The sequence below is a fragment of the Coregonus clupeaformis genome, chromosome 9 (assembly GCF_020615455.1).
Source record: "Coregonus clupeaformis isolate EN_2021a chromosome 9, ASM2061545v1, whole genome shotgun sequence".
In the NCBI taxonomy this organism is placed as follows: domain Eukaryota; kingdom Metazoa; phylum Chordata; class Actinopteri; order Salmoniformes; family Salmonidae; genus Coregonus; species Coregonus clupeaformis.
Window position 1 is genome coordinate 10,189,686 of NC_059200.1, and position 144,179 is coordinate 10,333,864.

Here is a 144,179-nt window from a genome sequence, read left to right on the forward strand (position 1 = left end):
GGACTCCCCAGTGCGTGGCCTGCCGTCTCGTCCCCTAGGAGACCCCCCCAGCACCTGGCCGCAGTGTGTCCTCCACGGCCACAGTTGGTACAGGGGTTGGTTCCCCTGGGGCTCCTTTTCCTCTCCTCTCTAGCGCCAGCACCCCCGAGCTCCATAGGACTAGGCTCGGAGGTGCTGGAGGGTGGAATGGACGACCCCCACTCAGGACGTCCGCGGGTGGCCAGCAGGGTGTCTAGGCGAATGGCCATATCCACCAACTGGTCAAACGTGAGGGTGGTGTCCCTGCAGGCCAACTCACAAAGGACGTCCTCCCGTAGGCTGCAGCGGAAGTGGTCTATGAGGGCCCGCTCATTCCACCCTGCATCTGCCGCTAGAGTCCGGAACTCCAGTGCGAACTCCTGGGCGCTCCTCTTCCCCTGTCGGAGGTAGAATAGACGTTCTCCCGCCGCCTTCCCCTCAGGTGGATGGTCGAATACAGCCCTGAAGCGACGGGAGAACTCCGCATAGGTGATCGTCGCGGGGTCTATTCTCCTCCATTCGGCGTTGGCCCACTCCAACGCCTTGCCGGTGAGACAGGAGATGAGGGCGGAAACGCTCTCGTGTCCCGAGGGCACCGGGTGTACGGTGGCGAGGTAGAGTTCAACTTGTAGGAGGAAACCTTGACACCCGGCAGCTGTACCATCATACGCCCTCGGGAGCGAGAGCCGAATCCCACTGGGTTCCGGAGCGTGGACAAAGGGACTGACCGGTGCTGGTGGTAATGTGGGAGGAGGCGTGGGTGCCCAACTGGTCTCCAGGCGATGCAGGGTATTCATAACTCCCTGCAGAGCGTTGGTGATTTGAGCTATCCTGTCATCCTGTCCGCGGACGCGCTCCTCCCATGACTCGGTCGCTGCTGCTGCTCCTGCTGATTCCATGAGTGGTGTGTAGTTCTGTCAGAGACGGGCGTAGGTGCGGTGTGGAATCAAATGCAGGATGCAGATGCAAGTCCAAAATACTTTAATAAAGTCCACAGAATGAACGGCTACAAACAGAGCCGGAGGCACAAGGAAAATAACGCACTCAGCGTAAAAATACAACAAACGCACAACAGTGCGGACTCTCTATAAAAATAGAGCACAAACTGACTGGCAACACCTGCTGACATGGAACAACTACACACAACCACACGACAGAAACAACGAGAACTTAAAGGACACATAATCAAGACAAAATGAGAAACAGGTGTACCAAAACAGACCAAACCAAACGAACACAGAAACAACGAACGGTGGCAGCTAGTACTCCGGGGACGACGACCGCCGAAGCCTGCCCGAACAAGGAGAAGGAGCAGCCTCGGCAGAAACCGTGACAGCATGGTGCACTCCACCAATGAGATATGTATCTATAAATATATATCTCATTGGTGGAATGCATTGTGGAGGTAATACTATACAGGGCCTTCAGGAAGTATTCATACCCCTTGACTTATTCTACATTTTGTTGTTACAGCTTGAATTAAAAATTGATTTGTTTCTCAACCATCTACACACAATACCCCATAATGACAAACTAAAAACATGTTTTTAGAAAATTGTTCAAATGTATTGAAAATGAAATACAAAAATATATAATTTATATAAGTATTCACTCCCCTGAGTCAATACTTCGTAGAAGCATCTTTGGCAGCAATTACAGCTATGAATCTTTCTGGGTAAGTCTCTAATTATGCACTCACTAACTGTAAGTCGCTCTGGATAAGATCGTCTGCTAAATCACTAAAATGTAAAATGTAAGAGCTTTCCACACCTGGATTGTGCAACATTTGCCCATTATTCTTTTCAAAATTCTTCAAGCTCTGTCAAATGGGTTGTTGATCATTGCTAGACAACCATTTTCGGGTCTTGCCATAGATTTTCAAGTAGATTTAAGTCAAACTGTAACTCGGCCACTCAGTAACATTCACTGTCTTCTTATTAAGCAACTCCAGTGTAGATTTGGCCTTGTGTTTTAGGTTATTGTCCTGCTGACAGGTGAACTAATCTCCCAGTGTCTGGTGGAAAGCAGACTGAACCAGGTTTTCCTCTAGGATTGCCTGTGCATAGTTCCATTCCATTTCTTTTTTATCATGAAAAACTCCCCAGTCCTTAACGATTACAAGCATAACCATAACATGATGTAGCCATCATTATGCTTGAAAGTATGTAGAGTGGTATTCAGTAATGTGTTGTATTGGATTTATCCCGAACATAACAGTTAGTATTCAGATATTGTTTTTGCTGCCGTTTTACTTTAGTGCCTTATTGCAAACAGGATGCATGTTTTGGAATATTTTTATTCTGTACAGGCTTCCTTCTTTTCACTCTGTCAATTAGGTTAGTATTGTGGAGTAACTACAGTCGTGGTCAAAAGTTTTGAGAATGACACAAGTATTGGTCTTCACAAAGTTTGCTGCTTCAGTGTTATGATATATTTTTGTCAGATGTTACTATGGTATACTGAAGTATAATTACAAGCGTTCCATAAGTGTCAAAGGCTTTTATTGACAATTACATTAAGTTTATGCAAAGAGTCAATATTTGCAGTGTTGACCCTTCTTTTTCAAGACCTCTGCAATCCGCCCTGGCATGCTGTCGATGTTTTGTTCCCCGAGCCACTTAGTTATCACTTTTGCCTTATGGCAAGGTGCTCCATCATGCTGGAAAAGGCATTGGTCATCACCAAACTGTTCTTGGATGGTTGGGTGAAGATGCTCTCGGAGGATGTGTTTGTACCATTCTTTATTCATGGCTGTGTTCTTAGGCAAAAATGTGAGTGAGCCTACTCCCTTGGCTGAGAAGCAACCCCACACATGAATGGTCTCAGGATGCTTTACTGTTGGCATGACACAGGACTGATGGTAGCGCTCACCTTGTCTTCTCCAGACAAGGTGTTTTCCGGATGCCCCAAACAATCGGAAAGGGGATTCATCAGAGAAAATTACTTTACCCCAGTCCTCAGAAGTCCAATCCCTGTACCTTTTACAGAATATCAGTCTGTCCCTGATGTTTTTCCTGGAGAGAAGTGGCTTCCTCGCTGCCCTTCTTGACACCAGGCCATCCTCCAAAAGTCTTCGCCTCACTGTGCGTGCAGATGCACTCACACCTGCCTGAGCTTGCACTGGTGGTGCCCTGATCCCGCAGCTGAATCAAATTTAGGAGACGGTCCTGGCGCTTGCTGGACTTTCTTGGGCGCCCTGACGGCTTCTTCACAACAATTGAACCTCTCTCCTTGACGTTCTTGATGATCCGATAAATGGTTGATTTAGGTGCAATCTTACTAGCAGCAATATCCTTGGCTGTGAAGCCCTTTTTGTGCAAAGCAATGATGACGGCACGTGTTTCCTTGCAGGTAACCATGGTTAACAGAGGAAGAACAATGATTTCAAGCACCACCCTCCTTTTAAAGCTTCCAGTCTGTTATTCTATCTCAATCAGCATGACAGAGTGATCTCCAGCCTTGTCCTCGTCAACACTCTCACCGGTGTTAACGAGAGAATCACTGACATGATGGCAGCTGGTCCTTTTGTGGCAGGGCTGAAATGCAGTGGAAATGTTTTTTGGGGATTAAGTTCATTTTCATGGCAAAGAGGGACTTTGCAATTAATTGCAAATCATCTGATCACTCTTCATGACATTCTGGAGTATATGCAAATTGCCATCATCAAAACTGAGGCAGCAGACTTTGTGAAAATTAGTATTTGTGTCATTCTCAAAACTTTTGATCACGACTGTACAATGTTGTTGATCCATTCTCAGTTTTCTCCTATCACAGCCATTGGCCTCATGGTGAAATCCCTGAGTGGTTTCCTTCCTCTCCGGCAACTGAGTTAGGAAGGACCACCTGTAACTTTGTAGTGACTGGGTGTATTGATACACCTTCCAAAGTGTAATGAATAACTTCACCATGCTCAAAGGGATATTCAATGACTGTTATTTGTACCCATCTACCAATAGGTGCCCTTCTTTGCAAGGCATTGGAAAATCTACCTGGTTTTTGTGGTTGAATCTGTGTTGGAAATTCAATGCTCAACTGAGTGACCTTACAGATAATTGTATGTGTGGGCTACAGAGATGAGGGAGTCATTCAAAAATCATGTTAAACACTATTATTGCGCACAGAGTAGGTTTATGCAACTTATGTGACTTGTTAAGCACATTTCTACTCCTGAACGTATTTATGTTTGCCATAACAAAGGGGTTGAATACTTATTGACTCAAGACATTTAAGCTTTTATTTTTAATTAATTTGTAAACATTTCAACAAAAAAAAAATCCACTTTGACATTATGGGGTATTTTTTGTGTGTAGGCCAGTTACAAAAAATCTAAATGTAATCTATTTTAAATTCAGGTTGCAACACAACACAATGTGGAAAACATTAAAGGGGTGTGAATACTTTCTGAAGGCACTGTAAGACTACATCATACACATTGTGTATGCACATAAAATGAACTCCTGAGTGGCGCAGTGGTCTAAGGCACTGCATCGCAGTGCTAACTGTGCCACTAGAGATCCTGGTTAGAATCCAGGCTCTGTCGCAGCCGGCCGCGACCGGGAGACTCATGGGCGGCGCACAATTGGTCCAGCGTCGTCTAGGGTAGGGGAGGGAATGGCCGGCAGGGATGTAGCTCAGTTGATAGAGCATGGCGTTTGCAACACCAGGGTTGTGGGTTCGATTCCCACGGGGGGCCAGCATAAAACAAATATGTAATCACTAACTGTAAGTCGCTCTGGATAAGAGCGTCTGCTAAATGACGTAAATGTAATGTGTAAAAATAAAATGCACATTTGTTCAAGACATTTTAATGGCTGTCATTTCTACTGCGCATTATATTTTATACTTACATTGCAGTCTTTCAAAATACACATAAATTCAAAACAGATGTATTATGGAAGAAAATAAAAAATAATAAACAACGTGATCAAATAATTGATTGAAAAACCATATTCAATGAGAATAAACATATTACACAAACATTCTCTAAAACAGACAAAAAATTGCAACATCACTATGAAATGTTTTGCAAAAAGTAAGCATTATATTTCATGTCGCAAAAGCATAGTGACAATATATGCTTTCAACAGAGATATATAGCAGTTTTTGGGACTGATTTGTATTGCAAGATGTTTATCATGCTTGATGGCATTTCCAAATGGTCAATGGACTGGACTTTGTTGATCTTCCTGAGGTATCCTCGGATGGCAAGTCGGCACTGTGATACGAGGGACTTGGGACAACCTAGCAAAGAGAACAATTGAATTTGAGTTAGTTAATTAAAAATACCTGATTATTACACATTCACAGATTCAAGAGTTTATTCACATAGCCAAATGCTAATCTGTCAGCAAAGCAGTACAGTCCTGTATTGTCAAGTAGCAATTCAATTAAAAAACAATAACCCTAGATGTTTGTCTAATGTCAATAAAAACATTAACAGAAATCACTGGGAGAATACTAAGGTTTATCAACAGCATAACTCCATCACCTCTTTCTTGCAGCAGCAGCTCCACAGCCTCATTCTGCTTTGTGGATTCCTCTATGATGAGAGTGGGGAAGTAGACATTTGCACCAAAGTCAATCAAGAGTTGGATGTACTCCACCCCACAGCCCTGTCTGAGGCACATTTCAAGCACGGTCGTGGGCTGATTGATTTTACTACGAAGCTTTGCATCTGTGCAGTTGTAATTTGGATAAGCCCCATAGAGAAGCAATACTTTAAAGCAGTCTAAGTGTCCATACACAGCAGACATATAGAGGGGGCCACTAGAAACACTGGCAATTGAAGTAAACAGCAAGACTTTGGACCTGGAGTTGACGTCAGTACCATGTTTAAGTAGTTGCTTCAGAATCTCAACATCCCCTTCTCTAGCTGCAGTCAGGACAGGGGAGCAGTTGTTATACAAGCTGCCATTGGGTTAGCACCTGCCATGAGGAGGGATAAAACACAGTTCAAGTATTTCCCACAGACAGCTGTGAAGAGTGGGGTCTGAGCCTTCACGTCTAGACAGTCCACCTCCGCTCCGTGGGCCAGTAGAACCTGCAGACACCTGAGATGACCTTTAGATGCTGCCATTCGTAAAGGTGTTCCTGGGATACCCCAGCCGCTCCTACAGTTGATTAACTTCCTGTACTTTTCTTGAGAGACCAGCTCATCAAGGAGTCTGTCATAATTGTTGGACACTACCTGATGGAACAGTTGACTATCACCCGTTGTTCTTTTCTTCTTCAACAATTTTTAACTGAATCTAAATAAGAACGAAAAACACCATAAATAAGGCTCATCAAATTATGAGCATTTAAAGGCCTTTTTTAAAAGACTGTTGATGGCTAGCTAGTTAACGTTAGCTAGCTATTTCTCTATGAGGGAGGACGAGGTAGACATTTTCACCAATTCAAAGCTAGATATGCTAAGCACACAACAATAAATGGACGAATCTTTGACAATAACTTAATATCTGTTTGCTCGCAAATAGCTTCTTTGGCAATTCGAGTTATGTTTATAGCTAGCTAGTAGTTGACATCCTGACTAACAATCCATATTGGATTATTTCTGTGTGCATACGCAGCGTTCAAAGCAACTGAGAACTCCAACATTTTCGACTTCATGCCGCGGTCACCTGCTAGTCGGAACTAGGAAACTCTGAAATGTCCGACTTGCTAACTGTTTGTTGTTATACACATGCCACGTTCAACAAATCAGCAAGTCGGACATTTTTTGCTTCCTCCTTCCAACTAGCATGTGAAAGCGGCATCAGTGCGTTCAAGACAACTCGGGAAAAAAACTAGCTCCCACTGGGGAAAATCATTTTGAAGGGTCATCCAACTCGGAAACTCGATCATATTTCTAGAGCTCCGACTTTCCGACTGACGTCATGATTTGACCTTTTTGATTTCCCACTTGTCTTGTGCCACTTCAAAAACAACTGGGAAATCTCAGACTTCCGTGCTTTCAAGACAACTAGGGCCTCGAAAAAAACGAGCTACGACTGGTAAAATTAGTTTTGAACGGTCATCCAACTCGGAATTCCAAGTCGGGAACTCGGGACTCTTTCTAGAGCTACGACTTTCCGACCTGAAGATCACTCATGTCATGATTTGACCTCGTATTTTTCAGAGTTCCTAATTGTCTTGAAAGCACCATTATTGGTCCTGTCCACCATTTGTCAATTGTGTCAGCTGAGGGTATATGGGCTACTTATGCCGCGTTCAAAACAACTGGGAACTCTCAGACTTCCGTGCTTTCAAGACAACTAGGGCCTCGAAAAAAACGAGCTATGACTGGTAAAATTAGTGTTGAACGGTCATCCAACTCGGAATTCCAAGTCGGGAACTCGGGACTCTTTCTAGAGCTACGACTTTCCGACCTGAAAATCACTGACGTCATGATTCGACCTCGGTTTTTTCCCCCGAGTTCACAGTTGTCTTGAAAGCACCAATAGAGACGTCCACCATCACCAAGCACTTAGCTAACTAGGCTAGCTAATATCTATGCTAATCGATACAAAAGCTGTTATCTAGTTAGCTAGGGACAAGTCAACAACACAGAGGACCTCATATAGACTTCGTCAATACTGGCGAGACGAGACGACATTTTCAGACACTGAAATGACTAGCTAACAGGTGTCGTAGTAAATATAAAATCTTATAGCTTGCTCTGAACTAAAATCTTGTGCATGACCCATTTTATGTTAGGAGCTTGTTTTCAATCAATGCTGTTCCTATGCAAGAACAATGGACAGAGGACCATATCTTGTCAAGGACAACACCCACGCCACAGGCCACAATCACTGGTTGCTCCCCACGAGTTTTCCCTTGAGACATACACACACACACACACATCATCACTGTTAACACACACACACACACACAAAATCCCCTCTTTTAGGCTGAACATTTGAAGACAGAGAACTCTACTCAGAGCCAATGCAACAGTGACACTAGCCTGGAGGGGACCTCGCCCAACTCATCAGGACCAATCAGAAGATCAGAACTACTAGATTCAACCTACATCATTTATTGCATAAAATGTCTGCACACAATGTTTCGGGGCTCTCTTCAGATAGCTCCCTAAGAGTTTGACGAACGAGTCCGTGCACGCGATTCCAGATATCTTTACCTCTGAATAAACTGCCTTTATTATACCATATCCACCCTGTCCAAAGTCTCTACTTGGTCTCAGTTCTCCAGTAAACTTGTGATTATCAACACAGGCCAACATTTATGTTACCTTGACGGATCAACAGTCAGTTATTGTGCTGGGCTGGGCGGTGAGTACGTAGAGCGGTGCAGTGACGTCAGTGCAGTGTGCGCGCAAATCCAACGCTATTGTTTGAGTCGTGATGGCTCCTGTCCAAATGATTGGGAAACACTTTTCACGGCACTTCCATACCGAAGTGACTTTTTACATTTACATTTTAGTCATTTAGCAGACGCTCTTATCCAGAGCGACTTACAGTTAGTGAATGCATATGTTATAAAAAATATATATATATTATACTGGGAAACGAACCCACATCCCTGCCGGCCAAACCCTCCCCTACCTTGGACGACGCTGGACCAATTGTGCGCCGCCCATGGGTCTCCCGGTTGCAACAGAGCCTGGACTCGAACCAGGATCTCTAGTGGCAGAGCTAGCACTGCGATGCAGTGCCTTAGACCACTGCGCCACTCGGGAGAATTTATGCAGCAGGTTAGGAGACTGACATTAAAGTTAGTAAAGGAGTTAGGGAAAATGCTCTCCTAATTTGCTACGAAAATCACTTTGTATCGACGTGCCATGAAAAGAGTGTCTGTCCGTCCCGCCACCAATTAATGCCGAGTTCATAAGAACTAGGAACTCTGGAATCTCCGACTTACGAGCGTTCACGACAACTGGGAACTCGGGAATAAAACGAGTTCCGACTACTAAAAATCGTTTTTAACCGTCATCCAACTCGGGCCCTTTCTAGAGCTCTGACTTTCCGACCTGAAGATCACTTATGTCATGATTTGACCTCGTATTTTTCAGAGTTCCTAATTGTCTTGAAAGCACCATTATTGGTCCTGTCCACCATTTGTCAATTGTGTCAGCTGAGGGTATATGGGCTACTTATGCCGCGTTCAAAACAACTGGGAACTCGGAAAAATACGAGGTGAAATCATGACGTCAGTGATATTCAGTTCGGAATGTCGGAGCTCTAGAAAGAGGCCAGAGTTCCGAGTTGGATAACCGTTCAAATCAAGTTTCTTTCCGAGTTCCCAGTTGTTTTGAACACACTGAAGTCAGAGATTTCCGAGTTCCCAGTTGTTTTGAATGCGGCATAGGCTTTGTTTACACAGGCAGCCCAATTCTTATCTTTTTCTTCACCAATTGCTCTTTTGACCAATTAGATCAGCACTGTGAAAAGATCTGATGTGATTGGTCAAAAGACCAAATTAGTCAAAAAAATTATCAGAATTCAGCTGCCTGTGTAAACACAGTGCATTCCGAAGGTATTCTGACCCCTAGACTTTTTCCACATTGTTACCTTACAGCCTTATTCTAAAATGGATTCAAATGTTTTTCCCCCGCCTCATCAATCTACACACAATACCATAATGACAAAGCAAAAACTGTTTTTCATAACATTTTGTAAATTGATTAAACAAAACAAAAACTGAAATATCATGTTTACATAAGCGTTCAGAGCCTTTACTCAGTACTTTGTTGAAGCACTTTTGGCAGAGATTACAGCTTCAAGTCTTCTTGAACATGACTCTACAAGTGGCGTAGCGGTCTAAAACACTGCATCTCAGTGCTAGAGGCGTCAGTACATACCCTGGTTCGTTTCCAGGCTGTATCACAATCCGGCCGTGATTGGGAGTTTCATAGGGCGGCGCACAATTGGCCCAGCATCTTCCGGGTTTGGCCGCGGAAGACGTAAATAACAATCTGTTCTTAACTGACTTGCCTGGTAAAAGACAAGCTTGGCACACCTGTATTTGGAGTCCAATCAAGTTGTAGAAACATCTCAAGGATGAGCAATGTAAACAGGATGCAGCTGAGCTCAATTTCGAGTCTCATAGCAAAACGTTTCTGTTTTTTATTTTTCATAAATTTGCACAAATTTCTAAAAAACTGTTTGCACTTTGTCATTATGGGTTATTGTGTGTAGATATTTTAAATATTTAATCAATTTTAGAACAAAGGCTGTAATGTAACTAAATGTGGAAAAAGTCAAGGGGTCTGAATACTTTCCGAATGCACTGTACTAGCAACACGAAAATCTGTGGAGGGAGCTGAAGGTTCGAGTTGCCAAACGTCAGCCTCGAAACCTTAATGACTTGGAGAAGATCTGCAAAGAGGAGTGGGACAAAATCCCTCCTGAGATGTGTGCAAACCTGGTGGCCACTACAAGAAACGTCTGACCTCTGTGTTTGCCAACAAGGGTTTTGCCACCGAGTACTAAGTCATGTTTTGCAGAGGGGTCAAATACTTATTTCCCTCATTAAAATGCAAATCAATTTATTACATTTTTGACATGCGTTTTTCTGGATTTTTGTTGTTGTTACTCTGTCTCTCAATGTTCAAATAAACCTACCATTAAAATTATAGACTGATCGTGTCTTTGTCAGTGGGCAAACGTACAAAATCAGCAGGGGATCAAATACTTTTTTCCCTCACTGTACCTCAAAACAAAAATTACCATCACACACATTTTGGGTATACATTTCTTAATATTCTCTGAATGATATTGTACAAAGATTGTGAAATTGTTCCCCTCAGCATTCAGTGTTTATTGCTTATCCTCGTGAATTAAAACAAGTATTGCTCTTCCTGCACACAGTGACATTAAAGTATATCACATTCCCATTACATTATATCAATTTAACCTGTTACAAATTCCCTTTAACCGTGAACTCCTGAGACTCTCAAAGCCCCCTGAAATAATAGAAACGGTTGTGCTCTGTGGCTGGTGTTTTTTCCTGCTGTCTTTCACAGGGCACAACTGAGCAAGAGGACAAATACAACGTCCACAGTGAAGTACACAGCGTTGTACGAGATCTTCAGTTTCTTGGCAATTTCTCGCATGGAATAGCCTTCATTTCGCCGAACAAGAATAGACTGACGAGTTTAAGAAGAAAGTTCTTTGTTTCTGGCCATTTTGAGCCTGTAATCGAACCCACAATTGCGGATGCTCCAGATACTCAACTAGTCTCAAGAAGGCCAGTTTTATTGCTTCTTTAAATCAGCACAACAATTTTCAGCTGTGCTAACATAATTGCAAAAGGGTTTTCTAATGATCAATTAGCCTTTTAAAACGATAAACTTGGATTAGCAAACACAACGTCCATTGGAACACAGGACTGATGGTTGCTGATAATGGGCCTCTGTACGCCTATGTAGATATTCCATAAAAAACATTTTTTTAAAACTTCTCAGCAGTTTCCAGCCACAATAGCCATTTATAACATTAACAATGTCTACACTGATAAATTTGATGCTATTTTAATGGACAAAAAAAATTAATGCTTTTCTTTCGAAAACAAGGACATTTCTAAGTGACCCCAAACTTTTGAACGGTAGTGTATGTAGAAATTATAATGGACATATATACACTGCTCAAAAAAATTAAAGGGAACACTAAAATAACACATCTTAGATCTGAATGAATGAAATAATCTTATTAAATACTTTTTTCTTTACATAGTTGAATGTGCTGACAACAAAATCACACAAAAATGATCAATGGAAATCAAATTTATCAACCCATGGAGGTCTGGATTTGGAGTCACCCTCAAAATTAAAGTGGAAAACCACATTACAGGCTGATCCAACTTTGATGTAATGTCCTTAAAACAAGTCAAAATGAGGCTCAGTAGTGTGTGTGGCCTCCACGTGCCTGTATGACCTCCCTACAACGCCTGGACATGCTCCTGATGAGGTGGCGGATGGTCCCCTGAGGGATCTCCTCCCAGACCTGGACTAAAGCATCCGCCAACTCATGAACAGTCTGTGGTGCAACGTGGCGTTGGTGGATGGAGCGAGACATGATGTCCCAGATGTGCTCAATCGGATTCAGGTCTGGGGAACGGGCGGGCCAGTCCATAGCATCAATGCCTTCCTCTTGCAGGAACTGCTGACACACTCCAGCCACATGAGGTCTAGCATTGTCTTGCATTAGGAGGAACCCAGGGCCAACCGCACCAGCATATGGTCTCACAAGGGGTCTGAGGATCTCATCTCGGTACCTAATGGCTGTCAGGCTACCTCTGGCGAGCACATGGAGGGCTGTGCGGCCCCCCAAAGAAATGCCACCCCACACCATGACTGACCCACCGCCAAACCGGTCATGTTGGAGGATGTTGCAGGCAGCAGAACGTTCTCCACGGCGTCTCCAGACTCTGTCACGTCTGTCACGTGCTCAGTGTGAACCTGCTTTCATCTGTGAAGAGCACAGGGCGCCAGTGGCGAATTTGCCAATCTTGGTGTTCTCTGGCAAATGCCAAACGTCCTGCACGGTGTTGGGCTGTAAGCACAACCCCCACCTGTGGACGTCGGTCCCTCATACCACCCTCATGGAGTCTGTTTCTGACCGTTTGAGCAGACACATGCACATTTGTGGCCTGCTGGAGGTCATTTTGCAGGGCTCTGGCAGTGCTCCTCCTGCTCCTCCTTGCACAAAGGCGGAGGTAGCAGTCCTGCTGCTGGGTTGTTGCCCTCCTACGGCCTCCTCCACGTCTCCTGATGTACTGGCCTGTCTCCTGGTAGCGCCTCCATGCTCTGGACACTACGCTGACAGACACAGCAAACCTTCTTGCCACAGCTCGCATTGATGTGCCATCCTGGATGAGCTGCACTACCTGAGCCATTTGTGTGGGTTGTAGACTCCGTCTCATGCTACCACTAGAGTGAAAGCACCGCCAGCATTCAAAAGTGACCAAAACATCAGCCAGGAAGCATAGGAACTGAGAAGTGGTCTGTGGTCACCACCTGCAAAACCAGTCCTTTATTGGGGGGTTTCTTGCTAATTGCCTATAATTTCCACCTGTTGTCTATTCCATTTGCACAACAGCATGTGAAATGTATTGTCAATCAGTGTTGCTTCCTAAGTGGACAGTTTGATTTCACAGAAGTGTGATTGACTTGGAGTTACATTGTGTTGTTTAAGTGTTCCCTTTATTTTTTTGAGCAGTGTATTTTAAAATGACTGTGCTTTTTCTGATCTGCAAATTGATTGACAAACAAAAATCAGTCCAAAAACAATATAGAAAAATCTGTGCAGCCCTCCGTTGAATCTTGAAAACCCTTGAGCCAAAAAGTGTGCCTACCCCGATTAAGTTGGTCCCTTTTTACTAAAAATGGCCTTTTGAAGAAAATAAAAAAAAGTGATAGAAAAGGCAGATATCAATTCATTAAAACTGTTGCAATAAAAATGAAAGGACATTGTAAAATGTATAAAAAACGATTTGATTCAATGATTCTCTTGCTCATTAACAATCAGTAAATCGCAAAATAAAATCAAACTTTGGTCTATACTTTTACATCGCATTCCCTTTGTTAGGGGAGTATTTCAATAGCCTTGAGTCATAAAGCCTCAACATTTATGTAATTGAATTGGCTTAATACCGATACTTATTGCCGATTTTGAATAAATCCTAAATATATATTACCCCCAAAAAAGGTTTCATGAGGGCTTCCAAAACTCAAAAAAAAATTCAACTTATATGGCTGCTAAAGAATTGGATCATTGTAACATCAGAAAAAATTTATCCAATACACTCTGGTTTCATCATTAAGGCTGTAATTTGCTCAGTCAAATCTTCTTGGAGATGATATCCCATTTTTAAGGTGTCCATCAGGACTCAATCTTAATTGCTTCAGTGGTTATTTCAGAGGAACCTTGTCACTCCTCTTTGACATTTGGAGTCTCTATGGCAACAACTCCAACCTTTGTGGCAGTAACTCCATTTGCTGTGGCTGCTGGTTTCACCTGCTCGCTCCCTGCAGTAGGCGCCAACTCTATTCCAGCCTCTACTGCAGCAGCATCATTCATCAGTGGTTTAGCATCTTCGGTTGTGTGGCCAACCGATACAGGAGACAACGAGATTTGTTCAGGTGATGTACCTTTTGGACTGCCCTGATCTGCTAGAACCCCATCCATGACTGCCAACTGCTACAGAGGAATATAAACATTGGGAAAACGTATTCAAGCCACCCAAGAAAGCTTTTACATGAGCCATTAAAAAAAAAAAATATATATATATATACATATACACAGTGGGGAGAACAAGTATTTGATACACTGCCGATTTTGCAGGTTTTCCTACTTACAAAGCATGTAGAGGTCTGTAATTTTTATCATAGGTACACTTCAACTGTGAGAGACGGAATCAAAAAATCCAGAAAATCACATTGTATGATTTTTAAGTAATTAATTTGCATTTTATTGCATGACATAAGTATTTGATACATCAGAAAAGCAGAACTTAATATTTGGTACAGAAACCTTTGTTTGCAATTACAGAGATCATATGTTTCCTGTAGGTCTTGACCAGGTTTGCACACACTGCAGCAGGGATTTTGGCCCACTCCTCCATACAGACCTTCTCCAGATCCTTCAGGTTTCGGGGCTGTCGCTGGGCAATACGGACTTTCAGCTCCCTCCAAAGATTTTCTATTGGGTTCAGGTCTGGAGACTGGCTAGGCCACTCCAGGACCTTGAGATGCTTCTTACGGAGCCACTCCTTAGTTGCCCTGGCTGTGTGTTTCGGGTCGTTGTCATGTTGGAAGACCCAGCCACGACCCATCTTCAATGCTCTTACTGAGGGAAGGAGGTTGTTGGCCAAGATCTCGTGATACATGGCCCCATCCATCCTCCCCTCAATACGGTGCAGTCGTCCTGTCCCCTTTGCAGAAAAGCATCCCCAAAGAATGATGTTTCCACATCCATGCTTCACGGTTGGGATGGTGTTCTTGGGGTTGTACTCATCCTTCTTCTTCCTCCAAATACGGCGAGTGGAGTTTAGACCAAAAAGCTCTATTTTTGTCTCATCAGACCACATTACCTTCTCCCATTCCTCCTCTGGATCATCCAGATGGTCATTGGCAAACTTCAGACGGGCCTGGACATGCGCTGGCTTGAGCAGGGGGACCTTGCGTGCGCTGCAGGATTTTAATCCATGACGGCGTAGTGTGTTACTAATGGTTTTCTTTGAGACTGTGGTCCCAGCTCTCTTCAGGTCATTGACCAGGTCCTGCTGTGTAGTTCTGGGCTGATCCCTCACCTTCCTCATGATCATTGATGCTCCAGACCGAGGGTGATTGACCGTCATCTTGAACTTCTTCCATTTTCTAATAATTGCGCCAACAGTTGTTGCCTTCTCACCAAGCTGCTTGCCTATTGTCCTGTAGCCCATCCCAGCCTTGTGCAGGTCTACAATTTTATCCCTGATGTCCTTACACAGCTCTCTGGTCTTGGCCATTGTGGAGAGGTTGGAGTCTGTTTGATTGAGTGTGTGGACAGGTGTCTTTTATACAGGTAACTAGTTCAAACAGGTGCAGTTAATACAGGTAGTGAGTGGAGAACAGGAGGGCTTCTTAAAGAAAAACGAACAGGTCTGTGAGAGCCGGAATTCTTACTGGTTGGTAGGTGATCAAATACTTATGTCATGCAATAAAATGCAAATTAATTACTTAAAAATCATACAATGTGATTTCTGGATTTTTGTTTTAGATTCCGTCTCTCACAGTTGAAGTGTACCTATGATAAAAATTACAGACCTCTACATGCTTTGTAGGTAGGAAAACCTGCAAAATCGGCAGTGTATCAAATACTTGTTCTCCCCACTGTACATACACACACACACACACACACACACACACACAGTACAGTCGTGGTCAAAAGTTTTGAGAATGACACAAGTATTGGTATTCACAAAGTTTGCTGCTTCAGTGTTTTTAGATATTTTTGTCAGATGTTACTATGGTATACTGAAGTATAATTACAAGCATTCCATAAGTGTCAAAGGCTTTTATTGACAATTATATTAAGTTTATGCAAAGTCAATATTTGCAGTGTTGACCCTTCTTTTTCAAGACCTCTGCAATCCGCCCTGGCATGCTGTCAATTAACTTCTGGGCCACATCCTGACTGATGGCAGGATAATCAATGCTTGGAGTTTGTCAGAATTTGTGGGTTTTTGTTTGTCCATCCGCCTCTTGAGGATTCACCACAAGTTCTCAATGGGATTAAAGTCTGGGGAGTTTCCTGGCCACGGACCCAAAATGTCGATGTTTTGTTCCCCGAGCCACTTAGTTATCACTTTTGCCTTATGGCAAGGTGCTCCATCATGCTGGAAAAGGTATTGTTCGTCACCAAACTGTTCTTGGATGGTTGGGAGAAGTTGCTCTCGGAGGATGTTTTGGTACCATTCTTTATTCATGGCTGTGTTCTTAGGCAAAATTGTGAGTGAGCCCACTCCCTTGGCTGAGAAGCAACCCCACACATTAATAATATAATATGCCATTTAGCAGATACATTTTTACGTATGGGTGCTCCCGGGGATCGAACCCACTACCCTGGCGTTACAAGCGCCATGCTCTACCAATTGAGCTACAGAGGACCCCGGTCTCAGGATGCTTTACTGTTGGCATGACACAGGACTGACGGTAGCGCTCACCTTGTCTTCTCCGGACAAGCTTTTTTTCCGGATGCCCCAAACAATCGGAAAGGGGATTCATCAGACAAAATGACTTTACCCCAGTCCTCAGAAGTTCAATCCCTGTACCTTTTGCAGAATATCAGTCTGTCCCTGATGTTTTTCCTGGAGAGAAGTGGCTTCCTCACTGCGCTTCTTGACACCAGGCCATCCTCCAAAAGTCTTCACCTCACAGTGCATGCAGATGCACTCACACCTGCCTGCTGCCATTCCTGAGCAAGCTCTGCACTGGTGGTGCCCCGATCCCGCAGCTGAATCAAATTTAGGAGACGGTCCTGGCGCTTGCTGGACTTTCTTGGGCGCCCTGAAGCCTTCTTCACAACAATTGAACCTCTCTCCTTGAAGTTCTTGATGATCCGATAAATGGTTGATTTAGGTGCAATCTTACTAGCAGCAATATCCTTGCCTGTGAAGCCCTTTTTGTGCAAAGCAATGATGACGGCACGTGTTTCCTTGCAGGTAACCATGGTTAACAGGGGAAGAACAATGATTTCAAGCACCACCCTCCTTTTAAAGCTTCCAGTCTGTTATTCTAACTCAACTCCAGCCTTGTGCTCGTCAACACTCTCACCTGTGTTAACGAGGAAAGAGGGACTTTGCAATTAATTGCAATTCATCTGATCACTCTTCATAACATTCTGGAGTATATGCAAATTGCCATCATAAAAACTGAGGCAGCAGACTTTGTGAAAATTAATATGTGTCATTCTCAAAACTTTTGACCACGACTGTATATCCACTTACTCTCTGGAGATCTGTCATTTTCCTCTCACCCTCTGCCTTTTTCTGTGTTATGGTTAGCAGGTGATCCAGAATGGATTGCTTTGGCTGCATGCCCTTGTCAAAATGATTATACATGCCACACCAAAACCTGCCAAATAAATCCATGCCATTCCATATATTTTAACGCAATTCAAATGTTTCCAAAAATATACTATACACCTATTGAGCCATGTACATTGGCAATAAATTGCTTATAGTTGAAAACTCTGGATAGAAACCAATGAGAACATACTTGAAATTCAATGGTAATGTGCTTGGCCTCAGAATGTCACTCCCTAATGAGCGCTTGTACAGAGGATTTCTGTACTGAGGCCAGTTCTCCCAGAGAAATGGCCAAACGGAGAAGGTCCTCTCCTTAAGTCTGAAAGTGAACAATTCATCTTTTCAATTAAAACAGATTAAAATCCCAAAATAGTTTTACTCCAGGAAATTCTGTCATGGAAATGACTATTACAGAAAAGTAAAAGCAGATGTCTGCATAGAAACTGCAGTTTATTTCAGGGACTCCTCACCACATCTCCTCTCGCTCTCTTTGGCAGTTGCCAATGAAGTTTCCAAACTGGCAGGAGTAAACATGGTTGTGGATTTCCAAAAGGTACTTCTCGTTGTACTCAAAGCCACAGGGGTACTGCTCCATGAGATTCCAAAGACATTCAATGAACTGGGTGAATACAGGGGACACCTCCTTGGGATCCCCATCCACATGCCCACACCTACAAATCAATATTACATCCGTTATCTTATTATCTCCTAGGTGCACCATGAAGATCTTAAGTTATGACATCCTGGTTTTATCTTGTCCGATAGTTCAACTGTTTTAGTCTCAAAGTTAACTAATTTAGCAGACACTAACGATTGGACACTAAAATATTGTTCAAAATATATTCTAAGTTATTACCTTTGCGTGAATTTATGACCCATACATATCCATTCTTTTTCTATCAAAATCTAAAAGAAACAGATTGAGGTTAAAATGTATAGATAAAAGAAAATCATTATACTAAATCTAATTCCTAGATTTAATAGACAATAACTGTCTCATATTATCAAGATACTGTTAGTAAACCAGACTGTTCTCACCATGAGTCCCTTGATGGTCCGATAGAAGGGGTCCAAGAGGATGCTGGCCAGAGAGCACACCTGGGCTGTGCGATCCCAGCCATCTGAGCAGTGCACAAGCACACTAGCCTTCTCCTCAGCCACAGCCTTAGCAGAGACAAGGGATAGCTCAGAACCACATCATACATGCTAGATTAAAAAGTAGATGCAAACAAAGCAAAAGTGATGATTTGGGGGTTTTAATAAATGTCTTACACAGGCTATAGGTACCTAATAAGAATGTTTTGCTGCGTTTTAATTAAACAAAGGAGATGGCTACATGGAAGGATGTCTATTACCTTAGCCAGAAACACTCCAGCATCCATCACAGCCTTGATGTGACGCAGCCAACCAGAATTATCCAGTCCCGTCAAGTAGTCACTCATTGTTGGAGACTTCATAGCACACACTGAAAACAGACGACAACTAGGCACCTTATAAACTGGAGGCTTTGTTGAGCATGAACTTTGCCTTGTCTATATTCATTTCATGCTGCAAAATGACTTGAGTTTTACACATAGGTAAATTATTAATAAATATAAACCACTACACCCAAAGATTATGTTTCATCCCTTTTTATGTGAGAGCAATGATAGTAACCTTCTAGAAGCTTTTGCAGACTGTTTCTCATGACATGGATATTCTCGATGCCCACAAACTGAAAGCGGATGTTTGAGTAGTTGTCCTCATTCTCGTATCCCTTCCCTGCTGCTCTATTGGCCATGGCATTCAACTGGAAATAAAACAATGGCAGGACAGTTTGGTTTAGGGTTGAGCAAAATGCAACGTAGAGGAGAAATGAGCAATACAATTATCTGAAAGCGTGGTTCTTACCTTAGGTCTGGTATCCACCACATACATGAAGGTGCTTTTGGGATTAGCCCGGCTGATTGCCTGTAGCATCTCCTCATCTTCTACACATCGAGCACTTAACCCGGACAGGGGCTGGCTACAACGGCAAATGGCAGCCTGGTATGTTTATTTATTTTATTTCACCTTTATTTAACCAGGTAAACCAGTTGAGAACAGGTTCTCATTTACAACTGCGACCTGGCCAAGATAAAGCAAAGCAGTGCAATAAAAACAACACAGAGTTACATATGGGGTAAAAAAACATAAAGTCAAAAATACAACAGAAAATATATATACAGTGTGTGCAAATGTAGCAAGTTATGGAGGTAAGGCAATAAATAGGCTATAGTGCAGAATAATTACAATAGTATTAACACTGGAATGCTAGATGTGCAAGAGATTATGTGCAAATAGAGATACTGGGGTGCAAAAGAGCAAAATAAATAACAATATAGGGATGAGGTAGTTGGGTGGGCTAATTTCAGATGGGCTGTGTACAGGTGCAGTGATCGGTAAGGTGCTCTGACAACTGATGCTTAAAGTTATTGAGGGAGATAAGTCTCCAGCTTCAGAGATTTTGCAATTCGTTCCAGTCATTGGCAGCAGAGAACTGGAAGGAATGGCGGCCAAAGGAGGTGTTGGCTTTGGGAATGACCAGTGAGATATACCTGCTGGAGCGCAGACTACGGGTGGGTGCTGCTATGGTGACCAATGAGCTAAGATAAGGCGGGGATTTGCCTAGCAGTGATTTATAGATGGCCTGGAGCCAGTGGGTTTGACGACGAACATGTAGTGAGGACCAGCCAACAAGAGCGTACAGGTCACAGTGGTGGGTAGTGTATGGGGCTTTGGAGACAAAACGGATGGCACTGTGATAGACTACATCCAATTTGCTGAGTAGAGTGTTGGAGGCTATTTTGTAAATGACATCGCCGAAGTCAAGGATCGGTAGGATAGTCAGTTTTACGAGGGCATGTTTGGCAGCATGAGTGAAGGAGGCTTTGTTGCGAAATAGGAAGCCGATTCTAGATTTAACTTTGGATTGGAGATTCTTTATGTGAGTCTGGAAGTTGAGTTTACAGTCTAACCAGACACCTAGGTATTTGTAGTTGTCCACATACTCTAGGTCAGACCCGTCGAGAGTGGTGATTCTAGTCGGGTGGGCGGGTGCCAGCAGCGTTCGATTGAAAAGCATGCATTTAGTTTTACTAGTGTTTAAGAGCAGTTGGAGGCTACTGAAGGATTGTTGTATGGCATTGAAGCTCGTTTGGAGGTTTGTTAACACAGTGTCCAATGAAGGGCCAGATGTATACAAAATGGTGTCGTCTGCGTAGAGGTGGATCTGAGAGTCACCAGCAGCAAGAGCGACATCATTGATATACACGGAGAAAAGTGTCGGCCCAAGAATTGAACCCTGTGGCACCCCCATAGAGACTGCCATAGGTCCAGACAACAGGCCCTCCGATTTGACACACTGAACTCTATCTGAGAAGTAGTTGGTGAACCAGGCGAGGCAGTCATTTGAGAAACCAAGGCTATTTAGTCTGCCAATAAGAATGCGGTGGTTGACAGAGTCGAAAGCCTTGGCCAGGTCGATGAAGACGGCTGCACAGTACTGTCTATTATCAATCGCGGTTATAATATCGTTTATGACCTTGAGCGTGGCTGAAGTGCACCCGTGACCAGCTCGGAAACCGGATTGCATAGCGGAGAAGGTACGGTGGTATTCGAAATGGTCGGTGATCTGTTTGTTAACTTGGCTTTCAAATACTTTCGAAAGGCAGGGCAGGATGGATATAGGTCTGTAGCAGTTTGGATCTAGAGTGTCACCCCCTTTGAAGAGGGGGATGACCGCGGCAGCTTTCCAATCTCTGGGGATCTCAGACGTTATGAAAGAGAGGTTGAACAGACTAGTAATAGGGGGTTGCGACAATTTCGGCGGCTAGTTTTAGAAAGAAAGGGTCCAGATTGTCTAGCCCAGCTGATTTGTAGGGGTCCAGATTTTGCAGCGCTTTCAAAACATCAGCTGTCTGAATTTGTGTGAAGGAGAAGCGGGGGGCATGGGCAAGTTGCAGCAGAGGGTGCAGAGTTGGTGGCCGGGTTAGTGGTAGCCAGATGGAAAGCATGGCCAGCTGTAGCAAAATGCTTGTTGAAATTCTCGATTATTGTAGATTTATCGGTGGTGATAGTGTTTCCTAGCCTCAGTGCAGTGGGCAACTGGGAGGAAGTGCTCTTATTCTCCATGGACTTTACAGTGTCCCAAAACTTTTTTGGAGTTAGTGCTACAGGATGCACATTTCTGTTTGAAAAAGTTAGCCTTTGCTTTCCTGACTGCTTGTGTATATTGGTTCCTAACTTCCCTGAAAAGTTGCATATCGCGGGGGCTATTTGATGCTAATGCTGTACGCCACAGGATGTTTTTGTGCTGGTCAAGGGCAGTCAAGTCTGAGGAGAACCAGGGGCTATATCGGTTCTTAGTTCTGTATTTTTGAATGGGGCATGTTTATTTAAGATTGAGAGGAAATTACTTTTAAAGGAACAACCAGGCATCCTCTACTGACGGAATGAGATCTATATCCATCCAGGATACCTGGGCCAGGTCAATTAGGAAGGCATGCTCGCTAAAGTGTTTTAGGGAGCGTTTGACAGTGATGAGGGTGGTCGTTTGACCGCGGACCCGTTACGGACGCAGGCAATAAGGCAGTGATCGCTGAGATCCTGGTTGAAGACAGCTGAGGTGTATTTAGAGGGTATGTTAGTCAGGATGATATCTATGAGGGTACCCATGTTTACGGATTTAGGGTTGTACCTGGTAGGTTCGTTGATAATTTGCGTGAGGTTGAGGGCATCTAGCTTGGATTGTAGGATGGCTGGGGTATTAAGCATATCCCAATTTAGGTCACCAAGCAGTACAAACTCTGAGGATAAATGGGGGCAATCAATTCATATATGGTGTCCAGGGCACAGCTGGGGGCTGAGGGGGTCTGTAGCAAGCGGCAACAGTGAGAGACTTATTTCTGGAAAGGTGGATTTTTAGAAGTAGAAGCTCAAACTGTTTGGGCACAGACCTGGATAGTATGATAGAGCTCTGCAGGCTATCTCTACAGTAGATTGCAACTCCACCCCCTTTGGCAGTTCTATCTAGACGGAAAATGTTATAGTTGGGGATGGAAATTTCAGAATTTTTGGTGGCCTTCCTGAGCCAGGATTCAGACACTGCAAGAACATCAGGGTTGGCAGAGTGTGCTAACGCAGTGAATAACTCAAACTTAGGAAGTAGACTTCTGATATTTATGTGCAAGAAACCAAGACTTTTGCGATTACAGAAGTCATCAAATGACAGCGCCTGGGGAGTAGGAGTGATACTGAGGGCTGCAGGGCCTGGGTTAGCCTCTACATCACCAGAGGAACAGAGGAGGACTAGAATAAGGATACGGCTAAAGGCTTTAAGAACTGGTCTTCTAGTGCGTTGGGTACATAGAATAAAGGGGGCAGATTTCCGGGTGTTATAGAAAAGATTCAGGGCATTATGTACAGACAAGGATATGGAAGGATATGAGTAAAGTGGAGGTAAACCTAAGCGTTGGATAACAATGAAAGAGATAGCATCGCTGGAGGCATCAATTGAGTCGGTCTCCGCGTGTATAGGGGGAGGGGCAAAGGAGCTATCTAAGGCAGGTTTAGCTAGGCTGGGGGTCTACAGTGATATAGTAAAATTAGAAATAACCGAAACAACAATAAACTAACCATGTTTGGGCTGAGGCTAAACATAAACAGGATGTAGTACCGTAAAAAGGAACAGTCCAGCAGACATCAGCTGTATAGCTGAGTTATCATAAGGTCCGGTGGTAAACTAGTGAGTAAGAGGCCACGGCTAGCGTGTGCTAGCGGGCCGGGGCTAGCAGATGGATGGAAACTTCGTGGTTAACGTCGTAACCACATCAGACGATTTCGTCGGCAGACCAGTCGTGTAGGATCGGCGGGGCTCCGTGTCAACACTAGGTGGTCCCGTCCGGTTGACAGAGAGGTAGATAGCCGGGAGATGGGCCTAGCTCAGGATGATTAGCCAGACCACAGCGTCCGTTTTGTTGTAGCTAGCTGATAGCGATGAATCCGGAGTTAAAGGTCCAGTGATTCAGTGATTCCGGCGGAAAAACTGATATGTTCTGGGTCGATAACGCGCTGTGCAGACTGGCGAATATCCGGTGATTAATGTCCAGTGATTAAAATTAATCCCGCAGAAAAAATCCAATGTTCTGGGTGAAATACACGCTAGCTGAGGCTAATAGCAAGTAGCTAGTTAGCTGGCTAGCTAGTTTCAACTGGAGATTCTAGATTCTAGATAAAGGTAAGTCAATAATAGAATCCGTTCCACATTGAGTGAGGCGGGTTGCAGGAAAGTATATTTTGTAGAAGGATGAAAAGTCTGATATGGAAATATGTACGAAAAATACAGAAAAATAGGGTATTTACAGGCTATTTACAGACATACGATAAAAACACAACTGCACTACTACGCCATCTTGGAAACAAAAAAGTGAGGGGAAAACCAGAACAGCTTCACCATGAAGTGCATTTGGAATGCCATTGTAATCATTAACACATACAGTAAGTATAGCATGAGCAGAGATGAGTCACTGACCCTTGCATTAAATAAAGGAGAGTCTGAACTTACATTACTTTGCTTGTGGAAGTAGGAGAGAGTAGGAATGCGCCCCCTGCTCCTGAATTTGGCACTCCCCAAGACTGTGCCCTTGCTTGCAGTTTTAGGAATGCCCAGTTCTGAGTGATATGTGTTGCAAAGCTAAGCAATCCATCAGAGGGAACAAAAAATGTATGCCTATAACAATAGCCATGAAAACATGTGCATGCATTAGTGCAGTAGTTGCAGGCATTGGTGCAGTGGTTGCAAATGGCTTTGTCTGATCAAAAAGCTGATGCAAAACTAAAGTAAAGAATTGCCTGGGAAGGCAAGACAGCATTTGTTTGACAAGAAAGAATGTTTGACAAAAACAAAATCAGATAAAGAGAGTGAAAAGCATAGGATTGGTTAACTTACCTTATAGTTCTTGTTGAGGTCTGTCATTTCCCAAAACTCGTTGGGCAATCCCATTCTTTTGAAATCCATGGCTGAGTCAATAAAGCCCCAACCATGTCTTCTCTCATCTTCATCTTGTTTTGGGTTGTAAAGAAAAGCATACAAATCTTCCACTTTCCCTATAAAAAATACCAATGTTACTGTAGGTAAGAATTTTATGAATATTCACAATGATCACAATCTTGTTTTCTTTAAAGTGTAATGTTAAAGGAGTGGAAGTCTACTGTAAGTACCTGGTTGGGAGAGTCTGAGCAGGGACTGATACACATTTTGGCAGTCCCTCTCGCTGGGAATGATAAAGTGAGCCACATGGAAATTCTTGCAGGAAATGTGAAGCGGGCATCCTGTGGCTGTAAGAGGGAGTTTCTCTACTGTAGCTATGAGGTGGTGTAAAATCTGGTGATGAGTGAAACAAAAACTATTAATCTTGAGTCCTGGCTTTTAAGTCTCTTACCCCTACCACTTCAAAGTTGTCAGAAACCTGGATAGGTGTAGGCGTAATCAGTGTGGCACCACTCCTCCTACCAAGGGCCATATAGTTGCTTACACCAACTAAGCCTACATCTATCCAGTGCCTTCATAGCTGTGAACATCAAAGGGGTACATGGTTTGGGAAAGGGCCAGGGGTTGTTTTCATAGCAGGTACTTACACCCCTTTGGCACTCAACCCTCACCATGATCTCTGAACAAATGTCATACCCAGGTTTCCTTGCAAGTGTTACAGGATGTCTCCACAAAGATGATATGGGTTGCTGTGAGATAGAGAGTGCCAGTGACTGGCTTCTTTGCAGTGTATCGCTCTAACAATTTCACTTCTTCCACCTATCATTAAAAATAAAAATACATATTAGGTCAGATTGAGGTCCACAGTCAGTTCTCTGAAAAACAAATATCAGCAGGTGAATGAATGGCTGAGAAATAATTTCCAAGCACTCCTACTAAAACAAACAGCAGGAAATCCTGGAGACCTAGAGGTTCCAACACAGGGATCACAGATAGAACAATGAACCAGATATTTCACCGGATGTATAAGTGTGAAGCGTCCATGTTTCCACTCACTACCAAATATGGTGATGAGAGGAAGCCCAGTGGCTGGCAGTAGGAGAAGATGGCGCAAGATGAATTTGGCCGACATTATGCTTAATTTTCTCATTGATGAAACATTTGATCTCAACACTGTACTTTTCTGTTCCCAAAACTAGAATCTGTTATGAACATAGTGGACTAAGTTTTGTAGATTTTACCCCTTGGCACATTTTTTTTTTTAATTGTGTTGTTTAGAAGGAAGGAATTGAGTTATTGCTCACGTCACACAGTAGGCGTTCCCTAACTGAAATATGCAAACTCATGCTAGAACGCCCCCAATAGGATCTCGCCAGCTCATGTTTGGCTCTGTCCCCTTGCTTGTTCTTCCCACTAGGACTAATTTGTTCTCATTGGAAACGACAGGCTGTGGTCTATCTCGAGTTCGTTATAAAATCTTTGCAGGGATGCTGACATGCAGGAATGTAATTTGGTTAACTAACTTGTTGTTGTTTGTAGTGACTGTGTTAGTCTCATGAAACCCAGACCCATGTATTTATAATACATTTCTCTGATGACACATACCTAGCAAGCTATTAACTTAAACCAATGCCCAAATGGCTATTACAGACTTCTATAGCTAGCTAAGTTAGAGAACAAGTAGACGAGTCAGTTTTAAAACTATCCTAGGAAACTTAACAAGTTAAGCTAACTAGCTATTTAAGGTAATGTTCGCGTAGTTGCTAGCTAGTGGTCACTTACCTTTGGCGTTGAAATGTGCTCCATTGTCCTATGCCGAGAAATGGATGCTGGTCTAAACCGACTTTTTTCTTATTTCTTTTGCCATTTCCCGAGGAAACGATTTAGCACATTATGCAATTCTGTGTCGCTGCCTAGCAATAAACAGTGGGTGCGTTCCAGGTCGCCTTATTTGTGGGGAACTGTAGACGAGCAATTAAGGCCGCGTTTACACAGGCAGCCCAATTCTGATATTTTTTCCACTAATTGGTATTTTGACCAAACACATCAGATCTTTTCACATCAGCGCTGATCTGATTGGTCAAAAGACAAATTAGTGGAAAAATATCAGAATTGGGCTGGCTGTGTAAACGCAGCAAAAGTTAGTAAAATTTTACAAGGTTGCCGTTTTCAAATCCATGTAGACATATTTATTTTGCTGCGGTAGGAAAATGTGTACAGGAAAATATAGCCAACCACACACACCGGCATTATTTGGTGTGCCTTTATACAGCATGTGTACAGCATGTCTGGACATCAATTGCATGCACTTGCTCAGACTGCTTGTTCAAACACCCTCAACACATTATTCCGTTTTTGTGTCTGTTTGCTCTGATTTTAGCAAGGGTAAAATACCAACACTGTGCTGATTTGAGATGTTATTGTACGGGTGCAAGATTGGTCATTTTAATTATATGAAATACAACACTTGATTAAACCATAAGAACCTTTTACTCTTGTTTATGCTTTTGTTGTCATCTAGATTTTGTTCACAAAGAACATAGCCTAAAGCTTTAATTAACAATGTTTAGAAAAGGTTACGAATGCTTTCATGGAATATCACTTACTGTATTAGAACTTCAAGATGGACATTCTTATTATAATTATAATATGCCATTTAGCAGACGCTTTTATCCAAAGCAACTTACAGTCATGTGTGCATACATTTTTACGTATGGGTGGTCCCGGGGATCGAACCCACTACCCTGGCGTTACAAGCGCCATGCTCTACCAATTGAGCTACAGAGGACCACATTATCATGGGGAGGGCCTTTTTCCTAACATTTACATTTTAGTCATTTAGCAGACGCTCTTATCCAGAGCGACTTACATGAGCAATTAGGGTTAAGTGCCTTGCTCAAGGGCACATCGACAGATGTTTCACCTAGTCGGCTCGGGGATTAGAACTAGCGACCTTTCGGTTACTGGCACAATGCTCTTAACCACTAAGCTACCTGCCGCCCACCTCCTAACCATAACCTAATTCTCCTAACCTGCTATGTTAATTATCCTAACCTGTTGCGTAAGTTCTCCTAACCTTCTACAAAAATGTTCTCCAAACCTGCTATGAAAAGGCAATTTTGACATAAGCTGTACTCTTATCTAGTCAAAACCGTTAGGGTGAGGTGTTGCAGGGTGGGCCATGATTTGCCTAATTACTTGGGAGGACCCCCATTGATAGCCCTATTATCATCTGAACAACTCTTTACTTACCTCCAGATTTCTAACCTGATAACTGAGAAAATGTAATTGCTGAATGTAGAACCATTTTAATAAAATGTAGGGCATTGATTGTCCTTTTGTCAAGATAATCACAAATAAAACAACCTGTTGAATGAGTGAATATGAGTAAATTCACCTTTGGGAGCTCTGTTGACAATTTATTCCACCAGATTTTTTATATTCTCATAATATATTTGAGTGAAAGAGTTACGCGAATGCTAGTACATGCTTTAAAGTCTAAATGATTCTCCATAGTCCTCAATTGCTTTTATTTCAATTGAATTTACTATTTATAATACTGACCTAACTCAAACTCTAAACCTGAGCGGCTGGAGAATTCTGGTCATGTCAACATGTTATTAGCAGAGATTAGGTATAGCACAAAGAGAGTAAATTGCCATTGTCTAAAGTGCCTTCCAATTAGCATTCAACAAACAATGCCAGCCAGCTTAGGGTTTGTGATGCTAATTCAGCAAGTTTGTTTCACGGAGGCTGACTTGCTAGTAATGGCCCTTAACATTGCAATGGATAAAGGCATATAGGAGATGTCTTTTTTTCCCTTGCTCTTGTCTGATAAATGTAGAGGTTAGTGCTTATATAAGGGCATATAAAATATATTGTATCTTGACTGCTATCAATAAGAAACATCTCACTTTATTATTGCAATAAAGCAACAACATTTGATTAGGTTTGCTAGGTGTTTGATGTCAAAGTTTGGTATTATTCAATTGATCTTACTCCTGTTTATTATTTAGAAAGCATATACAAAACAACATCACTTGACTACAGCTCATTAGGTAAATGGTAATGCAGCACTTCTCCAGGTGTGGTACAGATAGTGTTTGACCTCCTAAACCTAGACTGAAAAATGTGTGGTAAGATAAACAGACTCATTATCACCACCCCAGTCGGCTCCAAGCTCTGACAAGCGTGCTGTTTGCACAGTTTGTTTACTCTACCCTGTTGGTTGGGGGTTGGAGGGTTAAATGACTAAATGTAATCAGTATTTCTCCTGCCTAGTGATTAAACTCCTGTATCTTATGCTATCCAGTTAGTCTAATAATCAGACAGACCAGGCCTAGGCCTACATTGACATAGCCTGTACATGAAACCCTAAACGGTAAAAGCAACCACAACGGTAAATTAGAACAATATTAAAGAATAACAATGCATCACCCCGCCAATACATATATATGGATGCAAGAACTAAAGTTTTAACCATGTTTTAAGGCTTTATTGTGTTTGTTTACAATTACATTGTTAACAAACAATTGAGTAAAACAAGGTCACTCTGCTACCATCTAGCAGAAAGAGACAGTACAGGTGCATCAAAGCCGGTACCGAAAGACTGAAAAACAGCTTCTATCTCCAGGCCATCAGATTATTGAACAGCCACCACGCCATCTCCTATAGTGAGTGAGAGTAGTAAGTAGTACTTCTGTAGTAAGTAAGAGACAAAGATAGACTCACTCACACGTAACATAAACACAAACACACACAGTCAACGCTGCTGACCCATGTATATATAGACATTAAACACTGGACCGTTTATTTTATATTGTTGTTCACATTGCATATTCATATACACTACCAGTGTTTTAGAACACCTACTCATTCAAGGGTTTTTCTTTATTTTTACTATTTTCTACATTGGAATCATGTAGTAACCAAAAACGTGTTAAACCAAAAACGTGTTAAACAAATCAAAATATATCTTATATTTGAGATTCTTCAAATAGCCACCATTTGCCTTGATGACAGCTTTGCACAGTCTTGGCATTCTCTCAACCAGCTTCATGAGGTAGTCACCTGGAATGCATTTCAATTAACAGGTGTGCCTTCTTAAAAGTTAATTTGTGGAATTTCTTTCCTTCTTAATGTGTTTGAGCCAATCAGTTGTGTTGTGACAAGGTAGGGAGGGTATACAGAAGATAGCCCTATTTGGTAAAAGACCAAGTCCATATTATGGCAAGAACAGCTCAAATAAGCAAAGAGAAATGACAGTCCATCATTACTTTAAGGCATGAAGGTCAGTCAATACGGAAAATGTTAAGAACTTTGAAAGTTTCTTCAAGTGCAGTCGCAAAAACCATCAAGCGCTATGATGAAACTGGCTCTCATGAGGACCGCCACAGGAATGGAAGACCCAGAGTTACCTCTGCTGCAGAGGATAAGTTCATTAGAGTTACCAGCCTCAGAAATTGCAGCCCAAATAAATGCTTCACAGAGTTCAAGAATCAGGCCTTCATGGTCGAATTGCTGCAAAGAAATCACTACTAAAGTACACCAATAAGAAGAAGAGACTTGCTTGGGCCAAGAAACACAATCAATGGACATTAGACCGGTGGAAATTTGTCCTTTGGTCTGGAGTCCAAATTGGAGATTTTTGGTTCCAACCGCCGTGTCTTTGTGAGACGCGGTGTGGGTGAACGGATGATCTCTGCATGTGTATTTCCCACCGTAAAGCATGGAGGAGGAGGTGTAATGGTGTGGGGGTGCTTTGCTGGTGACACTGTCTGTGATTTATTTAGAATTCAAGGCACACTTAACCAGCATGGCTACCACAGCATTCTGCAGCGATACGCCATCCCATCTGGTTTGGGCTTAGTGGGACTATCATTTGTTTTTCAACAGGACAATGACCCAACACACCTCCAGGCTGTGTAAGGACTATTTGACCAAGAAGGAGAGTGATGGAGTGCTGCATCAGATGATCTGGCCTCCACAATCCCCCGATCTCAACCAAATTGAGATGGTTTGGGATGAGTCGGACCGCAGAGTGAAGGAAAAGCAGCCAACAAGTGCCCAGCATATGTGGGAATTCCTTCAAGAGTGTTGGAAAAGCATTCCAGGTGCAGCTGGTTGAGAGAATGCCAAGAGTGTGCAAAGCTGTCATCAAGTCAAAGGGTGGCTATTTGAAGAATCTCAAATATAAAATATATTTTGATTTGTTTAACACTTTTTTGGTTACTACATGATTCCATATGTGTTATTTCATCGTTTTGAAGTCTTCACTATTATTCTAGTGAAAATAAAGAAAAACCCTTGAATGAGTAGGTGTTCTAAAAATTTTGACCGGTAGTGTAGCTCATTCTAATATATCTACTTCTGTACATTGCATTTTTGTTACACTGTTTATACACACCGGGTATTTATACACCGGATTCTTATTTATATACTGGATTATATACCGGATTCTCATTCATTTACTGTATTCTTCACATAGCTCATTCTAATATAACTACCACTGTACATTGCATTTTTGTTACAATGTTTATATACAACGCCTGTATTTATACACTAGATTCTTAACATAGCTCACTGTAATATACTGTATCTACTGCTGTACATATCATTCTTAGTATATCTTTCTGGTGTATATACTAGATAGTACTATGCAGCCGTCTTCATCGACCTGACCAAGGCTTTCGACTCTGTCAACCACCGCATTCTTATTGGCAGACTAAATAGCCTTGGTTTCTCAAATGACTGCCTCGCCTGGTTCACCAACTACTTCTCAGATAGAGTTCAATGTGTCAAATCGGAGGGCCTGTTGTCTGGACCTATGGTAGTCTCTATGGAGGTGCCACAGGGTTCAATTCTCGGGCCGACTCTTTTCTCTGTGTATATCAATGATGTCGCTCTGGCTGCTGGTGACTCTCAGATCCACCTCTACGCAGACGACACCATTTTGTATACATCTGGCCCTTCATTGGACACTGTGTTAACAAACCTCCAAACGAGCTTCAATGCCATACAACACTCCTTCCGTAGCCTCCAACTGCTCTTAAACACTAGTAAAACTAAATGCATGCTCTTCAATCGAACGCTGCTGGCACCCGCCCACCTGACTAGAATCACTACTCTCCGCTGGTCTGACCTAGAGTATGTGGACAACTACAAATACCTAGGTGTCTGGTTAGACTGTAAACTATCCTTCCAGACTCACATTAAGCATCTTCAATCCAAAGTTAAATCTAGAATCGGCTTCCTATTTCGCAACAAAGCCTCCTTCACTCATGCTGCCAAACATGCCCTCGTTAAACTGACTATCCTACTGATCCTTGACTTCGGCGATGTCATTTACAAAATAGCCTCCAACACTCTACTCAGCAAATTGGATGTAGTTTATCACAGTGTTATCCGTTTAGTCACCAAAGCGCCATATACTACCCACCACTGTGACCTGTACGCTCTTGTTGGCTGGTCCTCACTACATATTCGTCGCCAAACCCATTGGCTCCAGGTCATCTATAAATCACTGCTAGGCAAATCCCCGCCTTATCTTAGCTCATTGGTCACCATAGCAACACCCACCCGTAGTATGCGCTCCAGCAGGTATATCTCACTGGTCATCCCCAAAGCCAACACCTCCTTTGGCCGCCATTCCTTCCAGGTCTCTGCTGCCAATGACTGGAACAAACTGCAAAAATCTCTGAAGCTGGAGACTCTTATCTCCCTCACTAACTTTAAGCATCAGTTGTCAGAGCACCTTACCGATCACTGCACCTGTACACCCAACTACCTCATCCCCATATTGTTCTTTATTTTGCTCATTTGCACCCCAGTATCTCTATTTGCACATTCTTCTCTTGCACATCTATCATTCCAGTGTTAATACTAAATTGTAATTATTTTGCACTATGGCCTATTTATTGCCTTACCTCCATAACTTGCTACATTTGCACACACTGTATATATATTTTCTGTTGTATTTTTGACTTTATGTTTTGTTTTACCCCATATGTAACTCTGTGTTGTTGTTTTTTATCGCACTGCTTTGCTTTATCTTGGCTAGGTCGCAGTTGTAAATGAGAACTTGTTCTCAACTGGTTTACCTGGTTAAATAAAGGTTAAAAAAAAAGAAATAAAAGAAATAGAATGCATTTGGATTACCGATACAGTGTTATTTGGGTTGTTAACTGGATTTGTCCTGACATTCCTGATTTCTTTTTTTTTTTTTACTAGCTCCTAACAACGTAGTGAAAATGTACACAAATAATAATAATAATCTATTATTATTTGTGTACATTTTCACTACGTTGTTAGGAGCTAGTAACACAAGCATTTAGCTGCACCCGCTATAACATCTGCTAAACTGTGTACGCTACCAATAACCTTTGATTTGAGGTTATATTTTGGGTTCTGATGGTGTTGACGCCTTGATAAGTTCCTTTCCTGAGGATGGCTCACCCCTCACAGTTCTGGGGGACTTCAACCTCCCTACGTCTACCTTTGACTCATTTCTCTCTGCCTCCTTCTTTCCACTCCTCTCCTCTTTTGACCTCACCCTCTCACCGTCCCCCCCTACTCACAAGGCAGGCAATACGCTTGACCTCATCTTTACTAGATGCTGTTCTTCTAGTAATCTCACTGCAACTCCCCTCCATGTCTCCGACCACTACTTTGTATCCTTTTCTCTCTCGCTCTCCTCCAACACTACTCACTCTGCCCCTACTCAGATGGTAATGTGCCGTCGCAACCTTCACTCTCTCTCTCCCGCTACTCTCTCCTCTTCCATCCTATCATCTCTTCCCTCTGCTCAAGCCTTCTCCCTCCAATCTCCTGATCCTGCCTCCTCAACCCTCCTCTCCTCCCTTTCTGCATCCTTTGACTCTCTATGTCCCCTATCCTCCCTGCCGGCTCGGTCCTCCCCTCCAGCTCCGTGGCTTGATGACTCATTGCGAGCTCACAGAACAGGGCTCCGGGCAGCCGAGCGGAAATTGAGGAAAACTAGACTCCCTGCGGACCTGGCATCTTTTCACTCCCTCCTCTCTACATTTTCTTCATCTGTTTCTGCTGCTAAGGCCACTTTCTACCACTCTAAATTCCAAGCATCTGCCTCTAACCCTAGGAAGCTCTTTGCCACCTTCTCCTCCCTGCTGAATCCTCCTCCCCCCCCCCCCCTCCTCCCTCTCTGTGGATGACTTCGTCAACCATTTTGAAAAAGAAGGTTGACGACATCCGATCCTCGTTTGTTAAGTCAAATGACACTGCTGGTCCTGCTCACACTGCCCTACCCTATGCTTTGACTTCTTTCTCCCCTCTCTCTCAGATAAAATCTTGCGACTTGTGACGGCCGGCCGCCCAACAACCTGCCCGCTTGACCCTATCCCCTCCTCTCTTCTCCAGACCATCTCCGGTGACCTTCTCCCTTACCTCACCTCGCTGATCAACTCATCCTTGACCGCTGGCTATGTCCCTTCCGTCTTCAAGAGAGCGAGAGTTGCACCCCTTCTCAAAAAACCAACACTCGATCCCTCTGATGTCAACAACTACAGACCAGTATCCCTTCTTTCTTTTCTCTCCAAAACTATTGAGCGTGCCGTCTTTAGCCAACTCTCTTGCTATCTCTCTCAGAATGACCTTCTTGATCCAAACCAGTCAGGTTTCAAGACTGGTCATTCAACTGAGACTGCTCTTCTCTGTGTCACGGAGGCTCTCCACACTGCTAAAGCTAACTCTCTCTCCTCTGCTCTTGTCCTTCTAGACCTGTCTGCTACCTTTGATACTGTGAACCATCAGATCCTCCTCTCCACCCTCTCCGAGCTGGGCATCTCCGGCGCGGCTCACTCTTGGATTGCGTCCTACCTGACCGGTCGCTCCTACCAAGTGGCGTGGCGAGAAGCTGTTTCCGCACCACGTGCTCTCACCACTGGTGTCCCCCAGGGCTCAGTTCTAGGCCCTCTCCTATTCTCGCTATACACCAAGTCATTTGGCTCTGTCATATCCTCACATGGCCTCTCCTATCATTGCTACGCAGACGACACACAACTAAGCTTCTCCTTTCCCCCTTCTGATAACCAGGTGGCGAATCGCATCTCTGCATGTCTGGCAGACATATCAGTATGGATGACGGATCACCACCTCAAGCTGAACCTTGGCAAAACGGAGCTGCTCTTCCTCCCGGGGAAGGACTGCCCGTTCCATGATCTCGCCATCACGGTTGACAACTCCGTTGTGTCCTCCTCCCAGAGTGCGAAGAGCCTTGGCGTGACCCTGGACAACACCCTGTCGTTCTCCGCTAACATCAAGGCGGTAACCCGATCCTGTAGGTTCATGCTCTACAACATTCGGAGAGTACGACCCTGCCTTACACAGGAAGGGGCACAGGTCCTAATCCAGGCACTTGTCATCTCCCGTCTGGATTACTGCAACTCGCTGTTGGCTGGGCTCCCTGCCTGTGCCATTAAACCCCTAAAACTCATCCAGAATGCCGCAGCCCGTCTGGTGTTCAACCTTCCCAAGTTCTCTCACGTCACCCCGCTCCTCCGCACACTCCACTGGCTTCCAGTTGAAGCTCGCATCTGCTACAAGACCATGGTGCTTGCCTACGGAGCTGTGAGGGGAACGGCACCTCCGTACCTTCAGGCTCTGATCCGTCCCTACACCCAAACGAGGGCATTGCGTTCATCCACCTCTGGCCTGTTGGGTCCCCTACCTCTGCGGAAGCACAGTTCCCGCTCAGCCCAGTCAAAACTGTTCGCTGCTCTGGCACCCCAATGGTGGAACAAGCTCCCTCACGACGCCAGGACAGCGGAGTCACTCACCACCTTCCGGAGACATTTGAAACCCCACCTCTTTAAGGAATACCTGGGATAGGATAAAGTAATCCTTCTACCCCCCTTAACCCCCCCCAATTTGTATGTCGCTCTGGATAAGAGCGTCTGCTAAATGACGTAAATGTGTATGACAGTTGATCTAAGGTCATGAGGCATTTATAAGTTATATTCTTCAAGAATCAAAGGGTATATATCATTAATTAAACAAATTGATGTAGCAATCGCAGATTGAAAGAAAGAAAGTCTACATTGTAGTATCAAACACAGCCTCCCTCAACTCCTCACTTTATTTTTGTTTGCACTGATTGCAGACTTCACATTGCTATTTTGAATATCTAATTGAGTAAGGCTGGTTGAATTTTTATTAACATTGCAGAAAAAAGATCTCCAGAAGCCTATTAGCTCATATAGTATTGTCTTCTTATCCAAAGGTGCAGACAGGTCTTGGCCTGGGGCAGGCCTACATGAAATTAGCAGTAATGGATCAAGCCCCTCCCATATTAGGCACACAATAGGAGTAAGGGAGGGGAGCAGAGGATAAAACAGAGGTGAAATAGCCACATACTCACATTATGCTCACAGATTTGCCTTGCTTCACCACTTGACCATCGACTGGATAACATCACTTTTTCATTCATTGAATCGTTGTTGATATTTCATTGACCATTTTCTTCCCAATTGTGAGCATGTCATTGGGCTTTTAATTTGAACTTTTTGAAGCTCCAAACAACTGTTTCACTAATTGGGTGTGAGGTTTTTCCTGTGATCCAAGATGCGTTTTTTAGTTGCTTTATATTTATTTTTCTCTTTGATGCACGGACATATTGTGGCCAGCTCAGGAGAGTATTGCCATGGCTGGTCCGACTCTTACAAGATCTGGCACAAGGGCTTCCAGTGTCCAGAGCAGTATGATGCCCAGGACGCAAAATACTGCTGTGGGACCTGTGCGCTCCGCTACTGTTGCACGGCTGCGGAGGCGAGGCTGGATCAGAGCTCCTGTGACCTAGAAGAATTTTTAGAATTCGAAAACGATAACACAATCAACATGACACCAACAGGTAAGATTTTGTGTCAACATTTTCTGTTTTTGGTTTATTCAACATTTAAACTGTAATGGCTAAATGCTCTCTCCCTTGGAAAGTCCCGTGTGGCTCAGTTGGTAGAGCATGGCGTTTGCAACGCCAGGGTTGTGGGTTCGATTCCCATGGGGGCCAGTATGAAGAAAGAAAAAAAAGAGCGTCTGCTAAAGGTTAAAGCATTTCTGTTAGAAGTAAATAGCAGGCATAGTAATTTTGGTTCAATGTATACAATTCATTGATCCTGGTTTGTGGTCCAGCACTTACATTTTGTTCTGTCTTTTTCCCCCTCCAGTACCCACCTACTTGCCATTTGTGATAGTTGTGAGCACATTTCTGTCCTTTGTGCTACTTGGCACCGTTGTGTCCATATGTTGCTGCCAGTGCCTAAAGCCAAAGGCACAGGATCGTCAAAATGCATCAGCCCCCTTCCAGACCAGCCTGTTGGAATCTGGAGGGCCATCCCCAGAGAGCATGACTCCATCTCGCCAGTCTAGTTCCAGCTCAACCGGAAGATCAACCTTGGCACCCCCAAGACAACCAACCACCTCCACTCTTGGCACTGAGGTCAATGTAAACATGTATGTTGCACCTTTGAATAATGGATACCCTGTTTCAAGCACACAGTCTAACCAGTATGTGCCTCACCCGCAGCCCCCTGGTCCATTCTATCAGCCATATCTAAACTATGGGATGCCCCCAGAGCACACTATGCTAATTGCTCCATTCTTAGATAACCGCTCAATGTACGGACACCAACTGGTCCATTCCATTCCTCAGGCTCCGATGCACACAGAACAGTTGTACACAGGTGTCACAATATGAGGCGATTACACTATGGACAACTTTTTGCCACATGACAGTCATTTGTGAGTGCCCACTTGCTGTGTCTAATAGTTATTTATCGAATGTTTATTATCCACTGATTTCAGTGTATATTTATGAGTGTAAATACAAATTATTTTTAACTTTTTTTGTCTTAAGTCCTAACTCTGATCCTGTAATAAGGATTCCAAACAGTCTGAAATCCCACTGTAATATAGTGACTAATACATAGCATGACATTTACATTTACATTTTAGTCATTTAGCAGACGCTCTTATCCAGAGCGACTTACAGTTAGCACATACATTATTTTATCGAACCCACAACCCTGGCGTTGCAAACGCCATGCTCCACCAACTGAGCTACATCCCCTGCCGGCCATTCCCTCCCCTACCCTGGACGACGCTGGGCCAATTGTGCGCCGCCCCATGGGTCTCCCGGTCGCGGCCGGCTACGACAGAGCCTGGATTCGAACCAGGATCTCTAGTGGCACAGCTAGCACTGTGATGCAGTGCCTTAGACCACTGCGCCACTCGGGAGACTATATACCCTTACGTAAAAAGCATCTGCGAAATTGCATATTATTATTAACTTTACAATGTCATGAGTAGGCCTACTTTTGACAATATAGGCCTATGGGATGATTGTCATCATAAAAAAATAAAATATATATATATGTATTCACTAACTGTAAGTCGCTCTGGATAAGAGCGTCTGCTAAATGACTAAAATGTAATGTAAATGTACCATGATAGAATGATAGAACAATAGCATTCCAATGTTTTGGGCTTCAAACAAGCTTTGTCTTCAGGATGGCCAGAAGATTTGGAGTTGAAGTCTTTTGTGATGTATCCCAGATATTTTAAAAAGAGTGTACTTACTGGTGGGAGGGAAGGACAATGGAGGGAGGCTGCAATCGCTGAATAAACCCAGGTAAAGAGGGGATTGTGGTAATCTCTTGAAAATGCGTTGGGGGAAGTGAGGGATAAGTACATAGGGGGACACAGCTTGGGGTTCAAAGGATGCCCACAGATAATCAACTACCTTATGACAGTCATTAGTGTTGAGGCTAAAAATACTTTTACATATGACATTGTGATACAGTAGCCTAGATAATAAGGGCGGGGGGGTAGTATTTAGTAAGACATGCACATTTCAGTTCAACATGCACATCTCAACTGATAACAGCCTGTAGATGCAATGCCCACCAAACTCAGAGTTATTATGGTATTTGAGGCCACATATGAGTCAGCCAATACCTTTTTCAGTTTGCTTAAAATAAATAACCAAATTGAATATGCAGTTAAAACAGTCTGTGTTGATTAAAGTAGCATGGCTTTATGAGGCGGTAATTCCTTCTGCATGCATTGTAAAATATGATCATCTACGCAGCGCGATTGCAAAAAGACGACCTGGAACGGCCCCAGAATGTTTCTTTTTAGTTTAGCAGGCCTTGCACGGAGTCCGCGACAGAGGGCGTCCTACTTGTTGCTAAGAGACAGTCGTGTGGGAGGCTGTCAGAAATGATGAAGTGAGGGGATGATTCATGATATTTAGCTAGCTGTGTTTATTTGCTGTAATGTTCGTGAATAGACTAATAGCTAGCTAGCTATATAACTTAAATATATCTTATACTTTACTAAATTCTGAACAGAACATCACAGCTAAGCAATTCGTTAGACAGCTGAGTGCGTTGTATTCGTGGGTCGTTGATTTATCATAATAAATGGTTTTGGAGCTGGCAGTGCCCGCAAATGCAGGCCCATTGCTTCACCGCTCCATCCAGCACATTGAGCGTATTTTCCGGGTGAGGGTCAGCTACGGATCCGCTGAGTCAAACTGCGACAGCACACATGTCAGCACCAGCAATATAATCATAGTTCGTGTCGCAGAGGGCGAGGAAGATGACTGCACCAAGGCAAAAGTAAGTAACTTTTCTGCGACGTTAACATTTGCTTCGTGTTTAACAGCCTAGCTAGCTATCTGTACTGGAGAGTAACGTTCGCTAGCTAACTAGTACTAGCTAGCTAGCCTATTAGGCTAATCTCTCTTTTTGTGGTGGAGTTGAGAACGTCTGACTAGAGCTACATGTTTACATGTACTTTTTGTTTTCATAGTCTTATGTTGCTAACGTTAGCTAGCTAGTGTACGTTAACTAACGTTACTGCTACATTGTTAGCTAACTAGCTTAGTAGCTAACGTTAGCTACTTCATGAGGGGCACAAGCTAACTGTTTAGCTAACGTACCTAGCTAGTGCTATACAACTTGTTTGAGTATTTTTTTTGCTTTTAATAAATGCAATTTTTACAGTGTTGAAATTAAGCTAAATGGTGTGGTTCGTTTCTGTTGGACGCTTTTTAGCTAGCTAGTGTCCGTCTCATCTAGCCAACGACGTTAACGTTACCAGTAATGTTTGGGAAAATATGATCACAGATAAAAATATGTGATCATATGCCAAATGTGTTAAATAAACTCTTAGCTATCTATCTAATCAATATTAGCTCACCTTACGACGGATTCATTGGTGTCTAATTCTGTAAGCAGCACCAGCTACGAACATCTCGCACAAATGTTGCAAACCTCATCATAGTTACTTAAATGACCCCTTATTTGACATTGTTTGAGTTTTCACTTCCAGGACTTACTCATGGTGTTGTGTGCTTCAGAACACAGTGTTCTGGTGTGTAACTACCTCAATTACTGCAGCATATCTGTACTTTGCAGCTTTCGCTGTGGGGTCTCAGCCATCATTTACATTTCAGCTTGGGCAACCATCTAGTGCTTCTCAAGGCACATGTTCCACTTGTTGCTATGAGACTGTGCTGCACAAGCCTGTGCATGTGCAGTGCTTGAGTATTGTGGCCTTGCTGTGTCTCAGCCTGTTATTTGGGGGGGCTCCTTCGCTGTTTTCAAGCTGCTCTGGTCCTCTACTGCTATGCCATGTAGTGTAGTGTAGGAATACCTGGAATAGTATAAAAGTAATCCTTCTACACCCACGCCCCCATTTAAATACAAAAAAGAGATAAAAAAGGGGTTGTCCCACTGGCTATCATAAATGTAATGCACCAATTTGTAAGTTGCTCTGGATAAGAGCGTCTGCTAAATGATGTAAATGTAACACATCAGTATTGTTGTGTGAGGTAGCTACTGGGTTTTCTACATATACACAAATGTCTTTGTGTTGATGTTGTGAGGTCATCTGAAAATAATCTGCCACTTTGGTTATTGAATGTGCTTGCCTCTTCCCAATAGGTTATTGTTCATATCTTGTATAGCCTAGCTATATTTGTTCTAAGGATGAAGTACAGTAGTATCATTCCACTTTCTCAGGCCAGATCTACTCCATTATCTTATGTTTTCTATAGTGTCCTGACTCTCACTTTCTTTGATAAGAGGTGGGGAAATAAGTAGGCTATCTAAATAAGTAAGTAAATAAAACCTTTAGGCTCATCATCAGCATAAGGCTCATCATATTACTAAATCCAGCATTTTCATAGAAGAGCACTAAATAAAATAACATGTTTTAAGTCATGTTAGCCTATTTCCTTCCCATAGAAAGACTACTAGAGATGGACATTTTCTGTTTTTATGTGATTATCAAATGTCTATTTTTCGCTTTGGCTCTTCACAATGTGGCAGTTAGGATGCAATCTGTATAAAACTGGGGAAAAGATGTAGCAATGTACTGAATTAATGCTTTTGTTGTGTTTGTTTCTTACATGGATTTATACTCAGCCTCTTATATTATCTGTGTTTTACATTGTAAATCTCATATTTTGAGACACGCTATGTTAACCGTGTTTGCCAGGCTGCCTAGAGAAAGACGGGCTGTGTTCTGTTAGTCGTGACTGCTGAAAAGCAGTTAGCTGATGACAGGGCTGTGTTGCTAGGCAACCCATGTCATGGGCTGAGCCTCTTGAAGCACTAATGGAAGTAGCTAGCTATCTACTATCTGCAAGACCTGGGGAAGTACCGGTTTCAGGAGCATATGCATTGGGTTTCCATTTGTTTTAAAGCATTTGGGTCTGTATGCATATTTATTTTTTAAAATGCTCATGTAATCTCCAATGCATCTCAGCCTTTACATTATGACAATGGATAAGATTGATCTTTCATTTTAATAGGGACGGATACAATTAAAACATTGACACATCAATTTATTGAAGAGTGTGGTGCATTGCACCATTTCAGTTTGTACTTTTCATGGGGAGTTCAGGGGCCTTAGATTTCCTCTGAGGCCATACTTAACATTGACACATGAATTAGACATGCATTGAATCTTGTACTTGTAGACAGGGATGACATTTGGCCAGTTTGGTGTTTTATTGACAATTACCCTTTGTTTTCCTCCAGGATTACATAGTGTCCTTAATTTCACCAGCTCACAGAAAGAGAGAGCGTCTAACGTTGGCTTTACACAAACAGCTGGCTGCGCTGAAGTCAGCCATCGAGTATGATTCTCAGGCTGTGGTGGAGGTGAGGGAGCATGTGGTGGACATCTCAGGTGGTGAGAGGAACGTGATGACGGCATGGTCGACGGTGGAGAAGATCAAAATGGAGAAACACCCATGCAGGGAAGAGGCCCCTGAGCTGACTGAGGCCCAGCAGCCCAGTGGGGAGTCAGAGGAGGGAAGCAGCTCAGAGAGCGAGTCAGAGCAGCAGCATCAGCTGCAGGTGAACAGCGGCAGCTGTAAGAGGAAAGAGCCCTTCAGTGCCACCAAGCCTCACCGGCAGCTCTGTCGCTCTCCATGCCTGGACCGGCCCAGCTTCTCCCAGAGCAGCACTCTACCAGAGCTCCGCCCTGACGACACCAAGGCCGCCGCAGTGCTCAAACATGCCAGCGACAAGGAGTACCAAACCAAGATGGAGTTTGCCTTGAAGCTGGGATACTCAGGTGAACAGGTGGAGACAGTGCTGAACAAGTTAGGGGCTGCTGCCCTTATCAATGACATTCTGGCTGAGCTTGTAAGGCTTGGTAATAAAGGAGAACCGGAAGTTCAAGCCAGCATTAACACCGGCACGTTCATCTCCCGTGGAGGCCCCTGTGTCAAAGAGGCTGTCAGTCCGGAGGTGTCACTGGAAGATGATTCCGTGGATCCTTATGATAATCTCAGGCCCATCGTCATTGATGGATCGAATGTGGCGATGAGGTAAGTCTCTATTAGACTCACACAATCAAAACAAATCTATTTGTACCTCACCTCATGCAGAATGTTCTGAACCATCAGTTTTTTTTTATGGCTGTACTTGAATTAGTGTTACAAGCAGACCTTTTACTAGATGTGGTTGTTTTGTTTTGTAGCCATGGAAACAAAGAGGTTTTCTCTTGCCTTGGTATCCAATTGGCTGTTGATTGGTTTGTGGAGAAAGGACACAAAGACATCACAGTGTTTGTTCCTGCCTGGAGGAAAGAGCAGTCGAGGCCTGATGCCCCCATTTCAGGTACTAAAGCTCTACTTCAATTAGCCACATTTAGACTAGATGTTTTCAAAAAATGTTGTCTGTGTTGGGTGGGATCTGTGTGTGTGTGTTCTTTTTTAATCAGCGTGTGTGGACATTACGCTCAATTTTCCCCAAGCAAAAAAGCATGTCCCACAGTGAGAAAAATAACTAACATTTTAAATAGATCATTTTAAATAAAAAATTACATTAGTTTGGATGGATGTCCCACAATTCATTTGAGTTTGTTTTCAAATGTAATGCATATGAAAATGTCAATGTGAAACCACAGGTACATAGGCCTACTTAGTTCTATGTAACAATTTGTACACTGCTGTTCTTGACTGATTTTAATGGTTGAACTTTTCTTTTCACAGACCAAGACATTTTGCGGAAGCTAGAGAAAGAAAAGATCCTAGTGTTCACCCCATCTAGAAGAGTCCAGGGAAGGAGAGTGGTGTGCTACGATGATCGCTTCATAGTGAAGCTGGCCTGTGACTCTGATGGCATTATTGTGTCAAATGACAACTACAGGGACTTACAGAACGAGAAGCCGGAGTGGAAGAAGTTCATAGAGGAGCGGCTGCTGATGTACTCGTTTGTCAATGATAAGTAAGTCATCAGAGCCCTCACAGCGACTTGGGTAATGAGTGTAATTAACTACAGAATGACTAAGCATATTCTCTTTTTATGTTTCAGATTCATGCCACCTGATGATCCTTTAGGAAGACATGGTCCAAGTTTAGAGAATTTCCTCCGCAAGCGTCCTGTTGTTCCAGAGCATAAAAAGCAACCCTGTCCATATGGTAGGTTGTCTCAACAAATGATGATTGTATTTTTGTGGTTGTACTGCCTGATGTCCATATTGTTTAACTTGTGCTCTCTTTTATATCACCTTAAACAGGGAAAAAATGCACTTATGGACATAAGTGCAAGTACTATCACCCAGAGCGTGCAAACCAGCCCCAGCGGTCAGTGGCTGATGAACTGAGGGCGTTTGCCAAGTTGTCTGCTGTGAAGACAATGAGTGAGGGGGCCCTGGCCAAGTGTGGCACTGGACCCACCACAGCTAAGGGGGACAGTGGCTCTGAGGCTAAACGTGTGGCCCCTAAGCGCCAGTCTGATCCCAGCATCCGCTCAGCGGCCTGCGAGCCAGAGGAGAGACTGTCTGCTGTCCGTAAGCCTGAGGCAAATTCTGTGCCTTCCCTCGTGTCTGCCCTCAGCGTGCCCACCATGCAGCCTGCCAAGAGCCACGCGGCTGGTGCCTTGAACACGCGATCAGCCAGCAGCCCAGTGCCCGGCTCCCTCCAGTTCACCCACAGCTCCCTGGAGCACATGTCTAGTGTACAGTACCCACACCCACCCATCCTAGTCACCAACAGCCATGGTGCTTCTGTCACTTACAGTGAACAGTTTCCTAAGTACGATTCTGTGAGCACAGACCACGGATACTACTCTATGCTTAGTGATTTTTCTAACATGAGCATGAGCAGCATGCACAATGTGGACAGCTTCTGTAGCATGGAGCATGAGCACGGGATTTATCAGAGAAATCCCAGCCAGCATTGCCCTGAGCCCTGCCTCAGCCACTCTAACAGTGACTCCTTCTCCTCTTATGGGGAATTATACATGAGCTCAGTGGACAGTAGCCTGGATGAGAGCATGAAGGGGCAGCAGTCTCCTGCACAGAACAGACTCCAGGCCTTCTCCCATGGGGGGTTCCACCACGAAGCACTGACCCGGGTGCAGAGCTATGGCCCTGAGGAGCCTAAGCAGGGTCCAAGTGGGAAGCAGTCCATATCCCACCTGGCACCGCATGTCCAGCACCCTGTTGTTGGGGCCAGGTCCAGCTGCCCAGGGGACTACCCCTTACCTCAGAATGTCCTCCCGTCACAGTCCTCGCAGCCGGGACGCTCCCTGGGCATGACACGCATGGACAGCATCTCAGACTCCAGGCTGTACGAGAGTAACCCTATGAGGCAGCGGAGACCCCCACTGTGCCGCGAACAGCACGCCAGCTGGGACCCGCTGCCCTGCGGCAGTGAATCCTATGGATACCACTCGTACCCCCTGAGTAACAGCCTGATGCAGCCATGTTGTGAGCGGGTGATGGTCCGCAGCATGCCTGACAAGATGGAGCAGATCTGGAGGTCTCCGTGGGAGAACCCGCCTCAAGCTGAGCACCAGGAGCGCCATGTCATCCCAGAGCACCAGTACCAAACATACCGCAACCTCTGCAACATCTTCCCCGCTTTCGTGGTGCACTCTGTCATGGAGAAAAACCCTCATCTAATGGACCCACAACAACTCGCTGCCGTCATTGTCACGAAGCTGAGGTCTTGCCATTAAGTGTTTTCATTTTATTTTTGAAGCGACAATTGTCTGAATAGTATTATTTGATTGTCATCCAATTTCTCCTCATGAAATTCAGAATCCCAAAATCATTGTTATCAAATGTAAGGGAAAACTTTGATGGTAAGATTTCGTATTTGAATTTAAACGTAGTCATCCATCATTTGATACATTGAGGAATTAGTTCACTATACCTACATAATATTGTGCATATCTGACACTGATGTAAATACTATGTGACTTTGTTGTTTATTGTGCAATGATTTGTGGTAAAAGACAGAGGGAAGTGAGTGCAACCATACCTCAGAGCATGAACTTTGACATTTAATGGCCTTATATCTGAATGACCTCACTGCTCCAGTCATTGTTTAATGGATTTCAATGAATATCCTAATGTAGTTGAGGTCAGTCTCTTTTGCTTTTTAAATGTTAAGCACTGTAAGTATTTAGAATGATATATATTTTCTCAATCTCACTTTACAAAGCTACTATTTTGGTAGAACTTGTGGGTGCACGTATATAAGCAAGCCAAACTAGAACTGGGAAAGATCAGACTTAAAACACCTGTGCACATATGACACATGAAAGCCATTTTAAAGCTGCTGAAATAATGCCAAAAAGATAGATAATTGACCATGTCATTATAAAGCGATTAAAGTTTTGATGCAGACAATTGATTGGGTAGTAGTGTAACATCACACCAGTGTTGTAAGCCTTTCCTATGGTATACTGTATGGCTTGTTGTGTTGATTAGTTACATTAATGTAACTGTTACATGGACATTATTGGAACCATTTTGAGCGTGTATATATCATTGGGACCTGGCATGTGACTTAATGGCACAGGATGGCACTTCCAGTGTGTCTAACGTGACTTATATTTGTAATTACTAAGGAACTGGTGTAGTCTCCTTGGCAAAATGCTTTAAAGAAAAGCATCAGTTTCCTTATTAATGCTGAGAGAACCCATCTAAATGAACACATGTAAAGAAAACAAAAAACATTTCTGAATGTTATTTGCCCAAAATAATTTTGGGGCTTTGTTGACTTTGTTTTTTCATGAACTAAAAGCAGGCCATGTTGGGCCTGTTGTCTCTTCATGAGAAGGTGTGACACACTGCCTAAATGTTTCTTCCTGTGAAACACTCAGAATGCGAGGCTGCCGTCAGGGTTGTTTCTGGCATTTGGCTCACAGTTTGCGTGCCTACCTTTTCCCTCAGTACTTTCCCTCACGTTTGAAAGGCTTCATAATTATGTGAAATGTGTTGGTTATAATATCATTTCTAAAGACTGTCATGGAATTGTTTCTTTTCTCAGTGAGTAAAATATCATGATCTGTAATCAAGGTCTTGGGCCATATCCAATGCACATTAGTATTTCGTTTATTTTGACATAGCATGTGCATGTTTCATACTTTTGATGAGAGCAGAGAGCCCCCTCCCCCCTCCCATTTTGAAGTGCCGCAAACGACAAAGCCTAAAATGTCTAGAAATGACCTTTGTTTGTTGATACAAATTGTATCTATTTCTTGATTGTAAAATATATTTATGAAATGTACAGTATCATGAAGTTTTATTTAAGAAAAAAAAAATACAATGCCATAATGTGTGTGACACTGTGTGTCACTGGGAGTAGCCCATTGGTATGTACCTTTTCTTACTGGGCACAGTAGTTTATTTACAGGGACACTTACGTGCTACATGGAAGTGCATAGATACCCTGTGTGCAGCTGTAAGCATCGTGTCCTCTCTCTATGTGTATTAATACTGAAATGACCACTCATTGTACAATTTCAATGCTCTATTTAACTTGTTGCATCAATGTTTTTTGATGTGTTGTAACCCAAGCAGCTTAGTAAGAAATGTGACCCCTCTCTAACTTTTTATCCATATCTGCTCTATTCCTGTGTTGATACCATCTATATTTAAATGTGTAAGTCTCTCTGGATAAGAGCGTCTGCTAAATAACTTAAATGTGAATGTATTGACATTGACATGCGTTGACATATTGAAAAACATGCCAAAACTGGTTAACTTTTAATTGCTACACAGAGAACTGAATAGGAATAGGTTGCAATGCCAGTCATATACTTGGGTTACGACATTTATGGGGTTATTTATTAAATAAATACACAAAAAAACACAATTTGACCCACATAATACTATATTAAACTCTTAGGCTACTGCCACAGTAAAGTTGAATGACAGTGTGTCAGTATGATTCAGTATTTATGAGACAGGCATTTGTATTACCTCTGATTGGACATGTGATTTGATGAATAACCCCCTTTTTTGGTGACAAGATTATAACTATTGATTTGTGGTGTACTTTGGAAATCTGGCACTCACCAGTGGCACTTGATTTAGCCTTAAGTATTTTAAAGCATGTGAGTATATTGGTTTCAATTCTATTATGTTTCAAATTAGAAATTGTATTTTTGCTGTGAGCCTCTGTAATTACATTGAATTTACAAGATAGGCCTGTTTGTGATGACTGATTTCAGTCTTATATTGATATTGGTGGTCTGAGCAACTTGCAGTTGATTTTATTGTTGGAATTGAACACAGCAGGTAGAGAGGGTTGAAAAATGACAGATATTTCCAATGTGTAGATTAACCTTGAATTGTTGTAAATATCAGCTCACCTGAAATGGTAAATTCTTATACACCCACAATAGCAATTCTCAGGTACTATGAGATTTACTACAAAATACTTCAAAAACAATATTGTGTGCTATTATTATGAATGATAAATGCTCTTACAAAGTCAGATTAGTGAATTAGTGCAGCTCACGTCCTAAAGTTAAGTTAAACTGTCTTGTATTGTGGTTTTGCAATGTAAAAGGGTTAAGCGTGAGTTGACAACTAGGCCATGTGTTATGAGCTGCAGTAGTTCTATTCTATGTTGAATTAAACGCATTGCTTTTAAAATTGTTTTAAGTGACAAAACAATTAGCAAAAGACAAAAAAACATGAACTCTTTGGGTCTGTTGGCTCAAACAAAATGTAAGTCTCAATGACAAAGTGTTTGTTTCCTCAAATAAAGCCAGACTGTTTATGCGGTGTTCTTTTGTTGGCCGTGTCAAGTGTTTCATCTTTCAGATTTCCAACAGCATTTTTATATTTTATAGCAGTCCCCCGTCCAACGGCCAGCAGAGGGGTTCAGGATGACTGCTGAAACTAGTCACTGAGAAGAACTTGCAAGTAAGCATTTAAAGCATTGTACCGTGTACACTACTGTGTCTTGTGCATGTGACAAACTTTGATTTGATTTATTTGTGCAACACTAGTTTTCCAGAACAGTGTTCTGACTATAATTCATAAGAATTAGCCAATTGTAATTGACACAGTGGCATAAAAGGGATTCAGGAACCTTATGTTTGCAAGTCAGAATTCAATATTTAAATCGAAAGAACGTGATACAATGTCTCGGGTACTCCAAGTACTTTTATTTGACACGTGCCTTTGCTGAAAACAAACTGCTTTTGGCATGTCAGAGTAGAAACAATACAATGTGTTTGCAGATGAAGATCAATGACAGTGAAGGCCTTTATTTTACAGTATTGGCATATTTGTTTAAAACAGTTGCAGGCCAGCTTTCAATTTGCTGATATCATTGTGTGTCCAGAGAAGCCCATCCGTGGTGACTCTGTGTGGCATTGAGACACTGGAGAGATTAAGAGAAACATTACTGATCAGATTAAGTACAATTGCTTCGTGATGGTTGATCTATTACTTACTCATACTTCTATGGATGCCTTTGATTTATAGTATAACTTTTATTTTCTTGTTTCTTACCCTGCATGCACATTGTGCTGAGTGGCATTCTCCATTTCCACCTGCTGGTCAAACACCATAATGGTAGAGAAGTTATCTACCATTAGGCAGGAAGGGTCCTCTGACTGGCCTGGAACTTTCCCAAGAGGATAGTTCTTCCACTGGACTTTGTCTAAACCGGTGAGAAAACAAACCTATTTAGATCAAATGTCATATTCTAATGAAATTGTGGAATCAGATAATCAGATTCATGTTCTTCAAATTTGCATGACAACTGAACTGACCTGTGCAAACTTGCCAGGGAGAACCCCTGAGTTCCGCGGCCCTCTCGGCCAGGACATCTGGGCTCAGGTGCTCTTGGAAGTCGTCGGTCCTCTCTGGCAGGGCCTTGCGTGGGTCAGATACGGTTCCTGGGTGCATCATGTGGACCTGGCGTCTGGACTGCAGCCGCAGCCTCTCATGCAGGCTCTCTAGGGTGTAGATACCGCTAGGCTGGCCTGAGTGCTCCATGGAAGGATCACACCCCGAGTCTGCCCCCTGGGTGTAGATACTGCTCAGTCTGAGTAGCTTCCGTCGGGTGTCCAAAGGCATCGGGTGCTCCATGTCCTCCAGGATCCTGAAAGTTCATTTTAGTCATTATGTTTGAAAATGACTTAAAGTTTGATATTTCATAAGCTGGTACAGCGCAGTAGAGAATACAGTAAGTGAGGTGTGTACATAATGAAGTCGCTTACTGCTGGAGCAGGTGAGGTGTGGCCACGCAGGGAGCATTCAGACATGCTGCAAGGAGTTGCTGCCACCTCAGCTGGATGCGTTTCATAAAGATCTTGTCCTTCAGTCTGGCCTTCCTCTGGATTTTTGATTCATAATGGTATTCATTCTCTGTAGAAACAAAATTCATCCGCATCAGTAAATCAGGTAAATCCGGCACAGTTTTGTATTTAAATTGAGTTATTTTATTATTGGGGTAGAAAATGATCGTACTGTTGGCGTTGCAGAGGATGACCTCAGAAATCCACCCAGCGATGTAGAAGGATCTGTGTTTCTGGTCGTCTTCAGAGAGCTGCTGCAGCTCAACAAACAGTTTCTCCAGGAGGAGATGAATGAAGAGCTGAGAGTTGAGATCCTTCAGGAGGGGCAGCCAGAAACGCAGGACAACTCGGGGAAGGTGGGGAGCAGTGGGGTCTGCATCATCTTCAAAAACAAAGACATTCTAGTCAGTCAGGTAAGTGTGTATGGCTTACAGCATTTTTGACATGTCCCCAGTCTTACAACATCCGTTAATAAATAAAATCAACATGGGATTTACACACAGATTTATTTTAAGAAATGTATTGGGAGGAAATCTACCTAATCTCAGTTTTACCTGAGGTGTCGACACTAAGTGACACCAGTTGTTCAATGGTTGGAACCATGAATCCATCCTCCACCAATGCATCTATTAGTATTTCACTATGTGGGAAAAAAGAACAATGAGGTCCCAGAGCTTTGCCATTTCAATAACGTTATTCTTGTAAAATACAATCTGATTCAGTTTATGGATTTGACAATCACTGCAATACCAATAAATGTGTTAACTGACCTAGACTCTAGTGCAAAGTGCTTGATCTGGGCAAGGATCCAGCTCATGTCTGCAGAGGGTTCTGGCCACAAGCTCATCTGTTTGTCCTCCTCTAGAAATCCTTCAAACGTCTAAACAAAAGAAAAGAGCAATGACGACCAAGCTCACAATTCATGTTTTGGGACCAAAAGTACAGCCCATACAATTTGGAAAAGTGAAGTATCGTCTTTCATTGCTGTTTCACACACATGCCACCTGATTGCATCCACCCTACCCCTCAACACAACTTACTGGCATTATAGTGAAAGGCTGGGATAAGTATACCACCATATGCATTGCTGGCAGTAGAGAAGAAAACCCAATTACTCTAGATGCCCATCTTGAGAGGCCCTCATTTATAGCTGTAGAAGAGAAGATGCTGTGCAGACTAGAGAACAGATGTCTTCACCCTCTAATATGGTGGGTTGAGTTGAGTGTGCCAGTCTCACAATAATAGGAAAATTATTACGTGGTTATAAATTATGTGATTAAATGTTCTTTCTTGAGGACTTCCCACAATAACCATATCGTCCTTGATGTTGATTATGCATGATTCACATACGTTTCTGACGTGCATGGCATACATACCGTGCAAATAAACCTAACAATCCTGCTGTTAATTTCACAAATCAATACATAAATGTAACAAACAAAAGGCAAAGGTTAAGGCGGCGGGGGGGCGGGCGTGTAAATACCTGAAACTGCTCCTTTTCGAAAGATATCAATAACTCTCGTGCCTTCTCTGAAAAGAGAAAAAAAAAAGCATCTCAGTAAACAAACTGACAGTCATGTTTTAAATACCTTTTGAAAATCTAACTGGGGAATAAGCGGAGTCTAAAGCGTTCAAATGTTTCCAACTTACTGTAGGATTCAATTTCTTTTTGTCTGGTGATGAGCTCATCCTCCTGCCTCTGAAGCTCCTCTTCCCCATCCTCCCCCTCTGACTGGGAGTCCCAGTTCTCAGCCAGCCCACTGCCCAGCTGCCTGGACCAGTACTCCTGCTGAAGCCACTCCAGCACAAACTTACAACCTGCAACATAGAAAAGACATCAAGTCAACTAAAGAGTAAGATCACTGCAGAAAGTACAAAGTCACAATGGCAAGTAGGAATGATATATCATATTGTTTTTGAGGATGAGGATAAAAACCCATGGTCTCTGAGATGATCATTCTTAAAAGATAAATAAATCAGTGTTTGTTCATGATCATGCTCACCCTTGCGACACCATTTCAAGGTAGGGAGCTTGCGATGGGTAATGTCATGTCTGAGGTTTACAATCCACTCAGGGATTTTCAACTGTTAAAAAATCCATTAGAATAAAAACATGTATTTATTATTCCATCACCTGCATAGCGGGGTCCCCCAGATGAGATGATCATTTGATGAGTAGGGAGCATTTAGAGGAAAATGTAATATTATATTTAATAATCATAATGACGCAAGATGATATATATATATTTTTCAATTACTCACATTGCTGGCTAGCCTTCTGAGGGGACGAGCAACTTTCCCCTGCTGACGCTCTGTGATTAAGTTGACAAACCTATTATTGAGAAAAACATCAAACAAGCCAATAAAGAGGAGACAGTAAACATTTATTTTATATAAATATATAACAAAAGTGTCAATCTGACACATGGAGCTATATCCCATTGAGTCTGCACAGAACTGCCAGGACCTAGGATCAAATGGAGACCCTGAAGTTGTTTAAATCCTGTATCTCTTGACACATTCACAAAAATAGTAATGGCCTCTAAACCTTCAAGCTGCATACTGGACCCTATTTCAACTAAACTACTGAAAGAGCTACTTCCTGTGCTTTGCCCTCCTATGTTGAACATAATAAATGGCTCCCTATCCTCCGGATGTGTACCAAACTCACTAAAAGTGGCAGTAATAAAGCCTCTCTTGAAAAAGCCAAACCCTGACCCAGAATTATTATATATATTTTTTTACTTTCAGCCTATTTCGAATCTCCCATTCCTCAAAAAAAATATAAAATAATCTGTTGCGCAGCAACTCACTGCCTTCCTGAAGACAAATAATGTATACACAACACTTCAGTCTGGTTTTAGATCCCATCATAGTACTGAGACTGAAGGTGATAAATTACCTTTTAAATGGCATCAGAATCTGTCCTCGTGCTCCTAGACCTTAGTGCTGCTTTTGACACCATCGATCACCACATTATTTTGGAGAGATTGGAAACCCTAATTGGTCTACACGGACAGGTTCTTCCCTGGTTTAGATCTTATCTGTCGTAAAGATATCAGTTTGTCTCTGTGGATGGTTTGTCCTCTGACAAATCAATTGTAAGTTTCGGTGTTCCTCAAGGTTCCATTTTAGGACCACTATTGTTTTCACTATATATTCTACCTCTTGGTGATGTCATTCGGAAACACAACGTCAACTTTCACTGCTATGCGGACGACACAGCTGTACATTTCGATGAAACATGGTGAAGGCCCAAAATTGCCTACTCTGGAAGCCTGTGTTTCAGACATAAGGAAGTGGATGGCGGCAAATGTTTCACTTTTATACTCTGACAAAACAGAAATGCTAGTTCTAGGTCCCAAGAAACAAAGATCTGCTGTTGGATCTGACAATTAATCTTGATGGTTATACAATTGTCTCAAATAAAAAAACTTTGGCATTACTCTGGACCCTGATCTCTCCTTTGACGAACACATCAATAATATTTCAAGGACAGATTTCTTCCCATCTTCGTAACATTGCAGAAATCCAACTTTTTTGTCCAAAAATGATGCAGTAATCTAGAAGTGACAAAAGCATGGATTAGCTTTTTTGCAACGCTCTACTCTCCGGCTACCCGGATAAAGCACAAAATAAACTTAAGTTAGTGCTAAACATGGCTGCTAGAATCTTGTGTAGAACCCAAAAATTGGATCATATTACTCCAGTGCTAGCGTCTCTACACTGGTGTCCTGTTAAGGGCTGATTTCAAGGTTTTACTGCTAACCTACAAAACATTACATGGGCTGCTCCTCCCAATCTCTCCGATTTGGTCCTGCCGTACATACCTACACGTACGCTACGGTCACAAGACGCAGGCCTCCTTATTGAGTCAGAGGGGTTGGGTTAAATGCGGAAGACACATTTCAGTTGAATGCATTCAGTTGTACAACTGACTAGTATCCCCCTTTCCCTTCCCCTTTATTGTCCCTAGAATTTCTAAGCAAACAGCTGGAGGCAGGGCTTTCTCTTATAGAGCTCCATTTTTATGGAATGGTCTGCCTATCCATCTTTACTGAAGACTCATCTCTTCAGTAGGTCCTATGATTGAGTGTGGTCTGGGCCAGGGGTGCAAAGGTGAACGGCAAGGCACTGGAGCGACGAACCGCCCTTGCTGTCTTGCCTGGCCAGCTCCCCTCTCTCCACTGGGACTCTCTGCCTCTGACCCTATTACGGTGGCTGAGTCACTGGCTTACTAGTGCTCTTCCATGCCGTCCCTAGGAGGGGTGCGTCACTTGAGTGGGTTGAGTCACTGACGTGATCTTCCTGTCCGGTTTTGCGCTCGTGCGGTGGAGGAGATCTTTGTGGGCTATACTCAGCCTAGTCTCTGGGTAGTAAGTTGGTGGTCTGTTGATATCCCTCTAGTGGTGTGGGGGCTGTGCTTTGGCAAAGTGGGTGGGGTTATATCCTGCCTGGTTGGCCCTGTCCGGGGGTATCGTCGGACGGGGCCACAGTGTCCCCCGACCCAGCCTCCAGTATCTATGCTGCAATCGTCTATGTGTCCCGGGGGGCTAGGGTCAGTCTGGTATATCTGGTGTAATTCTCCTGTCTTATCTGGTGTCTTGTGGAAATGTAGATATGCTCCCTCTAATTCTCTCTCCCTCCCCTCCCGGAGGACCTGAGCCAAGGACCATGCCTCAGGACAACCTGGCCTGATGACTCGCGGCTATCCCCAGTCCACCTGGTCGTGGTGCTAATCCAGTTTCAACTGTTCTGCCTGCGGCTATGGAACCCTGACCTGTTCACCGGATGTGCTACCTTGTCCCGGACCTGCTGTTTTCGACGCTCTCTACCGCACCTTCTGTCTCGACCTCTGAATGCTCGGCTATGAAAAGCCAACTGCCCATCTTAATCTTTTATTTTTATTGGCCAGTCTGAGATCTGGCTTTTTCTTTGCAACTCTGCCTAGAAGGTCAGCATCCCGGAGTCGCCTCTTCACTGTTGACGTTGAGACTGGTGTTTTGCGGGTACTATTTAATAACCTGCCAGTTGAGGACCTGTGAGGCGTCTGTTTCTCAAACTGTAATCGAACCCACAATTGCTGATGCTCCAGATACTCAACTAGTCTCAAGTAGGCCAGTTTTATTGCTTCTTTAAAAATCAGCACAACAGTTTTCAGCTGTGCTAACATAATTGCAAAAGGGTTTTCTAATGATCAATTAGCCTTTTAAAATGATAAACTTGTATTAGCAAACACAACGTCCATTGGAACACAGGACTGATGGTTGCTGATAATGGGCCTCTGTATGCCTATGTAGATATTCCATTAAAAAATCAGCCGTTTCCAGCTACAATAGCCTTTACAACATTAACAATGTCTACACTGTATTTCTGATCAGTTTGTGGTCATTTTAAATGGACAATTTTTTTTGCTTTTCTTTAGAAAACAAGGACATTTCTAAGTGACCCAAAACGAGATATATATATATATATATATCTATCTATATATACATACATACATACATACATACACACACACACACACACATATATATATATATATATACACACACACATACAGTGAGGGAAAAAAGTATTTGATCCCCTGCTGATTTTGTACGTTTGCCCACTGACAAAGAAATGATCAGTCTATAATTTTAATGGTAGGTTTATTTGAACAGTGAGAGACAGAATAACAACAACAAAAATCCAGAAAAACACATGTCAAAAATGTTATAAATTGATTTGCATTTTAATGAGGGAAATAAGTATTTGACCCCCTCTCAATCAGAAAGATTTCTGGCTCCCAGGTGTCTTTTATGCAGGTAACAAACTGAGATTAGGAGCACACTCTTAAAGGGAGTGCTCCTAATCTCAGCTTGTTACCTGTATAAAAGACACCTGTCCACAGAAGCAATCAATCAGATTCCAAACTCTCCACCATGGCCAAGACCAAAGAGCTCTCCAAGGATGTCAGGGACAAGATTGTAGACCTACACAAGGCTGGAATGGGCTACAAGACCATCGCCAAGCAGCTTGGTGAGAAGGTGACAACAGTTGGTGCGATCATTCGCAAATGGAAGAAACACAAAATAACTGTCAATCTCCCTCAGCCTGGGGCTCCATGCAAGATCTCACCTCGTGGAGTTGCAATGATCATGAGAACGGTGAGGAATCAACCCAGAACTACACGGGAGGATCTTGTCAATGATCTCAAGACAGCTGGGACCATAGTCACCAAAAAACAATTGGTAACACACTACGCCGTGAAGGAATGAAATCCTGCAGCGCCCACAAGGTCCCCCTGCTCAAGAACGCACATATACAGGGCCGTCTGAAGTTTGCCAATGAATATCTGAATGATTCAGAGGAGAACTGGGTGAAAGTGTTGTGGTCAGATGAGACCAAAATCGAGCTCTTTGGCATCAACTCAACTCGCCGTGTTTGGAGGAGGAGGAATGCTGCCTATGACCCCAAGAACACCATCCCCACCGTCAAACATGGAGGTGGAAACATTATGCTTTGGGGGTGTTTTTCTGCTAAGGGAACAGGACAACTTCACTGCATCAAAGGGTCGATGGACGGCCATGTACCGTCAAATCTTGGGTGAGAACCTCCCTTCCTCAGCCAGGGCATTGAAAATGGGTTGTGGATGGGTATTCCAGCATGACAATGACCCAAAACAAACGGCCAAGGCAACAAAGGAGTGGCTCAAGAAGAGGCACATTAAGGTCCTGGAGTGGCCTAGCCAGTCTCCAGACCTTAATCCCATAGAAAATCTGTGGAGGGAGCTGAAGGTTCGAGTTGCCAAACGTCAGCCTCGAAACCTTAATGACTTGGAGAAGATCTGCAAAGAGGAGTGGGACAAAATCCCTCCTGAGATGTGTGCAAACCTGGTGGCCAACTACAAGAAACGTCTGACCTCTGATTGCCAACAAGGGTTTTGCCACCAAGTACTAAGTCATGTTTTGCAGAGGGGTCAAATACTTATTTCCCTCATTAAAATGCAAATCAATTAATAGCATTTTTTACATGCGTTTTTCTGGATTCTTTTGTTGTTATTCTGTCTCTCACTGTTCAATTAAACCTACCATTAAAATTATAGACTGATCATGTCTTTGTCAGTGGGCAAACGTACAAAATCAGCAGGGGATCAAATACTTTTTTCCCCTCACTGTATGTATGTATGTATGTATGTATGTATGTATGTGTATGTATGTATGTATGTATGTATGTATGTATGTATATATATATATATATATATATATATATATACACACACACACAACTGTGGAAAAAATTAAGAGACCACTGCACATTTTTCTTAAATCACCATCTCTACTTGTATGACAGCCATTCCATTCCCATGTCTGTTAAATTCCAACACAGGCACACCTCATTCTACTGAATTAGGTACTGATTAGGTGATCACCTGAACCAAATCTTATTTAACGAGAAAAAGTATAAAAACCACTGCTGTGGTCAACACTATGATCTTGCAATAGGACCAGCTGGATGGAAAAAACTGTGCTAATAGTACCTCAAAAGTAATATTAATCAAAAAATAACAATTGACCATGCCAAAAGAGTTGAAAAGGAAAGTTGAGTGAGGAAAAGAAGGGTTCAATTCTGGCTTTACTGGTAGAGGGTAAATGTAATACAGTGAGCGTCAGGTTGCTTCCATCCTTAAAATTTCAAAGACGGAGGTTCATAAGAACAAGGTCAAGCAGCAGACATTGGGGACAACAAAGCTACAGACTGGCAGAGGGCGAAAACAACTCTACTGACCGGGATGACCGCCAACTCATTCGAATGTCACTCAACAACCGTAGGATGACATCAAGTGACCTACAAAAAGAATGGCAAACGGCAGCTTGGGTGAAGTGCACGGCGAGGACGGTTCGAAACAGGCTCCTAGGGGCAGGGCTGAAGTCGTTCAAAGCTAGAAAAAAGCCCTTCATCAATGAGAAGCAAAGAAGAGCCAGGCTGAGGTTTGCAAAAGACCATAAGGATTGGACCGTAGAGGACTGGAGTAATGTCATCTTCTCTGATGAGTCCAATTTTCAGCTTTCCCAACACCTGGTCGTCTAATGGTTAGACGGAGACCTGGAGAGGTCTACAAGCCACAGTGTCTCGCATCCACTGTGAAATTTGGTGGAGGATCAGTGATGATCTTGGGGTGCTTCATCAAGGCTGGAATCGGGCAGATTTGTCTTTGTGAAGGACGCATGAATCAAGCCACGTACAAGGTTGTCCTGGAAGAAAACGTGCTTCTTTTTGCTCTGACATTGTTACCCAACTCTGAGGATTTGTTTTTCCAGCAGGACAATGCGCCATGCCACACAGCCAGGTCAATCAAGGTGTGGATGGAGGACCACCAGATCAAGACCCTGTCATGGCCAGCCCAATCTCCAGACCTGAACCCCATTGAAAACTTCTGGAATGTGATCAAGAGGAAGATGGATGGTCACAAGCCATGAAACAAAGCCGAGCTGCTTGAATCTTTGCGCCAAGAGTGGCATAAAGTCACCCAACATCAATGTGAAAGACTGGTGGAGAGCATGCCAAGACGCATGAAAGCTGTGATTGAAAATCAGGGTTATTCCACCAAATATTGATTTCTGAACTCTGCCTAAGTTAAAACATTAGTATTGTGTTGTTTAAAAATGAACATTAACTTATTTTCTTTGCATTATTCGAGGTCTGACAACAGTGCATCTTTTTTGTTATTTTGACCAGTTGTCATTTTCTGCAAATAAATGCTCTATATGACAATGTTTTTATTTGGAATTTGGGAGAAATGTTGTCAGTAGTTTATAGAATAAAACAAAAATGTTATTTTTACCCAAACACATACCTATAAATAGTAAAACCAGAGAAACTGATAATTTTGCAGTGGTCTCTTAATTTTTTCCACAGCATATATATACACACACACATCATTGATTGCAACAGTATGCTGCCATATGAGAAAATGTAACAATGAACCAGACTCGTATGAGAACATTTAAACATTAACAAAGCGATTCCAACCTCACGAGTGCTGTTCCATAAAGCAAGACCAGGTCGTCAGCGTCAAGTTTTCCTGATCTGTCAAGTATTTGACATCTGACCAGGTCTGCTGTGCTTTCTACGGCGATGGGAGTATTGTGGGCAAACCTGAAAAAAATAAATCAAATGATGTGATAATATTTTTCGTCCAGGAACCGCTGTTTGTTCACCGGAAAACAGCAGTGGTGTGCAACCTCACTTAAACACGAACTAACGTTAGCTACAAGCTAAGCTAACACCAACTATTCCGCGAATATCTAGCTAACAAAATAGTAATTATGCAACAGGATAACATTATCTGAAGATCAAATACGTGTATCCCTTACCTGCCCTTCCACGCCGATATTCTGTGTAATGCATACTTTTGTAAAGCACAATCCTTTGAGTACAGATACTCAAGCACCTGGTCCCATTCTGCTTTGCTGATCCATGCAACTACATGGCCCTTTTTCTCGGTTGTTTTTTTCTTCATATTTACCAGCTAAAGAAACGACAGGAAGACAAAACAGATTACGCTTTTTACCTAGTTAATTGAGCTATAATGCAAAACATGTAGTTACCTAACCAAAATGGGACGCTCCAATGCTAACCTGCCAACACCCTCCACAGACCAGAGTGGGGTCGGTTAAATGCAACACCAAGAAACAGATACCGCGCAGAAAGGTTCCGCCATTGCCGTTGCACCCGCCAAATTATAATGATATAAATAGAAAAAACTCAAAAATAATAAGCAAATATAACAGGTAAAATCATACAATTATGGTGTCTAATGTATTGTCATAGGCTCCTGTTGGGTGTTGCGCATGAATGTAGGCTATAGCCTTACTCAAAGATGGGCAACTGGCGGCCTGCTGCCCCCCTTTTGTAGGCCCGCAGATAAAATTAAAATAACATTTTGTTCGTAACTCAGTCGGGGTCTCTACTTACTGTTGAGCGTTAGAATAGTAGAATACACAAGGTGAAATTTCGAAATGTGTTTGTTGCATCAGCAGTTTTTCTCTTATGTCAGTCAATGACAGTCACTCAATTAGCCCATGTCAGCAAAACATTTTAGATTGGTAAATTCGTCTAGCCAGCTATCTAAACTTGTACTAATCATGGTCAAATTACCGACCAGGGAGCCCCCAATGATTTTGTTTGTCACTCTCACTCAGATACCATATTAAAAACGGCAAACATGTTCTCTACACCCTATGGCAAAATGTGTAGAATTACAGGAAATTAACTCTAAAACTATCTATTTTATTCTCTGCTGTCAAGTGGGGGGCTGCTAACATTTTGCGTAGGGCCCCCAAAGGGCTAGAGCGGCTCTGACTGGATGCGTTGGTATGGATGTGGGTATGCAGACCCTCGAGTCACTGCAGCCCCTTGAGTTCAGATTTGTTGTGGCCCACACCCCCATCAAAGTTGCCCATCCCTGGCCAAACTTATTGTGAATTATAGTTTGTCTTATGGACAGGCTACTTTTTTGTACAGTTTAGCTTACTGGTATCAAAATGTGCCTTATATTTGTATGCATAGTGACAGGCCTTTATAGTAGGGCTTGGCCTATCCTATTTCTGTAATTATTTCAGTAGCTGTCCATATACAGTAGGTTGTCCATGGGTCAGGGGAAGTGGAATGAGGCTATTTCTGTCTGGATTCCTTTTGAATGGATATCAATGAAGCATTTGCATACACAAAATGCACTTCATATGAAATGGTGATTATTGTATTGATTGGAAATTGTGTCATATGGGGGGTGTCAGACTATGTGTCACAAGAAAAAACTCGTCTGAGGTTCAATAATTGTTTGTAAAAATAAATGTTATTTAGCTCAGTTGGTAGAGCATGGCGCTTGCAACACCAGGGTTGTGGGTTCGATTCCCACGGGGGGCCAGTATGAAAATGTATGCACTCACTAACTATAAGTCGCTCTGGATACGAGCGTCTGCTAAATGACTAAAATGTAAAATGTATATTTATTCGATCCATTAGCCTATAAAAATATAGTTCTGACTAGGTGTTTGTTGAAAGAATAGGCAATGGCAATTTTAATCATGCTTTAATATGCTAACCACCCTATCCGGTTCACCTGTCCCAAACAGTGTGTTACCTTCAAAATGGTATTATAGCTTAGATTGAAAAACTGGAGTGAAATCAAATGTCGCTACTGACAGTAGCCTAGCTGTATGCTTATGGTATCCTGGAAAATACGTATATCGGAATTCAGTGGGGTATCCCGGCTTTAATTTATTTACGTATATCGGAATTCAGTGGGGTATCCCTGCTTTAATTTAAAGTCCAGGAATTTAGTTCAGCTGCTCACGTTCAACTTGAGTTTGACAAAGGAATAACGGGTCATTGCGAATACAGGCGGAGTCTGCTGAAAAACTCATTTTAGTATGTCTTCTTTGGGCTGGGTGTGGTTTTTCAGTCACATTGCCGTTAGCAGGAAATCAAGCTCTGTACCACCACTTTGAGGCGATACAAAGAAAATAGGAAAATACGAGCAGCCTTCTTTAGGTTGTGGGAAAAGTTTGAAATCAAAGTTTAACTGAACTTGACGGAGGATTTTGAGATTGTGCGCTTTATCTAATGGACACATTTTTTTGTTGACTCCATTGTTGCTATCATCCAATTCCTGACATCAGTGACTAAGGACAGATAACTGCGAAAATGCCGAAGACGGTGAGTAGCCTTTTTTAATGTGTGGGACCAGTTTAAAAAAATTAAATAAAATGTTTTACATAGAAATAAGACATTATATAAAACGCTATCTCTGGTCAAAATGTAGCTATCCAACTTGCGGTCTTGTTTGATCGAGAAAGATAATTTAGCCCATGACAGGCTATAAAGTAAAATGTTTGGATTGAAATTCTATAATTCTTCGAAAGCATATATTTGGCACATTTAACTCAATTAGCCTACTGAATGTGTCTGACTTTGTATAGCCTATGTAGGGCCATATAGGTTCAGAAAAGGTTTAGCGCGCCTCAAATGAATGAAAAGTGTATTTTAAAACATATATTTCATGTAGGGCAGGACGCTGTAGCCTATATTTTTTCTCTAGCATATCCTAAACTTGATTTATTACCGATTTCAAGGAATTGATACAATGTTGCCCAACGTTCTTTTTTGTTAGGCTACCCTAGGTTTGTGTCTATCCTATGAACCGTTATTTTGTGTCAACCTATGCGCCATCGGCAATCCCCCCTTCCTGGAACGTGATTGGCTTTTGAATGAACTTTCAAGAAGTTGAATAGGCCCTTGTTGGCTTCATATCAACTCGATCCCTATTGGGTCCGGTGAGGCGTTTCTGTAGTCTCGAGACTACAGAAACGCCTCACCGGATCCAATTCATATCAATGTGACCTATTAGTGTTGATTTTGTTTGCTGTAGGCCTACCGGATGTTCCCATTGCCCATTCGATGACGTTGTGTTTGTCTTTGTGGTACCCCGTAGTACAACAGCTAGTTTATGCACTCTTCAACAGTGGACTCCCATGTTAGCCTGTCCTACAGGCCTGCTATTGAGTGATGGAGGTCAGATCGCTTGCATTGTGCTCTATGAAAATATAGGCTATTCTAGGAGATACAGTATCTAGAAATGCAGGTTCTTAAAGTTTGATCTATGGCAAACCTTGGCCTAGATTACCAGGCCTGTGTGATTAGATATTTGCTATATAGTCCAGCCCAGGGAAATTTAGTTGAATGTAGAATCTACTGGATCAGTTCTATTGATGTTAAATAGCATTGCATTTGTAATTGATTTGATTTCTACGCTATCTTTATCAAGTATTTACACCAAATTAGGAACAATGAATAAGCCACTCGGTATTGCATCAGATTTTAGGCCAGAAAGACAGAACGTAAGACATCAGGATTTGAAAAATATGTTTTGCTTAATAAGAATCAGTCACTGCGATCAAATGCACCTCAGGTAATGACAGTAAAATAATGTGCAGTATTGTGACATTTAGCATGTAAGAATCAATTGTGAACTGATGAGAAGATTATAGTTGTATTTATTTTAATCTGTAGTTATGTATTGACATGTCTTTTCACAGAAGTCATCCATGTGTCCCCCTACCATTAGTGTAGGCTTTGGCTGTGCTTCTTTTGGCAATGTTACAGCTTCCCAAGGAACTGTAATCTAGTGACTCAAGGTTTCTAAGATTGCGTCAGTAACTTTTTAGCTATTTCCTGGCCTGCAGTCTCTTGACGCTGCCACTGAAAGCCTTATTTGGTGTTTCACAGCACAGACTCCCCCTTCTCCGTCCTGTGCAACTGCATGGTCCTCAGGCAGTGTTTCAGCACTTGAGGTTTTTAAGCACTTCTACAGGTCACCCCATGTCAGAAATGATATGCTATGTTACATCAAGCAATTTTATTACATTCATAAAACCCTCTCATCACTAAAAAGTTACTTGCAGTCTGGTTGATTTTCTTTCAGATGTACCTTTAGACTCTAGAACTCTACACATCACTAATAAATGTGTTATTCTGTGAGGTTGCTTTCCTTCAGAACTATGATATTCTAATCAACAGCAATTTCTACTTACTACGGTCCAGTGAAGTGAAATACTATTATGGCATAAGTATAATTTTGTTAGTTGGTAAAGCCTTAGTTCTTCACAAACAACAAATAATAGAACCAAGTGAAGTGGAAAGTCCAGTGGTATGTAAGAAGGGGATTAAGCAGCTCTGTAAACGCACATAGCAGAGCTGAGATTAACAATTTGTAATAAACTAAACTACAGGCGGTAGAGTGTGTGAAAGGCAGAAATTATGCAAACCTTTGGGGGCTTCAGCCCGTAAATGGAGGGTATCTGTGCGGCAGGTCTGAAACATCTCTCTGGCTGCAGAAAACCAACCAGTGAGTTGTCTTTTGTTGTTTTTTGTGTGTTTTTGAGTTGATTTAGATGAGGTTTGTTAGAAACAGAACTTTATTTATTTTTTACATAGGATCTCACCCTAGGTTAGCATAAAGCACTGGACTATTACTAAGTTGGTAAGTGAACAGTAATGATTCTGATAACGACCTCATCAATTTGTACTGATAAGTGGTTGCTTTAAGGTGTTTGAATACAAAGGAGCTGGCATTATCTGGGATTCATGAACCTGATTTGAAAAAGGGCAAGTCATAGTACAGTGAGTTTAACTAACTTGAATCTAATATAAGACTCACAAACACATTCAATCTGAAAAAATATAAACATATAATTGAAATTCTTGTATTGATTCTGTAAAACTGTCTTTTGTGGGAGTTTATAAAATTTGAGCGTTAATAGTTTGAGGCTAACCTAGTTCTCAGAATTAAAGTCAGGGAGAGCTTTTAGTTTCTACATCAGTGCATGTGGCTCAAATCTTCCTGTTTATGTTGTTGACCTTAAAACATACTATGAATACTTTTCTAATTGATTGTATTCCATTTGTGTATGGGAATATGTTTGTGAATGGTTAAAATTCACCTCCAAAAGTACGTAACCAAGAATCTAACAACATAGTATAAGGATTATCCATCAGTTCCTGATTTCCACTTATTTATGATTTTTGAATCCCCTTCAAAGTTTATTTGTTTGTATTTCAATCAGATGTCTTGAGGGGATGCAGTTGAAGGATGAGGCATTCCGAACATGTTGGAAAGAGAATTTGGAAAGTGGAAAATGTAACTTCATTTTTTCCTAGTGATTGGTGTCCCAGTTTATAATCATTTGCGTACTTTACTGAAATACAGTCTATTGCTAAGATTTGTTATAGCTTTGTTTGCTCCTCAGTATGACCAAACGCCCTTTACAAGACAGAAAAGGCATTGAACGTTCCCAAGGCAGAATGGAAACATTAACATGGGTGATTTTGTAGCACCTACAGATTAAACATTATAGAGTCTTAAAGGAGACCTGGGTAAAGGCCTTTGCAGACTGTACAATTTTAGCCGTTTTATGCCACGATTTTGCTGTCCCAGACAAAATGTCCACGTCCTGGGCAAATTCTTAGGTTGTAAACAATTGTCGAATGTCTTGACTCGTTCAGTGTGACAGGGTCTAGGTCTGCCGATTAAGTACCACTACGTGCGGTCGTAGGCTCTGACAGTTCTGGCTGTGTCAGATTTTTTTTGCCTTTATCGTGTATTGTGTGTGACTGGAGTTATGAGCCGATCCCGATGACTGACCAATAGTAACACGGCCGGCACTGAGTATGTACACAATAATACGATTATTGTAAATAGTCAGATTAATATAATAGTTCGATTTAAACGTTTACATGCTGTGCAAGAATAACGATTTCCCTAATAATCTTGTTTACATGACACATCTGAAATAAGGCTACTTGAAATCCTCTGTAGCTCAGCTGGTAGAGCACGGCGCTTGTAACGCAAGGGTAGCGGGTTCGATCCCCGGTATCACCCATACGTAAAAATGTATGCACACATGACTGTAAATCGCTTTGGATAAAAGCGTCTGCTAAATGGCATATTATTTTATATTAATTAATTGATGGGATTTTGATAAATCCGTAAAAAATATTTAAAAAAATAAAACGTTCTACCACCATGTTATTTTGGGGAAGCCTATTTGATTCTGAGTTTGGACATATAAAGCTTGTATGTGTAAATTATTTCGAAGATGCATACTTAAGAGTTTTTCCGAACTCACTTCACTCGCATAGAGAGAGGCTTGCGCTGCTGGTGCTGGCACATGCGCAGATCAAATACACCGCTGCAGTTGACGTAGCCTACGTCAGCTGACGTAGCCTCGAAAGACAATCGCAGAATGTGACGACAGAATTGAAGGATATCGTACAATCTGGCCAGGTTGATATCAATATTTTAATTTGGTAACATCGCACAGTGTGACGTGATAATCGTAAAAGACTGAATCCGATGTACAGTCTGCAAAGACCAAAGGCCAAAATGTCACAACTATTCCAACTTCAATTAATTGTTTCAAAATGTTATGCTTTAAGATACACATTTCTAAAATATGTAATCAAACCTTCCTCCAAAGGACTCTTCTATGGATTACATTTTGTGAAAATCCCCAAATCATGGTCGGTTTTGTTCTAGTTTTGTGAGGAATCACCCACAAAACTATACTTGGTCCTGTTACTGAGAGTGATGTTTTGCTGCTGTTCTAATAATAGTGTGTGAGAAGTGTTCTGAGCACTGGCCATGTGAGACCCACCCTTACCAGGCAGAACTGCACATTCTTGGTTCCTTTTTTCCTGTGTGAGATGAACTATTTTTACCCAGGAAAGTCACTTCTTAACAACCCTTGACTGGCAGCCAAGGACCTGTTGGCCTGAACTACACAACAAAATAATGTCTAATCAGTAGGCTATGTCATGTTAAGCAGTTTGTCTGGTTGGCTGGGAAAATAGAGTATAGTGTATAGAGAAAATATAAAAGTGGTATGGTTTAGGGCAGTGGTTCCCAACCTTTTTCGCTTACTGTCCCACCAACAAAATGTTGGTCTGTCTGAACTACCCCTGAAGTAACCCCTCATGTGCATTTTACCAGTAAGCCTATGGTCACATGAGTCTTCTCAAGTACCCCCTGTGGATAGGCCAAGTACCCCCAGGGGTCCTAGTACCCCTGGCTGGGAACCACTGATTTAGGGGATTCAACAAAACAATGATGCAAATAAATGTTTAACATGGTGACAGAGGCACAATGTGGGTCTTACATGCAAATCTACTCTCAATGTCTTACTGGATCTTGTAAATTAGTGTCATTTAACAAATCTTAGTCACTGAAGTTATATTCAACTCACATTTGTTGGTGTGGCTCAGTTCATAGTTAGGGTAAACCATAAAAGGAATAGCTATTTTTCATTTATTTTACCTTTATTTAACTAGGCAAGTCTGTTAAGAACAAATTCTTATTTACAATGACGGCCTACACCGGCCAAACCCGGACGACGCTGGGCCAATTGTGCGCCGCCCTATGGGACTCCCAATCACGGCCGGTTGTGATACAGCCTGGAATCGAACCAGGGGGTTTGTAGTGACGCTTCAAGCACTGAGATGCAGTGCCTTAGACCACTGCGCCACTCGGCTATGGTGTTATAGGCTTTGGGGTTTTGGTCGATTTCGTTTTTGATTTCGAGGTTGGTTCTGTTTGGGTGTGGCTTGCCCTGATTGGATGTGTTGCAACTGTCGCCTTGTTAAACATTCTTTAGTTTCACCTGTGCTGGCACAGGTGACATTTTAGCACTGCAGAGCCTATGCGCCAGTTGGCATGAGAGATGTTGGAAGAGCTAGACTGCTGTTTAACTCTCCCGCTATGTTTGTGAATACAAAGCCTTTTATTTTGTGTCTCCCTGTTCGGTTTGCTCCACGTTTATTTTCACTCCCTAACCTAAGTTGGTGTGGGTTTTCTTTTCTTTTAGTTTAGTTTATCAGGCAAATCTAGTGGGTGTCCATGGTGGGTGTGTGTTGAGACTCGAGTTTGCTTGGCCAGCATTCAGTAGGCATGGATGCCTTTCAGAACCCATTTTAAAACCCCACCTGGTTTGTTTTGTTGTCAGTGACTCATTTGTTAGTTATCTTTTTATGTTGAGCAACGATTTTTGGTTGGTTATTGGGGAACGTAACAATGGCAATAGACAGTTATAGGCCCTAACTTGTTTACAAATATAAGTTATCGCTCATGAAATAGCCTGCAAATGCACTTAAAGCTTCATTTCACTGGTAGATATTGCCAGAAAATGGACAGAGGAAATGAAACATTCAGCTAACCACTCCCTAGAAAACTGGGCCTTCATTTTGTATGAAATACAAAGTTGATTTATTAATCTCTCCCCCACAACGTTAGGTAACACCTTTGAGATGTGTCCAGATCGTGTTAAGTCATACATTTTAATAAAACAAGGAACTCAAATATGCACTGTTGAGTGGCGTAGAATTTGTTTCAGAACCAACCATGTTAAAGGTTTGTACTAATTACTTGTAGATGGCTGAATGTGTCTGGGTCGTTGGTGAAGCCTAAATGAGATTAATGTTCACGGTAGTTAGTTCCTGCTCCTACAGGCCTCGGTCCAGTCACAGCTCTACTCTACAGCCCTCTACTCTGTGTGCCGCCTCAGTCCAGCCACTCCAGTCCTCTGCTCTGTGGCGCCAGTGATGACAGGAAGTGGCAGGATGACAAGTGGCCTGACCAGCGAATGGGGCCTGCTGACACAAAGGGGAAAGAACGCAGCCCTAATCAGCCACACAGCTGGGAAATAAAGCATGCCATTGTGGCTCAGCTCAGGCGTGGGCCTCAGGCCTGCTCAGTTATTTCCCCGCCACATACACACACACACTCAAACACAGGCTGGCTGATTGTGCATGTTATCTCTGAGAGGACAGAGAACATGGAGCCATGTCAATACAGCTGTATTAATCACTCACAGCGTGGGATGAAAATATGTTTAGGGTGCACAGCAGGAGGAAGCTTGTATACCATAAGACAGGCAGCATATACTCATTTGTTGCATTCCTTTTATGGGCATATTCCATTTGTTTCTAATTCATACTAGCTATAAGACTGCTGTGAGTGTTGGGCCATGATGTAGTGGTCTAAAGACTGAGATATCCATGATGGCTAGCTCATCAGGTTTTGTATGCCTGCTGTTATATAAATCATTCTAAAAATAAGGCTACTTTTCTTTATTCCACTTGTGTAGTTACAAAAATGGCAGAACTTGCAACTTTTTATCATAATTACGTATAGGCCTACAGTAAATGTCATATGAGGGCAAAAAAGTGCGATAGAGAGCTACGTGTCCTTTTTGCATGCATGTGTGTGTGTGTGTTAAGAAATCAAAAAGAGAAATTGTGCTGGTGCAATCACTGAGCACACGTTATCTCTGAGAGGAAGGCAGGCAAGCAGCAATGTGATGCATTACAGGATGTAGTGTTAGTGAGCTCCATGTTGGGCGGCCCACCCTTGCTTTGCGAGGCCCAGCTACCAGAGGATGTGGTTACTTCCTGTAGTGAAGCAGCTTGGTAGAGAGAGAGAGCTGGGGGACAACATGTCCGCTTAGCATGCGAAAACCCCAAAAGTATTTCTGCCACTCATTTAGAGAGGTATACTGGCCAGATGCAAAATTATTTAATTTGACACAGTTTTAGTATACCTCATAGTAGCTGTAGGTAGTTTTTACTTCTATGTGAAATCTACTCCCACTAAATTCTGTTTAACATTCTGTTAGTGTAGTGGACAAATTTTATCGCATCATTAAGATAAAATATTTATTTCCCTTTTGGTTTCTGTGAAGTCAGTGTGCCTCTTTTTCCAATATAAGCTAATAATACCTCATTGCGCTGTCTCCCTCAATGGGTTTCCTGCAATTGTTTTTTCCAGGGTTTGAGGCTGATCAATCATTTTAGTCTAGCACCTCCCCTAATTGTCTGTACCAGGCACGGAAAATGGCGTCTCTCCCACATTGTACATATTTGAAACATTGTAATTGTCTGCCCCACCCTCCCCTCTCTAGTGAGTAAGGGAGTTGAAATTAACATGCATATTAATTATGTCTCAAAGGAGTATACCCAAAGAGTATTTAATGGAGTAGGATGGACATGCAACAGCTCTCAAATAAAGACAAAAATGTTTCACACTGCTTTGATAAAAGTCATGGTTGAGTGTTAGTCTCAGATATCCCAGACCTGGGAGCAACGTAAGCTAGGCAATGGCACTGGAGCATTGGAACATTGCTGGAAGCAACCCAACTGTCTAGAATGACTAGTTGAGTGTCAGCCTAAATTGTTGTATTATGGCTTTTGCTTACTGCCTGTTGAAAGCAGTATTTGGAACCTAACGTACTATGATGCCTTGGCTGCCTGCTCTGTTCAGTAGTTATCAGTTTATAAACCACTGACATTTTGGATGAAACATATCTGACAACCCACATACACACCATTTATTCTGAAAGTGTGTGGGTCCACCTTGTTATAACCATAAATCTTTCATGAGATGAAGGCAATTATAAGTAACACTGCCAAAATGTTTAATCAAAAAATGACTTTGCCAAGTTAGTGTGCTCATATGCCTGGCCCTATGTTGTCATGTAGGTGCACTCCTGCCCTGCTGTGAAACTCTACTGCCTCCGGTCATAGAATGAGGGGTCATAGAACGAGGGTTCATTCTAATGCCTATAAGGCCTATTCCCTTTTGATCAATCCAAAAAATTAATTCTGTATATAAATGTATATATTTATTAGCATAAATCATAAGTAAGTAACTCTAACAGTCTCTATAATCAATGTAGACTGATCCAACATGCTATTGATTCTCAATCTCAAATTCTCAGAGGCATCTAATGTGATAATCACTTTGTTGTAAATTAGGTACACCGACACAACTAACTTTTATTTTGATGGGATTCACTGGTTGTCAGTCACAGCGTACTAACTCATGTTGTTTTCTTTAACAGATTAGTGTGCGAGTTACCACGATGGATGCAGAGTTGGAGTTTGCCATCCAGCCCAACACAACGGGAAAGCAACTCTTCGACCAGGTAAAAACAATGCTTGCTCTGCTTAAACATGCTAATGGTTTTGCCTCCTCAGTGGCAAATTACACGTTCTTGTGGTGCTTTTCTTCTAATGCCAATCAATGTAAATTGCAAGCTGGGGAATGGAAGCCCAGGTGTGGGACTGGAGTGGAGGGTTTATTTTTATAGGAACTCTCACTCTCTCACTGTTCTTCTCATTGAATAAATCTGTTTGCTATTGCGTAGGCCTGCGAGCAAAACATTTTTGGGGGCTCCAGAAGTTTTTTGTTATATATATAGAGTGCCTTCAGAAAGTATTCAAACCCCTTGATTTTTTCCAGATTTTGTTAGGTTAAAGCCTTATTCTAAAATTGATCAAATCGTTTTTGTCCACTCATCAATCTACACACAATACCCCATAATGGCAAAGCAAAAACAGTTTTAGACATTTTTGCTAATTTATAAAATAAAAAAAATGGAGATATCACATTTACATAAGTATTCAGACCCTTTAATCAGTACTTTGTTGAAGCACCTTTGGCAGCGATTACAGCCTCAATTCTTCTTAGGTATGACGCTACAAGCGTTGCACACCTGTATTTGGGGAGTTTCTCCCATTCTTCTCTGCAGATCCTCTCAAGCTTTGTCAGGTTGGATGGGGAGCGTTTCTTCACAGCTATTTTCAGGTCTCTCCAGAGATGTTTGATCGGGTTCAAGTCCGGGCTCTGGCTGGGCCCATCAAGGACATTCAGAGACTTGTCCCGAAGCCACTCCTGCGTTGTCTTGGCTGTGTGCTTAGGGTCGTTCTCCTGTTGGAAGGTGAACCTTCGCCCCAGTCTGAGGTCCTGAGTGCTCTGTAGCAGGTTTTCATCAAGGATCTCTCTGTACTTTGCTCCGTTCATCTTTGCCTCAATCCTGACTAGTCTCCCAGTCCCTGCCGCTGAAAAACACCCCCACAGCATGATGCCACCACCATGCTTCATCATAGGGATGGTGCCAGGTTTTATCCAGACGTGACACTTGGCATTCAGGCCAAATAGTTCAATCTTGGTTTCATCAGACCAGAGAATCTTGTTTCTCATGGTCTGAGAGTCTTTAGGTGCCTTTTGGCAAACTCCAAGCGGGCTGTCATGAGGAGGGCCTTCCGTCTGGTCACTCTACCGTAAAGACCTGATTTGTGGAGTGTTACAGAGAATGTTGTCCTTCTGGAAGGTTCTCCCATCTCCACAGAGGAACTCTGGAGCTCTGTCAGAGTGACCATCGGGTTCTTGGTCACCTCCCTGACCAAGGCCCTTCTCCCCCGATTGCTCAGTTTGGCCGGGTGGCCAGCTTTAAGAAGAGTCTTGGTGGTTCCAAACTTCTTCCATTTAAGAATGATGGAGGCCACTGTGTCCTTGGGGACCTTCAATGCTGCAGACATTTTTGGTACCCTTCCCCAGATCTCTGCCTCGACACAATCCTGTCTCGGAGCTCTACGGACAATTACTTCGACCTCATGGCTTGGTTTTTGCTCTGACATGCACTGTCAACTGTGGGACCTTATATAGACAGTCGTGTTTCATGTCCAATCAATTGAATTTACCACAGGTGGACGCCAATCAAGTTGTAGAAACATCTCAAGGATGCTCAATGGAAACAGGATGCACCTGAGCTCAATTTCGAGTCTCATAGCAAAGGGTCTGAATACTTATGTAAAGGGGTCTGAATACTTTCCGAGAGGGTTAGAACTCCCACCAAAACAGGCTGAAATATCAGGCGGTCTTTTCAAACAGCTCTTACACTAAAAGGGCATTATCATAATTTTCACAATTTCACAGTATTATTCCAACCTCATAGTGTGGAAATATATATAAAAAGAAAATCACATTTTTGATTGCACTGGGCCTGCAGATACAGTGCATTCGTAAAGTTTTAAGACCCCTTCACTTTTTCCACATTTTGTTACGTTACAGGCTTCTTCTAAAATTGATTAAATAAAAAATGTTCCTCATCAATCTACACACAATACCCCATAATGACAAAGCAAAAACAGGTTTTCAGAAATGTTAGCAAATTTATGGGGTATTGTGTGTATATTGATGAGGGAAAAAAAACATTTTAATCAATTTTAGAATAAGGCTGTAACGTAACAAAATGTGGAAAAAGTCAAGGGGTCTGAATACTTTCCAAAGTATATACAGTACCAGTCAAAAGTTTGGACACACCTACTCATTCAAGGGTTTTTCTTTATTTTTACTATTTTCTACATTGTAGAATAATATTGAAGACATCAAAACTATGAAATAACACATATGGAATCATGTAGTAACCAAAAAACTAATCAAAATATATTTTATATTTAAGATTCTTCAAACAGCCACCCTTTGCCTTGATGACAGCTTTGCACACTCTTGGCATTCTCTTAACCAGCTTCATGAGGTAGTCACTTGGAATGCATTTCAATTAACAGGTGTGCCTTCTTAAAAGTTAATTTGTGGAATTTATTTCCTTCTTAATGTGTTTGAGCCAATCAGTTGTGTTGTGACAAGGTAGGAGGGTTAGCCCTATTTGGTAAAAGACCAAGTTCATATTATGGCAAGAACAGCTCAAATAAGCAAAGAGAAACGACAGTCCATCATTACTTTAAGACATGAAGGTCAGTCAATACGGAACATTTCAAGAACTTTGTCATTTTATTCAAGTGCAGTCGCAAAAACCATCAAGTGCTATGATGAAACTGGGTCTCATGAGGACCACCACAGGAATGGAAGACCAGAGTTACCTCTGCTGCAGAGGATAAGTTCATTAGAGTTACCAGCCTCAGAAATTGCAGCCCAAATAAATGCTTCATAGAGTTCAAGTCACAGACACATCTCAACATCAACTGTTCAGAGGAGACTGTGTGAATCAGGCCTTCATGGTCGAATTGCTGCAAAGAAACCACTACTAAAGCACACAAATAAGAAGAAGAGACCTGCTTGGGCCAAGAAACACGAGCAATGGACAGTAGACCGGTGGAAATGTGTCCTTTGGTCTGGAGTTCAAATTGGAGATTTTTGGTTCCAACTGCTGTGTCTTTGTGAGATGCGGTGTGGGTGAACGGATGATCTCCGCATGTGTATTCCCACCGTAAAGTATGGATGAGGAGGTGTTATGATGTGGGGGTGCTTTGCTGGTGACACTGTCTGTGATTTATTTAGAATTCAAGGCACACTTAACCAGCATGGCTACCACAGCATTCTGCAGCGATACGCTATCTCATCTGGTTTGGGCTTAGTGGGACTATTGTTTGTTTTTCAACAGGACAATGACCCAACACACCTACAGGCTGTTAAGGCTATTTTACCAAGAAGGAGAGTGATGGAGTGCTGCATCAGATGACCTGGCCTCCACAATCCCCCACTTCAACCCAATTGAGATGGTTTGGGATGAGTCGGACCGCAGAGTGAAGGAAAAGCAGCCAACAAGTGCTCAGCATATGTGGAAACTCCTTCAAGACTGTTGGAAAAGCATTGCAGGTGAAGCTGGTTGAGAGAATGCCAAGAGTGTGCAAAGCTGTCATCAAGGTAAAGGGTGGCTATTTGAAGAATGTCAAATATAAAATATGTTTGGATTTGTTTAACACTTTTTTGGTTACTACATGATTCCATGTGTGTTATTTCATAGTTTTGATGTCTTCAGTATTATTCTACAATGTAGAAAATAGTAAAAAATAAAGAAAAACCCTTGAATGAGTAGGTGTGTCCAAACTTTTGACTGGTACTGTATATCTGGTAAAAGGCTGACATTTGGATGTTTCAATTAAAAAAGCCTGTCACATAACTATAGAAATTGAAACATTGTGATTTCATTGTGATTTCAGAGACACAAAGTAACAATAACCTATGATTAAAGGGTTAGGCTATACTGGGCTCTCACCATCATCATCATTATTCACATCATTCCAATTTAATCAATTCACAATTATCAGCTTTGGTGTTGACATCAATGAACATTCTTTCCGAGTGAGGAGTGACACATGGGTAGGCCTACAAAAGGAAAACGTCTGAAAACGAAAATGATTATGAAATTAGAGCCACAGAAACCCAACGTCTGCCTTTCCCCCTACATTTGAACAGTCTACTAAGTCAATTTAATGTAGGAAAATATCACCAAATCCATTTAGGCTATGTCCTTTCATTTAGTCTCAATATGATAGGGAAAATGTAGGGTATTTCAAAAGAACAGAATACCATATTTTGAGTTGACTCTATAGGCCCGGGATGGGCAACTCCAGTCCTCTGGGGCCTGATTGGTGTCACACTTTTGCCCCAGCCCCAGCTAACACATCTGGACTGGAGTTACCCATCCCTGGTATAGGCTATACTAAAGATCTATCCAAGGTTCAACTTTAAGGCAAGGGCATCTTTTTAAAACTATTTTGATACTCACGTTAAGTCTTGATAATATGAATGAGAATGTAGTCAATTTTGTTTTGAAATCAGTATTTGTCCATCTCTCCCATTCTTCCCATTTTAAATAAAAAAATATACCTGAGAGATTCACAAGACTTTAACATTGGAATGTTGTAAAGTGCTGCCCTACCCTGGCTGGTGAGGACACTGGGGGGAATAATAGGCACACAAACTGAAGAAGACTATTTAGTATTTTATTAATTTAAGATTCTCACCAAGACATGCAGACAGACAAACAGTACAGTAGGCTATACATTGCACAAGAAGAGTATAGGCTATTTTAAGAGATTTAAGAGAATGAATGCAATTATATGCTGCTAATGAACAATAACTAGGCCCAATCAATTACCTTTGAAACTATCCTCTTTGAACTGCCAGATCTGAATAAATCGGTTGGATGGATGGCTTCGATTGTCAGCAATCAAATTGCAAGTCGTTCATTTGCCAATAATCCAAATAGTCTGCTTAAAAAGACCTTGCACTGCTACCCTCAGTATTCATTCTTCTTAGAGGTCAGAACAAGCAACCGGGACGTCACCAGAGTTTCATAACCAGGGGCATGAAGGCTACACCTTCAGACGGTAACGACAGACCGCAAAGTCCTTCTGGAAGTGCACCGAATATGATGCTTTCGAATGCCAAAGTTGCATAACGCTCACTGACGGGGTTATCTCCAAGTTATGCTGGATACGCGGTTCTTTCAGCGCCCCGAACAACTTGAGGAGCTCCTGACATACTTTCAGGCAACATGGGTTGGAGAGAAGGTCGGACGCATTGGAGAAAACCAATGTTTCCCATAGGTAGGAAATGTCCTGTTTAACATAATAATGTTTTTATTATTCGTATTCTTATTATTGATGGCAGTATGCCCAAGGCCAATAACATGGATGCTAATCTGCTTATATCTCTCTTATTTCTTTATTTTTAAATTATGGAGCTGATACGATGCTGTCCTGCAAGACTTGGCGAAGACCAACAACGGAGTGGAGGGCTGGCATCGAACATTTTTGGCGAATTTTGCGCTTACCACCCCACCATTTGGAAGTTCATCGAGGCATTTCAATGACAGCAGCAAAGACGTGAAATGAGAATGGAGCAGCAACTTGCTGGCGTTTCTCTACCATGGCAAAGACCCCTCTACCGCAAGCAACAGAAGGATCAGAAGTCACTAGTTCAGAAGTACACCACGATTGAACGGCTGGAGTCTTACCTGAAGAGCGTTGCCTACACTTTCAAGTTGCAGTTGTGAATACTCCAAAATCCATCTGAGAAAAATGAGCACCTAGCCCACTTGGACACGTCTTCATGACACATCAATTTCAACCCTTTCAATGACTCCAAAATCCCAATGAGGGAAAATGTGTTAATGAACTTGTTTTTATGGCGCTGCATTGTCATGTAGAATACTCTTATTTTTTGTATTGTTTGGTTATTTGAAATAAATGTTTTAGAACTACTTAGTTTTGCCATATTCTTTTTAAGTATTTTGCTACGCTTTTTTGTTGATAAAGAAAGGTTTTATAGTGAATTGTTCGTGTTAATGGATAGTGTAAGAACTACATAATACGAAAATACATGATTTAAAACGAAAATACATTGTAGAAACTAGATATTGGCTGTTTTTAGCCTTCAGCCTTTATATAACCATATGAACGAATTTATATAGGCCTAGATTACAATATTCTGCCCATATGAAGGAATGTATATACAATATTTGTAGCCATACATTATTTAATGAAAAGCAGTAAACATACACATTTAATAATAGACTCATAAACACAATCAGGCAATAGTTAACATACACAACATTGTTTCACATTTTTTAATAACTGACTCATAAACAGAATCATGCAATAGGCTACAGCTGGCTTCACAGCTTCCCCGGCGCTTCACAGCTTCCCGGGGAAAGTCGATTTATTGTAGCCTCACGTGGAGGAAAGGGTAGCGGAGGCAGGCGTTCGCTTCTGCTGCAGTGTTCACGGTAAAATATTACGAGTTGTAGCGGTGCTTCGGATTTGTCATTAAACTATCTACCCACCCTAAGCTTACCCATCTCAACTCAAGGCCGGCTCAATCAAATCAGATGACTGTGTAGAACTGGGTGATTTGGTGATGGTGTGGTGTGCAGGCAGTGGTAGTGTGTTTAAACTGTCTTCTTAATGGGAAACACCCCCACCAGCTCCTCTCCAAGGCTGTTTACACAGCATATGTGCCTCCTCCAAGGTATTTAGTGCATGAGTGGTCATCAGTCCCTAGCCGTCTCAAGCTGTACCATGCCTGCCTGTCTGTGTGAGGAGAGGAGAGGAATGTATGTAGAGATTGGTGCTTGGTGCTTGGCGCTTGGCGAGCCGTTTTGGTCCCACCAGTGTTAAAGTGGCACTCTCAGACACAAACACATCATGGCTGTATGGCAGGCCAGCCTGGCCTCAGATTACATCTCTATTGTTTTAGCAGAGGGGCCAGACACTCTCTGAATCACCCCAAGGCATCCATCACCAATTTTATAATGGACCTATCTCACTTAATGCTTATAATCACATAGATTATTAATTTGTTTCTATTACTTTTATTATTATTAATTTTTAAACTTAATGTGGACTTTGTTGTCCAGACATATCTGTGTCAGGACAGCCACAGACCCCTCTAAGTGACGTTTGATGTAGTGGGCAATCTGGGCAGGGGACTGGATGACTCCCTCCACAGCCATTAGATAAGATTACAGAGTTTCCACTCTATTTTTACTCAGGCAATCAGAAATAGAGCTGTATGGTGCAACAATGCTGAAGCACTAAATGTAATATGTGACTTAATTCTTATTTAAATCTGGTTAAGATTTTCGTAATACATAAAATGGATGCCTTTCACCAGTTAGCCTAATGGATCCAACGCCTCTGTTTGTTTGTGTGTGTGAGAGAGAGATTATATACTGATATAACAAATATCAATGTCTAGGGTAGAAAATTAGGAGTTAAGTTATGTTGAGCAAGTTTAAACTGCTGTTCACCACCTAGGTCCAAGCAATTACTCTTAGGAAATGGCTGGCAACTGCATTATCCCTCAGGCCAGAATTTACGTATTTATATCCAATTTTGTGATGAGTTCAGTGTGTTTAAAAATTCAAGCAGTTACAATTTTGGCATTAGGTTTAGCTTTGAAATGGTTATTTGATACAGTGTTATATTGAAACTGATAATGAAATCAAGAAGGTTATTCATTGAAAAGATAACATTTACATTTACATTTTAGTCATTTAGATAAGTAGATTATCTATGCACTAAACTAAGATGATTCTGTATTCATACTTCAGTAAAAGTGCTTTAATATAACTCTATAGAACGTCTAAACCTGAGAGGATTAGATCCTTATATTGTTTTCAATGAATGACTCAACCATCATGCACCATTACCAACAGTAAATTAAAACCTGACATGAAACAAGAATGTCACGTAACACTGTTTTCACAGACAATTTAACACAATTAACCCCTGTTGAGAGCTGGGTTACATTTCAAAAATTGTGTGCCCTAAGGTTGTGAAGACAATCGGACTGCGGGAGGTGTGGTTCTTCGGACTGCAGTACCAGGATACAAAAGGTTTCTCAACATGGCTCAAGCTTAATAAGAAGGTGAGTGCCTCCATTTAAACAAGGACATAGTGAACAAGGCTTCCATGCCACCTTACACTCTTAGAAGTAAAGGTGCCTGGAAAAACAGTTTTGGGTTGCCACACCGGCGGAACCTTTCCAGTTGAAAAGGAACCCCTCTGAAAAGGGTCTTCGAGGAACCCCTGTGTAAAGGTCGAACCGGATACTTTTTGTGTTGGAAAGGGTTCAATTTTGAACCTTTTTAATAATATATTGTAGAGGTGGCAGCCTATCAGATTGGAGGCATGGCTTGTTGGAGGCGATGCTTTCAGATAGTTATTTATGGTCACCCGTTAGTGTAAATGTCATTCCTGTTCAACATGTTAAGTTCGTACTCTGTAAATTAATATGTTCCTTGAATATTTATGCAAATATATATTCTTATATAATATTAATAATATTAATATTGCTGACTACATACAGTAATAAAGTGGTAGCTATTCAAATTTTGGGATTTGCATATGCTCTTGAGGAACTCATACATCTCTGTCAGTGTTCAACCTTAATGTGATGACAATACAACAGAACAGATGAACAGGAATGACATTTACTCTAATGGATGGCCAAACAAATATCTATCTTAAAGCCACACCCCTACCAAGCCACGCCTCCACTCCAGGGTTCCTCCAGGAACCCCTTGCTACATTGAACCATAAAGGTTCCTCCAAGAACCCCTCAACTAACCGAAGGTGCAAATATTAACCTTTGACTAGCAATGGTTCGTTGAAGAACTCCAGGGGTTCCTTGAGGATGTCCAGGGTTCATTGAGTCACCACAAATTCTAAGAGTGTAGGTTAAAGAGAAACTGCTCCTGGCGCCTCCACTCAGCTGTATGACCCCTGACCCTAGGTGACTGCCCAGGATGTGAGGAAGGAAAGCCCACTGCTGTTCAAGTTCCGGGGAAAGTTCTTCCCTGAGGACGTGTCAGAGGAGCTGATCCAGGAGGCCACCCAGAGGCTGTTCTTCCTGCAGGTGAAGGAGGGGATCCTCAATGATGACATTTACTGCCCCCCGGAGACGGCTGTGCTGTTGGCCTCCTACGCCGTGCAGGCCAAGTACGCTGACTACAACAAGGACATCCACTCGCCAGGATACCTGTCCAGCGACAAACTGCTGCCTCAGAGGTGAGGCCTCCACCATCTCTAGAGTTTACATAACACCTTTTGATTGGACCTCCATACTCTCTCTGCCATAAACAGTCTATTGTGGCATACTTTGTTTTTAAAGTGTCATTTAATGTTGTCTTCGTGTTTTTAGAGTCCTGGACCAGCACAAGCTCAACAAGGAGCAGTGGGAGGAGAGGATCCAGGTGTGGCATGAGGAACACAAGGGCATGCTCAGGTACTGAAACACACACACACAGACACACACATTACTTACCCCTCCTAGCTCTGTTGTCCCTGGCCTGAAAAACATCTGCCTCTATTGGTTTCAATTGAAAGTTCTATATCTCTCTGCACAGTACGACATACCACGTCATGTGGAAAATTGCTTTAGCTTCTTTCATAGAGTGAATAGATTTGCACTCTGAGAGCTTGAGTATGTGAAAGCATGTGCTGTGATTTTGAAGCATCTTGACAATCAACTCTTATTGAGAATTATTTTGGCAGCTACCCAGCTGGTAGTCTTTTAATAACTTAACAGCTTGTGTTCCTTCTGTGCTTAATGACTTGATTTATTTTACCCACACAGAGAGGACTCAATGATGGAGTACCTAAAGATCGCTCAGGACCTGGAGATGTACGGTGTCAACTACTTCAGCATCAAGAACAAGAAAGGATCAGAGCTATGGTTAGGAGTGGACGCCCTGGGACTCAACATTTACGAACAGAATGATAAGTGAGTGACTCATGTAGAAATGTACACCACATGGGTACTCACACATATGGGACTGAAAGCTGTTATACATATGCTGTACAAACTCAGGTCTAATGGTTGTTTTCTGATTGTGACGAAGTGTAAATGAGAACGCAAATATCACTGTGTTGATATCACATTTTTGCCTCAACAGGATGACACCTAAAATTGGATTCCCATGGAGTGAAATCAGGAATATTTCCTTCAACGACAAGAAGTTTGTCATCAAACCCATTGACAAGAAAGCACCAGTATGTAACCACCAATGCCCTCTCTGTACTTATGGTTAAAGGAATACTGCGAGATTATGGCAGAGTCAGATGAGCCCAGAGTCAGATGAACTCATGGATACCCATTTTTATGTCTCTGCGTGCAGTATGAAGGAAGTTAGAGGTAGTTTCGCGAGCCAATGCTAACTAGCGTTAACGCAACAACTGGAAGTCTACAGGTATGCTAGAGTATGCAAAACTACCTCTAACTTCCTTCCTACTGCATGCAGAGACATAAAAATGGTATCCACGAGTTCATCTGACTCTGGGTAATTAGAAAAACGAATCTCGCATCTGCTAAAGGGTGTATGCGACCAATAAACCTTGATTTGATAAAGTTATAAAGTATTTACTAGGGAGAGAAATTATTATTGTTGCCATAATAATTTTTTTATAAAGATTACTGGTACTCACACGTGTTCTTTCCTAGGACTTTGTATTCTATGCTCCACGACTGCGTATCAACAAGCGCATCCTGGCACTCTGCATGGGCAACCATGAGCTGTATATGCGTCGCCGCAAACCAGACACCATCGAGGTACAGCAGATGAAGGCCCAGGCCAGAGAGGAGAAGAACCACAAGAAGATGGATAGGTCAGTGTCACTACCACCGCACTGTAGTTACTGCTTACAAGTCTATTTCAAGACTTCAGAGACCTGTGGTTACTCCAGCCTCTGTCTTTGTATCGTCCTTGTATCAGCCCAACAGCAATGCTCAAAACGAAAGCTGAACATGAAGAGCATCAATGGATCATTTCTAACATTAAAATCACAGCAGACTGTTGTGGGTGGCAACTGGTGGCCACTGGCCAGACATTATTGTCTGACGGTCTTTGTTATGAGTGGATGCTTCTTACTAAAGTCCCTCTAACTTCAGTAGCCATCAGAACATTGACAGATCTCTTTAGCTAATGTTTAGGTTGGCCTATTGTCTGATAAAGAAGGCTTGAAAATGTTAGGAAGTTGTCCATGTTCCCTCCCTTCTATTTCCCTGTTTACTCTACGGCCTCTGTCAACCAGGGCACTGCTGGAGAACGAAAAGAAGAAGAGAGAACTTGCTGAAAAAGAAAAGGAAAAGATTGAAAAGGAGAAGGAGGATCTTATGGAGAGACTGAAACAGATTGAGGAACAGACAAAAAAAGCTCAGCAAGGTTGGAAACCCCCTATGACTGTAGAACGAATAAATAAGAGAAAACCTATTATCTTTACTCTTAAAGCTTGGAGTCTTATAAGAGAGTGGTTGTTCATCACTTATTATTGATTATTGTCTAAATACACATATGTTGTGTGTGTTCACCCAACACACTATAAAGCACTGTAAGACCTAATGTAACCTTTATTTAAGCAAGTTAGTCTTGTTGAGAGAAAATCTATTTTGCAAGAGAGACTTAATGAAGCTACAGGACATGTAGTCCGTTCTGTCTATTATCATCATTACTGTTTGTGTGCAGAGTTGGAGGAACAGACGCGGAAGGCCCTGGAGTTGGAGCATGAGAGGAAGCGTGCTCAGGAGGAGGCGGAGCGTCTGGAGAAGGAGCGCAGGATGGCTGAGGAGGCCAAGACTGCCCTGCTCCAGCAGTCTGAGAACCAGATGAAGAACCAGGAACACTTGGCGAGTTACCCACACATTACACACATTCACCAACAGCACACGCAGTGTCAGCACGTAGCATTGTGCTACAGAGTGATGAGCTACTGAGTAATGTGATGATTGTTAATTACTGTAGTTAATTTATTGGAATAAAACAAATCATTTATTATTTGTATTGTACATAAACATGTATTATCATGATCGTTAATAAGCTAATTCTAGAAATTGTGAAATGTATGAACATTGTTTAACTTCTAGTTTTCTGACTGTGGTAGTATTCACATGGTTTGGAAATGAAAATAAGCAAACATCTGAACCTTTCCAATCCAAACGCATGGAAAGAAAGTGAAAATACTGTTTTTCCCCACAGGCCACGGAACTGGCTGAGCTGACCTCAAAGATCTCCCTACTGGAGGACGCCAAGCAGAGGAAGGAGGATGAGGCAACGCAGTGGCAACAGAAGGTGTGGTCTCAGCTACTGCTCTCCTCATTCACTCTGACCTCCCCCACCTTCTCAAATTGTTTAGTCCCATGTGTCATTAACTACATCCAATGTTGCAGTAATTCATCCATTAGAACAAAGTGAAGATTAGGATGAACCATAGCCTAGCATTCAAGTATAGCTCTGATATGGTATTCTGAAGTTATAACAGTTGGACACTGTTTGTTTTAAGATACCATACTTAAGGCACAGACACACCGGTAGCGTATGTCGGCTGAGAGTACTGAGCACCTCTGAACAGAGTGCCAGCCGTAATTTGCAAACTGTGTGCAAAATGACGGCAGTCAGAGGCGCCCACAGGCAGGTGGTCCCTAAAACACACCTTGCTGAACGAACTGCAAACGAACGGCAGATGAACGGCAGATCGACATTCGGTGCGGTGTGTGCGCTCCCTTAAGGCAAATGTGGATCTAGCGTTCGTCTCCGATCGTTCAGCGCGCTGTGTTTTAGGGACCACCCGCTGTAATCGTCTGACTGCCCCAAAAAATCACACGATTCTACATCACGGATGACACTCTGTTCAGATGGCACTCTGTTCAGATGACACTCTGTTCAGATGGCACTCTGTTCAGATGACACTCTGTTCAGATGGCACTCTGTTCAGATGACAATCTGTTGAGATGGCACTCTGTTCAGATGGCACTCTGTTCAGATGGCACTCTGTTCAGATGGCACCCTGTTCAGATGGCACTCTGTTCAGATGGCACTCTGTTCAGATGGCACTCTGTTCAGATGACACTCTGTTCAGATGGCACTCTATTCAGATGGCACTCTATTCAGATGGCACTCTGTTCAGATGGCACTCTGTTCAGATGACACTCTGTTCAGATGGCACTCTATTCAGATGGCACTCTGTTCAGATGACACTCTGTTCAGATGACACTCTGTTCAGATGACACTCTGTTCAGATGGCACTCTGTTCAGATGACACTCTGTTCAGATGGCACTCTGTTCAGATGACACTCTGTTCAGATGGCACTCTGTTCAGATGACACTCTGTTCAGATGGCACTCTGTTCAGATGACACTGTTCAGATGACACTCTGTTCAGATGACACTCTGTTCAGATGACACTCTGTTCAGATGGCACTCTGTTCAGATGACACTCTGTTCAGATGGCACTCTGTTCAGATGACACTCTGTTCAGATGGCACTCTGTTCAGATGACACTCTATTCAGATGACACTCTATTCAGATGGCACTCTGTTCAGATGACACTCTGTTCAGATGACACTCTGTTCAGATGGCACTCTGTTCAGATGGCACTCTGTTCAGATGACACTCTGTTCAGATGACACTCTGTTCAGATGACACTCTGTTCAGATGGCACTCTGTTCAGATGACACTCTGTTCAGATGGCACTCTGTTCAGATGACACTCTGTTCAGATGACACTCTGTTCAGATGACACTCTGTTCAGATGGCACTCTGTTCAGATGACACTCTGTTCAGATGACACTCTGTTCAGATGACACTCTGTTCAGATAGCACTCTGTTCAGATGACACTGTTCAGAGGTGCTAAGTGCTATCGGCCAGCAATCGCTATTGGTGTGTCTGAGCCCTTAGACTCCCTCTGGTGGAGGGCGTTACTCCATTGGAGGGGCCCCTCCTCTCCTCTCCCCCTGTGTGCATGGTGACTCATGCTGTGGGCCTGGCTGAAAGGGGTGGTTTCTCTCTGTCTTTACGCTAGGGAAATCCTGTTTGCCTCTGAGGATATCTCTCACCCCATTGTGACATTTTCCCTATTTTCGCATTTAAAAGAATGCAAATCTAAATGGCAGGTCCCAAATGTTGTGTGATTGTGCTGTATAGAACAAACCCCCCATTTTAATGTGACAGATTTATGAGCTGATTGGTGCACCGTACTGTCACACAGGACATGAATGTACATTTTGGGTCCATTAGGACTGTAGAATCTTATAGAGGTCATTATAGAGGTACTTGCTTCCATTCAGCCACAAGAGCATTAGTGAGGTCGGGCACTGATGTTGGGCGATTAGGCCTGGCAGTCGGCGTTCCAATACATCCCAAAGGTGTTTGATGTGGTTGAGGTCAGGGCTCTGTGCAACCAGTCAAGTTCTTCCACACCGATCTCGACAAACCATTTCTGTATGGACCTCGCTTTGTGCATGGGGGCATTGTCATGCTGAAACAGGAAAGGGCCTTCCCCACACTGTTGCCACAAAGTTGGAAGCACAGAATCGTCTAGAATGTCATTGTATGCTGTAGCGTTAAGATTTTCCTTCAATGGAACTAAGGGGCCTAGCCCGAACCATGAAAAACAGCCCCAGACCATTATTCCTCCTCCACCAAACTTTACAATTGGCACTATGCATTGGGGCAGGTAGCGTTCTCCTGGCATCCGCCAAACCCAGATTTGTCTGTCGGACTGCCAGATGGTGAAGCATGATTCATCACTCCAGGGAACTCGTTTCCACTGCTCCAGAGTCCAATGGCGGCGAGTGTTACACCACTCCAGCCAACGCTTGGCATTGCGCATGGTGATCTTAGGCCTGTGTGTGGCTGCTTGGCCATGGAAACCCATTTCATGAAGCTCCCGACGAACAGTTCTTGTGCTGACGTTGCTTCCAGAGGCAGTTTGGAACTCGGTAGTGAGTGTTGCAATCAAGGACAGACGATTTTTACACGCTATGCGCTTCAGCACACGGCGGTCCCGTTCTGTGAGCTTGTGTGGCCTACCACTTAGCGGCTGAGACATTGTTGCTCCTAGACTTTTCCACTTCACAATAACAGCCCTTACAGTTGACCGGGGCAGCTCTAGCAGCGCAGAAATTTGACGAACTGACTTGTTGGAAAGGTGGCTACTATGACGGTGCTACGTTGAAAGCCACTAAGCTCTTCAGTAAGGCCATTCTACTGCCAATGTTTGTCTATGGAGATTGCATGGCTGTGTTCTCAATTTTATACACCTGTCAGCAACGGGTGTGGCTGAAATAGCCGAATCCACTAATTTGAAGCGGTGTCCACATACTTTTGTATATATAGTGTATTTCTTCTGCCAGGGGGAAACAGAACCAGACAGGTGAAAGACTGGCTAATACTGTGCTATGGTGAAACAAAATACTTTATGGATATTATACTGAACTTGGCTAACCCGATAGCTGGCACTGTAGTTAACCTGAAGTTCACCCGTTTGTTTGTATCACATAACCTATTGATATTCCTTCTCCTGAATCAGTTCATACCATGAGTCATTAACATGAGTGGCTGCCCCCCTTAGGCCTGCATGGTGCAGGAGGACCTGGAGAAGACCAAAGAGGAGCTGAAGAGCAAAATCATGGCGTCCCACATACAGGAGCCTATGCAGGCCGAGAACGAGCATGACGAGAATGACGAGAGCAGTGACCAGGCCAGCGCCGAGTTCACGGGCGGCATCTCCTACAAAGACCGCAGTGAGGAGGAGCGCATGACCGAAACCGAGAAGAACGAGCGTGTGCAGCAACACCTGCTGGTGAGTGACCGACTGTGGCTGCTGCCCACATCAAACCCCCCCCCAGCACTGTTTATAGGGGTTGTATCACTGTTTATGATAGTGTAGAGATCAAAAGAATGGCGCATATAAACGTATCCTGTTATGCCTGTGTTGTTGTGTGAGCTATAGTGAAACTTGGCAGTAATGTTATGTTTCCTTTACCAGGCTTTGAGCTCGGAGTTGGCCATCGCTCGGGATGAGACCAAGAAAACCGCAAATGACATCATCCACGCAGATAATGTGAAAGCGGGACGGGACAAGTACAAGACCCTCCGGCAGATTCGGTCGGGCAACACCAAGCAGCGTATAGACGAGTTTGAGTGCATGTGATGCATCTTGTTTGCAACTGCTATAGGCCCCACAGTGGTGCCATACTTGGTCCATTCATTCTAGACTGCAGACACTGCCTTACACAAGCTACAGTGCCTTCTACCCAAACAAGACCAGTATACATATCAAAGAGCAAAAAGAAAATACTGCACAATGTATTTGAATAATGGTGCACAAATTACAATACAAGTACAATACAATGAAATAAGTGCATCAGTTAATAAGGGAGATATTTAATAGAAGAACAGTTTAAAGTGGATAAGATTTGATCATTTGGATTATAGATGGAGGAGGATGTTGTATTGATGATCATTTACAAGTTATTTTTAATTGATTCATTCCTCACACTGTTTTAAACTGAAAACGAACAAAACAACAACTCGATGCAGGACAGCTGCAATTTGAATTACAATATGGTTGGTCACTATTTAGGTGTCATTGTTTCAGAGCAGGTTTGTTTGTTTTGAGGTGGACCGTTAAGCATTTTCAACAAATGAAGAGAACATCAAACTGTATTTAAATGTGCATTTTTTTATTCTAATTTTAAGCATTTAAATAGATGGTTGTCTTTCTAAGAGAAGGACATCTTTGTTCGGAAACTCTCAGCAGTATTACTTTTACATAAGATTTGATTAAGTCCATATGAAATAAGCGCTGGAATACCACATTTTCCTTTTTCAGAGAGAGACATACAGGACCTCTGAATGACTCTTTACAGACCAAGTGTATCTGCTATGACATATAGCCATGCACACTAGTATTTGCCATGATTAGGAGTTTCTTTTTGTATATCAATCTTTTGCAAAATCTTGTATTATATGGCATTTGAAGCAATATGATTCTAAGGCCTGCCGTGAAAGATTTATTTTGTCATTTGGATTTTTCAATAAAACAAGTTATGTGTAAAAAGATGGATGTCTTACGAATTGTATGTGTCCCTCTAGCCTTTTGTCAATAAATTATATGAATGACTGGAAGCCACCAGCCAGAATTAAAACAAGGATGACTATTGTAATTATTACAGTACTGGGCAGTGCCTTGTCTTCTGCAGAATATTTCAGCAGACCTTTGCTGCTTAAGTCTCCATTTCAACTGTCATTAAAAGTGGAAACTACACTGTTTTATGTGTTCTGTTTTCCCTTTTCCCTTATCTTTGTTTGATCTCAGAAACGGACTGGCCATATGGAAGTCTGGGCAAATGCCGGATGGGCAGGTCCATCTTTAGCACAGTGGGCATGTCTAAATTTGTGTTTTTGCGCAGATTGATCATTATTTAGCTAATAATGGGTGCCTCGAGGAAAAAATGGGCACTGTGTGTTAGAAATGACTGGGACGATTTCTGGTCCTAGTCCTTCTCCTGTCTGATCTCATATATGAAATCCCTTGGAATAGGTGCAGGATCCTGCAAGGACACTAGAGGTCCTTGGTTGACCAATAAATATATTTCAAACGCTTCAGAAAGTGGTTTATTCTCAGCACAATTCGAAGGTGGGATTTCAGAAATATCTTCTCTTGTTTGCGTGTAGACTTCTTGAATATGTAAACCCATAAATCAAATTCTGTTTTATTTAACAATTGGACGGATCTCCTGCACCTGAACTATCAAACCAAAGAGGGCAGCGCAAAGAGATCCCTCTAGGCAAAAACGTAACGCAATATCAAATCGGTAACACTTGATATGAAGGGGGTATACACAACACCTTTATGAAACCAGTCATACCACTTTTATGAGTGTTGCAGTATCATTCATAACTTTCATAACACATTCATCATTCATAAAAAGCTTTCAAAATAAAAGTTCACTCAAATTACATTGTATTAATCCTTTGAATAACAAACATTTTCATTTGTACCTTTACAGTACCCAACCTCCTGACACACTATTAACGCAACAGGTTGGGAGAAGCACAGAGTAGCCCTTACAGCATAACCATTGTAGCAGTGTAGGTGTGAAATGCCTTGCTTAAGGCCCCTATGGCGGTAGGGAATGGCACAGCCCTGGGTGTAGTATCTTTTAAATACATAAATTGCTGGGCTTGATTGAGCTTGCTGGGCTTGATATTCCCAAAAGTGCAAACCCCACCCGCCCATCTGTCACTCCAAGCAGGCTCAAGCAAACACTCAAAGTATTTGAAAGATTTCAAATACCATTTGAACCCAGGTCTGGGTGGCAACTGAGCAATTGTTTGCCATTGTAATGTGGTAGTATGAAACCTTAGCTGAGACCTGAAGACTTGCATTAGTTCCACAAACTAATGCCTAGTCCTTAGCTCAGCAGGCTAACACAGTCTTGTGGTGCGCAGAAGACCCGGGCTTGAATCCACCCACCCAGTCAGTAACATTTACTTTTATTTTGAAGACTGCTTATGAATCATGTTTGATAAATGTCTTATGAATGTTGTATGAATGATACTGCAACATTGATGAAGGTGTCATCGTGACTGGTTTATAAAGATGTAATGAATACCTTATGGATACCCTGTTACCATCAAATCAACATCACATTTTGGTTGATATTTAATTGAGCTGTCAACAAATGTGAATTCTACTTTAAAGGTCCAATGCAGCTGTTTTTATCTCAATATCAAATCATTTCTGGGTAACAATTAAGTACCTTACTGTGATTGTTTTTAATTAAAATGACAAAAAAAGAAACAAAAATAGTTTCTTAGCAAAGACCAATTTCTCAAGCAAGAATTTAGCTAGGACTGTCTGGGAGTGGTCTGAGGGTGTAAGGTTCTGTATTTATTTTTCTTAGTCATAGTCAACGTAGCCCTGTTTCTTTGTGTTCTTGAACGTAGCCCTGTCTTTCATTTTTGTTCATTGATTTCACCTGTGTTAGTTACTCACCTGGTCTCATCAGCTCCTTATTTAGTTCAGTTCATTCTGTTTGTGCCTGGTGAGGTATTGTTCGTTTTGACTCTACTAAGCCTTTTCCTAAATCTGACATATTTTCCACCAGCCTATCCCTACTCCTCCAATGCCAGGTATCATATCCCATAGCCCTCCTTCATTCATATCCATGCCTGGAAAATATGACGGTTCATCTGGGAAATGTCAGGGATTTCTGATGCAATGCAGCAAATACATTGAGCACAACCCCACTAACTTCGCCACCGACAAGAGCAGGGTGGATTATGTTGTGTCTCTACTCACAGGCAAAGCCCTGGATTGGGCCACCGCCATATGGACTGCCAACAGCACAGAGCTCGGATCAGAGACCCATTTCCACACCCTCTTCAAAGAGATATTCGATCACTCTCTTTCCGGTCGTCCTATAGGAGACCTCCTCATAGAATTTCAACAAGGATGCAATTCAGCTGCCAAGTATGCCCTCGAGTTCCGCACCATGGCTGCAGGGAGAGGATGGAGTGAGGCTGCTTTACTTACCGTCTACCGAAGAGGGCTCAACAGGGAACTTCAGGCGGAGCTGGCCTGTAGAGGTGACCTTCAGGATTTAAATCAATACATTCGTATCTCCTTCGACCACCTCATCGCCGACCGGTAAAGAACTCTGCCACCCAGGGACCTGAAACCTTCTCTTTCCATGATTCCGTCATCCCGTCCGAGTCTTCCAGAGCCCATGCAGTTGGGCCATGCTCCTCTCCCGTGTATCGAAAGTCAAAGGCGGATCCAAGAAGGGCTCTGCCTATACTGTGGAGGGAAAGATAATCTACTCAGCCATTGCCCTGTTCTCCCCCCACGGAGAGATGAGAAGGGTCCCTCCACTGCCATGCAGGTAGGTGTGTCCTTATTTCTAAATATCTCCCAGAAGCAATTCTCCATCCCTTTATTGATAACCGTGAAGGGGTGGTTACTAAGTACGTAGAGGGCTTGATTGATTCGGGAGCAGCAGGTAATTTTATCGATCACCAGCTAGTACAAGAGCTTGACATTGATCTAACACCTGTCACCCCTCCCTTAAAGAGTAACGTCCTGGATGGGCAGCCATTGGGCACGGGCTTCATTACGCACTTGACACAGAGCATCACCCTCCAGGTTGGAGTCTTCACACTGAAATCATTCAACTCATGGAACTCTCATCCCCCAAACAGCCACTCCTCAGACACCCCTGGCTTTGTCGTCACGACCCTGCCATCTCGTGGTGACACGGTGAACTACTGTCCTGGTCTTCTACCTGCTTCACCAGTTGTCTCCGCCTACCCTGCAGAGCCACCACCATTGAGGACTCTGCCACTGCAGTGCCACCTAGCATACCATCTGAATACGCCCAGTACAGCAATGTCTTCAGCAAAATCAAGGCCTCCACTCTGCCACCACATCGCCCAGGGGACTGTGCTATTGACTTACTCCCTGGATTGTCCTCACCTAAGGGCTGTGTTTACCCCCTATCTATCCTGGAAAATGAGGCAATGGAGAACTATATTGATGAAGCACTCAAACGGTTTCATTCATACTTCTTCTTCCTTGGTAAAAAGGACGGTGGTCTCCGTTGATGACATCCTGATTTACTCCCACTCCCTGAAGGAACACATACAGCATGTACAAAAGGTTCTTCAACGGCTCCTTGACCATAACCTTTAAGTGAAGACTGAAAAGAGCACCTTCCATGTAACCTTGGTAAACTCCTCGGTTTTGTACTGACACCTGGAGGGGTCAGCATGGATGAGAACAAAGTCACCACCGTCAGTAACTGGCCCAAACCCACCACCGTTAAGGAACTCCAACGTTTCATTGGGTTCTCCAACTTCTATCGCCGGTTCATTCGGAACTTCAGTTCTACTGCCGCTCCCCTCACTGTCCTTACCAACCAAAAGACCCGGACCCTTCAATGGACTGATACCGCCCTGACTTCTTTCAACAACTTGAAACGCCTCTTCACCTCCGCTACTGTCCTTCGCCAAGCTGATCCGACCCTTCCTTTCACCCTGGAGGTGGATGCCTCCGAAGTAGGAGTAGGAGCCATACTCTCTGAGCAGGGTGGGAACACCTCCAAAATCACATCCCTGTGCCTTCTTCTCCAGGAAGTTATCCGACGCTGAGAGGAATTACGATGTGGGGAACAGAGAACTCCTCGCCATCAAGCTGGCCCTCGAGGAGTGGTGCCACTGGTTGGAGGGCGCACAACATCCCTTTCTCATCCTAACAGATCATCGTAATCTGGAATATATCAGAGGGGCCAAGAGGTTAAACTCCAGACAAACCCGTTGGGCTCTCTTCTTCACACGCTTCCATTTTCATGTTACCTACATCCTTGGAAAGAAAAACGTAAAAGCTGATGCTCTCTCCCGCTGATCTACCCCCTAAAATTAAAAAAATAAAATAAAGTGTCAAATCAATGTTTTGTCAGGATGTTGTTATCACTGAGCAAGTTTGTCATGGATACTGAGAACTCCAGAGACCTTGGTCATGAAGGACAGGGTTGCATGGCAACAAGGACACCAGTTGCCATGCAACGCAGTCCTAAAATAATTTAGACAATCCATTGACATGAAGTTACTGCTCTCACATTGAGCACAACATTTTCCTCCACTCACAAAACAGTTGGATTAGTGGAATAACTTTCTTTTTGTCATAACTGCATTTTCTAAAATATGTGGGCAGTTTTGCTGTGAGCTCTTGTAAAGGTCAGTGACCTCCATCGGTGTTGAGCGCCAAATAATTGACTTGACCTCATACAATCAAAGAACAATACGGTCATTTGTTTAGTTGGTTTAGTTGTTTGAGATTCTGGATGCCTTTTCCTGCTGTTGTGCCCTTGCTCAATGCACTTAACCCCTAAACTCCCCCAGGGCGCTGCACTGTGGTTGACTCTTTGGCTGAACCTGTACTCACACTTTTGTGTGGGTGTGTGTACAATGTCTAGCTTTAACAAACATTACATTGAGTACAACCTAATGTGCACATAATGTACTTGTAGGCTAAATACATTCCTAGAGGATGATATGTGGGTTGTTTTCTTTGTAAGCTACCCAGGAAAAATGGGACATTCCCAGAACATTAGCTAACATTCCCATTAAGTTATAGTTGAGCCAACATTAGGATGATAACATCCCACAAACATTCAAATAATATTTTTCATCACCAAATATATTTTTCTAAGAAAATGTTTGAAATGAAATATCCTTGGAATGTTCTCCTAACATTCACTAAAATGTTGTTAACAACATCTGTAAAAACTACCACAGAACATTCCCCTAAGGTTCTTATTCAATGTTCCGGTAATGTTCTTAGAACATACTGCTGCAACAAAATGTGGGAGCAATAGAAGTGGTTCTGAGGAAACTTTACAGTAACATTCTGCTAATGCTGATGGCTATGTTATTCAGAACACCCATAACAACAAGCAGGGAATATTCAATGGTCTCATAAAGTTATAATGTGACATTATGACATGATGATTCTAATAACGTTCCCTGAACATACTTCAGCAATAACATTTTGGAGCAATAGAAGTTGTTCTAAAAAAAGACATTCCTGGTATATTCAGTTAATGTTTATGGATATATTACTACTAACACCTATAACAACAAACAAGAAAGATTCCTGCAAGACTCATAGTTATTCTGTAAGGTTATGACATGATGATCCAGAATTGTTCTAAAAACATACATCAACGATAATGGAAGTAGTTCTGAAAACAAACATTGCTGCAATGTTCTGCTAATATTGATGTGTAATGTAATATTATTCAACCTGGTCTCAGAACATTTCGTATTATTCTGTACATAAATCCGAACACATTCCATTTAGTATGATATGTTACGTTTCGTTTGGTATGTATTAAGTTGTGGATGTCCATCACCCATTAATTTGTGGATGTCCATCACCCATTACATACAATATTACTAATTTGCTAAATGTATGATATGTTACGAATTCTAGCTAGCTGGCTAACGTTAGCTAGACTAGGGGTTAGGGTTAGGGTTAAGTTTAAGTTTAGGAGTTAGGTTAAAGGGTTAAGGTTAGGGTTAGGGGAAGTTTTAGCTAATATGGTTAAGGTTAGGGTTAGGGGGAGGGTTAGCTAAAAGGGTTAGGGTTAGGGGAAGGGTTAGCTAACATGCTGAGTAGTTGCAAAGTAGCTAAAAAGTAGTAAGTAGTTGAAAAGTTGCTAATTGACCGTGCGCACAGAAGCTTACAGTCCGCATCGAAGAATGGGGAGCCGCCCAGACCCATCGTAGTCAACAGTGAAGAGGCGACTCCGGGATGCTGACCTTCTAGGCAGAGTTGCAAAGAAAAAGCCATATCTCAGACTGGCCAATAAAAATAAAAGATTAAGATGGGCAGTCTGAGATATGGCTTTTTCTTTGCAACTCTGCCTAGAATGTCAGCAACCCAGAGTCGCCTCTTCACTGTTGACGTTGAGACTGGTGTTTTGCGGGTACCACTTAATGAAGCTGCCAGTTGAGGACCTGTGAGGAGTCTGTTTCTCAAACTAGACACCCTTAAGTTATTTATCTTCTTGCTCAGTTGTGCACCGGGGCCTCCCACTCCTCTTTCTATTCTGGTTAGAACCAGTTTGTGCTGTTCTGTGAAGGGAGTAGTACACAGTGTTGTACGAGATCTTCAGTTTCTTGGCAATTTCTCGCATGGAATAGCCTTCATTTCTCAGAACAAGAATAGACTGACGAGTTTCAGAAGAAAGTTCTTTGTTTCTGGCCATTTTGAGCCTGTAATTGAACCCACAATTGCTTATGTTCCAGATACTCAACTATTCTCAAGAAGGCCAGTTTATTGCTTCTTTAATCAACACAACAGTTTTCAGCTGTGCTAACATAATTGCAAAAGGGTTTTCTAATGATCAATTGGCCTTTTAAAATGATAAACTTGGATTAGCAAACACAACGTGCCATTGGAACACAGGACTGATGGTTGCTGATAATGGGCCTCTGTACGCCTATGTAGATATTCCATAAAAAATCAGCCGTTTCCAGCTACAATAGCCATTTACAACATTAACAATGTCTACACTGATCAATTTGATGTTATTTTAATGGACAAAAAATTGCTTTTCTTTAGAAAACAAGGACATTTCTAAGTGACCGCAAACTTTTGAATGGTAGTGTACATCCACAGGAGGACATGCGGCATACGACTAACTAGCCGTTGTAGGCCCGTACTCTGCCCCTGCCCCTACACTAGCCATGCTACAACGACCAACTAGTGAACTCATCTCTTGATTAGAAACGTGCCTCCACCCTGCAACCAAAAAGGACAATTATTATTTCAGCAAGGAGCGGAACATATACCTCCTTTTTTTTATATGTGTATATACAGTATATATATTTTTATTATCCTTCAAATATGCATATTGCATAAGATACATTAGAGAACTGAGGTGGTTCCCTCTAGTCTAAGAGAGGTAGATGCAGCCTTCCAACAGTATAGGGGTCCAAGGTTTTCTTCTGGGTATATATGTTTTTGGTTGTTGCTGTTTTTTCTTTTCTTTATATTTTATTATTCTGACCTTTCAGCACACTGGCCATGTGATTGTACTAACATTCATTTCTAATTACTATGACTATGCCTAATTCACCTACTCTAGGCTCCACTTGCTTTATCAGCTTGAACTTAAAAGGAATTAACCATGTGGTTGAGCGTAGCTGAGTGTATGCTCATCTTAAGTCTTTAAGTCCGGACATTGTTTTTCTCCAAGAGACCCATCTCCGGTCCAGCGACCATGATAAACTAAAGAGAGGATGGGTCAACCAAATATTTCACTCCAACTTTGGTGCTAAGGCCAGAGGGACAGCCATCCTTATCAGAAAAGGCACCCCATTTGTCTCCTCCAAAGTAATTTCACATACTAATGGCAGAAATGTTATAGTGATGGGGAAATTGTTTAGCACACCTCTATGGTCCTAATTGGGATGACGCTCAGTTTTTCTCTGACCTCATTGCAACACTTCCCGACCTCAACTCTCATCATTTGATATTGGGCGGAGATTTCAATTGTGTATTACATCCAAGTCTAGACAGATCCAGACCAAAGCCCGGAGCTGGAATGGACCCCGGTGGAGCGGACAGCTCTGGCTCCGGAGTGACGCAACTGACCGGAGCTGGCTCAGGCACCGGTGGAGCGGACTGCTCTGGCTCCGGAGTGGAGCAGCTGACCGGTGCCGGACCAGGCACCGGTGGAACGGGCACGGGCCGTGCCGGACTGGACAAACTCACCACTGGTTTGGTGCGAGGAGCAGGAACAGGCCGGGCTGGCGACGCGCACCACTGGCTTGGTGCGAGGAGCATGAACAGGCCGGGCCGGGCTGGCGACGCGCACCACTGGCTTGGTGCGAGGAGCAGGAACAGGCCGGGCCGGGCTGGCGACGCGCACCACTGGCTTGGTGCGAGGTGCAGGAACAGGCCGGGCCGGACTGGAGACGCGCACCACTGGCTTGGTGCGAGGAGCAGGAACAGGCCGGGCCGGGCTGGTGACGTGCACCACTGGCTTGGTGCGAGGAGCAGGAACAGGCCGGGCCGGCGTGGCGACGCGCACCACTGGCTTGGTGCGAGGAGCAGGAACAGGCCGGGCCGGACTGTGGAGGCGGACTGGAGGTCTGGAGCGGAGAGCTGGCACAACCCATCCTGGCTGAATGCCTACTTCCGCACAGTATGTGTGAGGCATCAGCACAGCACGCACTGGGCTGTGCACGCGCACTGGCGATACAGTTCGTAGAACTGGCGCAGGATATGCGGGACCGAGGAGGCGTACTGGAGACCAGGAGCGTTGAGCCGGCACACCCCGTCCTGGCTGGATGCCCATCTTCGCACGGCACGTGCGTGGTGCAAGCACAGGACGTACAGGACTGTGCCGGCGCACTGGCGACACAGTACGTAGCTCCGCATAACACGGAGCCTGCCCAGTCATACGCTTCCTCGCATGAGTACGGGGAGTTGGCTCTGCTCTGACACTAGGCTCCGCCAACCACCCCGTGTGCCCCCCCAAAATGTTTTTCTTGGGGCTGCTTCTCGGGCTTCCTCCTCGACCGGCCTCCTCCGTGTTGCCGTTGCTCCTCTCCTGCCTGGGCATCTACCTTAGCCCATGGTCCTTTCCCCGCAAATATCTCTTCCCATGACCACAAATTGCCCACCTGTGACATGGCCATTCGCTCCGCCTGGGCACGCTGCTTGGTCCTCGTTTCGGTGGGATCTTCTGTCACGTTCGTTGAAGGACGGGTCAGACCAAGGCGCAGCGTGATATACGTACATGTTTATTTAACTTAATAAACACTCGACAAAACAATAAACGAAACGAAACGTGAAGTCCAAGGTAGCACACACAACATACCTTAACCGGAACAAGATCCCACCACTCAATAGTGCCAATAGGCTGCCTAAGTATGGTCCCCAATCAGAGACAACGAGCGACAGTTTCCTCTGATTGGGAACCACACCGGCCAACATAGAACTAAACATACTAGATCCCACATAGAAAATACTACATAACAAAGAATATACACACCCTGACTCAACATAAACGAGTCCCCTGAGTCAGGAGCAATCCCACTGCTAAACAGTACCCATTTCTTTCTCCAGTCCACCGCTCATACTGTAGGATGACTTTTTCCTGCTGGACAATATAATTATTTCCAGACGGTACTGCGTCAGAACGAGCGTTGTGACTTGACCCACTACTACTATCCTGTAGTCCCTTTAAAAAATACATATCAACTCACATTGATGTCTTTTTACAGATCAAATGCACCCCTGACATGTCTCATTCTACTGTGTGGGAGTCGTTAAAAGCATATCTAAGGGGCCAAATTATTTCATACACAGCGTATGACAACAAACAGCGCACTAAAAGCTTATTGGAGCTATCTCAACTCCTTCTAGATGTGGACAACAGATATGCCTCTTCTCCGACTCCTGAACTCTACAAAGAGAGACTGCTACACCAATTGGAATTTGACAATCTGTCAGGCGTGCTGTAGGTGTAATGGTGGAATCAAACGCAGGACTCAGAACGATATTCCCAAAGGCTTGTATTATAGGCCAAACTAAGGCAAATGGAAACTTTGCCCGGAGGCAACAATTACGCACGAAGGCGAAAATAAACTGCGCACAAACAGGTGCGACAAAATAGTAACCACGCACAAACAGGTGCGAAAATACTCCAGAGTAATGGAGAGAAGCTCAACCGAGCAATACACACAACTGACGGAAAATCAATTACACACAACACTAGACAAACACAACGAGAAACTTATAGGACACTAATTACGCCAAAACAGAAACAGGTGTGAAAACAAACAGACCAAAGCAAACGAACAAGAAACAAACAGCGGTGGCAGCTAGAATTCCGGAGACGACGAACGCCGAAACCTGCCCGAACAAGGGAGAGAGGCAGCCTCGGCCGAAACCGTGACAGTACCCCCCCCTTGACGCGCGGCTCCAGACGTGCGCCGACTCCGGCCTCGGGGACGACCAGGAGGACGCGGAGCAGGGCGCGTCGGATGCCCCCGATGGAATTCCGTCAGGAGCGACGGGTCCAAAACGTCTCTCCTCGGCACCCAGCACCGCTCCTCCGGGCCGTACCCTCCCACTCCACTAGATACTGGAGACCCCCATCCGACGTCTCGAATCCAAGATGGATCTCACGGAGTACGCCGGTGCCCCCTCGATGTCCAACGGGGCGGAGGAGTCTCCAAGATCTCATCTTCTTGGAGTGGGCCACTTCCACCGGCCTGAGAAGGGACACATGGAACGAGGGGTTAATACACTTATACTCCACAGGTAACATTAACCTATAACATACCTCGTTCAACCTTCTCAGGACTTTAAATGGCCCTACAAACCGCCGACCCAGTTTCCGACAGGGCAGGCGGAGGGGCAGGTTTCTGGTAGAGAGCCAGACTCGATCACCAGGTGCGTACACCGGTGCCTCACTGCGGTGGAGATCAGCCTTCTGACGTCGGAGGGCCCGCTGCAGGTGGACGTGTGCAGCGTTCCAAGTCTCCTCCGAGCGCCGCGCCCACTCATCCACCGCAGGAGCCTCGATCTGGCTCTGCTGCCAGGGTGCCAGAACCGGCTGGTAACCTAACACACATTGAAATGGAGTTAGGTTAGTGGAGGAATGGCGTAGGGAATTCTGGGCCATCTCGGCCCAGGGAACGCACTCGACCACTCCTCCGGCCGGTCCCGGCAGTATGTTCTGAGAAACCTACCCACATCCTGGTTTACGCGTTCCACCTGCCCATTACTCTCCGGGTGGTAACCCGAGGTGAGGCTTACCGAGACCCCCAACCGCTCCATAAACGCTCTCCAGACTCTGGAGGTGAATTGGGGACCCCGATCAGCCACAATGTCCTCGGGTACCCCGTTAGTGCCGGAACACATGGGTAAACAGTGCCTCGGCAGTTTGTAGGGCAGTAGGAAGACCCGGCATGGGGAGCAAACGACAGGCCTTAGAGAACCGGTCCACCACGACCAGGATGGTAGTATTCCCTTGGGAGAGGGGAAGGTCTGTTATAAAGTCCACTGAGAGGTGGGACCATGGTCGTTGTGGAACGGGCAGGGGTAGCAACTTACCCCTAGGTAGATGTCTAGGCGCCTTACACTGGGCGCACACCGAGCAGGAGGAAACGTAAACCCTCACATCCCTTGCCAACGTGGGCCACCAGTACTTGGCACTAAGACAGTGCACTGTCCGGCCGATACCCGGATGTCCAGAGGAGGGTGACGTGTGAGCCCAATAGATCAATCGATCCCGAACCTCGAGCGGAACGTACTTCCGACCCTCCGGGCACTGTGGTGGACTAGGGTCGGTGCGTAACGCCCGCTCGAGTTCAGAATCGACCTCCCACACTACCGGTGCCACCAGACACGACTCAGGCAGTATGGGAGTGGGCTCCACGGACCTCTCCTCCGTGTCATACCGCCGAGACAGCGCATCTGCCTTGCCATTCTGTGACCCAGGGATGTACGTGATCTTAAAAGTAAACCTGGTCAAGAACATACTCCATCTTGCCTGGCGAGGGTTCAGCCTCCTCGCCGCCCGGATGTACTCCAGGTTACGGTGGTCCGTCAAAATGAGGAAAGGGTGTTGAGCCCCCTCAAGCCAGTGCCTCCACACCTTTAGAGCCTGTACCACGGCTAACAGCTCCCTGTCCCCTACGTCATAGTTCCGCTCCGCCGGACTGAGCTTCTTGGAATAAAAAGCACAGGGGCGGAGTTTAGGTGGCGCGCCAGACCGTTGTGAAAGCACGGCTCCTAAACCGGCCTCCGACGCGTCCACCTCTACCTGGAACGGCAAAGAGGGATCCGGATGCGCCAGCACCGGGGCCGAGGTAAACAGGTCCTTCAGCCTCCCAAACGCCCTGTCCGCCTCGGCCGACCACTGCAGACGCACCGACCCCCTTCAACAGAGATGTGATGGGAGCTGCCACCTGTCCAAAACCCCGGATAAACCTCCTGTAGTAATTTGCAAACCCCAAAAACTGCTGCACCTCCTTCACAGTAGTTGGTGTTTGCCAATTACGCACGGCCGACACCCGGTCTACCTCCATCTTCACCCCTGACGCAGACAACTGATAACCCAAAAAGGAGACCGACTCCTGGAAAAACAGACACTTCTCTGCCTTCGCATACAGGTCGTGCTCCACCAGCCTCCGCAACACTCTTCGCACCAGGGCCACATGCTCGACACGGGTAGGCGAGTACACGAGAATGTCATCAATGTACACCACCACTCCCTGCCCCTGCATGTCCCTGAAGATCTCATCCACGAATGATTGGAAAACTGACGGAGCGTTCATCAACCCGTATGGCATGACCAGATACTCGTAATGGCCCGAGGTGGTACTAAAGGCTGTTTTCCATTCATCACCCTCCCTGATGCGCACCAAGTTGTACACGCTCCTGAGATCTAATTTCGTGAAGAAACGCGCCCCATGCAACGACTCAGTCATGGTCGCAATCAGCGGGAGTGGATAACTATACTTCACCGTAATCTGATTGAGACCACGGTAATCGATGCACGGACGCAAACCACCATCCTTTTTCTTCACGAAAAAGAAACTCGAGGACGCAGGGGAAGTGGAAGGCCGTATGTATCCTTGTCTCAGAGATTCGTCTATGTACATCTCCATAGCTTTCTTCTCCTCCTGAGACAGAGGATACACATGGCTCCGTGGGAGCGCAGCTCCTGCCTGGAGGTCTATCGCACAATCCCCCTGCCTATGGGGTGGCAACCGCGTCGCCCTCGCCTTACTAAACGCAATAGCCAAATCCCCATATTCAGGTGGAACGGGCAATGCGGGCACCTGGTTTGGACTCTCCACCGAGGTAGCCCCCTACGGAAACGCCCAAACATCTACCCACACACTGAGCAGACCACTCCATCAGAGCCCTCTCCTGCCACGAAATAGCTGGGTTATGGGTACTCAACCAGGGCATGCCCAGCACCACCGGATACGCAGGAGAATCAATCAGGAACAGCTGAATCATCTCCTGATGATCCCCCTGCGCACACATCCTAAGTGGCGCCGTGACCTCCCTGATCAAGCCCGTACCCAACGGACGACTATCTAGGGCATGAACGGGGAAAGGAACATCAACAGGAGTAAGGGGAATCCCTAACGCTAAACAAAACTTTTTATCAATAAAATTCCCAGCCGCGCCTGAATCTACCAGCGCCTTATGCTGGGAATGAGGTGCTACCTGTGGAAAACTGACAGGTATACAAAAATGGGCAACAGTGAGCTCTGGGTGAGTGGGGCGCCTACTCACCTGGAGGGAATCCCCAGTGCGGGACCTGTCGTCATCTCCCCTAGGAGGCCATCCCCAGCACCTAGCCGCGGTGTGTCCTCCCCGACCACAGTTGGTGCAGTGGATGGACCCCCTAGCCTGCCGACTCCTCCTCTCTCTAGCGCCAGCGCCCCCGAGCTCCATAGGACACGGCTCGGAGGCGCTGGAGGGTGAAATGGACGGACCCTCCGCAGGACGTCCGCGGGTAGCCAGCAGGTGATCCAGCCTGATGGACATGTCGACCAGCTGGTCAAAAGTGAGGCTGGTGTCCCTACAAGCAAGCTCCCGACGGACGTCCTCTCGTAGGCTACATCTGTATAAATCGATGAGGGCCCGATCATTCCACCCTGCATCTGCCGCTAGAGTACGGAATTCAAGAGCGAATTCCTGGGCACTCCTCCTCCCCTGCCGGAGGAAGACCAGACGCTCCCCCGCCGCTTTCCCCTCCGGGGGGATGGTCAAACACCGCCCTGAAGCGGCGGGAGAACTCGTCGTATGTAATCGTCGTGGCGTCGATCTTCCTCCACTCCGCGTTGGCCCACTCCAACGCTTTACCGGCCAGGCAGGAGATCAGGGCGGACACGCTCTCATGCCCCGAAGGTGCCGGGTGCACTGTGGCCAGGTATAGCTCCACCTGGAGTAGAAATCCCTGACACCCAGCCGCGGTCCCGTCGTAGGCCCTCGGGAGAGATAGTCGGACTCCTCGAGGTTCCGGCGCTGGAATGAGCGGGCTGGCCGATGGTGCTGGCAGGGAGGGAGGTGGTGGAGGCGTACCCCAGCCTCGGATGGTGGAAATCACCTCCTGCAGGGCGGTCCCCATCTGTTGGATCTGCTCTCGTTGGTCCCGAACCTGGGCCTCCAGTCTCGTCTGAGCTGCTTCGGCTCCCTGCTGATTCCATTGATGGTGTGTAATTCTGTCAGGCGTGCTGTAGGTGTAATGGTGGAATCAAACGCAGGACTCAGAACGATATTCCCAAAGGCTTGTATTATAGGCCAAACTAAGGCAAATGGAAACTTTGCCCGGAGGCAACAATTACGCACGAAGGCGAAAAGAAACTGCGCACAAACAGGTGCGACAAAATAGTAACCACGCACAAACAGGTGCGAAAATACTCCAGAGTAATGGAGAGAAGCTCAACCGAGCAATACACACAACTGACGGAAAATCAATTACACACAACACTAGACAAACACAACGAGAAACTTATAGGACACTAATTACGCCAAAACAGAAACAGGTGTGAAAACAAACAGACCAAAGCAAACGAACAAGAAACAAACAGCGGTGGCAGCTAGAATTCCGGAGACGACGAACGCCGAAACCTGCCCGAACAAGGGAGAGAGGCAGCCTCGGCCGAAACCGTGACACAATCTTTCCACTAAACAAACGGAGCAGCTTCTATTTAAGTCGAGGCAGACATTTTATGAACACAGAGAGAAAGCTGGCAAGGTGTTATCTCACCAGCTTCGACAATTGGCTGCTGGCAGCACCATACCTGAAATCTGTGTTGCAGCTGATTTAACCTACCAATCCCAAAGAAATCAACTATCAATTTAAGCAATTCTACTCTGCTCTTTACTCGTCAGAGGCTCTTCCTGATACATCTCGTATCAATGAATTTCTAGACAATCTGGACATCCCCTGTCTCAATTTAGATGAACAAACTAACATGGATGCCTCAGTAAGTGATGAGGAAGCTACTCTGACAATCCAGTCCATGCAGAGCGGTAAAGCTCCTGGGCCTGATGGCTTCCCTATTGAATTTTATAAAGCATTCTCCTCCAAACTATCCCCTATCCTCAGCTTAATGTACAATGAAATCCTTTCTAATCAGAAACTGCCCCAACCACTTACCCAGGCGACTACTTCGGTTTTGCTTATAAAATTCTCACTATGGTCCTCTCGTGCCGTGTAGAGACAGTGATGCCTAATATAATTAAATCTGACCAAACCGGATTTATCTCAGGTAGGCAATCTTTCTATGATATGCGCCGGCTATTTAATGTTCTTTATTCTGCCCACTCAACTCAACAGCCAGAGGTCGTCATCTCTCTTGATGCTGAGAAGACTTTCGACCGGGCTGAGTGGTAATATCTATTTACAGTACTAGAGAGATTTGGGTTTGGCCCGTCATTCCTTTCCTGGATTAAGATTTTGTACTCGTCCCCAGTGGCTTCTGTTCGCACGAACAATGTTACCTCCAGCTACTTCCCTCTCCACAGGGGGGCCAGGCAGGGTGGTTGTTTATCCCCTTTCCTATTTGATATGGCTATTGAGCCTCTTGCTATCCCCCTGCGGGCTGAGGAGAGGATTTAGGGAATACTAAGGGGCGACATAACTCACAAGATGTCCTTATATGCAGACAATCTTCTTTTATACATCTCTAACCCTGTGGAGTCTATACCCTTGGACATGCTACAAGGTTTTGGGAAATTCTCTGGTTATAAGTTAAACCTAACAAAATGTGTACTCCTCCCCATTAATCAGTTAGCAGAAGGTATTGGGTATGCCAATTTCCTGTTTAAGGTGGAGCATCAGGTCTTTACTTATTTGGGGATAAAGGTCACACGCTAATTTAAGGCTCTGTTTAAACATAACTTCAAAACACTCCTGGAGCGCAGTAAGCAGGATTTCATAAGGTGGTCGTCTCTTCCCATTTCATTAGCAGGTCACATTAATTATGTTAAGATTACTGTACTGCCTAGGCTCAGGATAAGACTCATATGCAGACAGTTCGAAATAGCAAAAAGTATAATTACAAAAACAGGGGGCAGGCAAACGACAGGTCAAGGGCAGGCAGAGGTCAGTAATCCAGAGCAGAGTCCGAAAGGTACAGAAACGGCAGGCAGACTCAGGGTTGGGGCAGGCAGAGGTCGGTAATCCAGAACAGTGTCACAAGGTACAGAAAGGCAGGCAGGGTCAGGGCAGGCAGAATGGTCAAAACCGGGAAAACAGGGACTAGAGCAAAACAGGAGTACAGGAAAACCGCAGGTAAGCTTGACAAGACGAACTGGCAACAGACAAACAGAAAACACTGGTAAAAATACATAAGGGATAATGGGTACAAATGGGAGAAATCTGGTGGGGGGTGGAGACAAGCACAAGACAGGTGAAACCGATCAGGGTGTGACATGGACAGCTGCATTTCCAACTTCATTTGGAATAAGTCAAATCCATGAATTAGAAAGGTATCTCTAGAGAGATCTAAGCCCCCAGGCGGGTTGAGCCTTCCCAATGTTTTACACTACTACTGGTCAGCAAATATATATGCTCCCCACTGCCCATGAACCTTGGCACCCATGTTTTGAATCCTATTGTCAAGAACTCCCTTAAAATCTGGTCCCAATTCCGAAGTCACTTTAGCCTTAAACAAGCAAGCTGCTTCTCTCCATTAAACATCTAATCATCTCTTCCCAGCTTTGCAGATTGACACAGCATTCCAGTTCTGGCATAGGAATTGGTCTGGTGTTTTTCTGTGACCTATTTGTTGATAACACATTAGTCTCATTCGATACTCTGAGGGTTGACCATAATATTCCCAATACCCACTTTCTTAGGTACCTGCAAACTCGCAGCTTTGCTAAAAAACATTTCCCTTCATTTCCACTCCAGCCCATTAAGTGTCCAGTCGAGAGGTGCTTAGATCTGAACCCGTTTCTGAAGGGCGCAATCTCCAGATTATAGAACATAATACAGAACATTAATCCGTCTTCCTTGGCAAATACAGAATCTGCATGGGAGCAAGACATGGGTGGCAAGCTACCCGATGACGTATGGCCACATAGTATTGGACATATCCACACATCATTTTGCATAAGGCATGGGCTCATTCAGTTCAAAGTTTTGCACCGTCTCTATTACTCAAATGACAAATTGGCAAAAATATATCCAAATGTTGACCCCTAGTGTTTGAGATGCCATCAGGGTCTAGCAACTGTGGGACACATGTTTTGGTCATGGAAATCTTTGAGTGGCTTCTGAGACCCCATTTTTTTAGGCATTCTCACATATGTGTAATACAACTATTAGCCCCAACCCGTTCACTGCCATTTTTGGTGTACTTCCCCTAGATCAGAATGTTACCACGCATCAGGCGAATGCGATAGCATTTGTCTCGCTGCTAGCTCGCAGCCTTGTCCTCTTTCACTGGAAGTCTGCAAAGCCGCCTTCCTTTATGCAGTGGGTTAAGGAGGTGATGTCATCTCTACCTCTGGAGAAGGTTAGGTACACTGTGCATTGGTCCTGACAAAAGTTAGACTTAACCTGGTCCCCATTCATACAATACGTGGAGAAACTCTCTTTTACTTAGTGTAACTTGGTTATTTTGGTAAGCAGTCATGTCTGTTCTTGTGGCCATATATTGTGCTGATAAGACTCAACTATAATTATGATACCGATTTTTATTTAACTTTTTCCATTGTTTTTGTTTCTATTACTGTTTTTGTTTTTGTCCTATTTAATTTACTTTTCTGTGATATCCTTGTATGATGCCTTGGTGGGTGGGTGGGTGGGATGGATGGGAAGGAGGGAGGGAGGGATGGATGGGTGGATGGGGGAATGAGGGGTTGGGGTTGTACTGTTTTTCTGTTCTCAGATTTGAAAATCTATAAATAAAGTAAAAAAATATATAAAGTTGCATCTTTACAGTATATAAAGAAGATTAGTAGAGTTAGAATTAATAGAGGATACTTATTTTTCTAGATTTAGTTATCCTCTCTTTTGCAAAGACAAAGACCACAACTTGGAAATCAGAGTAAAGGTGTAAACAGCTTTATATTTGTATTAGTCCCATCCCAGTGGAACAGTGGATTTATTCCAGGGATAACACTCCAAAGCTCCCAGGTTTGATCCCAGCTTTCTACTTTCAACAAAATACGGTAAAACTGGGTTTGTACCAAAAAATGTCTAATAAATTGTCATGTGATTCCAAATAATTGCCATATGTGTTTCTACATGGATTGTTGTACGACTAACTTCCTCAACAGTAAGATAAAACTAACATATGAAAGAAACTGCCATGGACTGTTCAAAACATAACTTTGTCATTTTGGGAACATAGGAATAACATTTAAAAAACATTGAGGGAATGTTTTGGGCACCCTGATACAAACTGGACAGATTTTGTGTGTTGGGGGACCTAACTTTTGTCATGTCCCCACAACCTAAAGAAATGTGTTAGAAACTTTTAAAGAACATAAAAAATGTGGTTATTGTAACATCAGGTGAATGTTTTTTGCACCCTAAAAGAAACATTGCATAATCCGCCGCAAAACTGGATAGTTTTTGTGTTTTGAGAACATATATTTTGTGATGTCCCCACAGAACATATATTTTGTGATGTCCCCACAGTGTTCCCACCAGACTGTTCTCACAACATAATGAAACATTCTGCAAACCTTTAAAATAACTAAATGTGTTCTGGGAACATTCTTGCAACGTCAGGCGAATGTTTTATACAAACATTGTATAATCATCAGCCCAACTGGACAGTTTTTGTGTTATGAGAACATTTGCTGCAACCTAACAAATGTTTTGGGGAACTTTCACAGAACCAATTTTGGTATGCTGGGTCCTGTAAAAATTAGGGACCACCATAAACAAGAGTAGTACTAAAATAAGTTCTAAAACGTTAATTTTTTATGAGATTAAAAATCTAAAAGCGGGTTTACAACACCCACACATAATCATACAGTAGATGAGACATATGGTCAAAGTCTTGTAGGTTATAAAGTCTTGTAGGTTATATCCATATAGTCATATAACAGATGGCTGCTTCAAATGCAATCAAATATGTTTACACCAAAGTTTTCCAGACAAAGATCGCTTTCATGAAAACAACAGCATATTCTAATGATGAAGTTCTCATCAGAAGTCCAAAAGTGCTAATTGTGTGTACACAGTGTAGGAAGCAATTGAGGATGCATACTTGAAGATCCATGATGACTTACTGTTTGACCTTAGGGTTTATTATCTATGCATAGTCACTTTACCTCTACCTACATGTTACTGTTATTTTATTGTTGCTCTTTAATTATTATTATATATATATATATATTTTTTTTTCATTTATTTGTTTACATCAGTTTATTTAGTAAATACTTTCTTAACACTTTTTTTTTTTTCTCAAAACTGCATTGTTGGTTAAGGGCTTGTAAGTAAGCATTTCACTGTAAGGTCTACACCTGTTGTATTCAGCGCATGTGACAAATAACATTTGATTTGATTTGTTAAACCATTCACAGCCATCTGCAGAGCTGAGGCTAGGTTATCTATGCTAGGCCTTGTCCCTTGGCCCTTCTTGTGGGCTGAGTTCTACTCAAGGCTGATGTTATTCACCAGAGTCCCCCTTACTAAACACAGTCATCAATCGACACACTACAGGCCAACATGGCAAGGTGTTTGTATCTCAGCTCCTTCCTTCTCACTAGGATGGTCAATATCTCCATGGGAGTCAAAACTTGCCTTATTAAAACCTGGACCCCACACAGCCAAGGCAGAGCAATCAGCGTCCACTTGGCCCTACACACCGACTCTCAAAAGAACAGGTAGGTGATTTGCAATTACTAATAAGTTTAGTTTTTAGGTTGCTTGTAACCATATATTTTATCTACTGTACATTTTAATTATGTGTTTATACTGCTCTTTCTCTGTTCTCACCCGGAGCCATATAATAGCAAGTATCTCTACAATGGGTGTCACATTGGGTGACTGCTGATAAATGTTAATTCAGCTGGCTGAGGATGAAAATCTTTTAATATGCTTTGATAAATAAAAAATAAAAGATGTTTGACCTTTTCAAAGATATTGATTAAGATAAATTAATGTACTCTATATCTGGAAAGTAATGGTTTATAACAAGGTTGAGCTCTTCCTTTCAAGATAGTTCTGATTTTTACAGCTCGTCAGAGGACAAAGTCACAATACACTTTGTTAACCAAGATGGCATCAAAACCATTGAAGGAGAGACCCTGTTGGACATTGTCGTAAACAAAAACTTGGACATAAGTGGTTTTGGTATATAAACAGCAAAAATAGACGAGGAGAATATGTATCACTGTATGTTGCCTTTAATGTATAAAAACAATCTACTATCCATGTGTCTTTAAGGCTTTTATTGTGTCTTCTGATGTTCTTCAGGTGCATGTGAGGGGACATCCACCTGTCATCTCATTTTTGACAAGACATTTTATGAGAAAATGGAACAAACGGTGGATGAGGAGATGGATATGCTAGATCTAGTTTACAGGCTTACCAAGACGTGAGTAAAACATTTTTAGTGCTCTGACAGTGTACATGTGTTATGTAGAGCTTTCATTAGTTTGTGGAAATGTTATGATTTACATACACGATCAAGGCTCAAACAAAACAGGCACACACACATTTTCTTGATTTACTCCAGCCAGGGCCTGACTGCTGAACTGACGCAGAAGCAACAGGGTGCAGTAAATTCAGTAATTCAGTAAAACAAATCTGAAGTTGTTTATGTAAATGTTCTGAAACTATCTGCTTCTGATTGACAGGTCCCGTCTTGGTTGCCAGGTAACAGTGCAGAAGTGGATGGATGGTATGACTGTCCAAGTGCCCCAAGGGGTGAGGGACCCTGTGGGATCTAAAGGCAGCCAGTGATCCTTCATGCAACCTGCTACCCCTCACACCTACTGTACCAAGTCTAATCATCATCAACATCAAACATCCCCAGGAACATATCACTCAGGACCACTCTGACATCTACCCTTTGCCCTACCAATCAACTAGCTTGAAGTAGCTTCTGTTGTAGAATCAGTTGTAGCAATTACATGTTAGCGGTACATAGCATTAAAAAATATATACTGCCAGCAGGGGGCCATTGCCTAAAGTGGCATGCATTAAGAAGTAATTTCTGTAATTAGAAATAGTAAGTTATTAAGTGTTACAAACATTGTTTGTAGCTCTGTGACAAGTCACCTAGCCTGCTGGCTTCATAATGTTTTCTTGTTTTTATGTTAACCTGCCCGGGGACTGCAGACGGAAATTAGCTGCTAGCTAAATCTGATACAACACATATTTTCTCAAGTGTACTGAGACTAATATATTTGATGTACATTGTCCCTGCTCAAATAAACTCAATAAATACACTCAATTAATAAATAAAAGGAAACCTTTAGAAATATGGACCAGCTTTATTCAGTAGAGCTCTGCAAATTGCTGTTAGCTAGACATTCATTATACAGAAGGAGGTACCATAAACCACATAAAATTCCCTACAATTAATTTTGTTGAAAAGTTTGACCCACTTATTAAAACCACTTAATCTTTGTGCAAAACAATAAGTTGCTAATTAACCATGTCTTTTTTTAATATTATGCCTAGAATGCTGGGACTGAGAAGGCATGGGAAAACATATTCAGAGATGTTCAGGGCCAACATCATTTATTATAAGTGGTGCCATCAACATAAACTCGTACACACATTGATATGAAGGTTAACGCCACATTTGATTCTTGTTAAAAGTTATTGTTCTAGGATAAAATATGCCTAAACACAAACAATGATGTGGTAAAAGTGGTACAGTATGTGTTATTATATATTTAAGACCGTTATATCAATGCATCTAAATGAGATCTATACATGAGGCTCCATTTTGGCAAATGCGAAATAGCACTGAACTGTGCAAAAACATATATTTTTTTTTTACTCACTATATGCAATGTGATTTACATTGGTAATTTTTCTTTAGCGATAAAAATTAGAAGTAGGCGATTACTTATTAACCAGATGTGAACTATACAGCAGGAATATGTGTTGCACACCATGCAATCACTTTACAGTATTTGGAACTCAGTTTGGATACTATTCCATCTCAGGTATTTATATTGTTACAATTATTCTGTATGTTTTTTGTGTGCAAAACAGAATCCAGGTAAGCCCATGAAAACTTTAATAAATGTGTATGTGTTTGCCCATATACAAATTGTGCATCTTATACCTAATTTGCCTCACATTTTGGCGTTTTTACTTTTTCACCGACAGATTATCACTGCCCCTCCAGTAAACACACACATCACATTGATGTCAAGATGTCTGGTCCTTATTCATAGCCTCAATCATTTTCTATACAGAAGCATTAAGCATCCCCACTCAGTTGGAAGAAGTGCTCTGTCTGAGTGGTTTGAGTAAATAACACTCATTTCCACTGAGTAACTACACACAGGACATTGCAGAGACTGTTGAAATTGCTCATCAAGTTGACTCGTTTGACAAGATGAACTGCAAGTACCAACCCCTTCAGTCTTGACCATGTGACAGTCTTACTGCCTTGCTTACCTTTCATTAAACATCCTTCATACATTCATCTGCATTCATCAATAATCCCAATGCCTGCATTCAATCTGCACCATCCAACTAGGCAAAAACCGGTTGAATCAATGTTGTTTCCGCGTCATTTCAACCAAAAAATTAAATGTGATGATGTTGAATCCATGTGGAAAACTGATTTGATTTGCAAAAAGTCATCAATTTAAGGGAATCTTGTAATTTTTTCACCCAATTTTTTACCTAAATCCAATGACATGTTGAAATGGTTTGTTGTTTTCATGTTGAATTCATCTTAGATGACAACTCAACCTAATGTAAATCAAAATTAGACGTTGAACTGACGTCTGTGCCAAGTGGGATCCTTCATTGACTTAATTCATAATTTAGCAATAAATACATACAAAGAGGAGGATGAAATAATCCAGGATTATCTACATTCTGATAACCCATTATAAAACACCAAATGATGAGCATTAACAATCAGACAACTGAGTCCTCACCATGTAATAGCTTTGTGGCATTTTCTGTTGGTTCCGACATTTTACTTTGCCACTGGAGTTTACTTATGAGGAGCTCTTTTTCGATCGCTTTTGCATCTGAGTGGCCATTCTTGCTGTCACTTGAGTTGAAGTATTCTCTCACAGTATTTCTGACAGTTGCTGGCAGTTTTATTCTAATAGTGTGGCTGATTGCACTTGCAGTTTTGTGGCTGATTGTTCTTGCAGTCTTGTGGCTGACTGTGCTTGCAGTTTTGCCATGAGTTTTAGATGATGTGTGGGAGAGAGGGGTGCACCCAACGCCCAACTGTTCAGGGACCACTTCACCACGGTGAATATCTATTTTGGCCTTTGCTCCTTTCTCGTTATTGGCAGATTGTCTGGTTGACACAGAATGCAGGACCAGTGGAGTGTTTTGACCATAGAACACTGTCTGCGGTATGTGGAGCTGCATACTTTGGGCCAGCAGTTCTGCATTTTCCTGATGTTCTCTCCCTGTGTCAGACACCAGATAGACTCCACACTCTTCCACAGATTGATCAGACTGTTTTTTAACCAGCATTCTGTTAGAGGAGGTTTAAAATGTACTTCTTTCTTGACAGCCTGTTTTTTTTCTTTTTCTCAGCTGTATGTGTGCAATGGATGTTTCTTTGGTCTGCCCCTTTGACTCTGACGTCTCGAACACTTTATCCTTCTGGTGCACCTGCTCCCCTCTCCAATCAGAGAGAATCTTCTCACTGTCATCTGGTTGAGGGACAGGGCTTTGACTATTCTCACCTTTTAAACTACAGAGGCTTTGAGTGAGCATCTGGTGGTCTTCTCTATTCTGAATCCTAATAGAACGGTAATGCTCCTTGTCTTCCTCTCTCTCATCATACTCATTATACCAGTCCAAAACCTCGGGTGCCTGAGCCACTGCCGCTGGGAATGTCATGCTCCAGTCTTTTGGGAATTTCTTCGGGGTGTCTGGAGTGAGAGGGCGTAAACGTGCCGACATGCCGAAAAGGAAGGGGAGGGAGTTGGACTCGTTGGGAGAGGACACACAGTCGGAGCAGAAGGAGAAGGCGCTGTCTATAGAGCTCAGAGAGGAGCTAGATGGGGAGGTGGCTGTGGAGGACAGGCTGGAGAAACTGGACCTGTTGGACACGGCCAGCCTCTGGGCAGGGTGCCAGAACCTAGAGGCTACCTGAGGGGACCTCCAGAAGGCATACCTAGACTTGCTGCCACCTACCCTGGGGCTACTGTCCCCCTTTAGTAGCCCCTTAGTGTGGGATTTGTGTGTGTGTTGGGAGTGGTCTGCACGGCCACACATCACTGCTGCATCGCAGCTGGACTGGCGGGCGACAGGAGTGTAGAGCTGGCTGTGGGGCCCCAACCGGGGGGAGCCTAGACACACAATGGGCTCCGAGGAGCAGCGGGCTGAGCGAAGACTCTGGGTCCCCATCAAGGAGCAGATAGACCCACTGGAGAGGGAAGACATTAAGTCTAGATTCCCACAGCTATAAGCGCTGTCCTCGTTCACATGTTGCTTTTTCAAGGAGTCAACCTCATTCAGAAGCCCCAAAATCTCTTTCTCTTCTTTCAAGACCAGTTTCCCCAGTGGCAGGAAAAAGGGTTCCCTGTTAGGAGAGTGAAGTCCTTCTTGCTTCTCACAGTCCCAATGATCAGACGAGTAGACCTGCTGGTAAGACTCCACTAAAAGAAAAAACACAAAAATATCAAATTGAGAGCACATGGTTACCATGAAAATGCTAAAATAGTGTAGAAACACTTATCTAACATAGATCTCACCCATGACATCCTCTACAGTTCCTTGTTCATTCTTTGGCTCAGTGAAAATGCACTCAACATCTTCACCAAAAATGGCTGGGGTGTTTTCAATGAGGAGTTGAACAAGAGCTGCAACCTGCATGGGAGACATGAAAAACTAATTGAGGCAGAAACCTTTAACAAATAGGTAGCACACGTACATTATCTACTCATGGATGATAATGATATTTTCTTGCTAGCTAAAACACTAGTCAGTACACATGAAAAGTACTTTCAATTCAATGTATTATTCCAATTTACACAGAAACAGACAACTTATATCTTATAAGTTAACTTTGATGTGTTTAGAACTCTTGAGAACTGTTTTTATCTTGGTGATGTTTCACAGCAACACAAAGGTCAAACACTAGATCAATGTGCTGACGTTTAATTGGCATAATAATTGTGTAGGCCAAATTGTGTCGCAGACAACAATGTACCAGCTAGACTGTTTTTGATCCTCTGCAAATTAAACGTAATTCATTTCTTAGCCTTGACATTATGTTGCTCTTTAAAATGATTATTTTAGCAGTAAGCTGCTGAAGAGATAGAAAATGCCTATTCCAAAAGCAGTACCAAATATGAACTGACAATTTCAGCATATACAGTGGGGTCCCAAATTATTGACACCCTTGATAAAAATGAGCAAAACTGACTGTGTAAAATAAATAATTTAAATACTGATCTACTGTATGCAATAAAAGGGGAAATTATATTATTTTATACTAATACAATTGCTCAGAGAAAGATTTTGTTTAAGAAGTAATAATAGTTTTTCTCAAAAAGGTAGAGGTCAACTTTATTGACACCGGTAAAGATTCTTATGAATAAAGTATTCAAAAGTGTAGTATTTGGTCCCATATTCCTAGCACGCAATGAGTACATCAAGCTTGTGACTCTACAAACTTGTTGGATGCATTTGGTTGTGTTTCAGATTATTTTGTGCCCAATAGAAATTAATGGTAAAAAATGCATTGTGTAATTTTGGAATCACTTTTATTGTAAATAAGAACAGAATATGTTTCTAAACACTTCTACATTAATTTGGATGCTACCATGATTACAGATAATCCTGAATTAATCATGAATAATGAAGAATGAGAAAGTTACAGAGTGTCAAAGATCATACCACCAAGACATGCTTACCTCCCCTGTTATTGGTGATGATGAGAGGTTAGCATGTCTTGGGGGTATGATCTTTGACCATACATTGTATAGTAGTCGGGTGCTGGATCCTTATAGTCCATAGTGAAAGACATGGTCAGCACACAATAGTACTCTATGGATATTTTATAAGTACCATAAATCATCTTCAATAATTAATTTATTTCTCTGTGTACAAAATACAGAGAAAAAAAATTAATCCATGAATTATTGAATATGTTTTATGGTACTTCTAAAATATGCATTGGGTACTATTGTTGTTGGGCAGGGGATCCCTCAGTAAATTTACCTTTTTAGTGGACTGACTCTCCTCCTCCGGCCCAGTGGGAACAGGCAGCCACAGCATGTTGGGAGCGATACAGAGGGCCAGGTTGAAAGCGTTCATCTGGTTCTCCTGCGAGCGCTTCTGGATGTGGTAGAGAAGGGCGAACAGGTAGTGGAGCAAGGTAACATTATCCTCTGGAAGCTGGCTCAATAGTCTGAGGGTACAGAAAATGAAATACCATTAATACCCCAACGGCTAATTGAGGCTAGTAATGTAGAGTGGCTGATGCACACAATGATTCAAACCTTGAAACCTGTGGCTGGCAGAAAAGCTAAATAAAAGGACATATCAAACAATAGTCTTTAATAGAGGTTAAATGCCCTCAATAAAATGAATTCAATAGTTTTGTGCATCTAGAATAACGCACCGAACTGCCATGCTTGTCTTTCAGTTCCAATAGCATTCTCAGCACTTCATGTCCTGTTTTCAAAGTCATTCAACATCTCTCTTTTTTATCTCAATATCCTTGAAAAACCACACAGAGCACATTTAACAAATGAAGAGGGAGTGCAGTAGCAGAGAGAACAGTCTATGACTAGGGTGGTTGGAGTTTTTGAAAATGTTTAGGGCCTTCCTCTGACCCAGTATAGAGGTCCTGGATGGCAGGAAGCTTGGCCCCAGTGATGTACTGGGCCGTACACGCTACCCTCTGTAGTGCCTTGCGGTTGGAGGCCGAGCAGTTGCCATACCAGGCAATGATGCTCTCAATGGTGCAGCTGTATAACTTTTTGAGGATCTGAGGACCCATGCCAAATCTTTTCAGTCTCCTGAGGGGGAATAGGCTTTGTCGTGCCCTCTTCACGACTGTCTTGGTGTGTTTGGACCATGATAGTTTGTTTGTGATGTGGACACCAAGGAACTTGAAGCTCTCAACCTGTTCCACTACAGCCCCGTCGATGAGAATGGGGGCTTGCTAAGTCCTCTTTTTTTTCCTGTTGTCCACAATCATCTCATTTACATTTACGTCATTTAGCAGACACGCTTATCCAGAGCGACTTACAGTTAGTTATTATTATTATTATTATTATTTTTTCATACTGGCCCCCCGTGGGAATCGAACCCACAACCCTGGCGTTGCAAACACCATGCTCTACCAACTGAGCTACCTCCCTGCCGGCCATTCCCTCCCCTACCTTGGACGACGCTGGGCCAATTGTACGCCACCCCAATGGTCTTCCGGTTGCGGCCGGCTACAGCAGAGCCTGGATTCGAACCAGGATCTCTAGTGGCACAGCCATGCAGTGCCTTAGACCACTGCGCCACTCGGGAGGTCTTGATCACTGCGCCCTCTCCTTTGTCTTGATCACGTTGAGGGAGAGTTTGTTATCTTGGCACCACACGGCCAGGTCTCTGACCTCCTCCCTATAGGCTGTCTCATCGTTGTTGGTGATCAGGCCTACCACTGTTGTGTCGTCGGCAAACTTAATGATGGTGTTGGAGTCATTATATAAGAGGTGGCCAACCCTTCTGGAGAGCTAGAGGGTGCAGGCTTTTGTTTAATCCCTGCTCTAACACACTTGTCTTATGCTTATCAAGGAACTGATGAGACCTAATTTATTTTAGCCACTCATCAAAAAAAACATAATGTATTTGTGTCTCACCTTTTTATCAACTCAATCTTGTCCTCAATATCATCAGCCGCCATGACATCCATCCACTTCTCATACAAAACAGTACTGAGCACACTGCCAGGGAGGTTGCGCAGAAAGTCCTGTTCATTCAAATATAGTAGTCTTAGCAATCAAAATCTATACAGTACAGAATGAAAATAGTGACTTTTAACTTTTCGTCCTCCATTTTAACATGCTACTGTTACTGCTGGCCATAATATCTATGTTTTAAATCCTATGCAGGCTAGTAAGTAATCTAAAACACAAGTGTGACTTCAGAAAGCACTTACAGTGATGACTGATGCAGCAACAAACACAGATTCCCCCTCCAGCTGAACGCTGTTGTCGGAGTTCAGTCTCTCCTTCAGCTCCCGGCAAGTCTTAGCATTGGCCGAGCGCCGGAAGATCCCTGTAGTGGTGGGGCCCTCGTGATACAACAGATTCAGCAAGTCCTGTATGGACAATAGATAACGGATCAGACATAATATGTAGTTTGTAGCCGCAACTACAAGCTGTGAATAATTTGCCCACCATGACTGATATTATCCTAATTTGCCCATCATGATTGTTATTATCTTCGCAGCTTTCCCAACAGTAGAGAGTTCTGTAATACTTTATATTTTTTCATAAATGAGCGGATGACAACTCACCATGATGGGTCTGGGTAGGTTTCCATGACGACAGATGGAGGACAATGAAAGACCAAAGAGCTTGTGAGGAGTGGTGGGGGATTCAGGATATCCACCTGCTTGGCTGCCATGTCTTCTTAGGGCCCAGTCTATCAGAGACCTCTTTCTCTTGATATGTTTCTGAGTTGAATCTGATGGAAATTATGAACAGCACATTCTTTAGAAACTCTTTGAGTGACAGATATGTGGTTGTCTAAATAATGAACAGACATAAAGCCTGTTTGATCCATATTAATACAAACCTGCTTTCAGCTAAACCCACATTGCAGAAAAAATGATTAAAACAGTATCTTGAGTAACAAATAAATGCTATTCCCAGAAAATAACCTACACTTAAGAAAATGGTTTGGGTGCTCTATAGAACCCTTTTTAAAAATGTTCAATAAAGAACTGCAAAGGACCACTGTCATTACAACCCTTTTCTGGTACTACATATAACCTTTATTTAATGGTTTTTATAGAACTTTTATGGTGCTGTAAGAACCCTTTCTCATTAAGGTTCTATAAAGAACTATTCTCAATCTCAAAGGTTCTACAACAAAAACTTTTGAAGAACCGCAAAGGGTTCTTTATTCTTTATTTAGCCATATTATATTGTTTTGTGTTGAATTAAGTTCCATAGATGTTATTATTGTGTTATTTGACAAGTTGAATCAGGTATACTAGCTCTGGAATATATCAAATACAAGGAATGACTGGGGGTCGCCGAGGAGAGGTTTGAGAACCACTAATTTAGACAACAGTTCTTAATTGACACAAGGCCTTACCAAATTTTTCTCTTTACCCCATGGCAAAATGTGTAGAATTGTAGGAAGACACTGTTGCTGGCCATATTCAACGTTTTTGTTAATCCCTTTGGCACATTCTTCAGATGTAAGTGGTATATTTTCAAAACTCTAAGTACAAAACTCTAAACTGATAACCCTTGTAATGCTCCCTATCTTATGTTTAGAACCTTTGATTGTGCAATTATTGGGGTTTCACACATCTTTCACCCCTGCAAAATAAACGTTTTCTGTGAAATACCATGAGAATATTATTTTTTTGCCATTTAGCAGACACTCTTATCCACACCGACTTACAATTAGTGCATTCATCTTAAGATAGCTACAGTTGAAGTCGGAAGTTTACATACACCTTAGCCAAATACATTTAAACTCAGTTTTTCACAATTCCTGACATTTAATCCTAGTAAAAATTCCCTGTCTTAGGTCAGTTAGGATCGCCACTTTATTTTAAGAATGTGAAATGTCAGAATAATAGTAGAGAGAATGATTTATTTCAGCTTTTATTTCTTTCATCACATTCCCAGTGGGTCAGAAGTTTACATACACTCAATTAGTATTTGGAAGCATTGCCTTTAAATTATTTAACCTGGGTGAAACGTTTCGGGTAGCCTTCCACAAAGTTGGGTGAATTTTGGCCCATTCCTCCTGACAGAGCTGGTGTAACTGAGTCAGGTTTGTAGGCCTCCTTGCTCGCACACACTTTTTCAGTTCTGCCCACAAATGTTCTATAGGATTGAGGTCAGGGCTTTGTGATGGCCACTCCAATACCTTGACTTTGTTGTCCTTAAGCCATTTTGCCACAACTTTGGAAGTATGCTTGGGGTCATTGTCCATTTGGAAGACCCATTTGTGACCAAGCTTTAACTTCCTGACTGATGTCTTGAGATGTTGCTTCAATATATCCACATCATTTTCCTTCCTCATGATGCCATCTATTTTGTGAAGTGCACCAGTCCCTCCTGCAGCAAAGCACCCCCACAGCATGATGCTGCCACCCCTGTGCTTCACAGTTGGGATGGTGTTCTTCGGCTTGCAAGCTGACCCCTTTTTCCTCCAAACATAACGATGGTCATTATGGCCAAACAGTTCTATTTTTGTTTCATCAGCCCAGAGGACATTTCTCCAAAAAGTATGATCTTTGTCCCCATGTGCAGTTGTAAACCGTAGTCTGGCTTTTCTATGGCGGTTTTGGAGCAGTGGCTTCTTCCTTGCTGAGTGGCCTTTCAGGTTATGTCGATATAGGACTTGTTTAACTGTGGATATAGATACTTTTGTACCTGTTTCCTCCAGCATCTTCACAAGGTCCTTTGCTGTTGTTCTGGGATTGATTTGCACTTTTCGCACCAAAGAACGTTAATCTCTAGGAGACAGAACGCGTCTCCTTACTGAGCGGTATGACGGCTGTGTGGACCCATGGTGTTTATACTTATTATTGTTTGTACAGATGAACGTGGAACCTTCAGGCATTTGGAAATTGCTCCCAAGGATGAACCAGACTTGTAGAGGTTGACAATTATTTTTCTGAGGTCTTGGCTGATTTCTTTTGATTTTCCCATGATGTCAAGCAAAGAGGCACTGAGTTTGAAGGTAGGCCTTGAAATTCATCCACAGGTACACCTCCAATTGACTCAAATTATGTCAATTAGCATATCAGAAGCTTCTAAAGCCATGACATCATTTTCTGGAATTTTCCAAGCTGTTTAAAGGCACAGTCAACTTAGTGTATGTAAACTTCTGACCCACTGGAATTGTGATACAGTGAATTATAAGTGAAATAATCTGTCTGTAAACAATTGTTGGAAAAATTACTTGTGTCATGCACAAAGTAGATGTCCTAACCGACTTGCCAAAACTATAGTTTGTTAAAAAGAAATGTGTGTAGTGGTTGAAAAACGAGTTTTAATGACTCCAACCTAACTGACTGTAAACTTCTGACTTCAACTGTAGGTGAGACAACAACACATCACAATAGTATAATGTACATTTTCCCCCAACAAAGTATTTATCAGCAAAGTCAGTGCTAGTGGGAAAAGAGAAGTGCCGGGAGGCGCCGTGAGAGTTACATTTTGTTTAGTCACCAATACATCATGTAATGATAGGCTCCCGAGTGGCGCAGTGGTCTAAGGCACTGTATCTCAGTGCTTGAGGAGTCACTACAGACCCCCTGGTTCAATTCCAGGCTGTATCACAACCGGCCGTGATTGGGAGTCCCATAGGGTGGTGCACAGTTGTCCAGGTTTGGCCGGTGTAGGCCGTCATTGTAAATAAGAATTTGTTCTTAACTGACTTGCCTAGTTAAATAAAGGTAAAATAAAATAGGCCCATCATTTAATCCAATAGCAAAAAATACAGTAACTGTTATTTTTGAAGTGCTGAATAGAAAGAATAGTAGATGGTAAATATAATTTTCCATCCAGTATTTGACTATAACTTCACATGCAATATTTGTATCCAAAGGCAAGCATGTTGAGAAATACTGTATGTCAGTCTTACAGTTTCATTATCCAGTTTTATTATCCTTATCCAGTTCAAGAATAAGGGTATTGTAAAGTAGTTGACTACTGTAAAAACGTACCACAGTGTTGTATGCCATTTCTGCCCCATGCAACATGTACAACATCACCTTCTTTTTTTACATGACTTGTCAACTGAAACAGTGTCTCTCTGCTTGAAATTCATCAGCTTACAGTGTATCAATGAAATTCAGATAATGAGTGGAATATATTGTTATATACAACCCAGGTATTTCAAATAGTAGCACATAGAGTAACTCTTTCCACTTTGTCCTATTGAAGCACACCGGCTGATGAAGAATGATGATGCATTATATGATCTGGTTTTACCATATATGATCTGGTTTTACCTTCCAACATAAATGAATGTCAAATTGATACATTTATGAGTAAAAAATATAGAAATGTATAGTGTTAAAGTATATGCGTTAACTAGGCACTACATAATTTTGGTTAAGTAGTTATCCGTTTTGAGCAGTATTGTTAACAAATTACAAGAAAATCGTGTCAAAAGTAAAGTGAATACTTAGACATTTTTATAAGCGGATACTTAGATGATCTGTTTGGATTTTTGTGCATAGAGTTCTGAAAGTGTACCACGTACTTGTGAAAATTGCACCAAAATGATTGAAAAAAAATTGTATATACATTAACTAGGTACTACATAGTTTTGGTTCAGTAGTTATCAGTTTTGAGCAGTTTGATTAAGTGATAGTTAATTGTATTGTTAACAAATGACAAGAAAATCATATCAAAAGTAAAGTGAGTATTGCATTTTGAAAAGAGACTTAGATTGAAAGAGAAAATGTTACATTTCAGTCATTTAGCAGACGCTCACATCCAGAGCAACTTACAGTTAGTGAGTGCATACATTTTCATACTGGCCCCCAATGGGAATCAAACCCACAACCCTGGCGTTGCAAACGCCATGCTCTACCAACTGAGCTACACAGGACCATGCTAAGGGTTTTGAAACATGAGCCATTTTGATGATCTGTTCAGATTTTTGTGCTTAGAGTTGTGAAAATGTACCACATACTGAAGTGATAAAAAAAAAACTGTAATGGCATAACCACACCCAAAAATATTCGAATGAGCCGCCATCCCTACATTTGTATTATAACTTAAAGAGGAAAGAGTCATTATGGTTGCACATAGAACCATCACCCTTACCAAAGAACCATTGATTAACCTTGTTTTCTAAGTATGCAGACACAGACAGGGACAATACAGCTACAAAGGCATACATGAGAAGACATGGATGTGAGCACTGATGGCTGGTGGAAAAAGTAAAATACTTGGGTCTTGCCATAAATTGTTTGGTAGAAAACTTTGGCATTACAGGACAGCCGCTGAAAACACCATTAAAAGGCACAATGCAGAGAAATCACCATACATGTTTTTTCAGATACACTTTTCACATCGGTGCATAGAAATGACCTGGCAGAATAATTTATTTGGCATTTGAGAATACATTATTAATTATAAAGAGCAGCAAAAAGCTTAATTATAAAATCATTTGTATTACTTTTTTCCAGAATGTTATGTTAAGACAGAGAGACAGTATGCTATACCTCCAACAAGCAATGGCACATTTAAAACACTGTAATTATTCGAATTACAGGAAGCGGATTCCGATAACGTCCGTAGAACTACATGTGCTACCGCGATAGGAAGTTATTTACTATCTCCATTCTAAATAAACCACTTCCGTAAAGAGGGCTAGATAATTGATGTGTAGAAAGTAGAAAACGTTTAACAAAATGCACTAAAGAAAATTTTATTTTCTATCCCTGTTGTGTATATCAGTGGAACTTGGTAAAAATCAATACATGCCAGCATCTCTCTCTCTCTCTCTCTCTCTCTCTCTCTCTCTCTCTCTCTCTCTCTCTCTCTCTCTCTCTCTCTCTCTCTCTCTCTCTCTCTCTCTCTCTCTCTCTCTCTCTCTCTCTCTCTCTCTCTCTCTCTCTCTCTCTCTCTCTCTCTCTCTCTCTCTCTCTCTCTCTCTTAGTGAAAGTTAATGAAGGATTCACCTGCTCGGCCATGTCCTCCCCCTTCAGCCTTTAGCCTGAGGATGAAGCAAGGGCCGGAAGCGTCTTTGAGAAGGTGATCAAGGTAGAGGCTCCCATCTACAGTCAGGATGTTGTTGGTGACTGCCAAGGCTTTGCGGTCCGTTTCCCTCAAGGAGTTTAGGATAATACTGAAGGGATGCTCATGACCTGTCAGACATGACACATGTAGATCTGATCAGATCAGGTTTTTGTGTAGAATTGGAGAATGCATTCACTCACTGCTGCTACCATTTCTGTTTAATCATGACTGATGATGTTAATCATAGTCTCCTGAGTGGCGCAGTGGTCTAAGGCACTGCATCGCAGTGCTAGCTGTGCCACTAGAGATCCTGGTTCGAATCCAGGCTCTGTCGCAGCCGGCCGCGACCGGGAGACTCATGGGCGGCGCACAATTGGCCCAGCGTTGTCCAGGTAGGGGAGGGAATGGCCGGCAGGGATGTAGCTCAGTTGATAGAGCATGGCGTTTGCAACGCCAGAGTTGTGGGTTCGATTCCCACGGGGGACCAGTTTGAAAAAAACAAAAAATTACAAAAATATATATATATGTATTCACTAACTGTAAGTCGCTCTGGATAAGAGCGTCTGCTAAATGACTAAAATGTAAATGTAAAATGTATGTGGTCTGGATGGTCAAGTGGTTAGTGCTGTTGCTCCTGGTACATGTATATACCACTGTCACAGTAGGATTGAATCCGGCCTGGTAATCTGTCATTAGCTTACGATCTATTCAAATAAACCAACAAAATCGAAAGGAGTGGGAAGTGGTCAAAAGGCAAAATCGAAAAGGAGCAATTAAATTATGCTAGATACATGATGAATCACACGCCCCTTATAATTACATGGGCTTAAAGACAAAACAAATGTTAGATAAAAATGGTTGCAGTCTTACCAATCCTAACCGATTTTCTTTCAAACTGAGATCACCTACATTTCCCAGGGTACATTTTGTTGCTGCTGATTCAAATGAGCACTAAATTATATTATTTTCTACCAGTATTGACTTGAGACAATGAGGTATGTGCCCTTTAGACAGAATAGCATGCAGTTGTATGAGACATTTATTCCAGACACACAAAGGCCCCCATGAATCCCTCCTCCGATCCCCTAGACGCTTAATATGCCTTGGCTTTGTGTAGAGGCTCCTGTAGCCATGTCGCCAGATTACAGTTTCAAGTCACAAACCCTCCATGTGAACACACCTAGGATGAGTACTGACCAAAAACCTACCCAAATGAAATATTGGTTTGGTTTGGGTAATCCCTTGACTACACAGAAACACTATGGTCTAAAACCCAAGCCAAGCCAAGTGTGCCTCCATCCTGACTGTGTTTGGAGGCGTGTTTCAGTGCACAGTGATAGTACTGACGCATTTCCTCACCGATAAGAGGGTATGGGGCTTCCTCTCTCCCTGAGACAACCCAGAGGCGGTAGTCAGTGGGTCTGCCCTGTGGGAGTAGAAAAATACAATTATGTTTAGGAGGAAGAAAGGAAAATCAGAGATATCTACACGCCCAGGCATGGTCAGAGACAGGAAATGCACAAAACGTTGTCAATTATCCTTGTTCCTCTTGTGATACTCTTCTGGCCTACTCTAATGATCTAGGAGTAAAACTTTAGGCTAGTGGTAGCGGAGAATTATCTAAATTCTAAAGAGTAAACCTTAAAAAACTAAACAAATGATTTACTTAAACATGTTGCAACATGTGTAACATTGCAGAGCTTGGAGAGCTTGAGTCTAGGTCAGGGCTCTCCAACCCTGTTCCTGGAGAGCTACTGTCCTGTAGGTTTTTGCTCCAACCCTAATCTAGCGCACCTGATTCTCCAGGAACAGGGTTGGAGAAACCTGGTCTAGGTCTTGCATGATTATCTTCAACTTTAAAAAAGAAATAATATATTATTCTATAATGATAGTAATTTATTTTTTTCATACATAATACAAACAGAAAATCCATACAGAAAAAATATGGATTACATCTAATAATAGAGCTAAGACATAATGACTACAGTAACTAGTGGCTACAACTCACAGTGAGTCTTAACTGTTGGGTGAGGATCCTGATGACTTTGTCAATGTCGTCTTTATTGTTCACATTCACAGTTGTCTACATTAAAACAAAACACAAATGCGTACACAAAGATTGTCTGAGGTTACTTTAATAAATGTCATGTTAACTAGGAAAAGTCATACATTCATTCAATGTAATTAATTTAGAACTTTAACTTTTGGGGGAAATTATCAATAAGCATTGGAGAAGCAGTAGTAGTTGTAGATGAGTGAATTCCCTTACCATTGCACTATTTCCAATATTCATGAAAACAACCTTCATGGTTAGAATGCTGGGATATTCCACTTTCTTGGATTTGGTGATGTGCCTGTGGCAAATAGGAATACAGTGGGGGGAAAAAGTATTTAGTCAGCCACCAATTGTGCAAGTTCTCCCACTTAAAAAGATGAGAGAGGCCTGTAATTTTCATCATAGGTACACGTCAACTATGACAGACAAATTGAGAGAGAAAAAAATCCAGAAAATCACATTGTAGGATTTTTAATGAATTTATTTGCATATTATGGTGGAAAATAAGTATTTGGTCACCTACAAACAAGCAAGATATCTGGCTCTCACAGACCTGTAACTTCTTCTTTAAGAGGCTCCTCTGTCCTCCACTCGTTACCTGTATTAATGGCACATGTTTGAACTTGTTATCAGTATAAAAGACACCTGTCCACAACCTCAAACAGTCACACTCCAAACTCCACTATGGCCAAGACCAAAGAGCTGTCAAAGGACACCAGAAACAAAATTGTAGACCTGCACCAGGCTGGGAAGACTGAATCTGCAATAGGTAAGCAGCTTGGTTTGAAGAAATCAACTGTGGGAGCAATTATTAGGAAATGGAAGACATACAAGACCACTGATAATCTCCCTCGATCTGGGGCTCCACGCAAGATCTCACCCCGTGGGGTCAAAATGATCACAAGAACGGTGAGCAAAAATCCCAGAACCACACAGGGGGACCTAGTGAATGACCTGCAGAGAGCTGGGACCAAAGTAACAAAGCCTACCATCAGTAACACACTACGCCGTCAGGGACTCAAATCCTGCAGTGCCAGACGTGTCCCCCTGCTTAAGCCAGTACATGTCCAGGCCCGTCTGAAGTTTGCTAGAGTGCATTTGGATGATCCAGAAGAGGATTGGGAGAATGTCATATGGTCAGATGAAACCAAAATATAACTTTTTGGTAAAAACTCAACTCGTCGTGTTTGGAGGACAAAGAATGCTGAGTTGCATCCAAAGAACACCATACCTACTGTGAAGCATGGGGGTGGAAACATCATGCTTTGGGGCTGTTTTTTCTGCAAAGGGACCAGGACGACTGATCCGTGTAAAGGAAAGAATGAATGGGGCCATGTATCGTGAGATTTTGAGTGAAAACCTCCTTCCATCAGCAAGGGCATTGAAGATGAAACGTGGCTGGGTCTTTCAGCATGACAATGATCCCAAACACACCGCCCGGGCAACGAAGGAGTGGCTTCGTAAGAAGCATTTCAAGGTCCTGGAGTGGCCTAGCCAGTCTCCAGATCTCAACCCCATAGAAAATCTTTGGAGGGAGTTGAAAGTCTGTGTTGCCCAGCGACAGCCCCAAAACATCACTGCTCTAGAGGAGATCTGCATGGAGGAATGGGCCAAAATACCAGCAACAGTGTGTGAAAACCTTGTGAAGACTTACAGAAAACGTTTGACCTGTGTCATTGCCAACAAAGGGTATATAACGAAGTATTGAGAAACGTTTGTTATTGACCAAATACTTATTTTCCACCATAATTTGCAAATAAATTCATTAAAAATCCTACAATGTGATTTTCTGGATTTTTTTTCTTCTCATTTTGTCTGTCATAGTTGACGTGTACCTATGATGAAAATTACAGGCCTCTCTCATCTTTTTAAGTGGGAGAACTTGCACAATTAGTGGCTGACTAAATACTTTTTTCCCCCACTGTTTATTAGTGCTATATATGTCTGGAATGTGCCTGCATCAGATATATACATAGTCCTACACTCTTAGAAAGAATTGTTCCAACAGGGTTCTTCGGCTGTCCCCACAAGATAACCCTTTTTAGTTCCAGGTAGAACCATTTTTGGTTCCATGTAGAACCTCTGTGAAAAGGGTTCTACATAGAACCCAAAAGGGTTTTACCTGGAACCAAAAAGGGTTCTCCAAAGGGTTCTCCTATGGGGACAGCCAAATAACCCTTTTAGGTTCTAGATAGCACCTTTTTTTCTAAGAGTGTCGACATTTAATTTCAGAAGTCATTTTCTATATTGTACACTTGGGTTTTGTAAGTATTTCCTTACCATTGTAAAGCTGAAAGCCATTTCTCCTTCGCCTCAGATGAACTGATAGGGAAGACAAATGTCATATTTTCCCCCCCCAAGTTTAATGTTAATCTATTATTCTGGCAATTGAAAATGTGATTTTGATGAAATGCCATGTTCTTACCAAAAATGACCAGATTGGAGTAGCCTACCTGAGAGTCACCACGTAATTGGTGGTAGGCCAGCCAATGACAAAAGAGTTCTTTGAGCTCAGTTTTCTCTCTGCAACCTCTTCCATGCAAGAAGCCAACCACATCTCACACAGCCTCACGCTCTCCTTCAGTTTGAGGCTTGAGGAAGACCTGCAAGACAACAGGGTAGATACACCACTATCAGCTATCTATCAGTACAAATACAACGTTAATTGCAATCATCAATTACATTATATATATTTTTTAATTAAAGTGTCACTCTCGTCCTAAGATTATCAAAATCTGCACAATTGACATAAATAACAAAATGCTCACTTCTAATATGCCATTGTTAGTTCTCATCTATTCCCATTCATCTTGTTCAGTAAGTGGACATTCTTTTTAGATGCTGAGGACTAACTTTGATTTAGTGATGATGAGTGTGTCACTGAAAAGGAACAAGTGTCTCTCTTGGGTCTGCGGTCCAGTGCTGAGCTGCATGCGCTCCTCCATCACAAACTCTGCACTCTGGGACGTTAGGCTCTGGATCAGCTGTGCTCTTGGTGATGGGACTGGGACGCCATCCCTAAAGACAAAAACCACTCTGTAAAGGCGATATCATGTCTCTGGCAATGATTCAGTTAATTGTACTTTTAATTTAATTGAATCCCCTTGGGTGACTTTGCCTTGAGTCTCCCATCAAACAGGCATTTGCAATACATGTATCACATCACAGAAAAAACACACAGGGGTTACATACTTTGTAGGGGTTACATATTTGAATAATTTAACTATTTAGATGTCTGATACTCATGGGAATGCATGGCTTCTGGGCACCGGTTGTATATAAGTGATGTTTATTTAAGTTTAATTGTATTTAAATAATTCAATGTTCAACAAATATGAGTGTGTCTGATCTGACGACTCAAATACTTGCCTAAGGGAAATGGAACTACAACGTAGCTCCCAGTAGCACACAAACATGTCAAATGACAATTATTTATTTAGTATCAATGTTGAAATCACTATGATTGTTGCTGCAAATACAAAAGCATGTACTACAGTACTGATTGTCTGCCTTGAAAAAGTTATTTGTACATGACTGTGAGACAAAAAAGGGCACAGAGAGGGAATCCAGACATCTACAGAATGAAGTGTGGATTGATAGCCATCTTTTGTAAACCAAGCCAACCAAAAGGTAGATAGAGACTAAATTCTCTTCCATTTTTATAGGAGCTAATCCAAGATGGCAAGAGCCCCACGTGCCATATTTCAAAGGGGTTGTTTGTGTTACCCCTCACTGTTTATCTGCCGTTACCATGATAGAGCAGCTCTGAGGCCAAATAAAGGCAGGAATTATTTGCAGATGGCAGCGCTACAGACCTTGGGACTGTGGAGTGCTGTGTGCGTTATGCGTCACTGAGACAGTGAGCTAGAGCAGGGCTTGGAGAAGAGAGGAGGATCAAACATGAAAACAAAATGTTAGCCACTCCACAGCTCAAGGGCAGTACAAACGTCTTTGGAGAAACTAGATTGATGAAACTGAGAGTATAGAAAACCACACAAGCCTATCCATAGGTCGGATGGGGCATTTGCATTCTTCTGCTGAATTCTAATGTCACGCCCTGGCTCGGGGGACTCTTAAATGTTGAGCCAGGGTGTGGAATTTCTGTTACATTTTCTATGTTTTCGTTCTAGATCGTTTAGATCTATGTTGGCCAGGGTGGTTCCCAATCAGAGGCAGCTGTAGCTCGTTGTCTCTGATTGGGGACCATACTTAGGCAGTCTGTTTTCACTAGTTTATTGTGGGATCTTGTTCCGAAAGGTTTGTGTTGTAACCTAGGACTTCACGTATCGTTCGTTTGTTGTTTTGGTTCGTGTGTGTACTGAATAAAGAATGTACGCTTATCACGCTGCGCCTTGGTCTGCTTCATCTGTCGACGATCGTGACAACTAACAAAACATACCTTAACCAGTATGACAGGATGTCGTTCAATAACTCATCACAACATAAGTCTACCAGTCTGCTTCGAGTTTGCTTTTATGGCAAATGCAGCGGCAGGGCCTGTGCAAAGCTGACAGCAGTACAAATATTGTATTACTGAACAATAACAATGGCTGGAAAAACGTAGATTTTCCTGTCAGATGAGACTGTTATTATGGCTGAGCAGTGAGTAAACAGAAGCAGTCACTGACATGAGACAAATGGAGCTGTTAATACAAATAGCATGAGTAAAAAGGGGAAACAAGCCTGGAGACAAGTGTGTAGACAGACAGACAGACAGACAGACAGACAGACAGATGGTTGGGCACTGCAAGTGGCAGTACTGTTTATATGGCTGACCTGCTGTGGCCCTTTGGTTTGCTGAAGGCCTTTGTGATGGCTGATTGGCCAGAGTGTCTTCGCTGAAGCGTTGTCCTCATTTTCTATGAGAAAAAACATCAATTTTCCGATCAAGGATGAGATAAACAAATCATTCATTCCTGGAGCCAAAAGTGGCTTGGTAAAGGGGTAGTTCACCCATATTAACAACATTAGATGATTCCCTACCTTGAAAGTAGTGTATTGAACAGGATAGACTGTTTAAATTTACATTTTACATTTCAGTTATTTAGCGGACGCTCTTATCCAGAGCAACTTACAGTTAGTGCATTCATCTTATGATGGCTAGGTGAGACAACCACATATCTCAGTCATAGTAAGTACATTTTCCCTCAATAAAGTAGCTGTCAGCAAAGTCAGTGCTAATACGAAAAGTAGAGTGTTAGTTAGCTGATGTTGTAGGTGCTGTGTGCCCACAGAACGCAGTCCTACAGACTGCATTTGTTACACTGCCACCAACTGCTAACTTTACCAGTTTAATTATGCTTAATTAAAGCGCACAAAGACTTGTGGAAAATAATTATTGAGAGGAGATCATGTTTTCATTGTTATTAATTACTGTTATTATTTCATTACACATGACCAACCTTCAAAGTGATTGGATTGTCTTTCCTAATGACTTGGTTTGCAGTGACCTTCATGTAATTTTGCTGAGGAGAGCCTTGTTTTGACCATGCACTGTAATTTAGAACACATTAACGCAGCAGGAAAATAAGTTTGCAGTCAGTGACAGAGAAGTAAAGAAAGTCAGCAGGCAGTCACTGACAATTTTGCCCACTGGGTAGAGCCCATGTAAAATTGGTAATACCAGGAATTGATATCTGTAGGCCTACTCTGTACATGGTTAGTAGGGCCGGGACGATATCAGTTTTGCGATATTCGTTAGTATCGTGGCAAGGAAACAAAACACTAAGCGGATTTAACTTATTTAGGAAAACAACCCTAATTTTGGAAACAAACATCCCTATGTTGTCATCCAAAGTCACATGTATTTATTTCCCAAGCTATAGCACACAATATTTTACATATAGCAGGTTTTTAAAGGACCAAAGAGTTTGGTCTGCTTCGTGTTTACATTTTTGCCATGGAAAAAATATTGCGATACTGGTATCGTCACAGCCCTAATGGTTAGTCATTTATCATCCATAAAACAACACATTTCACTGCGCCTATCCGGTGTACAGTATGTGACAATAAAAAAAAATATATATCAAATTGTAGGCTACTGCATCTCATAAAGTACAATACAATATAATTGTAGCACTGCATAAATAAATAACTAACATGTTTTTTCCATAGCTGATGGAAAGCAGCATGTGGGATAGGTGCATCTGTTTCCTGCCTCTGCTAGGCAGCTGTGGAGTGTAGGAAGGCCTCACCATCCCGTCAGTATTATTAGCCCATGGTGATAGAGCTACACAATGCTGCCGGGGGGTTTAAAATAGAATGCTCAACTCCTCAACATTTAATCTGTGTGGTCCAATTTTTTGGTCCATTTGGATGGACACAAAAATAGAAATATTGATACACTTGTTATGTATTGTGTGCTGTGCAAGTATTTTCTATGGTATTGCAAATCTCTCTATATATGACATCATTTACATTTGATTCATCCACCTCCATTTTGTCTTGATTTTCTTAAATGAAAGCCAATATTGCCTCTGTCAAGGACTGTTAATGTCCATCTGCATTATTACTATGTGGAACTTAGCTTTCCTACTCTACAATCCAGCTTGTATGCAGTAAATGTGCACACTGATTTTTATTTTATTTATTTTTTAAATGTATTTATTTATTTATTATTATTATTATTATTTTTATTACGGGGTAGATCAGCTTAATATTGCATATAGATTGTAACTTCCATCAATGTAATTGTCTGCATCACTTCCAATCCTCCATGTTTTATATATATATAATAGGCATACAGTGGGGGAAAAAAGTATTTAGTCAGCCACCAATTGTGCAAGTTCTCCCACTTAAAAAGATGAGAGAGGCCTGTAATTTTCATCATAGGTACACGTCAACTATGACAGACAAAATGAGAAGAAAAAAAAATCCAGAAAATCACATTGTAGGATTTTTAATGAATTTATTTGCAAATTATGGTGGAAAATAAGTATTTGTTCAATAACAAAAGTTTCTCAATACTTTGTTATATACCCTTTGTTGGCAATGACACAGGTCAAACGTTTTCTGTAAGTCTTCACAAGGTTTTCACACACTGTTGCTGGTATTTTGGCCCATTCCTCCATGCAGATCTCCTCTAGAGCAGTGATGTTTTGGGGCTGTCGCTGGGCAACACGGACTTTCAACTCCCTCCAAAGATTTTCTATGGGGTTGAGATCTGGAGACTGGCTAGGCCACTCCAGGACCTTGAAATGCTTCTTACGAAGCCACTCCTTCGTTGCCCGGGCGGTGTGTTTGGGATCATTGTCATGCTGAAAGACCCAGCCACGTTTCATCTTCAATGCCCTTGCTGATGGAAGGAGGTTTTCACTCAAAATCTCATGATACATGGCCCCATTCATTCTTTCCTTTACACGGATCAGTCGTCCTGGTCCCTTTGCAGAAAAACAGCCCCAAAGCATGATGTTTCCACCCCCATGCTTCACAGTAGGTATGGTGTTCGTTGGATGCAACTCAGCATTCTTTGTCCTCCAAACATGACGAGTTGAGTTTTTACCAAAAAGTTATATTTTGGTTTAATCTGACCATATGACATTCTCCCAATCCTCTTCTGGATCATCCAAATGCACTCTAGCAAACTTCAGACGGGCCTGGACATGTACTGGCTTAAGCAGGGGGACACATCTGGCACTGCAGGATTTGAGTCCCTGGCGGCGTAGTGTGTTACTGATGGTAGGCTTTGTTACTTTGGTCCCAGCTCTCTGCAGGTCATTCACTAGGTCCCCCCGTGTGGTTCTGGGATTTTTGCTAACCGTTCTTGTGATCATTTTGACCCCACGGGGTGAGATCTTGCGTGGAGCCCCAGATCGAGGGAGATTATCAGTGATCTTGTATGTCTTCCATTTCCTAATAATTGCTCCCACAGTTGATTTCTTCAAACCAAGCTGCTTACCTATTGCAGATTCAGTCTTCCCAGCCTGGTGCAGGTCTACAATTTTATTTCTGGTGTCCTTTGACAGCTCTTTGGTCTTGGCCATAGTGGAGTTTGGAGTGTGACTGTTTGAGGTTGTGGACAGGTGTCTTTTATACTGATAACAAGTTCAAACAGGTGCCATTAATACAGGTAACGAGTGGAGGACAGAGGAGCCTCTTAAAGAACAAGTTACAGGTCTGTGAGAGCCAGATATCTTGCTTGTTTGTAGGTGACCAAATACTTATTTTCCACCATAATTTGCAAATAAATTCATAAAAAATCCTACAATGTGATATTCTGGAAAAAAAATTCTCAATTTTTCTGTCATAGTTGACGTGTACCTATGATGAAAATTACAGGCCTCTCTCATCTTTTTAAGTGGGAGAACTTGCACAATTGGTGGCTGACTAAATACATATACATATATATATATACATACATACACACATACACATATACATACACATATACAAATCCCCGCCTTATCTTAGCTCATTGGTCACCATAGCAGCACCCACCCGTAGTCTGCGGGTGGTGGCTGACTAATTGGTGGCTGACTAAATACATATACATATATATATATACATACATACACACATACACATATACATACACATATACAAATCCCCGCCTTATCTTAGCTCATTGGTCACCATAGCAGCACCCACCCGTAGTCTGCGCTCCAGCAGGTATATCTCACTGGTCATTCCCAAAGCCAACACCTCCTTTGGCCGCCATTCCTTCCAGTTCTCTGCTGTCAATGACTGGAACGAATTGCAAAAATCTCTGAAGCTGGAGACTCTTATCTCCCTCAATAACTTTAAGCATCAGTTGTCAGAGCACCTTACCGATCACTGCACCTGTACACAGCCCATCTGAAATTAGCCCACCCAACTACCTCATCCCTATATTGTTATTTATTTTGCTCTTTTGCACCCCAGTATCTCTATTTGCACATAATCTCTTGCACATCTAGCATTCCAGTGTTAATACTATTGTAATTATTCTGCACTATAGCCTATTTATTGCCTTACCTCCATAACTTGCTACATTTGCACACACTGTATATATATTTTCTGTTGTATTTCTGACTTTATGTTTTTTTTACCCCATATGTAACTCTGTGTTGTTTTTATTGCACTACTTTGCTTTATCTTGGCCAGGTCGCAGTTGTAAATGAGAACCTGTTCTCAACTGGCTTACCTGGTTAAATAAAGGTGAAAAAAAAAAAAAAATACATACATACACATACATATCCTTTAAAAAATATATATTCCCCTTTATTACTTTCCAACCCCACCACCCTTTCCCTAATTGGAGTAAACTAGTGAACAACAATGCTTAGGCCTCTACTTCCAGCTTATACTTACTATATACATTTTATGGACACAGTCAATTTTACAATAATTATATTTTGTTAGTTTTTTCTCCTGAACTTCTTCTACTCTCAACCTCTCCGATCATTTTTGTGATGTCCATCCGGTTTGCTTCTATATGCCATATCTTTCTAACTGTGCTCTTTCACAAAAGCTCCCAACCTACAACCTGTATACTTATTATGGACACAGTATGCTTACATTATACAATCCATCTTGTATGCAGTAGATGTGCACACTGATTATTGTTATATAAAATAATTAGTTGGGTATCATTGTGTAGCTGTCTTCTCCAACCATATATAGTGTAGGATGGTGAATTCAATTTCAACCTTGGATCCTCAAGCCCAGTGATGTAAAGAGACCACACACAAGTTCCATTAACATGATAGGTAAGTGAGAGGATAATACAGAGGAGAGGAGACTGCCATTGTCGACATACATCTAAGTTGTAGGACATGCTATGTAAAACCTTGATACAGCTTTCAGCCTGATTTACAGAGATGAATACAAAATATTATTCTACATTCTAAACATTAATCTACTCTTTGTAGATGTACTATAGGTGTATCCTCTCTCTCTCTCTCTCTCTCTCTCTCTCTCTCTCTCTCTCTCTCTCTCTCTCTCACTCTCTCACACACACACACACACACACACACACACACACACACACACACACACACACACACACACACACACACACACACAGTGAATTGAGATCGCACAGTACCTACTGTAGAACATTAAAGACAATAAAGTATGATTAGTACTTACCTTCTCCTTCTCTTGAATACTTGACTCATTGCAGTTTACTTTGCAGTGGGGGCCAATGCTTTGTTGAGGGGTCATCTTTTTAAGCCCAGAAGGTCACAAACGAAGTCACATACTGTAATGTCCTAGTGCACTTCGATGCTGCCGTTCACTACATAGGAACATTTTAAAAACTTGTAAAAGTCTGGCAGAGAGGTAGCAAGCAATTAGAGTCACACTTTGCTTGACAAAATAATTGGTTTGTGCTGACAGCCCTGTACAGTGGCACCCTTTTCCCAAACCCCACTGCTTTCTGGGCTGGGCCTCCCACTTTCCTCCTCACTGACTAAATAAGGATATCCCAACCTAGTCTCCTCACACTGTAGCCAGTGTGCATGCAGCACACTGAGGATGGGGCAGACAGTCGGTCAAGAGGACCTTCTCAGGTTACAGTTCATTACCCAGCCTTCACCCAGGGGGCACTGTAGTATATGATGAATGGTGGTCGTCATGGCTGATGAACAAAAGGAGTCTGCTCATACTGAACATTGATCATAAGGTTTATTCAGACCACAAGCTTCAGCATGAGTAACAGACACGCGTGGTCCGGAGAGCAGTGTCCTCCCATTCTAATTTCTGCTCTGTCCTATCTTCTTCGTTCACCCCTATTTATAACCAATGCAACAAGATGGCTCCCTCTTCTGGCCAGTTTACAATACACTTCCTGTCTATTATATGTTACATTATACTAACCATTGTCTTGTGATACTAACATAACCAACATTCTATTTCTTCATGAAAAACATTTAACAAAGGCATAATCTTCAGATACCATATTCCCCCCTTTCGAGACAACCCAAACGTCTCGAAACCAAACAGAATAGGATTATGACTAGTAACAACTTATCTTATTGAATATCTTTAACCTTAAACCAAACCATTCTCCTCTAGAGTGTAAATACCTTTCTTATAAAATACCTGTTTATGAAGTGTGAATACATTACTATGACCTATGAACAACTGTTTATGAAGTATGAACACATTACTATGAATTATGAATAAATCTCTATGGAGTGTGCGAGCGAAAAAACTGTCCAGCAGCCATCCGTCCATATCAATCAAGACAGTAAAATTCTCTCACGGTCCCTCTGCCCCAGGCAACCACCGTCGGTACTCCAGATAACCTCATTAACCATGTAAATACATTTGAAAGTATGATGTAATTAAATACACATGTAAACAAAATCCTATCCCTAAATATCCATTGTACGGCTGGTCCACCCATCGAATCGTACAATGAATCTCTCCCTTCCTAGACCTTCTGTCCCTAACCCCATCGAAATAAACAAAAGCATCTAAGATCCTCATCTGCATTCAATAACATCAAACATCATTCTACTAAAATCAATACCTAAGAATATGACACAATTATGTATTACACATCACATATGTCTATATTTCATTGCAGACACTGGAATGTAGTCCACTACACTTCATCTCCCTGTAGTGTCCTCTTCCAATGGACTTGTTGATGATGGAATCGGCCACACCCTCCTTGTTTCATCTCCTCCAGTCATATTGTCCCTTCATATTGTCTTTGTTTGAGTATTCCAATCTCCACATGTTCTCCCAAATGCTTCTGGAATGACAAGAAAATAAACAACCAAACAGTATCTTTTGCAGAACAACATTTTCAAATTAAACCTCAACATCAATTTTAAGAATATAAAAATGAGCTATAAATGATGTATGAATCACATTAACCTATCCCCCCCTTTGATTCATAAATCATACTAAAAATCATACTAATATTGAAAAAACAACTTGAAAAATCATCAAATAATCCAAAATGATATTTATCCATCAGTAGGCCACTTGTCCCTCTTCGTCCAGATCCGGAACAGTCAACAATGGCATCTGAGTGTTGCCTCCAGGCACCACTCCTCCAACCTATCTCAATATCATAACTTTCTCAACGGTCAGTAACATATTACACAGTGCCTTAAAATGTACCCCATCACTGCCCCCTACTGGCCTAACTGATCTTGCAACCAAATCTTATCAGATCTCTCAAATGTTACACCATATCATGGAAGAGGTCCCCCCTTCTCCCTTAGACTCATTCTCCAATGGTAGGCTTGAAGACTATGACATGTAGCCATGTCACCCTTTTAACCCTAGATTTAGCTGTGTTCGGTGCTAACTCTCTTTTAATGGTAAAAGCCTCATATGGAAGCTTCAATGTTGACATATACCAAAATCCTATCCCTCCATAATGTAAGAATATAAATGCTTTATCACCCCCAAACCCCTAAATATCTCTAAGATTCCCCATAGTCACATTGTCAGTCAAAAGCTAATCATTTAACCATCAAAGTCCTGCTTTTCTTACTACCTGATATATAAAAAATTACATTATATTTGTCATCTCTAACCTTATGTTAATGCTTATCCAAAGTTATCATATAACATCCCAATATAATATTCCCATAAACATACCCCTTACCTCATATGTTTTATTATAACCAAAAACAACTTTTATCCTCACTGGTTCACCTGAATACTTCAGGTTTCCACTGTTACCTGACTTTACTTTCCATCTACCAATTCCCATAGGGTAATCCATTTACCCAAGAACCCTTAAACCCTACTGTTCTGACAACTACATTATTTTATCTGTCAATGACTGTTGCCGATACCACAGTCATGACAAAGCATAACCCTGACCCAGACCCGCTAGAGGCTGCGCAACCGTCCAACACGTCTTGGGCTGGCATCCCCAACAGACATCAACCCTCAAGATTCCTCACTGATTCTTACAGAATGAGTTAATCTATCTCTAATTTTCACAACAGAGGAACGAGCAGCACTGATCAGATGCCCCCCCCCTCTGTCATCAAAATCAAAAGACCCCATCCCGCAGCTTCCATGATGAATCTCTCTTCTCCGTTTCAGATTAATCTATATTGCTCTCTACTACTATCTGCTCTACTTTTTAACCCTATTCGTAGTAACCTAAACCCCTGAGTCTCTCTTGCTGCCTCCTTTAATTTCAGAAAAGTTGTTGTCATCCTTCCTACATTTGCTATTACCATCGTATCATTAATCCCTTCCCAAAGTTACCATTAACGTTGTTGATTTAGTTGATTAATTAAAACCCTTAATTCCTTCTAGTGGAAAAGCTACCACTATACTCTGTGTATTATTTACTGTTTGAGTGACTACTGTAATAAACTTATCCTTAACTCCCTCTATGACTGTGGAAAGTTTTACAGACTTCAAATCTTCCATTATAAGCGTCACCTTACAAATTACATAGCCCTTTAACCAATCATTCTTAACCGGAACAAATTTCTATGCTTTCACTAGATAAGTACACATATTCTCCCTGATCTTTATCTGTAACCTTACGCAAAATAAGGGAACAGTCACTCCTACCCCCTCTTCTAAACTATACCTCCTTTTACTCCTGGTCCTGATAACAACACTTATTCTCCATAATTATCTCTCCATATGAGAGAAACGTCCCCATCCTAAACCCTAATAAGTGTTTTCCCCCTAAAATTGATGCTGTATTGGTTCCCTTATAATCAAATGCAATATATTTATGACTTTAATACCTATCAATGTTGAAAGAGTTAAATTGCTTCTCCCTGTTGTTCTAATAGACTGAAGTGTTAATGTCCTTATTTACTCCTAGTTTTCCCCCAAGACTTTGAACTCTTTCCTTGTACTTCCATCCATCACCACTAGTGTCCCTTTTCCCCAAATCTCAGTCCTACCTCTAAACTTTAAACCTTCTGATTATACAAAATACACCTATAATGACCTTGATCTCCCTATTCTAAAGTGTCATTCATTACGGTTCTCTCTCTCTCTTACTACTAACGTTAAAACTTAGCTTACTGTCTCAGAGTTCCTTCACCCCTAGTTCTCCTAACTTATTTTAATCTAATCTTTTCTCTCATAACATTTAAAACCTTTTCCCCTGAGTTATTGACAAAATCTCTTACCACCAAATTTTTAGAATATGTGATTGGGAAAGTTCCCCACCTGCTTCTGACTCATTACACACAGACTTGGCAAAACCGACTAAACACCTTTAGCCTAGCCTGAAATCCCTTAGTGTAAGAATGTAACCCAGAATAAACAGTCACCCCTTTTTAACTTTTCAGACAGATTGTCTTAATAGACAGTCTAGTGTACATCTTATTGTACAATTCAATTCTCTTCCCAACACTACAATAACAGTATCTTCTAATATTAGTACTTTAAGAGTAAGTACTACCTCAAATCCCTATCCTAATTAGTTATCAATTAGTGATATGTTTAACCTCTTTAGGCCTAAACCCAGATAAGTTTTCCCCTATTCACTATCCCTTCTAATGGTCGGTTGTTTCAACTGTTAGCTATTTTCTCTTCTTCTCTAATCGATGCTCTCAGCAATGCACCCCTTCCGGATATTCTCAGCTTTCTAGAATATTTAGTGTTCACCTGAAGCACAGGTGATCTTCACTTGCTCGTTGATCTTCCTCTGTTTCTTCTTCTCCAATTCTGTGTCTGTCCAGAAACTGACAGTCGATATGGAACATCTGGTCCCCCTTGGCTGGTACAATTGCCTTTGATATTGTTCAGTTAAAGCTGTAACAGTGATTGTTGATTTGATTCACTCTGATTCTTCATAACCAACACTTATTTTCTTCTTCTCCACCACCAGTTATAAGTTGTATTTGATAGAGTTTTCTTCGTCCGGTTCTTCTCGGTCGTTGACATATCAGTATTCTTCAAAAGGTTCTCTTCTAAATTCTGTCCTTGAAATATCATCTTCCATCATCTTCTTACTAGTGTCCTCAATGTGTTCTTCTTCTTTAATTCTTGGGATCCTTTCCTCAGCAGTTTCTCCTCTTCTGTATCTTCAGCGGTGTTACTTCTTCTAAACTATTCGCTTTATCCAGGCATGATAAGCATCGGTCTATACCTCCATTTCTTCTTTGCTAGTCATTGTAGGATAAAATCCTCTTGAACATACAACACCCTTAATCTCCAAATCTTCATCACTTTCTTCATCAGAACTCGAATCTCTTGTCCCCTTCTTCGTTCAACTTTAATCAGAGATTAAATCTCGTGTACCCTTCTTCGTTTCTCTCTTGCCAACTTCCTTCTGATCACAGAGTCACCTCCACCCATGACCTCTCATCATCATCATCCTCTTCTCCTTAAGTTCCCAGACATCCCGATTTTCCTTCCTTCTTCTGGATTCATCTTCATCGTTGTTTCTGCTCGTATTCGTCTTCATCTCTGATGCCATAATCACCCTGCTGGATGATGTCTTTCTGCTGAATCCATATGTGAGAAAGGTGTACTAACTTCTGCCATTAGTCTCTCCTAACACTACTCTAACCCTACTTTGATCAAAAAATGACTATTTTAATCAATTTTCCCCTATATCAAGCCCTTTATATTCCTTTATTGTGAACTATCCTATTTTAGACTTATATAAGTTATATAGACTTCCCCCCTAAAATTCTTAATATAACCTAAACAAATCCATTAACCATCCTGAATAATTAACCCCAATTCCTATTCCTATGTCACCAATATCAATTAGTGTTGGCTATCTTACCACAACCCATCAAATGCAAATAAATGCAAGTTAGTCATCTTCAGACTAAAATACCCCTAAACAAAGCCTTTAACCCCTTGCTCTATAACCCCTGATTATCATAAATTTAAAGAATAATGTCAGTACCTGATTTCCAATCGAACTGTAATCCAACCCAGTGATGCACATAGCCTCCAAAATGTAACTTTTATTGAAATAGAATTTGCCAAGCCCATGCAAAATTGTCATAACATCACATATCCTGTTAGGGAAAGATTTTGTAACCATAATCAGTACCAAAACCTTTTTCACTTGATCCTCTGCCACGTGACGTGATCGCTTCCTGTATCTCCTCGCTCCTCTCGCTTAGCGTTCCTCTCATATGACAGAAGAACAAAGACACAACATAACATTTTAGTCGTTAATGCAGTCACTGAGTATTTCCAACCATTCAATATTCGTTTGTTCTACATTATTCACTGTAAGACTTTAACTCAGGACTAATTATAGATCGCCCAAAAACCTTTTGCTTTCAATCCGTCATTTAATTATTTAATTCAATCTATTATAATCCGTTATCCTATATTTGATTTATAACTTTACTACATCTTGCCAAATAGTTTAACGTTCAAATAACAATTACTTTAACGATTTTAAAAGATTCCTGTCCAACGTTCCTTCCCGATAGCTATTAAACCCCTATAAACCCCTGCCAAGAAACCCCAAAGATAGGACCTTACGCCCCCATTTTGTTTCTTCGACCGCATGTCGTAGATTTAGTGCCGTAAACCAAAGCGTGTCCTAATCTCGTGTCATAAACTCCCCCTTTCTGTAGTGTAGTGTCGCAAAATTAAACGCATGCGCACAACCAGTCAAAAACCCCTTTTCACCGTGGAAGAAAGATTCTCTCTTCTCTCTCCCCAAACAGAATAATACCAGTCCAGCTGTAATTCCCATTTCCCCCTTTATAGTCAAACAACATTTAACAGCGCTCACAAAACATACAACCTGACTTACAAACACATAAACAAGTTTAAGAGACTTTCACCCGTCGCAACGGAATCTCTAAGGATACGTTAACATGTAGCACACAACACAATTAGCCTGTAGCATTAGCATTTAGCTTAGCCTAAAGTACATGGTGACACAACACACATTTAGCCGTTAGCATTAGCCGTTAGCATTAGCCACGATGTACCACGTGACCTGAAACAATGAAGAATAAGCTGTAGCCTCTAGCTAACTGCGGTATACTACACAAATCAATATCCTGCACCGTGGCCCAATCATTTTCCATGATTATCAATAATATCTCCTTCTAACTTTGTGTTGCCTTGAAAGATGAATCTCATATCAAGAGGTTACCCCCCAAACCAATTTCCCGTCGGCCAGAGGAGGAGAATAACGTAAATACACCAATTCACTTCATAATTCCCGCTTAAGGAATCAACCTGACCCAATACTAACTAAGTCTGGATTTCTGGCCCACTCCTGTGAGTCGCCTCCTCGAGGGCTTTTCCAGATCCCCCGGTGCCCTAATTATGCAGACATCTCCCAACATATTCTCTACCAATCCATTTGTACAATCCATTGTTGTAAACAGCGTTTACACATCAACCAAATTTAGACTATTTTCGTTCAGACTCCCAGTTAACAGCCATAACGCCACCCGAAACACGGTCGTAAGGGTACACTCCTCCAGTGTACATAAGCAGTAACAAAACCAACAACTTAGCTGTGTCTAGTCGGGTCATGACTCCAAATGCAGCAAAGAAGGATTGCATCATCCCTCCTGGCAAGCTCGCCATTATGTAGTATATGATGAATGGTGGTCGTCATGGCTGATGAACAAAAGGAGTCTGCTCATACTGAACATTGATCATAAGGTTTATTCAGACCACAAGCTTCAGCATGAGTAACAGACACGCGTGGTCCGGAGAGCAGTGTCCTCCCATTCTAATTTCTGCTCTGTCCTATCTTCTTCGTTCACCCCTATTTATAACCAATGCAACAAGATGGCTCCCTCTTCTGGCCAGTTTACAATACACTTCCTGTCTATTATATGTTACATTATACTAACCATTGTCTTGTGATACTAACATAACCAACATTCTATTTCTTCATGAAAAACATTTAACAAAGGCATAATCTTCAGATACCATAGCACTAAGGAGGAAGTTGTGGGGAATTGAGGCTGCACAGTGCTCTCAACCTCTCCTGCCTGTGGTAGGACTGAGGTTGGTGAGAATAAAATAAAAAACATTTTTAAATTAAATTTAAAAAAATATATACACTGCTCAAAAAAATTAAGGGAACACTAAAATAACACATCCTAGATCTGAATGAATGAAATCATCTTATTAAATACTTTTTTCTTTACATAGTTGAATGTGCTGACAACAAAATCACACAAAAATGATCAATGGAAATCAAATTTATCAACCCATGGAGGTCTGGATTTGGAGTCACCCTCAAAATTAAAGTGGAAAACCACACTACAGGCTGATCCAACTTTGATGTAATGTCCTTAAAACAAGTCAAAATGAGGCTCAGTAGTGTGTGTGGCCTCCACGTGCCTGTATGACCTCCCTACAACGCCTGGGCATGCTCCTGATGAGGTGGCGGATGGTCTCCTGAGGGATCTCCTCCCAGACCTGGACTAAAGCATCCGCCAACTCCTGGACAGTCTGTGGTGCAACGAGCGAGACATGATGTCCCAGATGTGCTCAATTGGATTCAGGTCTGGGGAACGGGCGGGCCAGTCCATAACATCAATGCCTTCCTCTTGCAGGAACTGCTGACACACTCCAGCCACATGAGGTCTAGCATTGTCTTGCATTAGGAGGAACCCAGGGCCAACCGCACCAGCATATGGTCTCACAAGGGGTCTGAGGATCTCATCTCGGTACCTAATGGCAGTCAGGCTACCTCTGGCGAGCACATGGAGGGCTGTGCGGCCCCCCAAAGAAATGCCACCCCACACCATGACTGACCCACCGCCAAACCGGTCATGCTGGAGGATGTTGCAGGCAGCAGAACGTTCTCCACGGCGTCTCCAGACTCTGTCACATCTGTCACATGTGCTCAGTGTGAACCTGCTTTCATCTGTGAAGAGCACAGGGCGCCAGTGGCAAATTTGCCAATCTTGGTGTTCTCTGGCAAATGCCAAACGTCCTGCACGGTGTTGGGCTGTAAGCACAACCCCCACCACCTGTGGACGTCGGGCCCTCATATCACCCTCATGGAGTCTGTTTCTGACCATTTGAGCAGACACATGCACATTTGTGGCCTGCTGGAGGTCATTTTGCAGGGCTCTGGCAGTGCTCCTCCTGCTCCTCCTTGCACAAAGGCGGAGGTAGCAGTCCTGCTGCTGGGTTGTTGCCCTCCTACGGCCTCCTCCATGTCTCCTGATGTACTGGCCTGTCTCCTGGTAGCGGCTCCATGCTCTGGACACTACGCTGACAGACACAGCAAACCTTCTTGCCACAGCTCGCATTGATGTGCCATCCTGGATGAGCTGCACTACCTGAGCCACTTGTGTGGGTTGTAGACTCCGTCTCATGATACCACTAGAGTGAAAGCACCGCCAGCATTCAAAAGTGACCAAAACATCAGCCAGGAAGCATAGGAACTGAGAAGTGGTCTGTGGTCACCACCTGCAAAACCAGTCCTTTATTGGGGGTGTCTTGCTAATTGCCTATAATTTCCACCTGTTGTCTATTCCATTTGCACAACAGCATGTGAAATGTATTGTCAATCAGTGTTGCTTCCTAAGTGGACAGTTTGATTTCACAGAAGTGTGATTGACTTGGAGTTACATTGTGTTGTTTAAGTGTTCCCTTTATTTTTTTGAGCAGTGTATATATCGCACAGATTGCACAATATTAGGAGAAAATGTACAGGCTATATACATATATATATATATCATAGGCTACAGTAGGCTACTAAATATAATGTCCAGTGGCACACTGACTCACCTAATGATGAAGATGAAGCCATAAGGCTACTCACAGTGATGGCTGATGTGCTCATTGTGGCAATAGCCTATATCAAGATCTACTTTGAAAAACAATGCTGCTATTAGCAAAAAATTGGGAGTTGTTGAGATATGTTTTTCTTCTATTGGTTCTACAGACAGATTAGTCTTATCTTTTCAGCAGTAGGAATTTGCTTTCCAAACTTTAGGCCTACGTTTTTCCCACCATTGTATTTTGAAATATGCAAAAGGCAAACTGACAGCTGCAACCAACCATAGAAATATAATCCACAGATGGCAGTTCCCATTCAAGTCAGGACTGGCATCCATTGCTAGCGTACCCATGAGTTTAACAGTCCAATTGCCAGGGTAAGAGGTTACAAAACCCTTCTATGGAATACATATCTATCACCACAACGCAACAAGCTGTATAATTTGAGGGCATGCTACCCAAACTGCGGCCTTCCCGACTGTAGGCATACTGGTAACTGCCAAAATAAAGGAAACACGTGAGTAAACAAGGGATACAAAGTAAACTTTATGGTGTGGAGTGCATTTTCCTGGCATGGTTTGGGTCTACTTGTAGAATCAATAACAAGGCGCACTGAAGCTGTTCTGGCAGCCCAACCCTTTTAAGACACTTTATGTCAGTGTTTCCTGTATTTAGGCAGATAAAGTGCATTCAGAAAGTATTCAGACCCCTTGACTTTTTCCACATTTTGTTACGTTACAGCCTTATTCTAAAATTGATTAACCTTTTAAGGA

The 144,179-nt window shown here is 42.5% G+C and overlaps 6 protein-coding genes and 1 pseudogene across 9 annotated transcripts; 3 read left to right on the forward strand and 4 right to left on the reverse strand.

Moving 5' to 3' along the window:
• Positions 1–4,719: 4,719 nt before the first annotated feature.
• Positions 4,720–6,250, reverse strand: LOC121574187 (annotated as a pseudogene).
• A 6,859-nt stretch (positions 6,251–13,109) lies between these two features.
• LOC121574363 (myotubularin-related protein 8-like) lies at positions 13,110–26,418 on the reverse strand. The gene is given in 14 exon segments (XM_041886983.2): positions 13,110–14,156; positions 17,446–17,572; positions 17,717–17,845; positions 17,997–18,197; positions 18,383–18,432; positions 18,565–18,690; positions 18,882–18,991; positions 19,183–19,315; positions 19,417–19,551; positions 24,110–24,238; positions 24,494–24,651; positions 24,766–24,928; positions 25,232–25,354; positions 26,318–26,418. Coding segments are annotated over 14 exon segments (1,878 nt in total). The 5' UTR covers positions 26,342–26,418; the 3' UTR covers positions 13,110–13,886.
• Positions 26,419–36,169: 9,751 nt separating this feature from the next.
• Positions 36,170–37,390, forward strand: shisa2a (shisa family member 2a). The gene is made up of 2 exons (XM_041886827.1): positions 36,170–36,416; positions 36,730–37,390. Exons 1-2 carry the CDS (start codon positions 36,170–36,172, stop codon positions 37,257–37,259), a joined length of 777 nt encoding a protein of 258 aa, XP_041742761.1. The 3' UTR covers positions 37,260–37,390.
• A 1,359-nt stretch (positions 37,391–38,749) lies between these two features.
• zc3h12b (zinc finger CCCH-type containing 12B) lies at positions 38,750–48,107 on the forward strand. The gene is made up of 6 exons (XM_041885905.1): positions 38,750–39,183; positions 41,614–42,410; positions 42,563–42,702; positions 43,077–43,311; positions 43,399–43,505; positions 43,604–48,107. Exons 1-6 carry the CDS (start codon positions 38,986–38,988, stop codon positions 45,046–45,048), a joined length of 2,922 nt encoding a protein of 973 aa, XP_041741839.1. The 5' UTR covers positions 38,750–38,985; the 3' UTR covers positions 45,049–48,107.
• Positions 48,108–48,478: 371 nt separating this feature from the next.
• las1l (LAS1 like ribosome biogenesis factor) lies at positions 48,479–59,346 on the reverse strand. 3 transcript variants are annotated; one of them, XM_041885908.1, is made up of 14 exons: positions 59,262–59,346; positions 58,998–59,152; positions 58,654–58,779; positions 51,901–51,970; positions 51,642–51,723; positions 51,289–51,456; positions 51,122–51,168; positions 50,409–50,518; positions 50,193–50,278; positions 49,811–50,020; positions 49,561–49,708; positions 49,111–49,442; positions 48,848–48,998; positions 48,479–48,716 (listed from the first exon to the last, which is right to left on the reverse strand). In XM_041885908.1, the coding sequence occupies exons 2-14, from the start codon at positions 59,141–59,143 to the stop codon at positions 48,626–48,628; spliced, it is 1,767 nt and encodes a 588-aa protein (XP_041741842.1). In that variant the 5' UTR covers positions 59,144–59,152; positions 59,262–59,346; the 3' UTR covers positions 48,479–48,625. The 3 variants fall into 3 exon arrangements, with proteins under 3 accessions (XP_041741842.1, XP_041741841.1, XP_041741843.1); XM_041885907.1 differs by having other exon boundaries at positions 59,232–59,301; XM_041885909.1 differs by having other exon boundaries at positions 59,237–59,291.
• A 1,471-nt stretch (positions 59,347–60,817) lies between these two features.
• LOC121573720 (moesin) lies at positions 60,818–87,249 on the forward strand. 2 transcript variants are annotated; one of them, XM_041885910.2, is made up of 13 exons: positions 60,818–61,341; positions 70,074–70,157; positions 78,095–78,190; positions 79,058–79,332; positions 79,466–79,549; positions 79,901–80,047; positions 80,220–80,316; positions 80,765–80,928; positions 81,355–81,485; positions 81,786–81,946; positions 82,296–82,388; positions 85,668–85,898; positions 86,085–87,249. In XM_041885910.2, exons 1-13 carry the CDS (start codon positions 61,330–61,332, stop codon positions 86,247–86,249), a joined length of 1,740 nt encoding a protein of 579 aa, XP_041741844.1. In that variant the 5' UTR covers positions 60,818–61,329; the 3' UTR covers positions 86,250–87,249. The 2 variants fall into 2 exon arrangements, with proteins under 2 accessions (XP_041741844.1, XP_041741845.1); XM_041885911.1 differs by lacking the exons at positions 60,818–61,341; positions 78,095–78,190; positions 79,058–79,332 and having other exon boundaries at positions 70,099–70,157.
• A 21,846-nt stretch (positions 87,250–109,095) lies between these two features.
• On the reverse strand, positions 109,096–134,108 carry LOC121573721 (rho GTPase-activating protein 20). The gene is made up of 15 exons (XM_041885912.1): positions 133,861–134,108; positions 128,569–128,651; positions 126,646–126,810; positions 126,246–126,395; positions 126,073–126,114; positions 124,006–124,090; positions 123,745–123,819; positions 123,096–123,162; positions 121,679–121,864; positions 116,306–116,475; positions 115,946–116,107; positions 115,647–115,756; positions 114,010–114,199; positions 112,539–112,653; positions 109,096–112,442 (listed from the first exon to the last, which is right to left on the reverse strand). Exons 1-15 carry the CDS (start codon positions 133,933–133,935, stop codon positions 111,325–111,327), a joined length of 2,793 nt encoding a protein of 930 aa, XP_041741846.1. The 5' UTR covers positions 133,936–134,108; the 3' UTR covers positions 109,096–111,324.
• Between the last annotated feature and the right edge of the window lie 10,071 nt (positions 134,109–144,179).

Bases quoted from the DNA above. Each gene is read 5' to 3' on its own strand.
- LOC121573720 (XM_041885910.2), top strand. The intron at 78,191-79,057 runs GTGAGTGCCTCC...CCCTGACCCTAG, and splicing joins GGCTCAAGCTTAATAAGAAG to GTGACTGCCCAGGATGTGAG. The intron at 81,947-82,295 runs GCGAGTTACCCA...TTTTCCCCACAG, and splicing joins TGAAGAACCAGGAACACTTG to GCCACGGAACTGGCTGAGCT.
- shisa2a (XM_041886827.1), top strand. From the start codon at position 36,170: ATGCACGGACATATTGTGGCCAGCTCAGGAGAGTATTGCCATGGCTGG. The intron at 36,417-36,729 runs GTAAGATTTTGT...TTCCCCCTCCAG, and splicing joins AATCAACATGACACCAACAG to TACCCACCTACTTGCCATTT.
- las1l (XM_041885908.1), bottom strand. From the start codon at position 59,143: ATGAAGAAAAAAACAACCGAGAAAAAGGGCCATGTAGTTGCATGGATC. The intron at 51,724-51,900 runs GTGAGTAATTGA...ATTTTTTAACAG, and splicing joins TCAGAAGGCTAGCCAGCAAT to TTGAAAATCCCTGAGTGGAT. The intron at 48,999-49,110 runs GTCAGTTCAGTT...TCACCGGTTTAG, and splicing joins TCCCTGGCAAGTTTGCACAG to ACAAAGTCCAGTGGAAGAAC.
- zc3h12b (XM_041885905.1), top strand. From the start codon at position 38,986: ATGGTTTTGGAGCTGGCAGTGCCCGCAAATGCAGGCCCATTGCTTCAC. The intron at 39,184-41,613 runs GTAAGTAACTTT...GTTTTCCTCCAG, and splicing joins ATGACTGCACCAAGGCAAAA to GATTACATAGTGTCCTTAAT. The intron at 42,703-43,076 runs GTACTAAAGCTC...TTCTTTTCACAG, and splicing joins GCCTGATGCCCCCATTTCAG to ACCAAGACATTTTGCGGAAG.
- LOC121573721 (XM_041885912.1), bottom strand. From the start codon at position 133,935: ATGACCCCTCAACAAAGCATTGGCCCCCACTGCAAAGTAAACTGCAAT. The intron at 121,865-123,095 runs GTGAGGAAATGC...CATGTCTGACAG, and splicing joins AGCCCCATACCCTCTTATCG to GTCATGAGCATCCCTTCAGT. The intron at 114,200-115,646 runs GTGAGACACAAA...CTGTACCCTCAG, and splicing joins AAGATTGAGTTGATAAAAAG to ACTATTGAGCCAGCTTCCAG.